This window comes from Vipera berus (assembly GCF_964194415.1).
Source record: "Vipera berus genome assembly, chromosome: 3".
In the NCBI taxonomy this organism is placed as follows: Eukaryota; Metazoa; Chordata; class Lepidosauria; order Squamata; family Viperidae; genus Vipera; species Vipera berus.
This window is the reverse complement of record NC_138204.1, coordinates 107,920,786-108,064,964: the sequence shown is the minus strand read 5'-3', so window position 1 is coordinate 108,064,964 and position 144,179 is coordinate 107,920,786. Positions and strand designations below refer to the sequence as shown.

At 40.6% G+C, this 144,179-nt stretch overlaps 2 protein-coding genes across 5 annotated transcripts; one reads left to right on the top strand and one right to left on the bottom strand.

Annotated features, from left to right (window-relative positions):
• Window positions 1-35,637: 35,637 nt before the first annotated feature.
• SMG7 (SMG7 nonsense mediated mRNA decay factor) lies at window positions 35,638-109,177 on the top strand. 3 transcript variants are annotated; one of them, XM_081323231.1, is made up of 23 exons: window positions 35,638-35,806; window positions 51,651-51,682; window positions 52,810-52,927; window positions 54,766-54,898; window positions 57,082-57,253; window positions 57,942-58,013; window positions 58,911-59,061; window positions 59,718-59,853; window positions 61,159-61,321; window positions 65,301-65,457; window positions 71,107-71,177; window positions 73,300-73,360; window positions 74,102-74,221; window positions 77,208-77,640; window positions 79,867-80,011; window positions 80,737-81,125; window positions 82,023-82,397; window positions 96,046-96,195; window positions 100,358-100,438; window positions 102,306-102,462; window positions 103,054-103,224; window positions 103,303-103,451; window positions 106,983-109,177. In XM_081323231.1, the coding sequence occupies exons 1-23, from the start codon at window positions 35,778-35,780 to the stop codon at window positions 107,094-107,096; spliced, it is 3,579 nt and encodes a 1,192-aa protein (XP_081179357.1). In that variant the 5' UTR covers window positions 35,638-35,777; the 3' UTR covers window positions 107,097-109,177. The 3 variants fall into 3 exon arrangements, with proteins under 3 accessions (XP_081179357.1, XP_081179358.1, XP_081179359.1); XM_081323232.1 differs by lacking the exon at window positions 96,046-96,195; XM_081323233.1 differs by lacking the exons at window positions 96,046-96,195; window positions 100,358-100,438.
• Window positions 108,379-140,256, bottom strand: NCF2 (neutrophil cytosolic factor 2). 2 transcript variants are annotated; one of them, XM_081323236.1, is made up of 15 exons: window positions 139,976-140,256; window positions 134,811-134,893; window positions 132,281-132,389; window positions 130,903-131,037; window positions 129,426-129,533; window positions 128,415-128,474; window positions 127,202-127,245; window positions 126,221-126,362; window positions 117,860-117,922; window positions 116,557-116,632; window positions 116,145-116,164; window positions 114,808-114,953; window positions 114,616-114,724; window positions 114,004-114,148; window positions 108,379-110,956 (listed from the first exon to the last, which is right to left on the bottom strand). In XM_081323236.1, the coding sequence occupies exons 1-15, from the start codon at window positions 140,147-140,149 to the stop codon at window positions 110,850-110,852; spliced, it is 1,521 nt and encodes a 506-aa protein (XP_081179362.1). In that variant the 5' UTR covers window positions 140,150-140,256; the 3' UTR covers window positions 108,379-110,849. The 2 variants fall into 2 exon arrangements, with proteins under 2 accessions (XP_081179362.1, XP_081179363.1); XM_081323237.1 differs by lacking the exons at window positions 132,281-132,389; window positions 134,811-134,893.
• Window positions 140,257-144,179: the final 3,923 nt, after the last annotated feature.

The window sequence follows — 144,179 nt, the reverse complement described above, 5'->3', positions numbered from 1 at the left end:
ATTAAAAAGAAAAAAATAGATTTAAAATGTATTGGAATAATAGACCATCTGGTGACATCACAGAAAAAAGTGAAATTATTATGCAAAATGATCTATATATTTCACAATGAATTATTCAGTTACAGTGGGAAACAATGATTAATCAAATGGTGAATGCAATGTAAATGAAGGAAATCATAAAAAATAGAAAATCAAAGAATCAAATGAAACATAATCAATGACAAAAGACATGTTAATCCAAATCATAAAAAGGAATATTAAACTCCAACCCTTGCTAGCTTTAATAAAGGTATATGGAATCATTCTGTTAGCATAAAAGAAAAGGTCATATCCCAGAGAACGCTTAAAATTCTGGTATAGCTTTCAGATTAAGATGAAAGTGCCAAAACTGCAGAGAAACATTAAGAAAATTAAGGGAAATGGTTCTATAGGAGAGAAGTTGGCCTATCATTCAAAGTACAGAATGACTTATCTCTCCTTCTGTTCTGTACCAGCCTGCTACCGGCCTTGCAGAAAAGGCAACCCCTTTACAGACGGCAGGAGGCTGGAATACGTCTGCCAAATTTATTACAAAAACAAACAAGACACGAACCAAGATACCGGAGCTTTGAAACACTATCTGAGCGGTTGCTTTCAGCAAACCAACCCTCCCCACACAAGTCCTTTATAAAGAGTTCAGGGCATGGCTTCTCTCTCCCTCCTTCCGAGAAGCCCCATTGCCTTCCTCTGTTTACTCCTACTTGACTGCCTCCTGTGTCGGGCGTCCTTGAACAGGGCCAGCTGTGGGTCATCTTCATCCACGCTGTCAGGCTCACACAGCTGGGTCTCCACCAGGTGGGAGGGGCCTGGCTGGGGGCTCTGCGGAGCCTCAAAGCCATCATCAGCAAGTTCTTCAACACCCCCCTCCTCCCCCTCATCTGAGTCATCCGACCCAACTGCCGAACCCACAGGCTGACCCTGAATCACAACACCTTCTTAGGAGAGAAGCTAAAGATTAAAGTCATTTCCTCCATAGTAACATATCATCACCATCATCCTAGCCATTGTATATCCACTGCATGATGAAGGCCTCTTCTGCAGGTTTCCAACCAAAATGGTCTTGAACTTTCATGTCATCACTTCATCTTGTTTTAGGTCTCTTTTGTGGATGCTTTTTATCAAGTGGAATCCATTCTATGACTACCTTAATCCACCTGCCATCAGTATATAACATGGATGTCAAATTGCTGGCCCGTGGGCCGGATGCATCATAGCGAAACCACGCCCACCCCATTGCCGGCAATGGCAAAAAAGTCGTGATATGTCACGACACATCACGTGACATTGTGAGTTTGACACCTCTGGTATATAGTAACATATACTGCAGCATATTCTTTGAGATGTTTCTGATGCCACCCCAAATTTCATTGGTCACCACTTCTTTGCATTTCCGTTGGCTTTTGGTTATGCTTGGGGGTCTGTCAGTTAACACTAATACTACAATGGTGCTTTGTAAGACCAAGATTTTATAATGTTCCTTAATCCTATATTTTTCAGTTTTACTTCTCACAGCTGAACTTTTTTAATAGTGTTCAGGTCATTAATTTGTCCATTTCAGTTCATGCAACCAAAACATTTCTTATTGCATTGACTAAATCCAATTGTACTTTCCACTGGGCCCACTTTTATCATGTGAAAAGCAGGACAAGATCCATTGTGCCTCATCAGGCAGCACCTAATCTGCAGGAATGTAGGATGAGTGGCTTCAGATCAGAAAACAGGTAATGGATAGGGTTGCCCACAGAGGATAGTACTGGGCATATGGCCTTAATCCAGTCTATTTGGTAAGCTTTACACACATCCATTCCTCTACAATTCCTGATCTTCAAAGGCACAGGTGAATGGGTTCTGCCTAGTAAAGCAAGAGCCTCTGTTCATTTACAGAGAAGCCACTCACCACTCTGCAGATCAGATGGTTAAATCCCCTGAATGTGAGCTTCCTTACATTTTATCTAATATTCTTCTTCATTCTACCAACTTCTCAGTTGAGGGTTTTTTGTTTTCTATGTAGAAATATGCTTTCTAGTCTGGTGCCTTAACCACTAAACCAAACTGGTAAATAATTTGTCCTCATTCATGCTTGCCATCTCATTCATGATTATATTCTTTATTCTTGCCATCCTTGGTTATCAAAAAGGCTTCTCAGAATAATGCTGTCTTCCTTCATTTCTATGCTGTTGCTTCTTCTGTAGTTTAGAAACGTCTGAACTATAAACTTTTAAAACTTTTTGTCACATTTCTTTAACCCTCCTCCCCCTTGGTCCCTATTAATTCCAAAGCTCTTTTTGTTAGCCATAGGTCTAAATTTAGCAAAACTAAAAAAACCCCTGATAAATAAAGACCCCATCTATCTGAAATACAGAAAGCTGTTTGTAAGCATGGTTTGCATAAATGAGCATTTAAATCTTTGGGGGAAATGCTTAGAAAATGCTTTGTGGCAAAGCAATTATTTCAGGATCATAAATATCTGTTGATGTCTCTAGGAGAAAAATCCTTTTGGAAACAGAGATGCTTCAAAGTGTATCTGACACATGCATACAGTCATGAAATAACACAGCATGCTTCCAAGCTGATAACATTTGGTGCATTTCAAAAAGCTAAACCTTTTCTAATGGGTATAAATTTCTAAAGCTAACACCAAAGAACTTTGTGAATGTTGAAAGAAATGTGGTTTGGGGTTTGTTTTTTTAGGTAAAATTGAATCACATAAAGATGCAAGGACAGATTTTACCAGTCTTTCAACTTGAATGTAATCAATATGCTCCTGGCACCAGCTCCATGTTTTCACAATTACAAGCAAGAGTCTAGGTATATTAGCTATCCAGACCATCATGAACTCAATAGAAAGAGAGAAAGTAATGGGGAAGAGGCAACTTGATTTGGGAAACATGAAGGCAGTCTATTGATATTGGTGGGTGTATAGAGAGAATTGGATTCTAGACTAAAAGGGCAGCATAATAAAATGTCAATAGAGGGTCCTACTCTGAGACAGTCTTTCACATCATAATAGTCACTAGTTATAAAGCTTGTTGTTTTCCAGGAACTCTTTCCATCACATTGTGTCTGCAGACACTATTGTCCAAGATACTGCGAATGCAACAGGGCATTAGCTCCCTTCTCCAACCTTTCCCCAAATAAACTGATATATATCATACAGTACTATCCATATTTGCTAAGCATTTTGTTCCATGCTTAATAACAAATCATTCTTATTACATTCAGGAAGCAATCATCAATACTATCTTTGCACAAGACAGTCCATAATTAAAACATCATAAGTTTTCTCCAAATCAACAAATGTACTATGAACCTACTTTCTCGTATCTGTACAATACCCAGTTACTTGCTAAAGAACTAAATCTGGTCTGATCATACTCTGGCCAATATATAAATGCTCTGCAATTTCCCTATTTTTGTTCATTGTCACTTCTCACTTGTTCATCCAGAATTCTTCCCAGGCACACCTAACAAACTAATCCACCCATACTTTTTGTATCCCATTGCAATCTTTCATTTAGTATAAGAGAGCATTAATGAGATCCTTTCAATTCTTAGGCACAGATGCTTTCCACTATATACACACTGAATCACAAAATAGTTATCCCGTTTTAGAGTAATCAGGAATGCTTTAGGTTAAACTAGCACAATCCAGTCTTGGCACTAATCTTCAAAGACTGAAATGGCTTTGGGTCCAGTGTATAAGTTTATTGCTACCAGTTGAGTGTCAGAATCCATTTATATCACATTCATAAATGTATGTTTAAAACATTATCCCCCCCATGGATTCTGCCATCTCCCGAGGAAGGAGGAGCGCATGTGGATTCAGCCTGCCTTAGGTTATTTCAAAGACCAAGGGAAACTTTTGAACTGGGGGAACAAAAGGGAGGGTTAGAGAAGAAGGCATCTGGCCTGTGTCTTCTTTTAATTCTGTAGAGGAAGAAGGCAATAACCATAAAGATTCAAAGTTCCTTTTTTCCTACGAAAGGGATGACACAAAGTAAAATGATGGGGGCTGACCAAATGGGGTTGAGGGAAGGGGGGTTGAACCGGGAACACTTTATAAAGTTTTAATTTGTAAAACAATACTAAGTCCTGTCTTGTATTTCCACAACCAAGCATGTCCTAGTAAAAATTCCTTTTGGACTAGAACTGACTCCAAGAGTTTTTGTTTTCCTAAGATGTGGATTGGGGTGGGTCCTGACATTGAGATTTGCCTATAAAACATGAGGATTTTACATAGTTTTCAGTAATGATTAGAGTGACAAGAGACATGACTGGACACGTGGAGCCATCCCTTCTTCCTCCCTCTCGCCCCCGGCTGGGCTGCAAAGTCCTAAAGGTTGGGGAAGTCTGCTTCACATTACGCTTCTCAATGTATTTTTAAAAAACTCTTTTCACTTAGCTTTATTCCTTTGATCAATGTCCCCCCCTCCCAGCTCCTGCTATTTGTCAGTTCTCATTATTCTTGTAACATTGGCAATTAATTTTCTTATACAATGTCACGGGAGTTATTTAGCTAAACATAATGTACAATAAACCATACTATTTCATTTTCTGAGACTTAGGATATCATACCTTTGTTTGCTTTCTTTTCTTTCCATTGTATTTCTTTTGTGGAGTTTAGGACCCCCTTTGCTAATAGTGCAATCATAACTTACTGTATGTCAAATGTTGATGGTTCAAAACCCAGCAATTTCTTAAATTAACTCTTTTTCTATATATTAGGCTATGCTTTCACAGCTGGTATCTTTTTTCAGCAGTGTTGAGCTTCAGGCTATGCAGACCACAGACAGTTAACTGAATGGGGACTGACTGGCCTCCTGCCTTTATAGCCAAGTTCCTGGCATTTGATTGGTCTTCAGTCAAACTGGCTTCTGATTGGTGCTGGGTGGTAAGACCAACTTGCTTCTGAAGATACCAGCCACAATTACTGTGAAACATTAGAAAAACTGTTGTCTAGACTGCATTCCCTAAACCCCTAAAGTCCAATACTGCCCTACCACTTTTCTTTCCAAGAATTTACTTTTCCCTGTAAATATTTTTAATAAGTACTTTTCCACCTATTCACTATGTTTCCAGTCACTTGAGATAAGAGGGGTTTCACCCCTACTTGCCAGTTCCCTATTGTTATCAATATTTTAGATATATTTTCAGCAAAATTGAAACCAGCAGGTTTCATTGGATGACAAAAAGGGTTTTGATATACATTTTTAAAACTTTAGTCAGATATGACATTTTAAAACTAATCTGATTTTATGTGGTTCTCTAATTCTTTTCCCAGGATTATTATAAATGAAATAACTTCTTCATCTTTAAAAATATCTCCTGAGACTCATCAAGATGATCTTTTATCTTCTCTTATTCTTAGTTTCATACTGGAGCCATCAGCCAGTTTATTAGAATAAATCCAGTGGCTGAAATTGAACATATATATTGCATGTGCTATGCTAAATTATATTGCTTTTATGCAAGAGCTTAATAAATTATTAATTACATATGGTTCCTATATTATATGAAATTAATAATTTACCAAACGTGAATCTTTTAAATATATATGAATTCTTCAAAGGAAACGTTTCCATTTCTGGCTAAAATATATATAACATTGCTTATCACATATATTTAAATCCCACTTAAATAAATGTAAAACTATCACTTCAAGGTTGATATAGTTACTCTGAGGCATTCAGGTATTTTAGCTGACAAATAAAAAATTATTATTATGGTTTATTGCACAGTCAGCTTGATGGACTTAGCATTTTTATCCAGCTCTTGAGTCCTTCCCAAGGACCTGGGATAGGCAGGAAATGTTTGATAGTTTTAAATGTGTTGTCACAGGATAAAAGCTGTTCCAAATAAAGCTGCCTTTTACAATTAATTGATGGAGAGTTTTTCAGCTCCACTATGGAATATAAACCATCAAGCCAAAAAAAATATTAAGGGGAAAATCAAAAAGGACTCTTTGATTCTTCTGATCTCATGGCACACAATTGGCTCCATTGATAGTGACAATTCTATTGTATTTCTCACATTAAGAGTTTCAAAACATATTTGGAAGATGTTTGGGCATGAGTATAAAAACCTTCCTAATTCTGTCCCAGGATTCCTCAAGATAGTCATTGGTGAGAATTCTGGGAATTTATGAGCAGAACCGAAGGACATAAAGATTCTTATTCATATTTCCACTTGTGATCAGTTGGAAACATCTGGGAAGCTCATCAAAAACTCATTCTCATCCACTTTGGTCCCAGCATTTAGAAGTATGTTACTTTGGATAATTTGGTAAATATGGTTTGTAGTCATTATATAATTGACTCAAGTACTGAAACTAATTCCTTTTTAATCTGGGGAATTTTATACAGTGTGTTGAATAAGGAAGTGCTTTAGTTTGACTCTTACAGAATCTACCAGTGCTGACATTTTAATGTACGCATATGCAGTTTAAATTATTGTAATATCAGAATGGTGAACCCTGTGAAATGATCAATCTTCGATCACATTGGAATCAGAGGACATCCTTTTTATATTAAAATGCTTGGTTATTGATCTTGTATTATCTGGACACACTATTATTTATTGGCAGATCCCTCCCTTCCATCCAGGGCATTGCATATAAGCGTTGCTTGAGCAGGGTCCGCAAGATTGTCTGGGTCACGTCCTCTTCGCAACCTGTTTTCTTTGTTACCTTCTGGAAGGAGGCTTCATAGTATCCAAAGCAAAACATCCAGATTCAGTCACAGTTTTGTTACATACAGTATTAACCTTGTGAACTCTAAAGCTTCCTCCTTCCATTATGTATTCAAGATGGACAGTGATTAATATTTACATGTTACATATGTAAGGGTGTAGCACTATACATATATTGTATATAGTATGTTTAAATGTGTGTTATGTACAAAATGACAATAAAGATTATCTATCTATCTATCTATCTATCTATCTATCTATCTATCTATCTATCTATCTATCTAATTGTGATTTCATTCCCATTATTGTCTTGATTGCAAAACAAGCATAACCTATGATTGTGTAAGATTAAAACCTTGGAGAGATTGGTTGTAATCTCTGAACAGTTTATTTTGATGCTGATCTTTCCCAATCTCTCATCCCCTCTATTGATTTAATCTGGACCAGGACAGAAATTGCAATATTTCATCCAAATGAGTATATTTGAAAAAGGCGTATATGGTTAAATGATTCCCAACCAATTTGCTTTAGATCGGGACAAATTTCTACAAGACAACAAGAGCTAATTCCACAGCTGCACTATACCTTAACTGATTGCCTTTTGACTCATAAAATATTTGTCATAATGCAGATTCCCATATAACATAAATATAAGTTGTTGGAATTCACATCTAAGACACAATTGAATCCAAAATTTCTGCTGTTAAGTGAGACATTTGTTAAGTGAGTTTTGTCCCATTTTACAAACTTTATTGCCACAGTTGTTAGGTGAATCACTGCAGCTGATAAGTTGGTAACCCGGTTACTAACTGAATTTGATTCTCCATCGACTTTGCTTGTGAGAAGTTTGCAAAAGGAGATCATATGACCTTTGGACACAGCAACAGTCGTAAATATGAGTCAGTTCCCAAGCATCTGAATTTTTATCACATGTTCATGGGAATGCTGCAAAAATCGTGACTGCGAAAAATAGTCACAAGTCACATTTTTCAATACGCTGTAAACAACACTGTTGTTTACACTCTAGAACAAACTGTTGTAAGTCAAGGACTACCTCTATATACATTTGAAGAACCTGAACATGACCCATAATGCATGATGCCAGTTTTGCAAAAACGGCTCAGACTTTCATGCAAATGTTGAATCCTTCTCTAATGGAACAACATTCAGTATTTCTGAAAATCTCCACTTCTTTTTCATGCTTAGCTGAATGGGAAAAAATCATTATTTTTCTTTCTGTCATTTCAGCTGGCATCCTGTTGAAAAAGATTAATTAGCTTCAGCCAAGGTTTAAGAACAACTTGTAATAGTGAACTTATGTATTGATATTACTTCTGTTTACCTTTTCAACCTGATTGGCATTTTGGTATGCCTTCATATACATTTTAGCAAAACTAATTAAAGCTATCTTTAAATGATTTTGCAGCATTTCATGATATCAGGTTAGGGGAAAGTTAATTACACATGATATGGTAATAATAACCCAAGCTGTTTTTCAGGCAGCAAGAAAGAAGAAAAGGTAGCATCAATTCTGTTCCCTGGTAGCCTTTGTTAATTTTCTCTGTAACCTAGTTAGATTGATGGACTTTCACTAAAGGAACTATCATCTGGTTAGGATGTTAAGATTTATTTTTCATGTGTTGGAACGTCTTTGAATATTTTCATGGAACTAAGGCTTCCAAGATTTTCTGGTCTGAATAAAAATCTGATTAATCATGCTTAAAGCTGTATTATACAGCAATCTTTCTCAACATATTACCTTCCATATTTAGTCAATTAAAACTGCCACAATCTCCAGTTGCCCATGAATTTTGGGAGTTTTAGCCCAGCTCATCTAGGGGGCAACAGTTTGAGGAAGGCTGGTGTAAGGATTTCATATTTCACTTCTATTCTTATTAGAAAACAATTAACTAATACAATTTAATATCTTCATATTGATTTTATTTATTTAATTTACATGCTGTCCATCTCTCTGGTAAGGTGACTGGGCAGCTTTCAAATCATTAGAAGATAAATAGGGAAAAAAGCTATGGAAAAAAATGGAACCAAGGAGATGGACAGTGTTGGGATGAGGTCTTCTTACCTCCAGTGTTGAGCGCACCCCTCAGAGCTGCAAGCCAACCAGCAAAATCAAATTTTAATACCCTTCTGGAAGGCCAAAAGAATGCAAACAGTTCTTGCCTCTGTGGTAGAGTGCTCCACAGGGCCAGGGGCCACAGAGGAAAAGGCTCTTCTCCTTGATCCTGCTCACTGGAATTTCTTAGCAGATGGGGTCTGTAGCAGATCTCTTCTGCTGCTGTAGGTGGTGGGCTGGTCTCATTGAGGTGAAGCAGCTCCTCAGATATCCTACATCCATACCATATATATACTCTGTATATATACCATATATATCTTCTGTGGTGAAACCAGACTGAAAGATATATTTAGCATCACTAGATTTCTTTACATTCTTTTTTCCCTTTCAACATCAGTTTTCAACATTATTTTATTATTTACCATTTTTCTTTTGAAATCAAATGTGACTATGTTGGAGTTCCTTTGCAAATACTCACTTACATACAAATTAAAATAGAAGATATTGTGATCAGATTTTTATCTATTTCAAAACATGTCTTGCACTGAATCCTGGCTGATACTTTTTTGTCATTTTCATGAACAATGGTCCTAAGGCAGAATTGTTAGAATATTAGGATTGGAATATGAATGTATTTGCTCTACTTAAGAGAAGCTGAAATCACCCATTATTATAACATTTTTTCCTTTGGATGCTTCTGCAGATTAAGATCTTTACGAGTATTTTGGTCAAAAGGTAAAGAGTACTAGGCTATTCAGAGTTATCCAAAGAGGAATTATGTCTCACTCCTCACTCTCTCTTGAATAAAATTAATTTGAAATGGATTAGTCCATTCATTTAAAACTATTTGTAAGTAAAAAAATCTTCCAGAAGTCTTCCCAAATAATGATTCTATGAGGATCTTTCTTTTCCAAGTTTTCATTTCTTAAATAAATGGCATTGTCCTCATCCACGTAAGAAGTATTTAAATTTGACAACAATTCTTCTACAACACAAACATTATTCTTTTGCTGATGGTCACCAGAAATCCAAACATGTTCAATTCAGTACAGCTCATGGGACTCATGTGAAATTGACTCCCTTGAATCAAGCTTACCCATTTAATCATCTTGGTACCAATAAAAACATGCTGCTTCTTGCATATTTTTTCAGCTTCCCAGTCTAATTTACATCTGGGATTTCCTAATGGAAATATAACCAGATCAACCTTTTTAAGATTGTTTTGGGATCATCCAAGGTTGGCTGCTATTTTCTGTAGTTTATATAAGATTTTCTGGCTGCTCCATGGTAAATGTTAATTGTTCCCCAATTCCACCGAGCAATAAGATTTTTACTGTAAACATTCTACTTCTACAGGAAAAGAAAAACATTTTACAAAATATTAGGGGAAAAGGATACTACATTAATCAGGATAAGTAGACACTTGGTTTTTTTTTTAACAATCACTGTAGTTCTGCTTTTAAAATGCATTTCTGATTATTAGAAAACTCAGAATTTAGCTTTGTGTCAGAAAACTGGATGGCATGTACTTAATTATATATGTCTATTCCATCTCAGACAATAGCTCTGGGTGGCTTACAAGAAGACGGATAAAATTATAAAAACATTTACAGTCCTCAAACAATATTAAGACTAACACCAACAACTGAACATTTGAAAAAATCCTGGATAATGAGATAAGCCTTAAGCCCCCTCCTAAATTGTCATTTGAAGGAATCTAGACTCAACTTCGATGCTATTTTGTTTCACAGTATGAGCTCAGCCACAGAAAAAGCCGGATTTGCTATTAATTTTAAATGTATCTATGGGGAGACCTTCAAAGGTGTTCTGTGGAAGATCCAATTTATGCCAAAGAAATGGGAACAAGGATGGAAGAAAAGGACTGCATCAATTCAGTGTACTAATCTAAATCTCCAAACTGTGTCACAATGATTAGGCTAAGGATGTGTAAGTCTCTAATTGCAGAGAGTTTGAAGTTGGTTTTATTCAGGGACTTCTCCCTGGAGAACTATATCTTATCCTTTGATTTTTATGGACAGGCTGCTTCAAAGCTTATAATTCTTTTCACTCTCTGATGTAAAGGAAGATCTTTTCCAAGGCTTTCATTGAATAAGGTCATGCATAGCCTCACAAGAAAATAGAACTTACGGACATTCAGGCTATAAGACACTCAGAATATATGTGCTTTTTAAATCAAACCAAGAAAGAAGCAAAAAACACATTCAATCTATGCCATAGTATGTTGTGTCTTTTTAGAGGCCAAAGCCAACAGATCTGCCTTTAGTATTGTGCCCAGGCTATTTTTGTGTCCTCAGTTTCAAGGAAAATAAAGCTTTAAGGAGCAAAACAAAATCCAATCAATTTGGGGAGCTGTTTGCCTTTGTCTTAGCTCTTCCTTTCCTCACATTTCTGTTGTAAGGTTTGAAGCTTTCCTTGAAATTATCGTGATTTTATTTTTATGTCTATATGCAAACATTGTATCTTATAGAATAATAATATGAAGAAAAGGCATTCAACTCCACAATTTGGTTTAAATACCAGAATTATTGGGGTCACACAATAAGCCAGGCCCATTGTTCCCCTCAAATTTTCCTCCATTTGAGTAACCTACTATAGAAAATGGGTGAAATTGTTATGCTGCCTGTGTTAAATCACTGACGATCAGAACTGCTTTGTGATGTACAGCAAAGCTACTAGTAAATCCTCACCTATTTTTTGCCCAGCTGTGAAATACAGGGAGAGAGTTCCAGGCAAGGTACGTTTGTTCTTGCAATATCCAATTAAGAAATATTGTTATTCTTACTAGTTTGCAACTAGGTAAGAGACAATGGTCTTCACAGGCATAGTGAAGGAATACAGAATAACAGAGTTGGAAATGGTTTTCTACTCCAATCCCCTTCTGAAATAGGAAATACCATTCTATTCTGAACCAATGGCTGTCCAATCTCTTCTTAAAAAGTTCCAGTGTTGGCGCTCTCCACAACTTCTGGAGGCAAGTCATTCTATTGATTAATTGTTCTGTCAGGACATTTCTCCTTAGTTCTAGATTGGATAAGTTTGATAAGTTTCCATCTGTTTCTTCTTATCTTGCCCTCAAGTGCTTTGGAGAATAGATTGTCTCAGAGCAAGTGACTTGAACCTCCACAGATGCAGTGGCCCTGCCAAAGCTCCTTTGCCACTTATTCCTTTCCCCATGCATTCAACAAGCCTGATCAAATGGGGTAGGGCCACCAGGTAAGGACTACAAACTCTGAATAAATGCTAGAAAGAGGATAACCATGGTTAGTCATCATTCAGATTCCTGCAGCCCAGATGCGGGTGCCCAAAGGCAGCTTTGCTGGCAGACAACTATACAATACCACCTTATTTTATTTTTTTTATTTTAATTCCATTTATATCCCGCCCTTCTCCGAAGACTCAGGGCGGCTTACAAGCTTAGCAGTAGCCTTCATTCTATGTATATGCCTGCTTATTAGGGCTTTCACACACACCCCAAGCGGCATGATTACAAAGTCAGCTTAATTGCCCCCAACAATCTGGGTCCTCATTTTACCTACCTCGGAAGAATGGAAGGCTGAGTCAACCTTGAGCCTGGTGGGATGCGAACCTGCACTAATTGCAGGCAGCTGGTGTTACTTAAGGAGGCATTAGCCCACTGCTCCACCAAGGCACCTTGTTCTCTAATGCCACTTTTCTGCTATTCGGTGTTCAAGCAGCAGTCCTGGATGCAGAGCTTTTACAGGCTCCCTCAGCAACAATTCCTGTTTTCTTTGCTTCAGCTTTCCGCTTGTGAAGGAATCAGGAAAGGGAACAAGAATACTGAAGCTGGGCTGCAAAAAAACCAGACCACCACTAAGTGGCAGCAAAAAGTGGCAGAAAACTGCTCATTTAATTGTTCAGTGGTAAAACCCTGCTCATGAGATCCCCATAATCTTCCAGAAACTTGATTTGGACATTCTAATGATTTGCAATTCAGTCTGTATGAGCCATTCCCAAAATGGTGATATCTCCATAAATGTTGGAAATCATGAGAGGAGTTGTAAAATAGCTCATCTAAAGAGCAACAGATTGGGGGATATTAGTACAGAAACTAGTATAGATTTTATTTAAACTGCTGATCATGATTTAAACAAATGTCTCAGTAACTCTAGTCCCGTGGTGGCGAAACTATGGCACGGGTGCCACAGGTGGCACGCGGAGCCCTCTCTGTGGGCACGCATGCCATCGGCCCAGTCCTAGGCCTTCAGCTGGGTTTTATAAAACTTTTTCGCTTTAGGCCTCCGCCGCTGTGTGCAAAAAAAAAGGTTCAATCAATCAATCAATTTCAACTTCTCGCGGGGAAAAAAAAGATCTCGCAAAGTTGGAATTGATTTTTAGTCCCACCCAGTCTGCCGTTACCACTGAAGCCATGCCCACTCAATGGGCCTCGCCCACCCAGCACCCGACGATATATAAGTGGGTTTTGGGTTGCAGTTTGGGCACTTGGTCTGTAAAAGGTTTGCCATCACTGCTCTAGTCTGTCTCTTAACAACAGAAAATTACAGATACAGACATTCCTATTTGCCAGTGTGACATATTTCAAAATGTATGCTATCTGTATGGCAAAATGTGAGCTGGGACAAAAAAGTTTCTCATCCAAGTCCAGCACGGATGTGCCAAGATTTTAAAAATTGTAACTACACTCTCCTTTTTCATAATAATTTAATGAACTCTGTGATCTATATTAAGGATATTCAGCACTACAACCATAATTAGTCTTAAATCAGAGATAGGTAATGACTCTTCGAAAGATTTTGAAATAAGGCATAGATCACATTACACTGTGAAAGTATTCTCAGTGAAATTGCCACCGCATATGCATCCAAAAGCTGTCTCATGCTCTGCATTAAAACTGTGATACAGCAGAAAATACTTTCTGACTTGTATTGAATTGTACAGTAGCTGGTTTCTGTTCTATGAATGGTTTGGGAGGGTACAAGCAAGGAGTGCACAGGACCATATGATATTTAGAGAGTGACATTAATGTATGATTTAAAATTATTTTACAACTTCCATTTCTTCTTTGTCTACCTACGCTTTCCCTATGAAGCTTCTAGGCTTGGGGAAGGAAGGAACAGTACAGGCACACTTGGGTGCTGATACATTTCTTTGTAATAAAGGGATTTGCATTGGAAAGTCAGTGACTTAAAGTCACATACTGTAATAAACAATGATTTCCCATCATTTCTCAATTCACGGGGAGACTTTCAAAGAGATGCATAGCTTTCCACACTGCTGCCAGCCTCAGTTGTCCCAGATCCTGGAATAAAATACTATAGTTCTAATTCCATAGAAGGAAATGAAATGCATTGCTAATATATCCCTCAGTCCCATCCATGTCCTTATTTCGTGTTTTGTGCATTTGTTCATATTTTTAAAAATCAAATCAGTATAACCAGTGCTTTTTTTGTAAGAAAACAGGTGCCGAACTCAGCCCCCCCACCCACACCAGGCCATTCCTTGATCAGCAACCTTTCACGCCCCTCCCAAGCCGGACTGCCATGCTAAGGTGGTTGGGATGGTAGGCCTGGTCCCTCTCCGCCATTTCGGAGCCAGGGATGAGTGACGGTGAACAGTTCCGCTGCCGCTGTGCGCCGCTGGAGGGGCTTTCTTTTAAACTTTGCCCCGCAGATCACCTGCCGGGCGCAGCCGCCACCTCGTCCTCCGCCAACTCTCCCATAGCTTGCGCCGTGACCGGGCGGCACAAGCCTCCCCGCCGCCTTCCTCCGCCAATCCTAAGTTGCCTTTCTCACAGAGAACGCAGCAGCTCTGCGCTGCTTGATGCCCTGCATTGCCCCACGTCTCCCTTCTCCCTTCTGGAAATGGCAGCCCCGTTTCCTGCCGCTTCTCCTCTCAACACAGCTCCTCCCTCTTCCCGAAAGCATTTCTTTGCCAACCTGCTTTCCAGCTCTGGCGTGTTTCTCTTCTGCTGCAGGGAAACGGGAGTTTGTGGGACTAAAAAAAGTTCAGCCAGACCTTCCAACTCCTTCTGATATCTTTTTCTTTTTCTGCAAGAAGTTGGAAGGTCTGACGGAACATTTTTTTATTTCCACAAATTCCGTTGAAAAAAGGTGCCGTGCGTTCTATGACAAAAAGAGCCCTGCGTATAACAGTTCAGCTACAAAACTATCCAGCTACCCTTTTCTTTCAAGGACTAGTTAGAACGGAGAAAATGCAGGAGTCAAAAGGTGTGGAGAGGACCACGGATAGCTCCATTGATTTGCATTTCAAAATGTGACAAAGATAAAAACTAGCTTTGCTGTGGCTTCAATCTTGCATCATAGCTGAGCCAGAAATAAATGAGCTCAGCTCTCAGAAAGTTCCGCTTTAAAACTGGCACAAAGAGCTTGTGCATACAGGGATGAGTAATTATATCTACATGCCCATATTCTTCTATCATTTTGATGTGCAGCTGATTTCCATGGGGCGGGGACACCAACCATGGAACTTTCATATAATATCTTGTTAGGCTCATAATTTATAAATAAAGATGAGTTGGTCAAGATTGCTATGATTTTTCTTACAAAAATATCTGGAATTAAGAAATGCCCTGTGCCACTCTAAAATGTTAAACTGTGTCACCAGTCCTCTCCCCTCTATACAAATGTGGAAGAGAATGAGATAAATGAGAAAATGGCATGGAGACTACCACCAACTTGAATTCAAAACTTGAGAAAAAAATAGCTTTCAGTAATTATTGAATGGATGGATGATTGATTACTGAATCACACTAATGTCTACCTACTATGTCTATTTACTGTACTGTAAGACAAAGCTATGATACCTCAACAAAATGAATTCATGAGAGTCCATAGGAGATGTCCTGATACAGTAATCAATGCTTACTATAAAAATATTATTTTTCAGCTTTCTAGCCAGGATAGAAAAGCAACCAATTAAAGAGGTGCAAGAGCAGAGAGTTTTTTTAAAAAAGGTCACAGGTCACAGAGGCAATAGTGTTATTAACCTCCATTTCTTTGTCCCAAATGGAAAATAGAAATTGAGAAGGTAGATAAACAATTTGGGGAAGCAAAAACATTTAAAAAACTAAGAATTTAATGCAATGTTCTCACAAAATGACAACCATAGTGCATATTGTTATAAAAGTATTCATATTTTCATATTTTGTGACCTTCATACCTGGAACCATTTCTTCAGTCTGAAGAAAACAAGAAACAGAATAGAAATGCTTATTTCAGTTCAACGACAAGTAGAATTTAGGACTGAAAAGTGAAAACCACAGAAAAAAAACCTTCAACAACACTGAAACACTCAAAGTTCATGAATATAAACAGGATGGCTTTACTCAGATAGTCTAAAGAGGATCTTCTAAAAAGGGAATTCTGTTTAAAGTGTCTAGGAAATCTGCAGAAGTACCAAGAACACTAAGGGGGGAAAAGTTGCTAGAAGGGGACCTGGAAACACTAGGCATGCTGATGACTTCTCAGAGTTGCCAAGAACATTGGTGTGAAATGTTTTAAAGATGGTGCACAACTCTATCAATAATTTCCACAAAGCTTATCATCATGGGGGATTGGAATGCTAAAGTAGGAAGCCAAAAGATAACCAGAATAACAGGAAAGTTTGGCATTAGAGTGCAAAATGAAGCAGGGCACAGGCTGATAGAATTTTGTCAAGAGAATACGATGGTGATAGCAAACACTCTTTTCCAACAACCCAAGAGACGGCTCTACACATAGACATCACCAGACGGTCAACACAGAAATCAGATTGACTATGTGCTCTGCAGCCAAAGATGGAGAAGCTCTATACAGTCAGTAAAAACAAGACCAGGAGCTGACTGTGGCATTGTGACATTGCAAAGTTTAGGCTTAAACTGAAGAAACTAGGGAAAAGCACTAGGCCACGCAGGTATGAATTAAATCATATCCCTGTTGAATATACAGTAGAGGTGACAAATAGATTTAGGGAATTAGATCTGATAGACAGAGTGCCTGAAGAACTATGGGCAGAGGTTTGCAACATTGTACAACAGGTAGCAACCAAAACCATCCCAAAGAAAAAGAAAAAGAAAATTGGAGAGATGAAGGGAACATTTCATGCAAAAATGGGCATGATAAAGGACCAAAAGGGCAGGGACCTAACAGAGGCAGAAGAGATTAAGAAGAGGTGGCAAAATTACACAGAAGAACTATACAAGAATGAGCTTTACGTCCCTGATAATCACAATGAGGTGGTCACTAACCTCGAGCCAGAAATCCTAGAATGTGAAGTGAAGTGGGCCTTAGAAAAGCTGAGCAACAACAAAACTACTGTAGTGGAGGTGACAGTATTCCAGCTGAGCTATTCAAAATTTTAAAAGATGATGCAGTAAAAGTGCAACACTCAATTTGCCAGCAAATTTGGAAAACTCAACAGTGGCCACAGGATTGGAAAAGATCAGTTTACATTCCAATTCCAAAGAAAGGCAGTACCAAAGAATGTTCAAACTATCGCACCATTGCACTCATTTCTCATGCTAGTAAAGTCAGGGCTTTTTTTCTCATAGAACGCTCAGAACGGAGTTCCGGCACCTTTTTTGGATAGAACCTTGTAGGGTAGGCAAGGCAGGTTGTATGACATGTGTGAGTTCCGACACCTTTTTCTTTTACAAAAAAAGCACTGAGTAAAGTTATGCTTAAAATCCTACAAGCTAGACTCCAGCAGTATGTGGATCGAGAACTACCAGAAGTACAGGCAGGATTTCAAAGAGGCAGAGGAACTAGAGATCAAATTGCCAACATACACTGGATCATGGAGAAAGCTAGAGAGTTCCAGAAAAACTTCTACTTCTGCTTCATTGACTGTGCTGAAGCCTTTGATTGTGTGGATCATAACTGTTAAGGAATTTGTTGTGCAGAGGTCTCCTTGTGCTACCAAAGAGTTGCACAGACAAGGAAGGGCACTGAGAGCAGTAAAAGTCACACAAGAATACACTGAGTTATAAAAACAAAAAGTAGTTTACTTTTGAGGTGGTGTAAAAACAAAAATGCACAGTCAAAAATAAACAGTCCAGGTCATAAACAATAGCAACAGTCCAAAGAGTAACCCAAACTACAAAGTCTTCTTACCGGTCCAGAGGTCAATACACAGTTCAAGTTACAACAGTAGTAAACCAACAGCAGAGCAAAAACAGTAATAGTAGAGATCAGTGAATTCAGAGAGAGAGAGAAGCTACGTTCCTAGCTTCCTCTTATGGCCATGAGAACACTTACACACCCATTGGTCAATTAACAACTTAAAGACATAGCATTATGGCTAATATATTTTCAACCCAACATTGTAGGCTAACACCATATGCCTAACATTCTCCCCTTTGGGTAGAATAATATATAACTCTTACAATCTTATGCACATTCTTTCACAATTAGCATTGTGTTTCACAGCACTTTGTACCTTCGTAAAATGGTCTGCAATATTTACATCAGATGAACAATACTCTAGCTGTATTAATTTGTCCTTGACACATTGTCTGACATTTAAATAACGAAGATCAGTATGTTTAGATCTTGTTCTTACTGCAGCATTATTAGCCATCTTTATCGCAGCTTGATTGTCCTCATATACAATAAATGGATCATTTACATTTAAACCCATATCTAACAATAATTGTTTGTACACTAGCAGTTCTGTACATAACACTGATAGACATGAAAATTCAGCCTCCATTGTAGATAAGCTTATGTGTTTTTGTCTAATGGACTTCCATCCAATCAAAGAATCACCCAACATTATAGCCAACCCTGAAGTAGATTTACGAGTGTTTGTATCAGAGGCAAAACTCGCATCTGCATATGCAGTAAGGATTAACTCACGATTTGGCTCTAAATATAACGAGTAGTGAATAGTTTGCTTCAAATACCTTAATACCCGTTTAGCTGATTGCCAGTGTCTAACAGTTGGATTATTGTTGTACCTAGCTAATTGGTTTACACAGTAAGAAATATCAGGTCTAGTCCAATTACTCAGATACATAAGACTTCCTATCAAAGATTGGTACATAGCCTTATCAAATACAGGACTCTCAACATTAGTGTCCTTAAAATCCATAGCCATCGGAGTTTTTGCTGGTTTACACATTTCCATATTGTATCTCTTTAATAACTGAGAAGTTTTACTGGCTTGTGACACCTTAAAACCCCTATTTGTTTTCACAATATCTAACCCCAAATAGTGGCTAATTTCTCCAAGATTTCTAATTGTGAATTTATTTTGCAATCTTGAAATGATGGTTCGTGCTTCTAACTCAGTTTTTGTTATTATTGCAATATCATCTGTGAATAATAAGAGAAAAGATAACGCTCCATTGTGTTCTCTTCTAAACAAACAAGGATCAGCATTACTGGCTACAAAACCTAATGCACTCAACTCATTAACTATACATTTGTTCCACTCATAGCCTGATTGTTTCAATCCATAGAGGCTTTTCTTTAATTCCCAACAATCATGGTCTCTATCACTGGTCAATCCTGGTGGTATTCTTAAATAAATAGTATGTTGCAATGGAGCATGTAAATATGCAGTTTCAACATCTACATGATTAACCATATATTGGTTTTTAGCCGCCCATACTAAAGCTGCTCTTAAAGTAGTTGCCCTCAGACTGGGTGCAAACACCTCGTCATAATCCTCAGTAGTTTGGGCAAAACCTTGTGCAACCAAACGTGCCTTATGGGTTACAGTCCCGTCTACACCCTTCTTTAACTTATATATCCATTTACAACCTATAGCTTGCTCACCAGGTGGCAGTTTTGCTTTCTCATAGACCTTAAGATCCTGCAAAGACTTCAACTCCCTGTTCATTGCAGCTTTCCATGATGCCTGTTCCTTTTCAGGATACATCCTGATCTCATCATAGTTAGATGGCTCTACACTAACTTGACATATTACACTTGCTTCATAGCGATCAGGTGGACGTCTGATACGCGTTGAACGCCAAGGAATTACAGGGCTTTGAATTTCTGTCTCCTTTCCTTCCTCTGATTCATCTTTTATCTCCCCTATCTCCTCTTCATCTTTTATATTTACAGGAGATGTATTATCATTACTAGTTACGTTATCAGAGGAGTCCTCAAACACTAGAGGATCAGTATTAACAGTTACTTGCTCTAACCTATCCCAACAAACGTGCTCAAGGAATTTTGCACTAGAACTGTTATATACATTAGTTGTGCCCTGTTCCCAGAAACGATAGGATCTGTGGTTAGCTTCGTAACCTATGAAGTATAATTGCCTAGCCCTATGTTGGCCTTTACTCCTGAGTTGTGCAGGAATGTGGACCCAAGCTGGGGTGCCAAACGTGTGCAGGTAATCAAGGTTTGGTTTTCTACCATGCCATATTGTATATGGTATTTTACCAGTAGAAGTATTAACAAGTATATTCAGAACATGGTTTGCACATTTTGCTGCCTCCCCCCACAGTCTATCTGTTAAGCCTGAATCTCTTAACATAGTTCTCATCATGGCTTGTAATGTTTGCCCACGTCTCTCAACAAATGCATTATGTTGAGGTCTATAAGGGGCTGAACGTTTATGCTCAATGCCAGCTGATTCTAGCATATCAACAAAGCGCTTGTTTGTAAATTCAGTACCATTATCAGTAATTATGCACTGTACCTTTCTCTTTGTTTTTCTCTCCACAAACCTCAGCCAGTTTGCAAATTGTTGGAAAGTGTCTGCCTTTGACTTAAGCAGATAACAAAATCCATAACGAGAGTAGTGGTCAAGGATACTTAAAATATAACATGACCCTCCTAAACTTGGTTTCATGGGTCCAATTAAATCAGCAAACACAACCTCCAAAGGAACAGTTGTTTTGAAGCCGTTTAACCTGTTTGCAGGAGTTGCCTTACTCTTTTCCTGATTACAGGCATTGCAATTCAAATACTTACTACATGGCTTCAATTTAATTCCTTCTACTAACTCAACTGTTTTACGTAGTGAGTTAAAGTTTACATGCCCTAACCGCCTATGCAATAAATGTATACATTCATCATGTGGCTTCTTGTTCTCACATATCGAGTTAGCTTTAACTGTACTAACCTGGTTACTTGTGAGAACGAATAAACCATCTTTCAAATTTGCAGTTACACAGGTTCCATTCCTCTCAATAGTGCATTGCTCCCCTCTGAATGTTACCACAAACCCAACCTTAACCAATTCCCTTACAGATAACAGGTTGAATCTTAGCTTAGGTATATATAACATAGGTAACTGTTCATCAATGCATGGACAATAGGAATTACCTTCACCAGAGGCCTTCATCTTCCAACCGTTGGCTAGTGAAACATATTGGTTGCTGTTTTTCATAGTAATAAACCTCTTTTTCTCTTTGGTAATGCATTGTGAAGCCCCACTATCAACAACCCACAATTCATTATTTCTGGATGTTGGTTCACCAGAAATAGCCAAACCAATGCTCTTCTTAGCCTTCCCACTGCTATTCACATTCTGTTTTTTACCCTTTCTACAGAATTTGGCTATATGCCCTCTAGCCCCACAAGAATAACATTTCTTGACGTTGTAAACAGTGGTAAATGGCTGCTCCTCTCGTGGCTGTGTCTCTCTCAGCTGGTCTCTGTCACGCCTTCTTCTGGACTCTTCCAGCAGTCTCCCAGTAATGTTAGTCAATGTCAGTTCCTCTCTGGTCAGGACTTCCAAAGAAGAAACATACCCATCATAACTCTCATCCAAAGATGACAGAATAATGTAGACCTGATGCAACTCTGAAAAAATCAGCTCCTTTTCATGAAGCTCTTGGAAAGTTGCCTTCATGTAATTTAAATGGGTCAGCATATCTCCATTCTTCTGCAGACGAATCCTAAACAGCTTACGTGTAAGGTGTATATGTGCACCCACACTGTCTCGAACATAAAGCCTTCGCAAAACGCCCCAACACCTAGCAGCAGACTCCTCACCACGAATATGGACAAGCTGCTGGTCATTCAGTGTTAGTCCAATAATGCAAAGAGCTTTCTCGTTGTTTCGTTTAAAGTTGTCTAACTTCTTTACATCCACTTCGTCATCTGGATCCCAAGCAGTAGTATCTGGTGGGTTATTTACAACAGTCCATAGTCCTTCCTTGCGCAAAAGCAAGCAGCATTTCGTGGACCAGGAAACATAGTTTGTCCCATCCAACCGGGTTATCCAGGAGATGCCTGACAACTGTTCTTGTGCCATTTTACACCAAAAAGCTAACACAAACTCAGCTAGGAATACTGTGTGTACTAACTCTCAGTACAGGCCTGGGCCCATAACCAGTGTTAAGGAATTTGTTGTGCAGAGGTCTCCTTGTGCTACCAAAGAGTTGCACAGACAAGGAAGGGCACTGAGAGCAGTAAAAGTCACACAAGAATACACTGAGTTATAAAAACAAAAAGTAGTTTACTTTTGAGGTGGTGTAAAAACAAAAATGCACAGTCAAAAATAAACAGTACAGGTCATAAACAATAGCAACAGTCCAAAGAGTAATCCAAACTACAAAGTCTTCTTACCGGTCCAGAGGTCAATACACAGTTCAAGTTACAACAGTAGTAAACCAACAGCAGAGCAAAAACAGTAATAGTAGAGATCAGTGAATTCAGAGAGAGAGAGAAGCTACATTCCTAGCTTCCTCTTATGGCCATAAGAACACTTACACACCCATTGGTCAATTAACAACTTAAAGACATAGCATTATGGCTAATATATTTTCAACCCAACATTGTAGGCTAACACCATATGCCTAACAATAACAAACTGTGGCAAGTTCTTAAAGAGATGGGCATACCAGACCATCTTATTTGTCTCTTGAGAAACCTATATGTGGGCCAAGAAGCAACAGTGAGAACTGGACACGGAACCACTCATTGGTTCAAAATTGAGAAAGGAGTCCAGCAAGGCTGTATACTGTCGCCCTGCCTATTTAACTTATATACAGAGCACATCATGAGAAAGGCAGGGCTAGATGAATCCAAAGTTGGAATTAAGATTGCCGGAAGAAATATCAACAACCTAAGATATGCAGATGATACCACTCTAATGGCAGAAAGTGAAGAAGAACTAAAGAGCCTCTTGTTGCGGGTGAAGAAGGAGAGTGCAAAAGTTGGGTTGAAACTTAACATTAAGAAAACCAAGATCATGGCATCCGGCCCTCTCAATTCCTGGCAAATAGATGGGGAAGAAATGGAGGTAGTGACAGATTTTATTTTCCTGGGCTCCAAGATCACTGCAGATGGGGACTGTAGTCAAGAAATTAAAAGACACTTGCTCCTCAGGAGGAAAGCCATGACAAATCTAGACAGCACACTAAAAAGCAGAAACATCACTCTGTCAACAAAAGTGCGTATAGTCAAGGCTATGGTCTTCCCAGTTGCAATGTATGGCAGTGAAAGTTGGACCATAAGAAAGGCTGAGCGCCAAAGAATCGAGGCCTTTGAGCTATGGTGCTGGAGAAGACTCCTGCGAGTCCCTTGTACTGCACGGCGATCAAACTGGTCAGTTCTAGAGGAGATCAACCATGACTGCTCTTTAGAAGGCCAGATCCTGAAGCTAAAACTCAAATATTTTGGCCACCTATAATGAGAAGGAAGGACTCACTGGACAAGAGCCTAATGCTGGGAAAGATTGAGGGCAAGAGAAGAAGGGGACGACAGAGAATGAGGTGGCTGGATGGAGTCACTGAAGTAGTAAGCGTGAGCTTAAATGGACTCCAGAAGATGGTAGAGGACAAGAAAGCCTGGAGGAACATTGTCCATAGGGTCGTGATGGGTCGGACACGACTTCACAGCTAACAACAACAACATTCTATTCTATTCTATTCTATTCTATTCTATTCTATTCTATTCTATTCTATTCTACTCTACTCTACTCTACTCTACTCTACTCTATTCTATTCTATTCTATTCTATTCTATTTGTATAAACATCAAAGGAAACAAATTGTCAATTTAAAAAAAATATTCAGAGTTATACAGCCAACTAGAGAATTTATTAAGTGAAGATATAAAGGCCTTTTTAATAAAGCTAATCTACCAAATTTAGATGATACAGGTAATCCTCAACCTATGACCACAATTCAGCACAAACTTTCTGTTGCTAAATGACATTTATTAACTGAGTTTTGCCTCATTTTACTACCTTTCTTGCCACAGTTGTTAAGTGAATCACTGCAGTTGTTAATAGCACAGTTGTTAAGTGAATCTGGCTTCCCAATTGACTGCTTGCCAGAAGGTCACAAAAAGTGATCACATGACACTGCAACTTTCATAAATATGATCCAGTTGCCAAGCATCTGAATTTTGATCATGTAATGATGGGGATATTGAAACAGTCATGAGAAAAATGGTTGTAAGTCACTTTTTTCAGTGGCACTGTTAATTTGAATAGTCACTAAACAAACTATTATAAGTTGAGGATTACCTGAACACAAAACAAAATTTGCTATTGTAATTGAGGTAGAGATTATTTATTTATTTATTTATTTATTTATTTATTTATTTATTTATTTATTTAAATTTTTATACCGCCCTATTCCCGAAGGACTCAGGGCGGTTTACAGGGCAACATAAAATACAATATAAAAATAGTATAAAATTAAAATAGATTAAATTAATTAAGCCCAACAATATTAAAAGCTAAAACCCCTTCAGTCCAGGCCTGATAGATAAAAAAACCAGGTTTTCAGGTCCCGGCGAAATGAACGCAGATCGGGGGCGGTCCGAAGTTCCACCGGTAAATAATTCCAAAGGGCAGGTGCACCCACAGAGAATGCCCTCCCCCTGGGGATCACCCACCGGCACTCCTTAACCGCCGGCACCCTGAGAAGGCCCTCCCTGTGGGAGTGCACAGGACGATGGGAAGTTGATGCTGGCAGCAGGTGTTCCCTTAGATAATCCGGACCCAAGCCATTTAGAGCTTTATAGGTCATTACCAGCACCTTGAATCTCACCTGGAGGGCAACCGGAAGCCAATGCAGCTCACGGAGAAGAGGTGTTACACGGGAGTATCGGGAAATTCCCATAACAACTCACGCGGCTGCATTCTGCACCAGTTGAAGTCTCCGCGTGGTCCTCAAGGGCAGCCCCATGTAGAGAGCGTTGCAGTAGTCTAGCCGGGAGGTCACGAGCGCATGGGTGACTGTGCGTAGGGCATCTCGGTCCAAATAGGGCTGCAACTGGCACACCAGATGAAGCTGGGCAAAAGCCCCCCTGGTCACGGCTCCTATATGGTCTTCGAAATTGAGCTGTGAATCCAAGAGGACGCCCAAGTTGCGAGCCCTATCGACGGGGGGTAACAACTCACCCCCCATCAGTAGTGATGGAACAACCTGGTTAACCCGAGATGCCGGTATGCACAGCCACTCAGTCTTGGCAGGATTGAGACGATGCCTGTTTCTCCCCATCCAAACCCGGACCGCCTCCAGGCAACGGGACATCACATCGAGTGCATCACTGGGTTGGTTCGGGGTGGAAAGAAAAAGTTGGGTATCATCAGCATACTGATGATACCCCACCACGAAACCACAAATGAGCTCGCCCAGCGGTTTCATGTAGATATTGAACAGGAGGGGAGAGAGGACCGACCCCTGAGGGACTCCACAAACGAGAGATCTCGGGGCGGACCTCTGTCCTCCCGTCAACACCGACTGCGAGCGGCCCAGGAGGTAGGAGGAGAACCACCGCAAAACAGTGCCTCCCACTCCCAACCCCCTGAGACACCGCAGTAGGATACCATGGTCGATGGTATCGAAAGCCGCTGAGAGAACTAAAAGGACTAGGACAGAGGAACATCCCCTGTCCCGATCCCGCCAGACATCATTCACCAGTGCGACCAATGCCGTCTCCGTGCTGTATCCGGGCCTGAAACCCGATTGGTACGGGTCAAGATAATCAGTTTCCTCCAGGAACAGAGGAAGCTGATGCGCCACCACACTCTCAACAACCTTTGCCAAAAAGCGAAGGTTGGAGACTGGACGATAGTTATTTAAAACAGCCGGGTCCAGGGCAGGCTTCTTGAGGAGGGGTCTCACCACCGCCTCCTTCAAGGCGGCAGGGAAGATACCCTCCTTCAAGGAAGCAGATATTACTGCCTGGAACCAGCCTCGTGTCTCCTCCTGAGCCGCATAAACCAGCCAGGAGGGGCACGGGTCCAGTAAACAAGTGGTGGAGCTCAGCCCTCTCATGATCCTGTCCACGTCATCGGGGGAAACAGGATCGAACTCAGTCCAGATAACATGCTCAAGACCACTTGATTCCTCCATGCCTGACTCTGCCCAGTCAGAGTCCAAACCGGTCCAGATCTGAGCGATTTTGTCCACCAGATGATGACTAAACTCCTCAGCCCATCCCTGCAAGGGATCCTCCCTCATCTCCCGATTAAGGAGAGAGCGAGTCACCCTAAACAGGGTGGCTGGGCGATTATCTGCGGACGCGATGAGGGCAGCGAAGTAATTAGAGTTCGCCGTCCTCATCGCAGCGAGATAAGACCTTGTAAAGGATTAAATAAATAATTTTAAAATGGCAAGTGGGAAAATAACATGATTCGGTGGATTGCCTACTGAGTGGAATAAAACATTTATAGATCTTTTGGTACCTATTTTTTTCAATTGTATGATGAGATATTTGATAAGGGAATCTTATCAGCAGCATTTAATCAGATTAGTTATACCAAACAGGAAAAGACCATACTCAGTAAACTAATTACTCATTAATCAATCTCATTGATAAATGTTGATACAAAGATAGTAACAGCAATGTTAGCAAATAGATTACAGCAAGTAATATAATTGGTTATAAAAAATGACTAAGCAGGGTTTATAAAAACTAGGCAAGCATCACAGTTTAGTTGTAGATATAATAGATTTGAATAAAGATCAATTTCTAATGTTATCATTAGAAGCTGAAAAGGCTTTTGACAATGGATGGAAGGATGGATGGATGGATGGATGGATAGATAGATAGATAGATAGATAGATAGATAGATAGATAGATAGATAGATAGATAGATAGACAGACAGACAGACAGATAAAAACAGTATATGGACTGAACAGGTTCAGATTTCCTTTGGGATTTGTCAAATGGCTCATGATATTATGAGTCACCTATAGCTAAAAAAGGTTAATGGCATGCTTTCTTCTACTTCCCACTATTTAGAGGAATAAGACAAAAATGAACATTTTCACCTTTGCTTTTTAATATTTGAATGAAACCCTTGGCATGTGTTATTGGACAACATATTTATGCAGTAGTACACAACTCAGTTGAATACAAATTGTTTGGACCTGCAGCACTTTAGCTTCTGAGACAGCTGAGACACCAGAACTAGGACTGTTAAATCCTTTAAAATTAAAAAGACTTGCTATTATTTTTATAGATATTTGTTATCAAGAAATCAATTTGAGATGCAGATGCTTAGAAATGAATGGAATAAAGAATTAGAGATTCCTACATTGCCTAGACAATGGGAGAATGTTTTACCTTCTATAGCAAGAGTGCTAATGTATCTCAAATTATGATTTATATAAAAAATATTTAGAAGTCATTAAAGTGTGTTTGTGTAGAAAAGGACTGTCTAAAACAGAATTTTGTTGGAGATGTAATAAGGATAATGCTTTTTTAAAACACACTTTTATATTGTCTTACACTTACTAAATTTTGGGGGAAAGTACTGAATTATATAAATATAATTGTGTGACAAAAGCTAAAATTTTCAGACAATAATATTCTCTTGAACCACATATCTAGTTCTTGGAATTTAACAACTGGACATTGTAAATAGCTTCTCTGTGCCTTTATTATGGCCAAATATGCCAATGTTACAGCATTGGAAAGATAAATCCCTTTCACTCAATGGATTGAAGACCAGATTGCACTTACACCTATAAGATTGCCTGAAGACAGAGGCTTTATATGGACAAATATAATGAAAAATGCAGGTCAGTTATATAAAGCACAGGTTAAAAAACATAATTATATAAAATGTATTATAATAATTTATTAGATAACTATACATAGTAACTATTTACTGCTAAAATGAAATCTTTCAAGGTTTATTTAAATCATCAGTGTTAACAATTTCCACTTTCCTCTGTATAAATACCATTATATTCAGTCATCATTTGTATTCTATAATGTATTATTTGCATTTTATAAAGTCATAGAACAATCAATTTGAAAAAAAACCCCTCTGAAATGTTTTTTTTAAATAGAAACCATTGATGACGAAGTAATGGAGGAGACGTCTACAGAGGAAAGATTAGAAATATTCTAAAATAAATATTTCCATCTGAAGGATCATTGTTTATAAGTATCAATACCAGCTGCCACAGACCAATGATTAACAAAAACATTCTATTTCTTTGTGGTTAAAAATCTTGCTTTTCATTGTTGTCACAGTCTTGTTTTTGGCTTTCTTGTTTTATGTAAAAAAAGTTATATAAAAATATTTTACATTTTAATCAACCCAGTTTTCCTTCAGAGTTGTTGCAAATTGGGCAGCAGGGAGGCAGAGAGGCAGGGAGGGAGGGAGGGAGGGAGGGAGGGAGGAAGGAAGGAAGGAAGGAAGGAGGGAAGGAAGGAAGGAAGGAAGGAAGGAAGGACCCACCACCTTCATAATTCTCCCCAATGTATCTTCTACTACTCCCAGAATACATTTCTCTCCTTTTCTTTCCTTTTTTGGGGTGTGTGTGGGGGGAGATAAAGGATGCACAAAAGGACTGGGTCAGAATCATCTGCTATTGTACTTTCCAGGAAAGAGTCATGGCACTGCTTAAAATCTAGAAGCATTCTTGACATTTATGCTAAAAGCTGGCAATTTCTTCCGCAGCATGCTTCCTTCCACTTCCTTTATTTAAAGAATCTGTTTCCAAACAGGCAGAGATTTTTGCCGGATCCAGGTGTTATGTATTGGGCTTGTGGTGTTACACCATGTGCGTTGCTGGAGGAGCTAACGGCTCTCCAGCAACCCAGACAGGCCGTCTCCAGTCCTGCAATTGGTCAGCCCCAGGCGGCAAGCGTGGGATCAAACCTATTGGCTGCCGCCTAGGGTCTAGACTATATATTGTGGCTGGTTGCGGCCCAAGCTTCAGTACAGTTCCAGCAAGAATAAAAGTATGAGTTATTCTGTACTCAGCCTTGTGTCATCATTCCTGCTCTCAAGAGCCCACGACATAACAGTGGCGACGAAGGTGGGATGCTGCTTCGCCGATTAAGGGCTGAAGTCAACGAGGGGTCGGCAGTACACGCCGGAGGGAAGGGGCATTTCCCCCCCACCTCTAGGCCGGCTAGTAAGCCACGCAAGCAGCCACGTCCTCAGAGGACGCATTCCCTGAGCTTAGAAGCAGGATCTGAAGAATGCAGGATTCTAAGGAAGATGCTGAAGGTCGGCAAATTAAGAGAGTTCGATGTGAAGCATCTGGAAGAATGGCCGTCTTACCTTTTGCAAGTAGAGAAATATCTGAGAGCAAATCAAATTGCGGAGGAAGGCCTGAAGGCCACCACATTGCTTTGCATGTGCAGCCCAGCAACTTTCAACCTAGCAGAGAACCTTTTCGCGCCGACGCCCATCGAAGCAGTATCATATGCAGACCTTAAGAAGAAGCTGACCAGGCACTTCCAGCCCAAGATGTTGGAGATGGCGTGGTGATTCAAATTCAACCAAAGAGTGCAGCTACCCGGGGAGACAGCTTCGGAGTTTATTGCGGGCCTAAGGCAGGCCGCACACCTGTGCAAGTTCTCAAACTTAGAAGAATGACTAAGAGACCAGCTCGTCTATGGCCTTCGGGACAGAACCCTTCAGCAGAGACTGTTTGCTAGACCCAATCTAACGTTCTCTGAGGCAGGACGAGGTGATGGCTGCCGAAGCCGCCGGGGGTGCAGTGCAGTTCAGCCCACCAAACCTTCAAAAATCGAAGATTTGATCCATCTTGAGGTCGCCAAATGCGCCAGAAAATCGTCAGAAGAAGAAGAACCCAAAATCAACAAATTCCAAAGGCAACCAAACGCGCAACACTGCAGCAGCCACCAGCGAGAGAATGATTACAAGGCAGTTCTCTTACCGAGATGTAAAGGGTGCGGAGGCAACCATATTTGCACCAACTGCAGATTTTGTTTGGCCACGTGTAGAGCTTGTGGAAGAACTGGCCACATTGCGGTGGTTTGCAGAGCCCGCCAGAGAGACAGGGCACCCAAACACCAGTCGGAGGAACCAACTAGGAGAGGTACTGGGGCCCAGGGTCCAGTTAGTGTAGGGTTCTTCAGAAGCCAGAAAAGCGTTTGCTGCACCGGGGCTCGATGCCCCCTCAAGCCTAAACTTGAGCTCTTGGTAGAGCTACAAGAAGTTCCATGTAAGATGGAGTTGGACTCTAGCTCTTCAGTCTCGATCATTTCGCAAGACACATTTGACTTTGTGTGTAGGCACAGTAACAATTGGGCTAAACTAAGACCCTCAGATATCATTTTAATGGATTTTCAGAACACTCACATTAAAGTTAAGGGTGAAGCTACATTATTGGTAAAATTTAAAGAGTTTTTGGGGCACCTGGATGTAATAGTAGTAGGGGGCCAAAGAACGAGTATTATTGGACTTGGTTGGTTTGATGCCTTAGGTATTCAGATTACTGGCATACACGACACAAACTGCAGACCTCATGACTGTTTGCGAAGAATATGCAGATGTTTTTGATTCAACCCTGGGGACATACACTGGCCTGCCAATTTCTTTTAAGTTAGATCCTAACATTATTCCAATTAGGGTTAAACCTCGCAGGGTCCCCTTTGCCTTAAAGCACAAAATTGTTTCCAAAATCGATAAGCTTGTATAACAGGGCGTGTTACAGCCTGTTGATGGGGGGGAGTGGGAAACTCCTATGGTCACCCCACTGAAGTCCAACGGAGAAGTTTGCATTTGCGCTGATTATAAATGCACATTAAATAAGGCCCTCAAACAACATGCTTACAAAGTTCTTGTAGTCAACCATATTTTAGCCTCCTTGCAAGGGGGAACTATTTTTGCTAAACTTGATTTAGCACAGGCTTATCAGCAATTGCCGGTTGATGAGGACACAGCCGCGGCTCAAACGATCGTGACTCACAGAGGGGCATTCAAAGTCAAACGCTTACAGTTTGGAGTCAGTGTTGCACCGGGTATTTTCCAAGGGATTATGGAATGCACACTTAAGGGTATTCAGGGCGTCTGCCCTTATTTTGATGATGTTCTTATTGCTGGGGAATCCCCAGAAGTGTTGGCCAGAAGGCTCAGGGCTGTTTTGCAGAGGCTTCACAAAGCAGGCCTCAAATTAAAGAAGAACAAATGTAGTATTGGGGTCTCATGAACAGAATTCTTGGGGTTCTGCATTGATGCTAATGGTATTCACCCCGCTGATTCTACAGTGAAGGCCATTAAAATGGCTCCTAGGCCAAAATCAAAAGGAGAGCTACAAGCATTTTTGGGCCTCCTAAATTTTTATCACACATTCCTACCTCATAAGGCAGCAATAGCAGAGCCCCTCCACAGGCTGCTTGATTAAAAAAGCCCCTTGGAAATGGACTAACTTACACGAAAAAAGCTTCCAGGATTTGAAAGCCCTTCTATCAGAAAAGTCCACTGTAACTCATTACATAGAGTCTAACTACTTTGCTGCCCTCATCGCGTCCGCAGATAATCGCCCGGCCGCCCTGTTTAGGGTGACTCGCTCCCTCCTTGATCGGGAGGTGAGGGAGGAGCCCTTGCAGGGGCAGGCCGAGGAGTTTAGTCACCATCTTGCGGACAAAATTGCTCAGATTCGGGCCAGTCTGGACTCTGGGCAGAGACTGATGGGGAGGAATTGAGCGGTCTTGAGACTGTCATTTGGAGTGAGTTCAATCCTGTTACCCCAGATGAGGTGGACAGGACCATGAGGAGACTGAGTTCCACCACGTGTTTATTGGACCCGTGCCCCTCCTGGCTGGTGTATTCAGCTCGGGAGGAGACACGAGCCTGATTCCAGGCAGTAATAACTGCTTCTTTGAGAGAGGGTACCTTCCCTACTGCCTTGAAAGAGGCGGTGGTGAGGCCCCTTCTCAAGAAGCCTGCTCTGGACCCGGCTATTTTGAATAACTATCGTCTGATCTCCAACCTTCGCTTTTTAGCGAAGGTTGTTGAGAGCGTGGTGGCGCATCAGTTCCCTTTGTTCCTGGAGGAAACTGATTACCTAGACCCGTACCAATCGGGCTTTAGGCCCGGGTACAGCATGGAGACGGCATTGGTCACACTGGTGAATGATCTCTGGCGGGCTCGGGACAGGGGTTGTTCCTCTGTCCTGGTCCTATTAGACCTCTCAGCGGCTTTTGATACCATCGACCATGGTATCCTACTGCGGCGTCTCAGAGGGTTGGGAGTGGGGAGCACTGTTTTACAGTGGTTTTCCTCCTACCTTCTGGTCCGTTCGCAGTCGGTGTTGACGGGAGGGCAGAGATCCGCCCCGAGGCCTCTCGTTTGTGGAGTTCCTCAGGGGTCGGTTCTCTCTCCCCTCCTGTTCAACATCTATATGAAGCCACTGGGTGAGATCATTCATGGTTTTGGGGTGGGGTATCATCAGTACGCTGATGATACCCAGCTTTTTCTTTCCACCCCGAACCAACCCAGTGATGCCCTCGACGTGATGTCCCGTTGCCTGGAGGCGGTCCGGGTTGGGATGGGGAGGAACAGGCTTCGACTCAATCCTGCCAAGACTGTGTGGCTGTGCATACCGGCATCTCGGGAGAACCAGTTTTGTCCATCGTTAACTATGGGGGGTGAGGTGTTACCCCCTGTTGATAGGGCTCGTAACCTGGGCGTCCTCCTGGATTCACGGCTCAGTTTAGAAGACCACATGGGTGCCGTGACCAGGGGGGCTTTTGCCCAGCTTCGTCTGGTGTGCCAGCTGCGGCCCTATCTGGACCGAGATGCCCTACACACAGTCACCCATGCGCTCGTGACCTCCCGGCTAGACTACTGCAACACTCTCTACATGGGGCTGCCCTTGAGGACCACGCGGAGGTTTCAACTGGTGCAGAATGCAGCTGCGTGAGTTGTGATGGGAGTCTCCCGATACTCCCGTGTAACGCCTCTTCTCCGCGAGCTGCATTGGCTTCCAGTTGCCCTCCGGGTGAGATTCAAGGTGCTGGTGATGACCTATAAAGCCCTACATGGCATGGGTCTGGATTATCTGAGGGAGCACCTGCTGCCAGCATCAACTTCCCATCGTCCTGTGCGCTCCCATAGAGAGGCCCTCCTTAGGGTGCCGCCAGTTAGGGATTGCCGGCGGGTGATTCCCCAGAGGGAGGGCATTCTCTGTGGGCGCACCTGCCCTTTGTAATGATTTACCTGTGGAACTCCGGACCGCCCCCAATCTGCGTTCATTTTGCCGGGACCTGAAAACCTGGCTTTTCGATTTATCAGGCCTGGACTGAAGGGGTTTTAGCTTTTTAAATATTGTTTTAATTGTTGGGCTTAATTAATTTAATTTATTTTAATTTTATATTCTTTTATATTTTATTTTATGCTGCCCTGTAAACCGCCCTGAGTCCTTCGGGAATAGGTCAATATAGAAATCTAAATAAATAAATAAATAAATAAATAAATAAATAAATAAATAAATAAATAAATAAATAAATAAATAAATAAATAAATCTGTATGTCTGGCATGTGATGCATCTCCCTACGGGGTGGGGGCAGTCTTAAGCCACATAGAGAAAAATGGGAAACAGGTTCCTATTGCATTTTACTCTAGGACCTTATCCTCTGCTAAGCGCAACTATGCACAGATTGATAAAGAAGCCCTGGCCATAGTTGCTGGAGTTAAGAAATTTCATGATTATTTATATGGCAGGGATTTCACTGTCTACACTGACCAGAAACCTCTGTTGGGATTGTTCACAACAGACAAACAACCCCCCCCCCCCAATACTATCTCCAAGATGTTGAGCCAGAGTGGTTCGATTCCCCTTGACACTGGAGGACAAGGGGACATGGGTCTACCCAGCCCACTGGGTAAGCTGGTACACCACAAAGTGAGGGGAACTCCAAGACATTCCTCTAGGCCACACAAGCCTCCTGCGTACCTCACAGACTATATTGTAAAATAAAGTGATGTATAGCGTTGTGGAACTTGTACCGCTACCTACAGAAACTTAGCATTTTGAAACTGCCATTACTGCATTGGAAGCCTGTTCATGAGACATTGTTTAATCTCATTGTAGCTCTTACTACCTTGGTAAGCCTGTGCAGACATTGTTTAATTTCATTGTAGCCACAGTGAATTTATGATTTATTTTATTATTTTCATTACAGTTGTTGGGAGTGATTAATAAGTCTTGACAGTTGTTAAGACTATTTTAAGGGTGTCATAGTCTGATCTAAGAGGGGAGGGGTGTTATGTATTGGGTTTGTGGTGTTATATCAGGTGAGTTGCTGGAGGAGCTAATGGCTCTTCAGCAACCCAGACAGGCCATCTCCGGTGCTGCAATTGATCAGCCCCAGTTGGCCAGTGTGGGTTCAAACCTATTGGCTGCCGCCTAGGGGCTAGACCACAGGTCTGCAAGCCGCGGCTCCGGAGCCGCATGCAGCTCTTTCAGCCGTCTCTTGCGGCTCCCAAAAAAAAGTTCAACCAATCAATTCAAATATGCAGGGTAAGTGCATATCTTGCCATGGCTCCACTCTTCAGTCAAACCCTGTTCTGCGCATGCGCACATGTACGCGCATGTGCACACATTTTTTGCGGCTCCCATTTTTTCCTTTTGTGAGGGAACCGGTTCCGAGTGGCTCTTTCACTGTTTCAGGTTGCTGACCCCTGGGCTAGACTATATACTATGGCTGGTTGCAGCCCAAACTTCAGTACAGTTCCAGCAAGAATAAAAGTATGAGTTATTCTGTACTCAGCCTCGTGTCATCATTCCTGCTCTCCAGAGCCCACAACATAACACCAGGTACCCCAAGTTTAGACAATGCAGCATTTTTATTTCATCGGTTCTTCCTGGCACTCCCAAGGGGCAGCTACCACATGCAGAAGAAAAAAACTTTGGGGGTCACGCTGGAAAGCGACTTCAAAAAGTCAGAGAAGCCGCCAGTAATCCCGCGGCTCAAAGGCCAGCATCTCGTCAAACGTAACTAAATCGGCTCTTCCGGATCGGCACCCTGAACTTTCGGACGGGTGCGAGCCTCACAGCAGACGGAGCAATCCTATTGAAATGAATTCCACTTATTCTGGGCGGGGTGGTGGTGAAAGATACCTTCGCACAAGTTAAGAGATAAACTGCCAGGCGGGCGTTACGAGAGAGACAGAGAGGGAGGGAGCTAGTGACTTTCCAGATGGGAGTTGGGGAAGGAGCGCACGCTAGAGTAATTGCGACGGTTACCATGGCGATAAGATACAGCACACCACTATTCATCTCCCTCCTCCGCTCGCACGCATTCCCCGTTGCTATGACAGCAGCATAACCAATGGAAAGTCGCATTAGAAAGCCGCCTCTCGGGCCCCGAGCTGACAAGGGAAGGGTTTCGCTGCGCACTAAGACGGAAGTGAGTCCCGTTGAGCTTGGGCCGCGCCCGGAAGTGAGGGTGGGAAGGTGGAAAAGGAGGCATTGACTGGGAGGCTCGCCTGCTTGTACTCAAGCACCTGCCGCTAGATCCGCACGAGTCAGGGGAGGCGACAGCAGCCTTCAACGTGGAGGGCGGCACTTCGAGCGGGTCTCGCGAGAATTACTTTCCCCAGTCAGGAGGCGGAGAGCGGAACTGTTCCTCCTCCCCTCGCTGCTACCTCTTTCCCTCCTCCCGCCTCCCGCCTCCTCCCTCTCCAGGAAGAGTCTGGGCCCGACACGGGAAGATGGCGGCGGCCGGAGGCGGCAGCAGCGGCGGCTGCGGCTCCCAGGCTGCGGAAGGGCCCGAGCTGTAGACCCCGACGCGGGGCCGGCGTGGACGGAGGCGGTGGTGGCGGCAGCGGAGGATGAGCTTGCTTTGCGCTCAGTATCTCCGGTGAGAAGGATGAGGAAATCATATTGAGGATGGGAAGCACGTTAGAGGGAGAGAGAGAGAGAGAGAGAGAGAAAGAGTGTGCGTGTGTTGGGGGGGGGTGCAGGTAGATTAACACCATTTGGGAAAGCTGAATGGAGAAGTCGCTAACCCACCAGGAAACTGAATAATCAAAACCCAGCTTTACAAGATCTGGAAGAGAGTCTAGTGTGTGAGTGGGATGCTGTACTACTCTGAAGGAAGGTTTCCTGGTCAAGAAGTGGCAGTAGTGACAGGAGGAAGAGAAACATATGTTCTCCTATAAGGTTCCCCCCCCATCCTTCAATTCTAGCATTGGTAGTATTAGTTATCTTATGCTTATTCAACAACTGTGTACTGGACATGTGTATGTGAAAAATCCCCCAATCGGTCTTTATTTAATGTAAGTCTTTACAGTAATATCAGTCTGGGATTTTTCTGGTGTTCATGATTGGTTATTTTGAGCAATACACTTGTACCTTAAAAAAGTAAGTGAACAGACTATCCTATAAAATGGAACATGGATTCCTCACCATCTCATCAGCCTTTCCGTGCTCCATACACACCTTCTGAAATAGAGTAATATTGCAGTCAGTTTTAAGGTTGGGTGTAGGTAATATAAATAAAATGACGTGTGCACACGAGATAATAAAGGAGGCAAAATTAAAGGGTTCTACAGAGGAGGGATTGCTATAGTGCTGTACTGAGAGGAGATATAGTGGGAAATGTGTAGAAGGGCAGTGACGTTTCATGGCTGATGGGTGAGACAATGGTTGGCTGAGCAAATGAGAAGACTGCATGGCAGAGAGGAACAGGCTATTAGGGAACTGAAGTGAGGAGCTCTTGTTCATTTAAAGATGCAAGTGCTGCCCTAGATATATGTATGTTAATTCACTTATCTCTCAGCCTGAATTGTAGTTGCAATAATTGAAAGCTGTCCTATAAATTCACTGTGCAGCTATGCTTTACATTGTTAAATGGTATAAGAATTTACCTATGGTGTAAAGTTAATCAGTAATACCCATAAAATATTTTAGGGAGTTCTATCTTTAAGGTGCTTTATAATTAATTTCCAAATTATGATAACTTGGTTATCAGTCCTCTGCAAGTCTGTTCTTCTAGACCTGCATGCCAACTAATTGTATATCAAATTATTTGTCTAGCAAGTAAAGTGATAATTCAAGTAGTTAAAGCACCAGATTAGAAAATGGGAGACTCTGAGTTCTGTTCCCACCTTACCCATGGAAGCCAGCTGGGTGATCTTCGGCCAGTCACTTCTCAGGCCAGCTTGCCTCATAGGATTGTTGTTGTGGGGAAATAGGAAAGCGTATTGGATATGTTTGCCACTTTGAGTTATTTGTAAAAAAAAAGATGGGATACAAACAAAAATAAAAAAGATGTTTGTTGTTGGATGATGCCTTTACTGCACATATTTTTCTGGCCACAGAAGTAGATATCATGAATAAAGAAAAAAAGCACTTCTCAATTTTAGTATGTTATACAACAGACATTTCTGTGCATTATTCTATCATTTTAAATAAGACTAGCATAAATTTGTTTCTAGATTATTTCAGTGTTATAAAGTTGCATACATGTCATTTTTATTACTTGCCGAGATCATAGAATAATATAGAGAGCATACTCATTGACTTGTTTTATCAACATACATTTAACTTACTAAAATATTTTTTCCATGTATGGCCTAGAGGCCCATACTAACAATTGTAAACTATTACCCTATAAGAAAATGCAAAAAAAGAATAATAGTTTCTATGTGTTGTAACACAGTCTGTCCAAATAAAGATTTAGCCAGTTTTAGGTTTTCCCAGTGGAAAAACTCCATGTGTCTTGGATAATGGATCCTTTTGTAAATGTTTGTATGCATGCTTGGAAGCTCTAAAGCACACATGTCAAACTCACAACGTCATGCAACGTATCAGGACAGTTTTGCCATTGCCAGCAATGGGGTGGGCGTGGCTTCTCAATGACGTGTCCGGCCGGCAGTTTGACACTCCTGCTCTAAAGACTTGCAGCTGGAGATAAACACAGCACCTGATTATTTTGAGGAGTCTGTCTTACACCTGGATGATTATTCTCTGGTGCCTTTAGATCAGGCATGTCAAACTGCCGGCAGGCCGGATGTGTCACACCAAAACCGCGCCCACCCCATTGCTGGCAATGGGGAAAAAAGTTGCGATACATCATGTGATGTCGCGAGTTTGATATGCCTGCTTTAGATTGTTTAGGCTTGCTCTTTGGTTCATTTGGTTCATTTCTTTCTGTCAAAGCATAAATTTAGCTTCATGGGAGCAAAAATGTTCTATAGTACTCTCACTGTATACTTTATTCTATATGTTCTTCTGCAGCTTTGAATTTGGGTATCATTACTACACCTAAGATATTCAGTCCTGTATCTCATTTTCTCCCTTTTCTATTTTCAAATGAGAACAGGGTTTGGAAGGATAAAGTTAAATAAAACGATCCTGTAATCTTAAATTCTGGGTAGAGTCAGGATGGCGGGATGGAGCTGAGCATTTACTGTCCGGATGCCCTTCTTGACACCACACGGAGTTCGCAGCAGATATTTTTTTTCTTTGCATCTGAGGACAGAAACTTTGCTGCTACCTACGATTGAACTCTCAACCTTTGGAGTGGGAGGAGAGGGTCTTCAACTCTAGGCCATCAAACCACTTTTGGAAGGATAAAGTTAAATAAATGTATTAAATTTAGATAAAAGTGATGTGGGTGAGAAATATTTATGCTTTAAGGCAGGGGTGTCAAACTGCTGGCCCATGGGCTGGATGCATCATAGCAAAACTGTGCTCACCCCATTGGCAATGGCAAAAAAATTGCCATATGTCGTGACACATCATGTGATGTTGCAAGTTTGACACCCCTGCTTTAAGGCCATTCAGTAGTTTAGCAGTTGTGTGATTACATTATTGATGCAAGTTGCCACATTGGCTGTAATTCTTGAGCTAGACTGACTTCTGAATTTAAGACACTAATTTGAAAGGTTACAGTTTTAAACTAACTTTCATTAGGATCATGCTCTGTTTTTAGATCAACTGTCCCACCATCTTTACCAAATCAGGCCTTACTTAGATTTTACCTATTCCAGTAAAATGAATAACTTTTGCTGGTAGCAGTATCTTTGTAGTTGTAGACCTAGCTTCTATTTCTTCATAGAATATAGCAGTTTCTTTTCTTCATTTTTGTTCCAGAGAAATGGTGACCTTTTTGTTTTATCGCTTATCTTGGAGATATGTGTCTAAAGATTTTTTTGATTTTGCCATTTAACTTAGAACTGTAGTTTTTTACTTTTTCCTGATAGTTTTTTTATTCAAAAACATCACATAATAGACTTTATCTGCTTTTCCCCCCTCTCGACAAGATTTGCTCTGAAATTGCAGAAGATTCTTTAAAGCAATATTTGAAAATATTTTTCAAGGCCCTGGCAATAGTTTTGGGGTAGATTCTGAAAGTGTCTCTCAAAATGCCTTTACAGGCCTACCCAGCATACCATTTTGGTTACTTTTTCTAGGCATCGTGGTACATGAGATGAAAACAGACTTTCTATAGAAAACTAATGCCTTTTGAATTGAAATTAGAAGTGAGGAAAGAAAGTGTGGATAGGCTAATTCAGCTTATTGTGCTCTTACACCATTATAAAATGAAGTAAATAGTTCTATATCTGTTGATGAGCAGTCATTAATGGTAGAGTGTAATGAAGTTGTAAAATATTTTTTCTCATTTCTCCATATCTTGTGTCTTACTGGGTCTTATTTTCAGGAAAACATGGTAGATTTTAGATACATTCTGTAAGTTACCTATTTGAGGTACTTTAGTTGCCCTGTGATGCACTATTTTGTTCAGTTAAAGATTACAGGAACAAGACTTTTAGTAGCATATAGATTTTTGTAATAATAATCCATTATGGCCTATTCCAGGAGGTGTGCTATATTTTACATATTTGCTTACTGCTCTTGTCTGTAAATTTGCCATTGAAATTGTCCCCACAATAAAACTTTCCTAGAGAAATAGTAATAACAATAGCACTTAGACCAGTGATGGCGAACCTTTTAGAGACCGAGTGCCCAAAGTGAAACCCAAAACCCACTTACCGGTATTTATCACCGGGTGCCGGGTGGGCATGGCCCACCGGGTGAGCATGGCTGTAGTAGTCATGGCAGATTGGGTGGGTGTGGCCACCTCAATGTTGCTCGTGGGGAGGGATGCCTGTGGGCGGTGGGCAGGGTTGGAGATCCAGGGGGTCTGTGGCAGGTATGCAGGAGGCTCCTCTTGTGGGGAGAGGTGAGGCAGGGCAGGGGTGCCATTGCCATGGGGCAAGGCAGGGGCCGGGGCGGCTGCTGCCTGACACCATCGGCCCCCGCACACAGAGGCCAGCGAGTGTGTGGGGGCCGACAGTGTCCGTCAGCAGCCACTGCCTGCTGGCCCCTTGACCGGTGCACTTTGGGGCTCCTCAGCCCACTGCCATCAGTTCAAAGAAGCCACCTCTGAACTGGATGGCTGGCCGACAGCTGAGGAGGCGATGCAGTCGATCGTGCCTGGGAAAAGGACAGCATGTGAGGCTAGGAGCAGTGGCGTAGCGTGGGTTGTCAGCACCCGGGGCAAGGCAAGTAATTTGCGCCCCCTAACCCGTGGATTTTAGCTCTCTCTCTCTCTGCACCGCACCGCACGCCTGGCACCCCCCCTGCATCTACATGCCACACCCAGCTTCTTTATTTCATTAATGTTCTTTACCATTTCCTCCTCTTAGACTCTAAGTTGCAGTTAATCTTATCCATGCCACATGTACTATCCCCTACTAATGGTACGTTTTGATTAGTTTGGGCCCTAATATGTCATAAATGGAAGTCAGGTTTTATCCCAAGTATTCTCACACTCTTCTATGCAGTCTTAGTATCTCTGTCTACAGATTGTTGTGTGTATTCCAGCAATTTAGTGTGAACCATGCAATAACTTTTTTTTGGAGGCTATATGTTTCTCATTTCTTTCTTTGTAATGTTCAATATTCTTAAAAGATTTTCTAGAACATTAGGGATCAATCTTGTTAAACTCTATTAAAAACTTAAAAACTGCATAAAATTAGCTATGCAAATGTCAGAAAAAGCATTTTTGGGAGAGGAAATAACTTGCAGCAATGCCAACTGTTTTAAGAGTGGCTTGTAATATAGAATAGTGAGCTGTCACCTGTTTATAGTTTTTCCAGTGTCAAAGATTAACAGTTTAGAATATAATAGAATACAGCTGGAAGGGACCTTGGAGGTCTTCTAGTCCAGCCCCCCCCCTCCAGCAGGAGAACCTATACCATCTCAGACAAGTGACTGTCTAGTCTCTTCTTAAAAACCTTCAGTGATGTAGGGTCCACGATTTCTGAAGGCAAGCTATTCAGTGGTTAATTGTCCTGACTGTTAGGAAGTTTCTCCTTAATTTCAGGTTGCTTCTCTCTTTGATCAGTTTCCAACCATTGTTTCTTGTCCTGCCCTCTGGTGCTTTGGTGAATAACGTGACCTTCTCTTCTTTGTGGCAGCCCCTCAAATACTGGAATACTGCTATCATATCACCCCTATTTCTTCTTTTCTTTAGACTAGCAGCTAGCTAAACCAAAGTCCTGCAGCCGTTCTTTGTATGTTTTAGTCTCCAGGCCTTGAACGTTTATGAAAGTTTATGCTAAGATAAAGATGATTAGTGCTGAAGTCATTGTTTTGTTCCTACATGTTAACATGGCTCTTTCTTCCAATCTTTATTATGAAGAGATTTCCACAATTCTATCTGTAGGAAATTAATTCTACATTTCAGATAATTGCTATATGTTCTATAGAGTCTTATTCTGGGCCACTAATAGTTCAAACTATTGAACTATTGAGATGTAGTGGACTGAAAGTATATTTAGAATTGTTAAATAGTGTTCCATAAATGATATTTTGACCTATTTTGAATGTCTTTATATGCTGAAATGAAAACGTCCCTTATAGTTTGTATTATTTTATTTATTGTCTTTGTTTATTAAGTTTTTAATAGAAGCCATCCTGAGTTGAACTTTTCCAATCGGGCAAACCATGTAAATCAGGCATGTCAAACTTGCGACGTCACGTGACTTCGTGCGACATATCGCTACTTTTTCCCCATTGCCGGCAATGGGGTGGGCATGGTTTCGGCTTGATGCATCCAGCCCACAGGCCGGCAGTTTGACATGCCTGATGTAAATTGTATTATATGTAGGCAAACTACAATTAAATTCAATCTAAGACTGGTGGAAGCTTAACAATACAAGTCCTAACCAAGGACCTAAGAATTATTAAGGTAGCATCTAAGAATATAAGCAATTCTAAGTAGAATTGGGTGGGGTTTTTTTTATAAAATTAGGTGTTCAGGTCTAATAAATTTGGATACTTAGTGTTTGGATCTTCAAGTCCCATAAGATCATAACCCACTGATTTTCCAAAATCATCTCAACTTGATGATCAATTTTCTAAGCATTCAAATCCAAACCTCTTGCAAAATTTCTATTGAATATTTCTGGCAGTCCTAACACTTTTTATAGTCAGTTTGTAAAATTTTGCTTTAGCCACTGGTCAGTTATTTCATCCTTTCTGTTATATGTTGAATGTTTGCCTTCATGCAGTTACCAGGTAAAACTTGTTCTTGCGCTACTAAAATAAAGCCTTCAATTTCTTTAACACTCCTGATATTAATCAACTTCATGTGGGCTTTTTAATCAGCTTTCAATTGTCTATGTTTTATATTTAGCATTCACCTTCATTTTTTTCAAGAACTTTGTTGATTTTCTTCAGGATTTTCCTTCTTGTTTTTTTTAAATGTAATCATTCAGGCCATGCTTTTCTTCCTTCACAATTTGTTTTATCTGTAAGAGTTCTCCAACACCTGCATTGTCGTTAGGTTTTTTGTCTTCTGATCCAAGTTATTAAGTTCTATCCAGTCAATTGTTTCTGTTGTACATCAAATAATGGGGACTGCCCAGGTATATGATATTTCCATCATGTAGCTTTGATTTCAAAATTTTCTAAATTCATTTGATACACTTGGTAAAAGTATAATACTGTAATAAATCAGAAGTATCCAAATTTTCCACATATTTATAGATTTTTTTTCTGCTGCTACTGCCTTTATTAAATCTTTATAGTTAAGCTGTATCCATTAGATTCAACTATTTTGGCTGTCTTTGTGCCAATGATATACAACAATATATGCCAATGCCAAATCACATTCCGGTATATTTACTGAATTCTTTTGTATTTTTAATAAGGAATCTAGTTCAGCTTTTTTCAAATAATTTTAAATCATCTATATAGAATAAATGCAAACTTTTTATTCTTTGTTGTCAGTTCATATTCACAGTTTGTCTTGTTCAAAATGTTGTTAGTTATTAGTAAAGGTCATAATGAGTCACCTTGGAAAATTCTACCTTTGAACTTCTTATTCTTCCCCATTGGTCATTGGCTTTATTCACCCAAACCTCATTGAAGTATTCATAAATTGGTGAATGTTTCTGCTGATTCTAAAACTTTGATTTGCATTTAAGCCCATAAGTAGCTTGTATGTTGTTGGCAAAGAGGTTATGGGTCTGTAGTTTCCAGGCTCATTTCCCTTCTCCTCCTTCTGAGTTAGGAATGTCCTTTCAGCTGTTAGCCATTTTTCATGTTCTGGTGCTTCCAAAACCCTATTCAATCTCAAGTGTAGATTTGTCAGTTATTTTAGCCAGAATCCATGGAGCTCTGATTGCTTTTGAACCATTTCCTCAGTTAATCTAATTTCTTCCATACCGAGTATTTTCACTTTGTTTTCAACTTGCTTGATTCATGTTGCATGCCTATTGTGACTCCAATTGTTTTCCACAAATTTCCAAAATTTTAGGATCTCTTCTTTGTCAGGCTTTACATTATTTGTGACCAGTCCTTTCATATTTTCAAGGGTTTTGTAGGATTGATGGTGATTTACTTTCAAGCACAAGTTCTGCTGGAATGAATTATTTGATTGGCATATCACTTGACTTTCTCTGCAATAGCCATGATACTCTGTTCCAATTGTTCTACAGCCTCTGCAATTCCTTTACTATCCAGTTTGTATTTCACAGATAAATTAGTTTTATTTATCACAGATAGTTTTATTTTTCAAGTTTCTTTGCCTCAAATTCTTTAAATTGCTCAAATCTGTACAAATTTTCTTTATCTTCAATTCAATTGCATTTTATTTAGAATTTCTTTTCTTAATAACTTCATTTTACTTACAAAGTGCGTTGCTGCTACTCCTTATTTAGCAATAGCACTATCACTTATATATGGCTTCACAATGCTTTACAGTCCTCTCTGAGTGGTTTACATAATCAGCATATTGCTCCCAACAATCTGGGTCCTCATTTTTCCAACCTCGGAAGGATGGAAGGCTGAGTCAACCTTGAGCCGGTGAGAATCAAACTGCTGAACTGCTGGCAGCTGGCAATCAGTAGAATTAGCCTGCAGTACTGAATTCTAACCACTGCACCTACAGCTCTTTACACTTACAGAGGTTACCAATTGATCCATCCAAACACCCAAAAACATGTTGATATAGGCATAGTAATTTAGACAAGTTTATCCAGATACTAATTAGAAAAAGTGTTTGCCTGCTATATTGACCACCAACCAGTCTCTTGCATTTTTGCAATTAAAATATAAACTTTGAATTAAACACTAGCTGTAATGTCTCATTGTTGAATATGAATTAAAAACAGAAATACTTTTTGTCATTCTGGTTGTTTAATGCAAATAAATTATACATTCTTACCCAAGCAGCTCTTTTAGACACCTGGAAAAGCATGGTTGGTTAGAAAGCGAGAACACAACAATAAGAGTGTTACACATCCTCTTATTGTTTCGTGTTGTTTAGATTGAGCTTTTTTTTCATATTGCCTTCAATTTGCTTTGCCCACATTTTGGAAGATGTTATTGTTTGGACCTTTCACAGTATAGGTCACTTTTTTCATGGTAATATAAAGAATATGTTCTGGCATTATAGATATATTCATAGCACTTTAATCTGCGCTTTTGTATTTTGTCAGTTGTAGGTTATTCATTGCATCTCAGTCTGATGAAGTCATTATTCAGAAGGCTGTGTAGAGAGATTTCCAGTATATTCCATAGGTCACGTTAAAAGAACATCAAACCTATTTATGTTTGCTTATAATAGGGTCCATGTCTCAGCTCTGTATAGCAAGATTGGTAGAACTAATGCCTTGAAGATTTTTATCCTGGTTTTCATTGAAGTGTTTTCTTTCTTCCAGAGGTACCAGTTAAAAGATCTAAAGACAGTGGTTGGCCTGGCCAATTCTGTTAGGCAGTTCTGATTTTTATGGTGTTTTATGTTCTTCTACCAGCAATCCAAGATATTTGAACTGGTTAACTTGCTCCATTTTGGTTCTGTTGAGGTAGATAGCAGATTGACATTCATCAGTTGTCAAAATTTTTGTTTTACCATCATTAATTTTCCTCCTGTATGATCAATTTTATTGCGATATACAAGGTATTAGTGATTTCTATGATACTGTCTACAAACAAAGTCAGTTACAGGCAGTTTTTACACACAACCAGTTGTTTAACAATCATTCAAAGCTGCAGAGACCTTGGAAAGAGTGCTATGTGGCAAGGCTTTTCAACCAATGATACATTGGCACCTGGCAGGTGGTGTGCGACCATCCTAGAAAAGTGATAGCTAACCCTAACCCATCCCACCCCTGCTGCCAATCCTCAACAGAAATGCTCACAACAATGAAAACCTCGGACAGGAGGAAGAGAGCCACCAGGCGGGCACGCAGGTGTCCTGCTCAGCTGTAGCTGGGGGGGGCACTTTTTCAGTGACATTGTAACTTTGAACAGTCACTAAGCGAACTGTTGTAAGTCGAGGACTACTTTTACTTCATCACCTTCCCCCCCTTTTTTTTTTGGTCATTAAGTTTTTGACACCTTGCTAGGATATGTTGCCATATCCTAAAAGTGGTACAATTGGTGAAAAAGTTGAAAAGCTTTATGGCCCATAACACATTGTAAAATATTGTGCCATAGTAGTCTACCACATGTCCCCCCCCTCCCTGGCAGGGTCAAAGGACAGTGTTTCAGGTACTTGGAAACCATTTTGCATTTATGCCAGTTGCAGTGTCCCATAGTCAATTTCCAGTGTTTTTGATTTGATTGATTTCCAGTGTTTTTTGCCAGTTGCTGGCAAAAAGCCCCACCCATTCAGGAGAATGGATTCACTGAACAATCACATTATTCGCTTAATGATTGCATGGTTCAGTCTTACAACTGTGTGATTCATTTAATGCCTGCCATAAAAACTGGAAAAATCAGATTCATTCGTTTGGGTGCCTTGACATACGACTATAAAAACTTATGACATAAGTTTTATTCCCAGTTGTGGTAAATTGAAGATCACCTGTATATAGTGGATTTCACTGCAGTGCCTTCAAAACCTTTCTTGATAATAGCATCAATATGAACAGAACGGTTGAGGTCACATAGCCTTACCTAATGCCAGTTCGAGTCAAGAACTGAATGTTAATTCTGGGTATGTACACAGTTGTTGGAATTGCTGTAGAATTTGTGGGCTTGTGTTCAGTTTTCAATTCTTTCCATAAAACTGACTAGTGTACACTGTCAAAGTTGCTTCAGAGTCAATGAACAAAGTGATTGTTCACCACATTGAATTCTCTCTTCCCTTAGTTGTCTAGTGATGCGAAGCTGGTCACAGTATCCTTGATTTGGGTGGAAATCATACAGTCCTCTAGTTATTTTTTCCTATTGTTTTTGGAAATTGTATTTGCTTGATTCGTATGAAGACTTTTCTAAGGACTGACAATAAATGAGGGGTCCTTGGCAGTCTCTGAGCTTGGTTGTTTTCTTGCAGAAAACAAGTTTCATTACCCAAACTAGGTAACATCTTCAGTGCTAGTTTGGATAATGAAATGTCTGCAAGAAGATGACCAAGCTCAGAGACCACCAAGGACTCCTCCTTTCAACCCTGAGCTACAAATATTCTCCTTTATTGGTACTGACAATAAAGCTATGGCCCAGTTGCTTTTGAATTGTCATCATCTTTTTCAAAATAGGGATTATAATAATTTGTTTCCATATAGTGGAGACTCTGTGAATGCCAAATTAACTATAAATGTAGTCACTCAGTGAAATGTTCACTAGGTCTGAGTGCTGCGGTTGTAACTGCATCCATCTGCTCTACCATTTTTCAGTACCTTCATGCATCTATTGTGGGCGCAATATTTGACTCTTGATTTTTTTGGCATTTGGATAAGCACAGTAGTGGATCCACTGGTGAGATCTGTGGCTTTTCATGGTTGTAGAATTGTTGGAAAAGGTCTCTCCATGTCTGAAGCTGTTCATTTGAAGGTACAACAAATGTCCGATTGCTCTTGTAGGTATTAAGGTTTGTTGATTTAATCCTTCTATTTAGGTATCTGAGAGGTAAAAAAAAGTGTGTGATACCTGTATTTTGCACAACCTCTTCCAGTTTCAGGACCATGGTGTTCCAGTGGGTCTCATGTTCCACTTTGCGGAAGAATTGTGGCATACATACTAAGAAACCTCTCACAGAATGATGGGAGTATTAATACCTACTTATTTTTATGAACAAACAAAATATATTATAAAACAGTGAATCAGTACTAATAATAAACAGTGAATTTGTTGAGCATTTTTCTTTGTATTTTCAGCTGCACAGTTGCTGTTTGTTTGTTTGTTTGTGTACCACCTGCATTATTTTTACAGGCAGCAAACATATCCAATATACCTTCCTCCTATTTTTCCACAACAACAACCCTGTGAGGTGATTGGGCTGACAGGTGTACTGCTCTTGTTATAGTGCTAAATAAAAGTGATTGATTTTGTATAGCAAATGTGGTTAAATAGGTTAGGCTTCAACTCTGGTCAGTTACTTGTTTCAGCTTGTAGTTTGGACATTCTAAAATAGATGTTAATGGAAATAGAGACAGACAATATTATTTCTTCCCGCTAAAATATTCATGTTCTCATAAATAATTAGAAAAAGTGATTATATTTGAATAAAATTACTCTTCAACACAGAAGCAGTTTGGGCTTCAGTATTTAGGATTTCTACAATTCAAATTACTTTCTTTTTAAGATACATTTGGAAATAAGTTTTTAATTTTTTTGCTGCTGAAGTAAACATGAAAAATCAGGTTTTGTATCTTAAGGTTGCTTTTCTTTAAAAACAAAAATTGTTTTTATTAATATTTCTAAAGAGGGATGTGGGTAGATGACTCAATTGAAAGAAAGGAAATAAGTGATTTTAGTACTTCTGTCTTCTATATATAATGACTTGTAAGAACTAAATTTATTATTAAATACTTGGAATATACTTCCATTTATTTAATATGTTCATATACTGTTTCTTATGTTGAAGCATCTTGAAATGGTTTGCAAAACTTCAGTAAAATACATACTAAGCAATACATTAAAATAATATTTAATAAGAAATAAAGCAATGGCTATGACCCAAGTAATTATTTATTTATTTATTTTATTTATTAATTTAATTTATATACCGCCCTTCTCTCAAGAGACTCAGGGCGGTGAACAGGGCAATACATAAAAATTAGATACAAAAGTTAAAATTAGATTATTAAAACATAATTAAACAATGCCCAGAGATAATACAAATTTAAAATTGAAGTCATTAATAAAAATCCCACCCCGTCCCATCAGGCCAGGCCAGCTTGTTTAAAGAGATAGGTTTTAAGGTCGCGCCGGAAGGAGCGGAGATCGGGCGCCATCCGGAGCTCAACCGGAAGATGGTTCCATAAATCCGGTGCACCCACAGAGAACGCTCTCCCCCTGGGGGCCACCAGTCGGCATTCTTTGACCGGCGGCACCCTGAGGAGGCCCTCTCTGTGGGAGCGTACTGGGCGGAGGGAAGTTGACGCCGGCTGCAGGTGCTCCCCAAGGTATTCTGGACCCATGCCATGGAGGGCTTTGTAGGTCATTACCAACACCTTGAACCTCACCCGGAAGACAACTGGTAACCAATGCAGCTCGCGGAGCAAAGGTGTAACACGGGAGTATCGGGAGACTCCCAATACAACTCTCGCGGCTGCATTCTGTACCAGTTGGAGCCTCCGAGTGGTCTTCAAGGGTAGCCCCATGTAGAGAGCGTTGCAGTAATCAAGACGAGAGGTCACGAGCGCATGAGTGACCGTGCGCAAGGCATCCCGGTCTAGATAGGGCCGCAACTGGCGCACCAGGCGAACCTGGGCGAACGCCCCCCTAGTCACAGCTACAATATGATCTTCTAAGGAGAGTTGTGAGTCTAGGAGGACTCCCAAGTTGCGAGCCCTATCTACAGGAGGTAAAGACTCACCCCCCATAATGAGGGGTGGGATATCCTGAATATCCCGAGATGCCGGTACGCACAGCCACTCCGTCTTGTCAGGGTTGAGACGAAGCCTGTTCCTCCCCATCCAGACCCGGACCGCCTCCAGGCACCGGGACATCACGTCGAGGGCATCACTGGGGTGGTTTGGGGTCGAAATGAAAAGTTGGGTATCATCAGCATACTGATGATACCCAACTCCAAAACCACGAATGATCTCACCCAGCGGTTTCATGTAGATGTTGAACAGAAGGGGCGAGAGGACCGACCCCTGAGGGACTCCACAAGCGAGAGGCCTCGCGGTCGACCTCTGCCCTCCTGCCAACACCGACTGCGAGCGTCCCAGGAGATAGGAGGAGAACCACTGAAAAACCGTGCCTCCCACTCCCAATCCCCTGAGACGCCGCAGCAAGATACCATGGTCGATGGTATCGAAAGCCGCTGAGAGGTCTAATAGGACTAGAACAGAGGAGTATCCTCTGTCCCGAGCCCTCCAGAGATCATTCACCAGCGCGACCAATGCCGTCTCCGTGCTGTACCCGGGTCTGAAGCCCGATTGGTACGGGTCTAGATAATCCGCTTCATCCAGGACCAGAGGGAGCTGATGCGCCACCACACTCTCAACAACCTTCGCAAGAAAGCGAAGGTTGGAGACTGGACGAAAGTTATTCAAAACAGCCGGGTCCAAGGCAGGCTTCTTGAGGAGAGGTCTCACCACCGCCTCTTTCAAGGCGGCGGGAAAACTACCCTCACTCAGAGAAGCAGATATAACCGCCTGGAACCAGCCTCGTGTCCCCTCCCGGGCTGCATAGACCAGCCAGGAAGGGCACGGGTCCAATAAACATGTGGTGGAGCTCAGCCTCCCCATGATCCTGTCCACTTCCTCCGGAGTCACAGGATCGAACTCCTCCCAGGTGACATTTAATTAATTAATTAATTAAATTTAATTAATTTAATTAATTAAATTAACATTTAATCACTTGATAAAGTGATATATTTGTATTATTCTGCCTAGTTACGTTGAAAAAAGAACACTCATTTTTTTTAGGTTTCTGACTTTATGCAGAAACGTAGTAAGATTTTATGTAGGAAGAGCTAGTACTTTGGCAAGTAGCTTAATGTGAAAAGGCTCCCCTTAATACATGGTTGACACACTCTCTCTCTCTCTATATATATATATAGGTATGTATGTATGTGTGTATGTATGTATGTAACAGATGTTCCCCAAATGAGATTTTAATGTAGGAAACTAATCCAGTAATGTACTTAAATATCTTGGTACACATGTAGGTTTTAATTGGTGTATGGGTGTGTATTTTAAAAATTGCCTATTATTTGCTATTCACATACATCATCACCATTGGCCATGCTGGCTAAGATTTATAAATAAGCTCTAGTACTCCTTTCTATAAATGCTGTTGAATTCCCTTAGTAGTAATTGGCTTCTATATAACAACTTTTAGTACATAAATTTAAAGTTTAAATTCCTAAAAATCCCAGTGTTGGACATATTCCAAGTAGGTTCTTCAGGTACCTTGGATATGAAAAAGGATCTTGTAAACACCAGTGAGCTGTACATAAAACTGTTACAAGTGTGCATATTTATGAATAACTTAATCCGTATCAGAGCTGTGCGATAGTAATTGTGTTATAGCAATTTTTTTCTTTGAACATAGTATATGAAACAGTTGTCTTAGTAATTTTATCTAAATTTACTCTATTCTTAAAAATCAGCTAAGTAAAGGTATAAGTTGGGTGGTAGAAAGCATTCTTGAGTTGGAACTGAAACAAAAGGTGCTTCAAAAGAGCAATTTCAAACATCTACTGTATTCAAAAGCAAGTTATTTTTGTTTTATCTTTTCCAGTTTTCCCTTGGAAAATGAATATTTTATGTTGTAGCCATTCTGTGAATAACCAATTCCAATCATTTCAACAATGTCTCTAAAATGACTTAAACATATGCATGGAATAGTTTTGTTAATATGTTATATAACAACTACAACAGAAATAAAACTTAAAGTACCAAGTGAAGTTGCTGAGGAGGATGGCATTTATGTGCAGTAACAGTAAAATGTGTTAGTAGCTATACCTCAGAGAGATTGAAAACAAAAATATTTGCTAATCTGGCTGAGATATGAATTCATATATAAATACCTAAGCTTGATGCAATGCCCGGTATCCCACTTTATTCCTTTCTTCTGCTATACGAAAAATATATAACTTAGCAATCTGTTGTTGCTTTATTTTGGCTTTATATTTAGAATATGAACTGAGATTCTATTGCAGATTGCATTTTATATAAATTGCACAAATCCACAAATCCTGAGTGAGTTGTCTTGCATTTTGATGTATTTATAATATTGATTTTTATTCATTATTTTAACAAGTATTTTATGTATTTTATTTACAGGCAGGCAGAAGTCCTGAAGGCTGACATGACAGGTAATGTTTTCACTATTTAAATCTGCCAAATTTAGGTAATCAGATTTCAGTGAAAGTAGTTATTGTAATTCATAAACAGGTTTCAGTTAATTTTTTGGTCTTGTGAGTATGAGTAACTAAAATAAATAGATGTGGTTGAGGAGCCATCCTTCCTACTAGCTTTGGAGTAAGAAGATACAAAGATATCAACCTCAAATACAGGGTGATAGCAGGAATGAGGAAAGAGGGGATTAACACTATTACCCCAAGATTTTAGATACTTTGGGATCAACTGTGTCACAACTGGTCTTCAGAACTCTTCCAGATCAGATGAAAATCTTGTTCTTTCCACTAACTTCCATGGTCTAACTTCACTTTGTGCCACTGTTCCAAATTTCTTATTTTGAATTCTGCAAAAAACAAAAGAGAAATCAACCATGTGCAAGCTAGTTCAGAGCTAAGACAACACTTTATTGATCTGGAGCCGATAAAAACAAGACTGTGTTTCCTGGAAACCCAGGGTTCCATAAGAATTACCTAGGGGGTCCATATGACTGTTATGATATAGAGAAATTGTAAAATGTTCATTCCTTTGTTTTGTTTAAAGGAGAGAAATTTGTGGCAAGATAGTGTATAAAACATTTATTAATTTATTAAGGAGCCTTGGTGGAGCAGTGGGCTAATGCCTCCTTAAGTAACACCAGCTGCCTGCAATTAGTGCAGGTTCGCATCCCACCAGGCTCAAGGTTGACTCAGCCTTCCATCCTTCCCAGGTAGGTAAAATGAGTACCCAGATTGTTGGGGGCAATAAGCTGACTTTGTAATAATGCTGCTTGGGGGGTGTATGAAAGCCCTAATAAGCAGGCATATACATAGAATGAAGGCTATTGCTAAGCACATTGGTTTGTGCTTAAATTGTAAGCCGCCCTGAGTCTTCGGAGAAGGGCGGGATATAAATGGGATTAAAATAAATAAAATAAATAAAATAATGGGACCATACAGTTTTTCATGTTGAGAAAGGTTTCTCAGGTATCTCAAGTTTGAGGACCACTAGTCTAGAGGAAATGCACATAGATACAGACACGTACACACACACGCACGCAAACACACACACAGAGACACACACGTATATCTTATGTATTTTTCAGATTCGAAGCTGGGACCAGCTGAAGCCTGGACATCTCGACAGGCTTTACAGGACTTATACCAGAAAATGTTAGTAACAGATTTGGAATATGCATTGGATAAAAAAGTGGAACAGGATCTGTGAGTATAAATAAGTGTGGATTACATTATTTTTTAAAAGATGTCAATAGCCCTTGACTTAATAACCATTTGCTTAACTAAGTTACAATGGCCTTGGATTTACAACCTATATTGTGTTTATAATTACCACTCCATTCCCCCACAGTCACATGGTTGCAGTTCATGCACTTGGCAGCTGCCTTACATTTATGACCAGTTGCAGCATTCTGCAGTCACATAGTCCCAATTTGCAATCTTTTTTTGCCAGTTTCTGGCAATTTCTGGCAAAAAAGCCCATTGAAGAACTGGGGTTCATTTAATGACTACCATAAAAATAGTCATTAAGTCTAGTCCAACTTGCAATAATTTACAACCAAAATTCTGTCCCAGTTGTGGTGACAAGTCAAGGACTATCTGTATATTCTCTTTTTTTAACTGAGCAAGATGTATGCAGACTGGAAAATTACTTTGAAAAGTTGGATTTTAGCTGAAACTTCTGGTTCTTTTTCCTACACTGCAAGTAGTTGGTGGTAATATAAGAGAGATAATATAATAGCTATTTGGCTGATTTCAAGCACATATTAACTCCCAATTAAAAAGGATAAGCTTTGTCATTGAGCTTTCAGACTTATAAAAAAAGAAAAAGGAGAAGGAAAACAGAATGTTGGGAAACCATTCATTCAAGCCAAAGCCTTGGATGAATTTATATCCAATTTAATCTTGGCTGATTTGCATTTCCTGTAGGTACTAAGTATTAGCTGACAGTTTTTCACATCCCTGCCCAGTATCTGTGTCCAGAAAGCATAGCCTTTCAATTCCAAGGCATTAGCTGCATCACAGGTATAGTGTTCTACTTTGCAGAGAAGGAAGAAAGAAACTCCCTGCAGTTGTCGACAGTCAGGTACATCTTCCCCGTGTCACAATGTGCTTTTTGAGAGAGAAGTCATCCTTTCACTGGGCCTTCTTCTATTGAGAAATCGGGGTTTTTTTGATCCATACCAAAAAAGGGTAATACTCTCAATTTTTATTTCTTATTGTCAGGCTTTCTGACAATCCTCATTGCCATGAATATTTTTGGTCAGTGCTGATGTTTGACATAAGTGTCAACAAGTGAAGAGTTATATAGATACAGGGCTTTTTTTGTCATAAAACGCATGGAACGCTGTTCCAGCACCTTTTTCTGAATGGAAGAACCGGTTCCTTCTAAGCTGCCAGCGTGAGTACAGGTATGGTTGCAGAGTGATTTTGTGGACCCCCAGCAGTCCGATCCAGGCTCCGGAGCCCTGTCTTTTCCAGGCCTCTGGAGCCCGGATTGGGCCACTGGGAGGCCACAAAATCACTCTGCGACCATGGATCCGGGCTCCAGAGGCTTGGAAAAAGCCTCCGGAGCCCAGATCGGGCCGTGGGGGGACTGCAAAATCGCTCCATGGCCATAGATACCAGTGGCAGAGGTCTTTTCCAGGCCTCCGGAACTTGGATCGGGCCTCGGGGAGCTGTGGACGCATCCCCTGGCCTCAGATCGGAGCGGCAGCAGGAACCGCGGCAGAGAGGAGACGGACCTTTTCCAGGTGAATGATCTGCACCTTGGAAGCTCCCTAAAGCGGTTTCTTCTCCTTCCCCCCCAAAACAAAATCCATGAAGGGCTTTCAACTGAAGCTGGAGCTGTGCGTGACTTCCAGCACTTTTTATTTTTATTTTTTACAAAAAAAGCACTGTGTAGACATATAGTCATAACATGAAGATAATAATTGTGGTACTCTAGAAGCTTCATTGAAACAGCACTCCCCTATTCTCTTCTCCTTCAAGAGGAGTATGTCAATTTTATATAACAGAATAATGAAAGGTTCCCCTTTTTTTAGATGGAATCATGCCTTTAAGAATCAGATCACAACTCTACAGGGTCAAGCAAAAAACCGATCAAATCCAAATCGGAGTGAAGTTCAAGCAAACCTCTCTCTATTCCTAGAAGCAGCTAGTGGCTTCTATACGCAGGTGAGTCAAGGGATACCATTATGACCACGATGTGGAAATTGTACTGTTGCTCAGTGATATGAAATTTTATTTATTTAAATGTATTGGCTGCTCAATTACTGTGGCCTGGGCTGTGCACAAAACTAAAAAAAGAGATTAAAAATAGCTAAAGATGTTAAATCAACAGGCAGCCTGAATTAAAATACTCCAATAAAAATCCACAAAACAAAACAGGGGCCATTAAGCAAATAATAGACATTAACACCAGACTTGGAGAACTCTAGGAAAGAGGGCACAATGAGTACTGCAAATTTATTTTCCCATTAGGAAAGGCAAGTGATGTCTCCACGACATTTAACCATAGAGACTTTAGGAAAATATACAGATACTGCAAATAACTATTCTGTTTTCCCTTCCTTTCCCCTTTGTCTAATTTTAATTTACATTCTGTACCAGCCTAGCCATTGCATCTGATGAAGTGAACTGTAGCTTGCAAAAACTTTTAATAAAATGTATTAGTTGGAAAACAACTATTGATTTACAGTACTTAAACTGTAGATTAGTATTTACAAGAGATAGACTTTTCATAATATATCTCTTATGTTTTCTTTGCTCCTGTTTGCTTGCACCTATGTTAATATTTATGAAATTATCTTCCCAAAAAACAACAAAAATTGTATCGGATTCTGAAATAACAAAGAATTGTAAATTAATTAAAGTTATACTTAGCTTTGATTTTGTTTTAAAAGATATCAGTTATAACTGATATCTTAAGGCCATATAATAGACTCCATTGTTCTTTAGTCTGAAGGAATCTGATTTTATATATTATGTTTTTGTAGCTTCATACCAGAGGCTTAGATAAAATCATAAACAGTGGAGTCAATAGGCTGGTCCAAATAATGTAGTAAACCATGAATTGTTGTAGAACCGAGCTATGCATTTCAAGCGCATCTATAAAAACTTATCTCTCTCTACTACACATTTTCAAACAGATGCAAAAAAGTTAGATAGATTTATGAAGAAGTTCTATATATAGCAGCATGTAGGAAATCTGCCATATGTCAGTCTCATGGTTACAATCTTGAGTGTCTCCCCATGTTTTAAGTTACCAGATTTTGAGTTGTGCTTTTCTTGGTCTCAGGGTTCCTTGCTATCTTTTTATGATATCTTTCTCAATATGAGAATCAGGCTGTCACCCCACCCACTCTTAAAATGTTATGCGTAAGCCATGCATGTTATTTTTCTTAGTGTTTTATGCTAATCAAGCCTTTGTGATGTAATTTAAGAAATTATTAAAATAAGAATGGCCTGAGATAGGTAGGTAGGTAGATATAGATAGATAGATAGATAGATAGATAGATAGATAGATAGATAGATAGATAGATAGATAGATAGATAGATGATAGATAGATAGATAGATAGATAGATGATAGATTCAGTCTCTAGTTTTAAAAGTTCATATAGAATAAAACCAACACTGATAACCAAATATGATAGCTATATTTTACCTTTAAGATAAGAGTATCGGTGTCTGAAATAAGAGTATATATGTCTGAAATGCTAATTTTTAGAAAATTATAAAAATGGAGATAGCAATCCTGTTTTGAGATTTTTCTCTGGTATTAATTTGACTGCTTTGGAAAATGGAATGATGAACTCAAACTCTCTATCTACCTACATATCTACCAATACTAGTTTGGTATAGTAGTTAAAAACACCAAGCTAGAAACCTAGGAGATCATGAATCCTAGTCCTGCTTTAGTCCTGAATCCAGCTTGAATCAATCACTTTCTCCCACATCCCAAAGAGGAAGGACAGTGCAAACCATTTCTAAAAACCTTAAGAAAATTCTAGGGATTTGTCCAGGTAGTTGCCAGGAATCAAGATTGGTACTTATTTATTTTAAAACAAATCAGACCATGGGTCTCTCTTTTATCTCATTTATTCTCAGTTAATAACAGCTCTTCACAATTTCTAAAGTCATTATCATCTCTATGTTGTAATATTTTTTGACCGCTGAATATTGGGATTTTTTTAACCAGTGAGCTCAAAACTTCCCATCTTAAGAACAAATAAAACAAGAATGGTAAAATGGTTTATTTTTCTATTAAATTTTCTTGAATGGAGAATAACAAAGAGAAATGTTTAAGCTTCAATAGAGAATCTGAAATGTAGATATAATTGATAGTTCCTAATTTCAGCTACTGCAGGAGCTGTGCACGGTATTTAATGTGGATTTGCCCTGCCGTGTGAAGTCCTCTCAGTTGGGAATTATCAGCAATAAACAGACGCACACCAGCGCCATAGTGAAGCCACAATCTAGCTCCTGCTCATATATATGCCAGCACTGCCTTGTCCACCTTGGAGACATCGGTAAGTAGCAGAAGTAGGAAAAGTTATTTTTAAAGCTTATCTTCAGAGTGTTGAAAAATATACAAATGGTAGAGTCTCAAGGAGGGATGGAAAAAGTAGACACATCAATCTCTGAAGACAATACAAGACTACATATTCTATAGTGTCTTGAAGATGCCACATTTAAGTGACACTGGCCTTGTGAAATTGCAGTACAAACAGGACATTTGGATTATAGATTGTAAAAATCTTTAAAGTGATGGTAGTTTTCTAACTCTGGTTACTAATTAGTTTTTCAATCTTTCTTAGACAACAAAATATTTGGACTTCTGCTCCAGCATCTAATAGAATGACATGTTAGGGGGTAATTATGTCATGAAGATAGAGAGTAAGAGCATGAACAAGAGAGTAGGAGCAGACCAAAGTCCAGCAGTCTGTCCCTTACCGTAGCCAGCCAGATTCTTTTTGCTACTCTCAAGCAAGAGAAAATAATAATAATCCCATTTTATGCCTTGATTGATAGTTGTCATATCTTAGCATTTTTGTCATAGTCGACTATGTAAAACTCAAAACAATATATTTGGAAGATCACTAATCTTACATGAACCACTATGTATTCTGCACAAAACAAGTTATTTTAGAAATTGGGTATATAGCTCATTGACTAGTAAACTAGTATTCTGTTTAAAATAAAATCATCTCTTCCTAGCTCGCTACAGAAATCAGACCAGCCAGGCTGAATCCTATTATAGGCATGCAGCTCAGCTTGTCCCCTCCAATGGTGAGTTTTGAAAGTGTAACACACATGGTTGAATAACTTCTGTTACAGAAGATGAGGTTTCTTTTTATTTAGGATACCAGTTTTCAGTACTTAAATTCCACAGTCATTGCAAGGAAAGAAGGAAAACAGAGCAATCTTTCTAAAACCAGCATAATCACTGCTGAGGATTGTATATCAGAAGTAGCCCTGTTTCAACAGAATATTACAGGATGCTTATTAATGTTTTTTCTATAGGTAGTCTTCAACTTACAACAGTTCATTTGGTGGCCATTCAGTTACAGCGGCACTGAAAAAAGTGACTTACCACCATTTTTCACTGTTACAACCTTTGCAGCATCCCCGTGATCATGTGATCAAAATTCAGATGCTTGGCAACTGGTTCATACTTATGACCATTGCTGTGTCCCAAGGTCGTTTTGCAACCTTTTGAAGGAAGTCAGATTCACTTAAAAACCAAGTTACTAATCAACTGCAGTGATTCACGTAACAACTCTGGCAAGAAAGATTGCAAAATGGGTCAAAACTCACTTAACAAATGTTTCATTAAGAACAGATATTTTGGACTCAATTGTGCTTGTAAGTTGAGAACTACCTGTATTGCATATCTGATTGGAAAAGCTTTTTCAGAACTATCTTGTATTTTTTAAACGTACATACCTTCTGTCTTATAAAGGGAATTATGTAAATGAATTATTGTGCTGTAAATTGAAGTTACTCATATTTTTCAGCATTTAATTCAGAAAGTTCTGAATTCACGTTACCATCGGGTTGCAGATCGATAGCAATCTGTGGACCAGGAATTGGGGACTCCTAGTTTAGAATATAACAAGGACATTGGATTGAACTTATAAAACAAACCTGGAACTCAAGAACAAACCTTTCGTTTATCTTATTTAGGTCAGCCTTATAATCAGCTGGCTATTTTAGCATCCTCCAAAGGAGATCACCTGACCACAATTTTCTACTACTGCAGAAGCATTGCTGTGAAATTCCCTTTCCCAGCTGCTTCTACTAACCTACAAAAAGCACTTTCTAAAGCACTGGAAAGGTAAGGCTGAATGGATATATTTCAAAAGGGAATGTATTCATGTATCATTGGACTTCACTGTACAAATACCATTTTAGTCCAGGAACATCTGGGGATCATAAGTTCATGTATGCAAAGTATTAGCCATGTATAAGATTTAAAGTGTGTATAGAGTCACCTTATAGATTGTTTGTACAAAGTGCAGCATCAGTATGTTCTCAAAAAAGTTGCAAGCAAATAATTTCCTATGTCTTTTTATCCAGTACTAGTCTGATTCTAAATGAATTTCTAATTGTAAATACTGCATATAAATTATTTATGAGATGGAGCAGTCCTTGAATCAGTGAGTGGATGGATAGATTGATTTTCCTAACAGCTGGCTATATCAAAACTGTACACCAGTGCAGTGTTGAGTTTTTATTATTAACATGGGTCTTTGCTTTGTTTTGGTTAATTGCTTTTTAGTGGATGATATGGTTTCCAAAGCAGTTCTGTCTAGCTTCTGACTCTTTTACTAAATATTATTTTTCCAGTTCAACCCATAATTATTTTCTTAAATAAAGTCCAGTAATAAATATGTATTTTATGCGGTAAATGTTTACAAAGTACATGTGTAATATAAAAGTTTATATGTATGCTTCCAAGACTAAAATACAATTTTTGTCTTATAATTGCAGTCGTGATGAGGTGAAAACTCAGTGGGGAATATCTGATTTCATTAAGACATTTATAAAATTCCATGGCCATGTATATCTGAGTAAGAATTTGGAGAAATTGAATCCTCTTCGTGAGAAATTAGAACAGCAATTCAAGGTTAGTTTATGGAATACTTCCAGCTTTTCTTGCTGAACTAACATCCTCATAAGATTGATTTAATTGATTTATTGATGCAACAATCCTTGGAAGCTCCTTCTAATCCATTTAAATATGTACAGGTAGTCCTTGACTTACAACAGTTCATTTAGCGACCATTCAAAGTTACAACTGCACTGAAAAAAGTGATTTATGACCATTTTTCACACTTATAACCATTGTATCATCCCCATGGTCATGTGATTTATATTTGGATGCTTGACAACTGGTTCATATTTCTGACGGTTGCAGAGTCCCAGGGTCATGTGATCAACTTTTGCAACCTTCTGACCAGCAAAGTTAATGGGGAAACTAGATTCATTTAACAACCACGTTAGTTACAGTGATTTACTTAATAAATATGGCAAGAAAAGCCGTAAAATGGGGTAAAACTTACTTAACAAATTTCTCACTTAGCAACATAAATTCTGGGTTCAATTGTTGTAAGTTGAGGACTACTTGTAGCAGGAATGCTGCATTTCTGTTCTTTATTGGCTTAAGAAAGAGGACAACCGTTACAATATCATGCATCTTACAAACAGATCCTTTTCTTTCAAGATGCCCCAATGATAGTGTGCTGTAATACTTGCATACTTACACGTTTGGCATTGAAACCATTATGTTTCCATCTGTAACTCCTACTTGAAATCCTGGGTCTTAAAAAGCATAGTTACAATTTATTTTGCTGCTTGTGTTTTCTACTCTTTACAAGCAACAGACTAAGCATGCTGATTTTAATATAGAGGAAGGGATTAAATGTATATTGATAGATGTATATAAAAAGAGAGAAGAGGATAGAGAGGGACAGGCAGATAGAATTGTTTTTGCAAAGAATTTTTGATGCAAAGTTGTTTGAATCTGTAATTTGTATCTCTACCTAGACTGCTTAGATATGGGTATTCCTATCAGTGATTCTGTGTATTCCTATCCAGCAGCAATTGATAGAGAAAAGGCAGTAATGCAATGGTCTCTCCAGCGATAGCATTTTCGCCTACATAAGTGAATTGTCATTCAGCGATAAAATGAAGACTTAAAAGAATTGAAGACCATCAAGAGGACTTAAGTAAATCTGAGACAATTTTTGTATATAGCTATTCGTATATGCACAGTTTCATATGGTTTTATATACATTGCCAGCCTGGAGATAATTGAGTGTTAATTAGTCTACAGCAGTATATTAGATGGTTTGTAATAGCTCCCAGTCAGATTGAACAATTAAGCATGTATATTTTTGAAAGGTTGGTTTATGTGTTTTTTTTATTTCAGAAGTTGCTGTTCCAAAAAACCTTCAATTCTCAACAGCTTGTCCATATTACTGTCATCAACCTGTTTCAGTTGCACCATTTACGGGACTTTAGCAATGAAACTGAACAGCATAGTTACAGTCAGGATGAACAGCTCTGCTGGACACAATTACTGGCACTCTTCAGTAAGTTATACAGTTGACAGTATTTTTGCACAGCTATTGGCTATATTGCTTTTTAACCAAATCTGTTGTATGCTGGAATGAGATTATAAGCCCCGGAGCGGGTTCAACACTGCACAAGCTGATTATGTAGTGAGAAAAAGCAGTTGGTTGTGATGCCAGTGCTGTTCTTGAATTGCATTACTGTGGCATGATCTTATAGCTAGGTCTCATAGTTACTGCTTCTGGAGGAGAAATTGTGAATTAGTTGGGTTCTTATTGATTAATTGTGAATAAATTAAGTTTGCGAAACCTTATGACTCCTTTATTTCCATTTAATCATTGATTTAATCCCCACATTCCTATTGTATCCTTGTATTTCCTTTGCAAGTAGAAAAATAGGGACCACTATGGTGGGAAGGTAACAGCGTTCTGTGCGCCTTTGGCGTCATGCCGGCCACATGACCACGGAGACGTCCTCGGACAAGCGCTGGCTCTTCGGCTTTGAAACGGAGATGAGCACCGGCCCCTAGAGTTGGAAATGACTAGCACACATGTGTGGGGGGACCTTTACCTTTACCTTTTTTAAAAAGAATATATGCACCTGGGGATGTGTTTTAAGGTATAGGCCAGGGGTGGCGAACCTATGGCATGCGTGCCACAGGTGGCACGTGGAGCCGTCCCTGTGGGCATGCGCGCCATCACCCAAGAAGGAGGCGGGGCCAGGCTGCCCCGCCCCCTCTCCACGTGCACCTGCACTCTTGCTCTCTTTCTGCACTGACAGTCAGGGAGCAGCTGCAAGAGCTGGGCAGATCCGGGCTGGATGGTGGACGCAGCTGTAGCACGAGTCTAGGTAAGCCTCCGGAGTGATTTTGCGCCCCCCCCCAATCATTTTACAATGCTCCAGCGGCCTGATTGGGCATCGGAGGCCTGCAAAATGCTTCTGCTGCCCAGATCTAGGACTGCAGAGCAATTTCGCTCCCCCCACCGGGCGATTTTGCAGGCCTCCGACGCCCAGATCGGGTTGCTGGAGCATCACCTACCCACGCCCCCGGCACCCAGTGATGCATAAGTGGGTTTCGGGTTGCAGTTTGGGCACTCGGTCTCAAAAAGGTTCGCCACCACTGGTATAGGCTATCAGTACCATATAGAATCCTGACATTAAAAGATCCTAAACTATGTAATTTCCTCCTATACCGTAGTTTCCAGCGTATAAGACTACTTTTTAACCCATGAAAATCTTCTCAAAAGTCAGGGGTCGTCTTATATGCCAGGTGCTGAAAATTTAGGGACAGGGCTGGCTGGAAAACCTGGAGCGGATCTCCCATTTAGTCTGCGCAGGGAAAGCGGGACCAATTGGAGAAGAAGCTGCAGTCTGCGATTTTTTACAGGCTGGGGTCTGGGCGTCTTTCCTTCTAAAGTTGAAGAGCAGCTGTAGTATATCCCAACTTGAAAGGCAGGTGGGGAAGGCAGCAGCCAGAGCAGTGGCTTAGCTCTAAGGACACATTTGACTCAGGAACTGGGCGGGCTGGCTGGAAAACCTGGAGCGGATCTCCCATTTGGTCTTTTTTAAAAAAAAATCCCATTTATATCCTGCCCTTCTCCGAAGACTCAGGGTGGCTTACAATTTAAAGCACAAATCAATGTGCTTAGCAATAGCCTTCATTCTGTGTATATGCCTGTTTATTAGGGCTTTCACCCCCCCCCCCCCAGCAGCATTATTACAAAGTCAGCTTATTTCCCCCAACAATCTGGCTCCTCATTTTACCTATCTTGGAAGGATGGAAAGCTGAGTCAACCTTGAGCCTGGTGGGATGCAAACCTGCACTAATTGCAGGCAGCTGGTTTTACTTAAGGCTCTGCGCAGGGAAAGCTTTAGAGTGAATTAGGAAAAGTGAATTAGGAAAATAGGGAACGGTTGCTGGAATTGGGTATGTGTAGTTTAACGAAGAGAAGGGTGAGGGGTGACATGATAGCAGTGTTCCAATATCTCAGGGGCTGCCACAAAGAAGAGGGAGCCAAGCTATTCTCCAAAGCACCTGAAAGCAGGACAAGAAGCAATGGATGGAAACTAGTCAAGGAGAGAAGCAACCTAGAACTAAGGAGAAACTTCCTGACAGTTAGAACAATTAACCAGTGGAACAACCTGCCTCCAGAAGTGGTGAATGCTCCAACACTGGAGGTTTTTAAGAAGAGACTGGACAGCCATTTGTCTGAAATGGTATAGGGTTTCCTGCCTTAGCAGGGGGTTGGACTAGATGACTTCCAAGGTCCCCTCCAACTTATTATTATTATTATTATTATTATTATTATTATTATTATTATTATTATTATTATTATTATTATTATTATTATTGTTGTTGTTGTTGTTGTTGTTGTTATAGTTTAATCCACTTGCACTGTTTTATGTTTACATGTTTGATGACAAACAGCCTTATGTTTATAAGTGACAGTTTTCCTACTAAGCACCTGCATGTCATAAGCATTTGAATTAAAATTACCATATTAAAATCAAATCTGATGTTTTTTAATTTTTATTTGGTGTGCGTTGGAAGAGGGGTAGTCTTATACGGCGAGTATAGACCAAACCCTATAATTTAACAGGAAATGTAGGGGGTCGTCTTATACGCCCAGTCGTCTTATACGCCGGAAAATACAGTATTTTTTTTTAGCACATAGAAAAATTATAAGGAAGTGGTAAAGCCACACTGACCATATTTCCATATTATTACTTCATATTTTGCATATATTTAAATGCTAAAACAGAGATAATCAAGGTAGTCTTTCTATTTAGAATTGGTTGCTTAATGACCATTCAAAATTATGCTGAACTGAAAGACACAACTCAGTCAAAGTTATGACCACTGTGCTGTACTATCACATTTTAGGCACGTAGCAACTGCCTCACATTTACAACCGGTTTATTTATTTATTTATTTATTTTATTACATTTCTATACCGCCCTTTCCCGAAGGACTCAGGGCGGTTTACAGGGTAATTAAAAAACCGAAATACAAAAGTTAAAACAGATTTAAAAAGAAAAAATTGTATGTGCCCCTGTCAAATAAAACCCCAGTTAAAATAAGATTGATCCTCAGCCTGGGCCAGAGAGCTCGAAGAGCCAGGTCTTCAGGCCCCGGCGGAATGTACGGAGGTCGGGGGCAGTCCTCAGCTCCACTGGCAGCTGGTTCCAAAGGGCAGGCGCCCCCACTGAGAAGGCTCTATCCCTGGGTGTTACCCGCCGGCAATCTCTTACCGGTGGGACCCTGAGAAGACCCTCCCTGTGGGAACGCACTGGACGAAGGGAACTTGATGCCGGCAGCAGGTGTTCCCTCAGGGTTGCAGCATCCACTGGTCACTTGGAAGCGAATTGTGATTTATTTGCTGTTTTTTAGCAAAAAAACACCCTGTGGATTAGCTGGATTCAGACTTATGACCATGTGATTTGCTTAACAGAAATGGTGACTTGCTTAACAACCATCATAAAAATGGTCATGAAATTGATTCTGGTTTCTTGGTGACTTGACTTACAACCCCAATGACAAAACCAAAATTCTGGGCTCAGTTGCGATCTTAAGTTGATTACTTATATATCACTGTTTGCTTTGTTGGTAAGATCCTGTGCTCAACTTTTGCAATCATATGGTCAACTTTAGCATTTTTTAAGACTCAATAGAGAACAATTTTTTCTCATGTTTTATATTAATAGTTTTATAAAAAATATTAGATATTATGCATATCCATTATATGTACTTTTTTCTTTTTTTATTTTATCCAGTGCTGTTAATTTTTTCCTGTCTTGTTTGTATTTTTATTATTTTTGTTCCTATTTTTTAATTTGCACTTTGTATTTTATCTTTTGAAATCAGTAAAAATTTCAAAAAAAGTTAAAACCGATGATCAGCAAGAAATCATTATTACTGCTTGAATTGATAACCATTTTATTAGTATAGTGCTCAAAGTAATTAACTAAAAATAAACACTATACTTTTGTTTTTCTCAGTGTCTTTTCTTGGAATTTTGTGCAAGTGTCCACTTCAGAATGATTACCAAGAAGAATCTTGGGGTTCTTATCCCCTTCCTGCACTCAAAGTGTCAATGGACTGGCTGAAACTTAGACCCAGTGTTTTTCAGGAGGCTGTGGTTGATGAAAGGCAATAGTAAGTCTTGTCTGCCTGTGTTTTTCCATTTTTCTTTAGTTTAGATCAGGGGTGTCATACTCAATTTCATTGAGGGCCGCATCAGCATTGCGGTTGCCCTCGGGGGGGGGCGGGTGGTTGTGGCCAGGGTGGGCGTGGCCTACTGGGTGGGCGTGGCTGGAGTGCATATGGCCTACTGGGTGGGCATGGCCAGCTCTACATCATTTGTGTCAGGGGTGCCTATGGGGGCCTGGGCAGGAGTGGGACAGATCTGAGGGTCTCTGGCAGAAGGAGATGGGACCAGGGAAGTGCCAAGGCATGGTCCACCGGAGGAGCCTCACTGTTCCTCTCAGGCCATGGGGGGGGCTGGACGGTGGCACAGAGGTAAAATGCCTAGCCCAGCTCTCAAGCACCCACGGCACTAAGCCCAGCCCCACTTCGCCAAGGTGGTGCCCAGCTGCGTTTACCTCCTCCTCAAGGCTGCTGCTGCTATGCTTGCTCTCCTTAGCCAGGTTGCTCATGATGGGTACGAGGGCAAAATCAAGAGGGAGGCCCATTCCCTCTCCATGTGAGGAGACCTGGCTTTGTATCCAAAGCTTCCTTAGCAATAGGGAGACCCCCCAGGATAGGCCAGGAGGAGGGGGCAAGGGTATGTTGAAAGGGCAGCAGGGCAGGACTAAGGTAGGACTTCCCTCAGACCTTCCCTCTCCTTCCTTCCTTCCAAAGAACAGAGTGGTGGGAAAATATTTGAGATGAGGGAGGGAGAAAAACAGGCAAGAAACACAGCTGGGGAAGTGTCATCCTTCGTGAGGAATGAAGAAATGCACCATTGCCTGGAAATGGCCAGCACATGGCCCTCGCCTACTTCACATATCCGACTTGGTGGGCTCTATGGGAGGGGATGCCATGAGCAGCGTGAGAGTTGATGTTACCTGTGCAATGCTGACCAGCCCCTAGCCTGCCCGATTTTGGCAGGTAGCGGGGTGCTCTACTCATAGTGCTAAGAGGCTGAGCCGGGTGGCATGAATCTGAAGAGAAGCACAATGCTGCCCAACCCCTAGCCTGCCCAAAGTAGGCAGGGCCATGTGCTGGCCACTTCCAAGCGATGGTGCATTTCTTCATTCCTCACAAAGGGTGATACCTCCCCAGCATGCGCCGAGGGGGCAGTGCCGACATGGCACAGGCCGGTCCCTCGCTGTTTCCAGATGGCCTTGTGGAGCTAAGACTGAATGTATTTCAGCATAGATGACCACCACGAAATTGTACATTGGCTCGTGGCCAGCCTGGGCTGGGGCCAAGGCAGCGGGGCCGTTCCCTTACTGTTTCCAGGATGGCTTCGCGGGCCACATGAAACCACTTCGCGGTCCGCATCTGGCCCCCGGGCCTTGTGTTTGACATGTCTGGTTTAGATGAAGTAAATTAGTAATGAATAATCTAAATTTCTCCTGATATAAATACAGTGAGCTTTTTTGTGGTTCAAATTTTTTATTAGTTTGTCAGAATATAAAATACAGAGGAAAATAAAAAATAATGGGAAACTAGGGAAGGCAAAAGGGATAAAGAGAAAGTGTGGGGTAGGAGGAGAAAAAGAAAAATAGCATTGTCTTCTGACTCTTTTTGGTACAGTAGAAGATAGTAATATTACAGCCTCAACTTTTTACTTTTACTCAGTAATATATACTACCCATTTCTATAACAACAAACCTATCTAATCAGCAACACCAAAATCAAAGTTTCATTTTTCCATCACAAGCACAAAATCCAGAAGCGGTTGCCAAATAGGAATAAAATTAAATACACTCTTTTTAAAAAAAAAAAAACCAAAGCAATCAATTTAACCATCTCTACTTTTTTTTCTTTCCTACAATGAACTTTGAACTGAAAATTTGTAGACTTCATCTTGTTTTAGCTATGAATTTTCTAGTGATAGTCTAGAAAATAATTAAATGTGTTCTACTATTTGCACACAATCTTCAGTAGCCATTTTTTTCTTTTCTGATCACAATTTGAAAAGGAAGAAATGGCTAACTTTCTGAAAGTACTATCAGCAATTCCTTTGATCCCAGATTGGAAGATGAATAGCTTCAAACTAAATTCACATAATTCTTAGTCACAAATGCGTAATTATTTAATGAATGAAATATGTTGTCACTTTTGCACAAAAGTTTATTTTCTTTCATTTATATCCCAGTTGTCCATGTTAATGGCTGAACCTCATTACCTATTGCCAGATACTATAATAGATAAGAATAAAGTAAATTAATAAAGATCAGATGATAATATTCAATCATAGTTACCATATAATTCTAAAACTTGAGCTAAAGATGATGTATTCCTCTAAGTGGCATTTTGCAGTAGAGCTATAGTTTGAGATCTACATAGAGCACAAATTCCATGCTTTGATTATTCAGTGAATGTTTTCTAATAACATGACTCGTTATAATGTGGACAGCTGGAAGCTATAGTTATTTCTAAAGTAATCTCTCTCATTTGAATAAATATACTTTCTAATTTAGTCTTCAGTGAACTGGATTTGTGGAGAAAAGTAGCTTCAAATTAAAACAGAGAGATAATGGATGGATGGCACTGCTTTTCAAGCATGGTTTGACTTTTTATGCCACTTCAGACACTACATTTAAAATATTGGGATTTATTTATTATAGACAATCTAACAGCCACAAATGCAGCTAATGTTAAAAGTTTTTATCAACTTTTCATGTTAATAAAATGATCTCAACAAATCTCATCTCTTGATTAAGAAATTAAGTATTCATTTTAAAGATATAAATGTGATCTGCATTTGCATGCATTAAGAAATATCTGTAAAATAGCTCAGTGGTTTACACAGTGGTTTGTAAGACATTTTGAATTTTCAACATTTCTGCATTAATGTGACCTAAAATGTAATCTGTTTTCCACACAAGTCCTCAAACCAGATATTTACATTTGGATCATTTTTAGTGTTTTTGACTTCATTTGGGTTCTTTTTATCTAGTTAGAAGATCTTTATCTATCTCTTTATCTACTTTGAAGCCATGCAGGGAAGCGATCTTATTTTAGAGCATATTTATGCAAAAAATAGTCAAAATTCAAATGAGTTCATAAACTTTTAAACAGTACTGAAAATGGCTGCATTATTCTTAGGTTAAAAAAAATGAACTCCCTTGTTGATCCATAGAAAGGTTATTTTAATTTAAAAAATAGTTCCTTGATCTCCTGTACATAATCTCCTTCATTGCTTTCCTGTACATTAAAGGAAATTCCTGTACCCAAACCTCTTGATATTGAAATTGCTTTCAGTGCTAACTTGGGTGTAATTTGCAAACAGGTATCTTTTGATATAAAAATTCAATTACCTTCCAGAAGAGTCAGAAAAGCTTTCTATTTTAAGATTCTATGCTAGAAACTGGTTGCTTAATGTTAACATATATTATATTATTATATTATATTATATTATATTATATTATATTATATTATATTATATTATATTATATTATATTATATTATATTATATTATATTATATTATATTATATTATATTATTATATTATATTATATTATATTATATTATATTATTATATTATATTATATTATATTATATTATATTATATTATATTATATTATATTATATTATTATATTATTATATTATATTATATTATATTATATTATTATATTATATTATTATATATTTTCCACTCAATATCTGTTCAAGCTGTTTTACAATAGAAGAATGTAAAACAAATATAAAGACTATAAATCAGGGAAATCTGGAATCAAAGAAGGATATAAACAGTGAGTGTTAATAGTGCTTTTCTGATTGTAAAGGGTAAAATAAAGACATTAGAGCATGTTCTTTTATTGTCCTGTCATGTGACAAGTTGCCTCATTATCCTTTCCTCTTTCTGGACAGACTTAAAGAGGAAAATGAAATAAGGTTTGTCAGTTGAATGAACCTTTATTGTCAAAGTACAACCATGTATACATTGAGATTGGCTGAGCCTCCCTTCGTGCCCCCACCCCCAACTTACAGTGACACAAACCCTCCATCTTATTACACCATGTGAGCTAATTGCACAACACACCGGCCTCGCAAGTCAATCATGCATAAAGTTTATAAAATTATTTCCCGTTCAAAAGCCTAACAGCCCATGGATAAAAGCTGTTCTTCAGCCTGTTGGTACGGCTGGCTATACTCCTATATCTCCTACCCGATGGTAGGAGAGTAAAGAGATACCATCCAGGGCGTGAGTCATCCCTGAGAATTTTCCTCACTCTTCCAAGGCAGCGAGCCCTGGCGATGTCATCCAGTGGTGTCGGGACAGCCCACAATGTCTTGTGCTGTGCTCACCACCCTCTGTAATGCTTTCCTATCCGCGGCTGTCAGACCAGCATACCAAACCACAATACAGTACGAGAGGACGCTCTCTATAATAGACCGGTAAAAGAGGGTCATTAGCCGTTGTTCTACCCTGTTCATCTGTTATGGCATAAGTCAGAAATAAATTCTATTGTGCGACTTTAAAAAATGGGCACTTTTTATTAAGCCTGGAAGAATCCTTTGCCATTAAAAATCTAGACATTATACATAGTTTTTGAATAATTTATTTTCATATATACATCAGTTTATACACTCCATCCTTCAAGGTACACCAAACATAAAACCACATGCTTTAAACAAAATTGTAAATTAAAACAAATATCTAGCCAACAGCAAAATCTGTCAAAATGGTGGCCCAGCATCATCATTATCTATCAAATATTTGCTGGAATAAAATTGCCTTCATAGCCTTCTAGAAACTAAAGGGTTGGGGACTCTGTATACTTTGTGGTACATTGTTCTGCAGAACGGGATAGCCACCAAGAAGTTTTACCTTTTTGTTCCACTCTCTTCACTTAACATTGAGTGGGGATACTCAGCATCCACATTTCAAAAAATGCACAAGACTGGCTGAATCCAAGCAGGAAAGAAAATGGAACCTAAAGCCATGTAAGACTTTTTAGGTTAGTTAAAGCAAATGGAGAAAATTATGTGAAAGGTAAAAGTCTCTCTGGAATCATAAATATACTATAGCACTCTGTTCCCACAAGGATGGACCAAATACTTGTGAGAAGGCTTCGGGTTAGACATGAAATCAATAGCTGTGTGTTTGAGCTATGTAGGTCTGAGAAATTGTGCCCAGTAATGAAAATATCAGAGCTTCTGTCAGTATTCCTTAGAAACTGGCTTAAAAGAGTCTACTGAAAGGAACAACTAAGGAATTTCCCAAAATGGGATAGATAGGCATCCTACAATTCTTCATCCATTTATGTTGTATAGAGGAAAAACCAAGTAGCTACTTCAGGATTGAAATAAAATATGATTACAAGGCATTGTTTTATGGTGGCATTAAGCAATACCTGTGTATTTGAACCAACAGAATAATGTGTGACTGTGTTATTTAAATGATGCTGTAGACATACCAGGGGAAAATTGTACTGAAATACAGCAAGATAGTTACTGGAATTTTCAGAAAAGGATCTTCGATAGAAATAATTTTTATAGATTATGTCAGAAGAGATCTGATAAGAAACGGGGCTTTTGATGCAGTAAGGACAAGGTATGCAATGGAAGAGCAATCGTGAGTGTGCAGTGTGTCAAAGCATAAGTATAAAACTCTTCTTGCTTTGCAGTGTTTGGCCTTGGCTGATTTCTCTTCTAAACAGTTTTCAGCCTCATGAAGAAGACCTTTCCTGCCCTAATGGTAAGAACACTCCCTTATGACTTAGTCTGAGGAAGAGAAGAGCAGAGTGAAATCAAGAACAATGTAATAGAAAAACAACGATGAGCTTGTGTATAAGTTTAAGTTAAATCAAAACTATTTTAGCTCATGTTGACTTCATTGATTTTGAGAAGTACCTTCTAAGTACTCATTAAATTATGTAGATTCTATTCTATGCCCTCAGCTGGCAACACTTTATTTGTCCAAGCTCCTCTTCAGTGTCATTGATGGTACAGTTTGTTTACAGTTTTATATTTATATATCACCTCTTGTAAAAAATCATATGGGTTGCATCAATCAATCAAATTATTGGTAGTGCAGAGAAATAAGACCACAAGAAAGGGTGCAAGTAAGACCACCCCCCAAAAAGTCAAAATTAGCGGGTGAAAATAAATGATAATAGGAATATTCATAGATGTGACAAATATAGAATTTTTCAGAATGATTACTGAAGCTGGAGAATATTCTGTGCAATCTTAATTATGAATTTCCTTATTAATTTTACTTTCAGGCAGAATTACATTTGTTTTCTTTTGAATTAAAATTTTAATACATTCTAACTACAGGTGGTTCTCAATTTATGACCGGCCATTTTACACTATTCAAAATTAAAATGGCTTTGGGACAGGTGCTGTACAGGCACCATATAATGTCACAGCTACCTGTAGTTACGTGACCATAATTCGGGCTTTTGGCAACTGGCTCATCTTTATGACTGCAACATTCTATAGGCACATTTCTTGCCAGTTTTGGAAGAATAGTTTTGCTTAATGATTTGCTTTAACAACGATGGTGATTAATTTAATGACTGCTACAAAAATGTAAAAAAAAAAGGGCCCCGTCATATTGGTTCCTTGACTTACAACCACACCAATTTATGACTGGATTTCTGGTTCCAATTGTAGTTGCAAGTTGAGGACTACTTTACAACCACAACTGGGACAAGGGCCACCTAGCACTAAGCTATTCACTTATAAAGGGCAAGCTGATATGACTGCTTCACTTAGCAAGGGCACTCCCCATTGCCACCATTGAACAAATTCCACCAGTTGTGAGCCAAGGACCCACCCTAAGCCATGCCATTCCAGGCTTGGTCCCTCCCAGCCCAGAGCCTCGGTAAGGTAAAGGAATGCTTCATCTTCAATTCCCCCTTCCCTCTTATCGCCCCCTATCACTCCACCTCTGCTGTTCTGCCTGTGCTGCACCCTGTTTGGCGAGATGGCAAGCAACCATACATGGCTCGGGAACTGTTTGCCCTGTAAGAAGCCCTTGAACCACAGCAAAAATCCCCCGGAAGCCCCATCAGCATAGTGTGTGGCCTCAGTATGGCACAAAGCCACAACTGTCCTGGAAGCTCCAAGTGCCTATCGAAGCCCTAAAAGCATGGCAGCGCAATTGAGTAGCATGGCACGAAGCTGCAGCCCAGTTGCATGGTGCAAAGCCAGCAGTGCAGGGCAAAGCCTTTGTCACCCCATGAAGCTCCAGCTGTCTCAGCTCAGCTACACTCACTGCCCTGCACTCCTAGAGCTATGTTGCCCTCAACCTGGTCAACCATCCCAGTTGACCTTCACTGCTATCTTGCTCCTACTGCTGTGAGGTGTGCCCACCTTGGCCTTTGCAAGGCAGCTGCTGATCACATGAGGCCATCTTGTCCAGATCTTCTTTGTGCAATCTGGGGGAAAAGGTTTTATGCAGCCATCATCTGCCTCAGAAGGGCCATGCTAGGCATGCTTGGTCAGCACCAGGAGCAAGAAGACGGCAGTCAACTAGGGCCACAGGAACCACAGAGTATAGGGTGTCTAAAAGTCATATATAAGGAAATAAGTGAAGGGAGAGTTGAAACATTCCTGCAGTCGTAAGTGTAGGCAGACTAACAAGTGCCTGAATTTTGATCATGAAGGCACTGCAGTGTCTGTAACTTTGGGAACCAGTTGTAATCCATTTGGTACTGCTGTAACTTCAAATAGTTGTTGAACATATGATTATACATTGAGAACTACCTGTAACTTAAAAAGCACTTGTTATTTATTGGATCGGATCCTTGCTTACTAATGAAAAGTAGACTTGAATACGGATGTGCATATTTCTTTGTTTCATTCGCTAGCCACCCCTCTTCCAGAAGAGTTTGAACTGCAAGGATTCTTAGCTCTGAGACCCTCGTTCAGGTGAGTGATTATTATAGATAGATTATACTTATCAGTGTTACTATCTACTGTTATTAACAGTGTTAATATCTACTGTTTTCTAATCTTTGTAATTATTGCCACGCTACAAAATTTCATATATCTTCACTATTTTTTGTAATACATTATTATTATAGAATCATTGGGATTAAAATTCCAATTCTGGTTTCCTTAAATTTCATTTTAATTTTTGTGTATTTAAAGTTTAATCTCCCTGGAAACCTTTAGAAAAAGTGGTGTGAGGGGAAAAAATAGGTAATTATTCTTGTTTTTTCACTGAAGTAGGATTTCTAACATGATAGATCTTTTGATATAATATTATATAAGATAACTGTTAACTGCTATAGATTAATTTTCCTGGATAAACCCGGGGGGGGAAAACGTGGCAGATCTGAGTCTATAAACATATGCAGAGTACTTTTCTATTCTGAAATTGATTCTGGTACTATTTGCTTTTATATTTGGGTGTTACGGTGAAAAATTACTTGAAGAACAATTTCAGCAAGGATGATAAGACTTGATACAAAATACATAAACATGTGCGACTGCTATAAAATTGGACTCTTTCTCTCCCTGCCACCTGCAAATTCTGTGTAATTACTTCCTTGCTTAAAGGGAAACTTTAGATAACTAATTGGATCACTGTGTGTTACATCTGCATGTATCCCTCTTGTTCCTGATTCATAATCCAAACATGCCATTTTAATTTTTGTCAACAATCAGGAACTTGGATTTCTCTAAAGGCCATCAGGGGATTACAGGAGACAAAGAAGGGCAGCATCGCCGTATACGGCAACAGCGCCTGATTTTCACAGGAAAATGGATCGCTGACAATCAGCCAAGGTATCTGTATGGCTACTAGTATCATCCTATACCCTTTGCCCATGATGGTTCTCTTTGCCTCTTAGCATTGCTGTTCATGTTTATTATGACAGATTTTAAAACTCAAAACGAAGGTATGATTTTGGATACTATTTCATAGGCAGTAATATGGGAATGGTAGATACTAAAATGTGTATAATATTTACTTTTTTTCAGGGCTTAGAGAACTTGTTTAGGAACTTAAATCCATATTTTAGTTTGATGTTACAGGTAGTCTTCATTTAATTAAAGTCCCTAATCCCCATAATAACAACCAGCAACTTCATTCCTAATCAAAGCAATCATTAAGTGAAATGTCCCATAATGGCCCACAGCAGTTTTGGCAGTCCCTTTGGCTATAAATCCTGCTTGGTCATTACACAAGGACCCAACCTAATCTGAGCCATTCCTGGCATGGTCCCTATCCTTCCTGATCCTTTGTCCTTCCAAAGTAGGGAACTATTTCAGCATCCTCATCTCTCCCTCTTATCTCTGCCCTTTTGGCCACCTGCTGCCCACTGCCACTTCTGTCCACCATGCACCACTGCCAGCTAGTACAGTCCTTTATGCTGCTCCCGACTTAATATGAAGGATTAACAAAGAAGGATTACTGTGGAACAATCCACAGTGTGAAGGCTCATTCCCAGTGGCAAGGGCATGCAGCAAGGGACACATTGTCCTTCCTGGTCACCCTAGCTCTCACCTGCAGCACTTGCTTGCCTGCCCCTGCTTCCTGGCACCTGCCTGGAGCACCTGCTGCCCCCAGCTAACCTTTACTATCATTTTGCCTCCCTTTTTTCCACTGGGCACACTATCCTGGCCACAGACAGACAGGTATTGTGGGAAGGTGGATCTGTGCCACTACCCTGTTGAGTAAGCCAGCCTTTCATGCTGTACCTTACCATACACCACTGCCAGCCGGGATGATCCTTGGCGCAAAAGATCAATGGGTAAAGATTGCTGCAGGACAATCTGCAACACAAAGGATTATCTTGGCCCACAGGAGAACATGGCACAAATATGGCGCATGTCACAAAAGATCATCTCGGCCAGACCAGAATTCCTTTCCAGCATGATCTGAGAACGGTGGGACTTAAAATCCTGCACATCTGGAGAGTTGCTTTAAGAATAACATATTGTAGTTCATTGGGGAAGAAACCCAGATTTAAAATCCTTCTTCAGGCATGAAGCTGGCTGGGGAAACTTGAGCTGATTACGTTCTTTCTTATTGTAATCTAATCCTCCCAGGATTCATCAGAATAAATTGGTGTGTGTGTGTGTGTGTATAGAAACCCAGTGAATTAAGCTTTGCAGAGGAAGGCTATATAACTTTAAAAGAAACACCCAATCTGTTGCTTGGGCATCCTCTCCTTTTTTTAAAGGAGCAGAAAGTTGTAAGTTGACAACTGGTTGCAAATCTGTTTTTCAGCTCTGTGGTATAACTTTGAACAATTGCTGAAAAAATGGACATTAAGTGCAGACTACCTGTATTAACATAATTTGTAAGGTTACACACCTCTTCAGATTTAGTGCTACAAAAGTGTTTCAGAGTATGCAGGGGTGGAGGCAAATAAATGCTTCACCTGCAACCCTAGAAAAAGGAGCAGCTGCTTTAAGAAGTTGTAGATAGGTGCCATGTTTTCATCTCCGATATCTCAAAGCAACTTTTTGACCTTTGAATTTTAAACACTGCCTAGCCTTAATAGTAGACTGGTTAGACAGATTGAAATAAAATAGTTGTCTTTTGGTAAATCTGATCACTGTTCTAGTTGATTGCAGTTTTGTAATAACTCAGGCCCCCAGCCTGACTGCTTCACAGCTTTAAACAGGAGCTGCTGCAAACTGAATTGGAATCTTGTGCATTCAGAGCACAGGAATTAATGCAGTGGGGTTTGTTTGCTCCAGATCTTTGTATATGAAAAATATTTTCTTGCAGTGTTGCAATTACCTCAGCATGTAAAAGTTACGTTGCACGCAGTGCATGGGGCCAGAGCTAGGAATAAGTAGGACTGGCCATTTTCTATCCCCTTTCTTCCTTTTACTTTCTGAAGCTCTCTTTCTTCCAAATAGCAGAAAAAGATTTTTCTAGAGATCTGAGATGATCACTTGCATAGGCCTTTATTAGGTGGGAGATCTAGGGTTTCAAAAGTTGCCCGTAGTCATTCCCTATCTAGATCAATCTATTGGAGTTGGCGAGGGGGGAAATGAAGTAATTGCAGAGGGAGAATGAAAAACACTTGCTTTAGTAAACACAAGGTTATTACTTGCATTTTACTACTCTCATCTCTGTAATCAAATTCTCAAATGTTAATCCCAGGTGTTAGTCAAAGCAGGGGTCTGCAACCTTGACAACTTTAAGACTTGTGGACTTCAGCTCCCAGAATTCCTCAGGCAGCTATGCTGAGGGAGCTGAAGTCCACAAGTCTTAAAGTTGTCAAGGTTGCAGACCCCTGACTTAAAGAATGGGTGTATTCTTCATTCTTAGTGAGGTGTTATGACAAAGGCGGCTTTACTGTCAGTTATAATGGCCTGCAATATAAACAGTAGCATTGTGCGAGTATGTTCCAATCAACTGAGCTATGATAATGTTGTGTGATTTTCTTAGTTATATTGAACTTCAGCTGCTGTTATAAAAGAAGCATGGTGAGTTTTTAGTTCAAATGCTACCACCCAATCAAAGAAGTTACAGAAATATATCTCCAAAAGCTTTTATCTATTAAAACATCAGAGGAGATCAGATGATAATCTCTGACTGCTTTAAAACTTCATCAAGCTTACCCACTCTCAATTGGCACAAGTAAAGGTTGCTTTCTATTTGTTCCCTTCTAGCTCTATTTTACTTTGCTTTCAATTTTGTGGACTTAAAAAAACCAGTGATTTTTTTTCCACTCAAGGTTTGTGACTGATTATTCTTGAAAATCTATCGGTAACATACATACAGTTAATTGTTTTTAATTTTTTGTTAAAGGTTGATCCAATGTGAAAATGAGGTTGGCAAACTCATGTTTTTGACAGAGATCCCAGAACTGTTACTGGAGGAACATAGTGAGTCCAAACAGAGTCATGTTCTGCAGGAAGCATCAGAGCCACAGTTTGTCGATGGGAGCCCAGGACTTAAGTCAGTGCTATCTACAAGTCGAAACCTGATTAGCAGCTCTGATACGGGAGATAAGCCAATGGTGACATTCAAAGAAAACATTAAACCACGAGAAATAAACAGAGAGCAAGGCCGAAACTATCTGACGAAGGAAGTGGGTAGGGAAAGAAGAGATTATATCAAAGGAATAACAGCCAATAAAAATGATGGAAAGAAGGACAACAACAACAAAAGGAAGAATGAGATTAAGAAATGTGGCATGGACAAGAGTCAAGAAACAGGGAAGCAGAATGTAGCTGTACAGGTAAGATTCTCTATATGTTATCATTCCTCTGAATGTTTTCATGCTGCCACCTAATTTAGCTGTAATGTTACAAAGTTGCCTGAAGCTACTTTTAAGCTTTTGGATGATGTGACATAGTGAGACAGCTATGAGAGGCAGATGCATCTGAAGCTTCCATACCTTCACTTTGCTCCCTCAATATTCACTAGAGGATCTAATGGAATAGTGGCTTATGTTTCTCTCTTTCATTGCATATCTATGGTCTTATTTTCCTTTCCTTTCCTTCCTTTACTCTGTCCATCCGTTAGATCAAGGGTCGCCAACCTTTCTGGGTTGGTGGCCCAGTGGGAAAGGGAGGGACAGGCACCTTTATACGCACATGCACAGACACACAAATGTATCTTGCGTGTGTGCGAATGGGGCCGTGAGCATGTGTGCTCCGCAAATGGGGCTGCTAGCGCCGGCTTGCCAAGCACCAGTGAGAGGCTTGCGGCTCACCTAGCGCCGGCACACGTCTCGTGGCTCTCTAGCGCTGGCAAGAAGCTTGCAGCTCGGCTAGCGCTGGCACAAGGACGGAGTGAATGCATGCACATGGCCATGGGATTGGGGACCTCTGCGTTAGATGTTCTCTTCTCGGGTACCATTGAGGTCTTATGACTCACCTTCCTAATTAGTTGAATCTTAGTAGAGTGGGACTCCATTCATTCATTCATTTGATTTGTGGCTTCCTTCTTATTCAGGAGTTCAGGATACATAGCACTCCCTCTCTTAGCAATAGCCCTGTGATGAAGATAGGTTGAGAGAGAGTGAATCGCCCTAAGTCACACTTTTGAGCTTCAGACTGGACTTAAGCCTCAGATTCCCCAATGCTAGTACCGTCTCTTAATGGCTACGTGACATGATTTAAATAAGCTTAATAATGCCATTATGTTTTCTGAAATTAAGCATTCTAATATTTTTAAACTGCAAGAGTCATTTGCTAGTATTCAGTATAATATTACAGCAACTTTTTGCCAATTTCTGGTAATTGGGAGCTGCTCTAGGTGGATCTTATATGAGATACAGGTTGTTCTAATATTTTATGAATGTTAGAACCTGTATCCCATATCAGATCCACTTTGTAAAATGAATTCAGTACAAAGATCTTCTTGATGATATTCTTAAGTTTAGGGATATTCCGTATTAGTACACAATTCATTGGGGACAGATTGTACCTCATAAATTTTCTAAACAGAAATTTTGCAATTGTCCAGATTTGCTCAGGGACTCATTTTTTTGCTGAACTATAGTTTTTTTTTTAGATCTTTCCCTTATGTGTTATTGCTTCTAAATGAAGTATAAAGTTACCTCAGAATGGGTATTGTTTAGTGTGCTTTCTTTTGCTCTAAATTTCAGCTTTCATAGTTTTCATTATGTAGGTTTATTGATGTATTCATTTTTTTCTGGAATAGGTGTGCTAGTTTAGGTGTATACATTTTTAAGGAGCAAATATGTGAGTATATGCGTCTTTTCTGCAAAAAAGCCCAGGTCATCTATGGTATGTGAATTGCTGTAATTTTGAAGTTGCAACTGAAATTGAATAAAATGAAGCTGACGTTGATGTAAAGAAATACATCAGGCTCTAATTTATAATTTCATTCAAACCTACATCTTAGACCTGCAAAAGCTGTGATAATTTTAGAAACAGGGCTTCTAGATAGAGATATCTAGCATCATAAGTCCAGTAGCTGGATAAGTATTAAAATATTTCTAAAAAATCTCAAGTAACGATTTTATTAATGTTTGTATTTTAATTTTCCAATTTATGTTTCAGAGTTTTTACCAGCCTCTCCATTAGGTTTCTTTTGAAGCTTGTGTCTCCCACCTAGAAAGTATGAAGCCAAAGACAGGCTTAAACTACCTCCTCTAGTCCACTCTGTGGAGATAAATAATAGCTCCTCCAAATTCCAAACATGATCTTCAGTCTGAGTACTTTTCTGAAAAAGCTAGTAGAATTTGTTTTAACCTTGTGAGTCAGAGGAATAGTTCATAATCAGTCTAAAATGTTCGGAGAACTGCAAATGTGGAACTGGCCAAGACCAAACCCACGTTCTTTGTACCTGTAAACCAAGAATGAGAAAACAAATCTCTGGAAAGAACTGATATGTCTTATACTAACTTTTTAATTATTACCTCCTTAAGAAGACATGGACAAGTGAACAAGGGCAAAAATGTAGAATTACTGCTTTTATTGACTTATCCCTTTAGGTAAAATCCCAGACTGAGTTGAGAAAGACTCCAGTGTCTGAAGTCAGAAAAACACCAGTAACTCAATCTCCAAACCAGGCCAGCAACTCCCAGTTCATCCCCATCCATCACCCAGGAGCTTTCCCTCCTCTTCCCAGCCGGCCAGGTAAAAATGCTATTACTCTAAACTTATCTTGGCATATATGGGATTAGGTAAATGCATTGTTAAATGGAATATTCACATTATTTCTAGAAAGTTGGCATAATCGTTAAATATGTAACTTTACATGGTATTTACCAGCCATCAGTCTTTCCAGTGTCTTTTTTGCCAAGATGCAGCATGAGAAGCCATCTTTATTTCACAGTCTACATACATACATACATACATTACAGACACAGACAAAGTATGTGACAATAAAGAAAACTTAAAGATCTTTTCTAACATAAATGTAGATTTTGAAGTAGAAAACATAATAAATGTAAAGTATCCCTATACTGCTTTAATTAATTTATTTGTGCATAACATCTTGCAAAGACGCCTAAAATCCTCTGAAAGTCATAGTGAAGCATCCTCTAGGATGTTAGAGCTTTCCTAGAATTTTCCTCCAGCAAAGTGAGAGTACACGTGCAGGCTTACTGGCACAAACTTCTTTTTTGCGAATACTTTTTCAGCACAGAAGAATAGACTGAATTAATCCATTCCTATAACTGAATGCTGACAGAGGTGATCTTTGCTTTACAAAAATTCTCTAGCTGCTAGGATCAGAGAGATAAAGAAAGGACCAGTCATAATCTGTCTCAGTGGTTAATCCTGAAGAGGAGCCTGGAAGTACTATCCAAGGTTTCAGTTATTAAAATGTGTGCTTTCTTTCTTTCTTTCTTTCTTTCAAGGCTTCCCACCTCCTGCCTATGTTATTCCTCCTCCTGTGGCTTTCTCTATGAGCTCGGGATATACTTTCCCAGGTGGTGTTTCTGTCCCAGGAACCTTTCTTCAGCCTGCAGCTCATTCAGCTGCAGGAAATCAGGTGCAAGCTGGGAAGCCATCCCACATTCCTTACAGCCAGCAGCGGCCCTCTGGACCAGGCCCAATGAACCAGGGACCTCAACAGACTCCATCCCCCTCCCAGCAGCCCCTTGCATCCATACCAGCTCAGGCAACAAACCCCTCTGCAAGCCAGCTACAGGTCCAGGCTCTGGCCCAGCAGCAGCAACAACAGTCCCCAACAAAAGCTGTGCAGGCATTAGGGAAGAGTCCTCCACACCACTCTGGATTCCAGCAGGTGAGTCTCTGCCAACAGCTCCAAACCTTTATAGGTTTTGTACTCAAATAACACAAAGACTCCAACTTAGATTGCAGTACTGGCCTTTCTGTAAATACTATAATCGCAAGTACAACCTCTAAAGGAGAGGAAAGGAATTCACAAGTTCTTTGGGAAAGAGACAGACAAAATATAGTGAACAAGCTAGAATGTAATTGAAGGCCAAGAACAGAAGAATGTCGGAACGGACGTTTATTAATGATCAAATGTCTCTTTTCCGGGATAGAAGAATCTTGAGTTGTCAAAATAATTCAGATTATATTTGATAAACGTTTTCCTACTTCTTCCCAAGTATGGCATGACCAGCCTTATAAATGATGAATTGGTATTATTGAAAGATTGATTAAACATATTTGAAGGATTACAACTTAATATGCACCATAGTGCTTGCAAAACTGCAACATTATGTCTTCATTGAAAGATGAAAAATTATTAATGAATGAATCTTAGTGTCAAAATGCTAGTCTTGTAATCTGTCTCTGCTACAAGGTCTCTTTAGTTTTTCTCTGCTTGTGAGGTCTGTAAACTTTAATCTCAAAAGGAAACTGTAAATTTTGGAAGTTTGCTTTGTAGAATTGAATGTGCAGTTCTTCCTAACATGCTCTGCACTGAATATATTTTTGTAATAAGGTAATACGTTCAGTGTACAGCATATGCACAGAGAAGAGAAAAAATACATTTTTTGGTTATCCTATAATTCAACCCTGTTAGTTAATCTGAATCAGAGCATAGTTGGCATCATATTACACTCAGTTTGTTCTGTTGGTCATGTGGTTATTTGCTGGATCTTAAAAGCAATCTCTTATCCAGAGGATCTGTGTTACTGATAATGCTGAATGCTGGCATATTTATTCTTAGTATCCCCAGGGAGACTCCTCCAAGCAGCTCTGGAGCCCCTCTCAGGTTCAAGGCCCATTGGGGAAGATCATGCCTATGAAGCAGCCGTACTATCTTCAGGGCCAGGATCCTGTGAAACTCTTTGAACACTCCTTGCAGCCCTCCCTCCTGCAACAACAGCAGCCTCTAGAGAAGAAAATGAAGCCTTTCCCTATGGAGCCATATAACCAGAATCCCTCAGAGGTCAAGATGCCAGAATTTTACTGGGACTCCTATGGTATGGCTGATAACCGTGTTGTGATGACACAACAGCAAGCCAACATGGACCGCAGAGGGAAACGTCAGCAAGGAGTCTTCCGCCCAGAACAGGACCCAATGTCGAGGATGGGTTTTGAGGTAAACGAAGAGTTGACCCCAGAATATAGGCAGTAGTTTCCTTTATTCCAGAAATGGACAGATTCTGATGACTTAACAGTGTGGATGTGTAGGCCAGTCATGTCTTCCTATAGTGTTTTCCTTGGCATTCATTGGATGAATCTGTGTTTCTGGCTCAGTGGTTCCACAGTCCTACTGTTCTTATAAAGAGTTAACTGGCAGGTTAATCCAGGTTGTTTTGTTTTAAACTCAGAAGAAAATAATCCTTCTTAGAACACTCTACTGGAATATTTCAGGCATACTGTGCTCCAATGGAACAAACATAATGTTTCTTGTATTCTGTTGTTCATAATTATTCCCCTTCATGGAGGTTCAATACATGACAAAAACCAAACCTATCAGGATAATTTCAGAACAATCCAATAAAAATAAACTGAGAACTCAAACAGATATTTATATTAAACCAACACAACAGTACCCTTAAAACAGTGCTTTAGGATAGGATAGTGTATGTAATAGTATGTGGGAATGATCTTGGGAGACAAGGCAAAGAGACACAGCCAAGGGAACAGTCAGCTAGAAGGCAACTTAGTGCCCAGTAGGAATATGGGTGGGTCCAGTGGCTCAGAAGAGACCCTCCCTAGTTTCTTGGCTGTAAAGGGAGAGGGGGAGAAATGTACTTTCAGACATGCAAGATCCAGTTTATTTAACTTACAATAAAGTAGAATGAGTTTATCTGTTCCATCTTTCCTGTCTGGTCTACCTCACCAGGCTGAGAATATACTACACATCCATTATAATTTAAAATACACATAGTCCTCAACTTACGACCACAATTGAGCCCAAAATTTCTGTTGCTAAGTGAGACATTTGTTAAGTGAGTTTTACCCCATTTTACGACTTTTCTTGCCATAGCTGTTAAGTGAATCATTGCAGTTGATAAGTGAGTCGCACAGTTGTTAAGTGAATCTGGCTTCCTCATTGACTTTGCTTGTCAGAAGGTTGCAAAAGGGGATCACATGACCTTGGGACACAGCAATGGTCATAAGTATGAACCAGTTGCCAAGCATCTGAATTTTGATTACATGAACATGGGGATGCTACAAAGGTCATAAATATGAAAAACGGTCTTAGTTGCTTTTTCCAGTGCCATGTAACTTTGAACTCACTAAATGAACTGTTGTAAGTCAAGGACTACCTGTATATATTAATCTGTCAACTAAATAAAAGTGGGATGGAACAATCAGACCCTGTAGTAATCAAATAATATATAACACTCTAAAGGCTGTGATATTTCTACAAAGAGAAAGGGAGTTGAATGGAATCCTTAAGGCCCACAACTTGTTGATTGTAATCCTGGACTGAGTATCCAAAAGAAGGCCCTGCTCAAAGAATATAAAGAGCAGTCAGGGTTGTATTAAGAAATAAGGCCAGGCAGGTATTGAGGCGTTTGTGATGGAAGGACTCTGGCTCATATGCCCAGGGGAACTTACTAATTATCAGTCAGCAAACAATAAACATCAGTAGGTTTACTTCTGCACAGTCTATCAACAACAGCAAAAATATACTTTTGTGCTGTTAGTTTTGACTTCATAAACATGCATGTGTTTATGCATTTGGCAACAGTTCTCTAAAAGTCATACATAAGCATCTAGCTGTTACACAGTTCCGTTTTAGTAAGCAATGTTATGCAAAGAACAGAAAGGGAATGTAATAAAGTAATCACAAATACTATTTTTTTCATTACCTTTTATTCTTTAAACATCACATAAGTTTTGAGGAGCTTATCAAATTCTTGGTTTTGCCCTTCCTTTTGACTTACTCACTTGTCATATGTTTTTTCTCTGATCCATCCTCATTCATTCTCAATGTCACCAGGCCAGTTCAATGTGCTTCTTTTTACTGGTCTTTTGTACGTTCATTAATTTAACACACATTCAGTCAACACTCACCCACACTTCTTAAGTAATCTATGCCCACTACATTCATTGTTGATGTTCCTGCTGACTTACCCAACTCTTACTTCCATAGAAAAAAGGGGACAGAAGAACATTGCTTCTTTCGAAAAACATTAATTGCTTTTGACAGATATCTGTTGAGATGGGTAGCTATACATGTCAAATAAATAAATACTTAGTATCTGTCTACTTGAAATTTACATGCCTTGAGATTTCTTCATCCATTTTCACATCTCACATGTATTCAGTAGTACACATAAATCAATTTATTTGCTCTAGGTTTTTTTGCCATTTAAGTATAACTTGACATTTTTCACTCTTTTTTCTTTCAGATTTGAATGTTTGTTAACATTAACATTCAGAACTATACTCCTCAATTCTCAGCAAGCCATTAACAGCATTGCATTCCCTGCATACAAAAGTACATACAATATATCCTTAACCCCATATACCTCTGATGGCACATTTCTTGTACATTTATCCGTAAATACATTAAATAACCAAGGGGATGCTGCACATTTTTCTTCCCACTAAGTGTTGAATCATTCTCATGCATGCTTTACTTTAATCCTACACAGCTCTTATCACATTCAGCATCCAATCTGCAACTCTACATTTGTGCCAAACATTTCATAACTCAGACTTCTTCAGTTCATGATGTACTCTTTGCAAGTCAAAATGCAGATAAATATCTTTCCTATATGTTTTTCAACAAATAAAAGAATAAATCCTGAAAATTCTACTTTGCAGGGTTGTATGCAATGTACAGGCACATTAAACAGCTGTCTATCCGTCCATCTATCTAACAACTTTCCTGAACTAGATAAACCAGGGCTTTTCAACCTTTTCACCCATTGTACCACTTTTAGGACAAGGCAATATCCGAGTACCATCAGTCGCCCAGCAACATGTCAAAAACTTGACCCCCCCCCCAAAAAAGGAACAAATGATAAAGTACAGGTAGTCCTCGACTTACAACAATTCACTTAGTGACTGTTTGAAGTTACAACGGCACTGAAAAAAGTGACTTATGACCATTTTTCACACTTATGACTGTTGCAGCATCCCCAAGGTCATGTGATTTACATTCGGATGCTTGGCAACTGATTCATACTTATGACGTTCTGTGTCCCAGGGTCATGTGATCAAATTTTGCAACTTTTTGACAAGCAAAGTCAATGGCTGGGGGTGTGTGGCCAGCTCATCACTCAGGTTGCGGGGTGCCTGTAAGGGGGGGGGGGAATTTGTGGGTCTCTGGTGGAGGGGGGTGGGACTGGGTTGGGTGCCTTTCTTCCCTCCATCTCTCCCATTGTCCCTACATTTCTTCTTTCCTTCCTTTCTTCCTTCCTTTCCTCCCTCTTTGTCCCTTCCTTTGGCAAGCAGGAAATCTTGTGTTGTGATTCAGTGTCAGCCTGTGCTTCCAGCAGTTGAGTCTGAGGAATCTGAGGAGGAGGAGGGGTTTGGAGAGCCTTCGGTGTTGGAGGGAGGCTCTGATGCACTGCAGGACTCTCAGCCTGGCCCCTCCAGTTGTGTTCCTCATGAGGCTTAGCTGTGTGAGGAGGAGGTGTCGGACTCAGAGGAGTCATAGCTGAATCTGTTCAGAGACACTAGAAGCAGAAAGAAATCCAGCAGAGTAGAGCAGAGAAAATCAATGAGGCAACTTAGTGAAAGGAGGAGAAGGCATTGAGATGCCACACCTTGGGACAGATAATAAAAGGGGAAGGTGTAGGTGGTGCTGGTTGCTGAAGTCAACCATTCAGAGACATTCAAAGAGAATCCTGGTCTGTTCCTGCTAATCTGTTTGACTCTTGTTTGACTCTTGTTGGATGTTTTGAATCATGAATTTTTGGTTGAAGAAAATATTCTGATTTTTTGTTTGAAAGACTTTATTATTTGGAACTGTAAATAAATTTGGTTTGGGTTTTTTTCCAGCCTATTGATTGTTAAAAGGAAAAAAGGGTTGTCCCTGATACACAAACAGGGTTGGTCGCAGGCTGGAACAGAACATCTTGCATGGGAATTGCAGCCGGGGATTTCTCCTCCCCCCCCTACACACACACTCTCCCTGGCTTGTCTCTGCATCTGGATTTTCCTTCCTCATGAGGACACCCGCAAGATTTCCTGCTTGCAAAAGGGTGATCACTTCTGCCTCTCTTGAAAGACAGGGATTTCTCCAGTGGAACAAAGCAGAGAGGATTGCTGGCATCCTCCAATGGAGAAATCTGTCTTTACAAGAGAGGCAGAAGTGATCGCCCTTTTGCAAGCAGGAAATCTTGCACAGGAATTGCAGCCGGGGATTTCTCCCCCACACACAAACACACAAACACTTTTCCTGGCTTGCCCCGCTTGCAAAAGTGCAGTCACTTCTGCCTCTCTTGAAAGACAGGGATTTCTCCAGCAGAACAAAGTAGAGAGGCAAAGATGCCTGCGTTCCACCGGATGCAGCCTCCCAGGCACACGGGGTTGACACAGCAAGGCCGGTGCCAAAGACTCTCCACACATTCAAGGCGCCCCAGGTGAACACGGAACTCCACTGATGGAAAGGGGGTGGGCTCCTGATGCTCCCCCCCTGAGATGAAGGGAAGCGGCACACCTGTGACAAGGAGACTGAGGCGGGGGTGGGAGGAAGGTTGATGTAAAGATAACCTTCAGGCAGGCAGAGCTGAGACTGACTTGCGCCAAGAGCCGCCGCTGGCCTCTTGCCTTCCCAGCTGACAGGCAGGCTGGTTGGGCAGTCCAACCTGCTGCAGCCTTCCTGGGACCCTGGCCGCAGGGACCTGTGTCTCATGCGCCTGCTTTCCTGAACATGGCACTCCCGGGGCGGGCATGCACACCGTCCCGGGCAAAGCCCACTCTCTCTGGGGCCCTGCCGGCCAGCCAGTAGACACACTTCCCTCGCAACCCCCCCTCCGCTCCCTCTGGGAAGACGCAGTGGTCCCACCTCACCATGGTCGCTCCTTTGGCCCTGGGGAGTGTCCAGGAGGAAATAAAGTCACGCCCATGCACCGTCCTTGCTGCATTGACCCCATGCGCCCGGGAGGCCGCATCTGGGGTCGCCGATCAGCTGGCGACTCCATACGACTGGACCTGATCTCCGCCGACAGGCTTCAGTCCACAGAGAGCTCCTGGCGGTCAATGGCTTCCTGGCGGTGGCCCCGGCCAGTGAGGAAGGTGGGAGGGGGGTACACCCCGTGGGCCCCCCTCTTTTGTGTGTCAGGCCCACGGGGTTCAATACAACTGTTGCCGTTGCCTTCCCTGCAAGCAAGTGAGCTGGGAAGGAGCGTGTGGGGGGGAAGGATGGCGACGCCACGTACCACCAGCCAGGTGCTCGCGTACCACCAGTGATACGCGTACCACCGGTTGAAAAGCCCTGAGATAAACAACAATGAAGTGATGCTATAGATGTGGAGGAAGCAAGATGATTTGCAAACTTTGTAAGATATCAAGAGACAGAGTGGCATAAATTAGTTTTAGCTGTATTTCTGTGTCTTACAATTCTTTCAGTTTTTCCCGCTTATGATTTTTTGCTGCTTTTTTGGTACTCTGGGTAATATTGAATATTCCACAAGAGAATTGTGTGATAGCTATATATGTGTGGAAGAAAATGTTTAATATATTTCATTGTAACCCATTGATCTAATTTCTCCATAGCAAAGATTTTACAAAGTGATGATAAACCTTTCTGCCAAACAGCAGCAGCATGTGATAAACTGACTTTCCCCTCTCCCCTTCATTAGGACCAGCCAGTAGCAGCAGCGATGGTACTTTGCCTGCTGTCTTGGTAGCTTAGCAGCTTAGTTTATCTATTTGTAGGACTACAAAACTTCCTGCCGGTTCCAATAATTCTGGGGGAAGACAGGCAGAGCAAAAGCTCTGTTCATTTTATTGAGCAGAATAATAAATCTGAGAATTGGAAAGCAACTTACCGTACTATTGTTATCAGAGTCAGGTTTAGTTGGTCAGTACAGTGGTTTAGGGCAGGCCATTACAGTATATAAAGAAATAATTAGCAACATCATAAGATATTGCTTTGTTAGCTGCGAAGTCGTGTCCGACACATCACGACCCCATGGACAACGTTCCTCCAGGCCTTTGTATCCTGTACCATCTTCTGGAGTCAGTTTAGGCTCACGCCTACTGCTTCAGTGACTCCATCCAGCCACCTCATTATCTGTCGTCCCCTTCTTCTTTTGCCCTCAACCTTTCCCAGCATTAGGCTCTTCTCCAGTGAGTCCTTCCTTCTCATTAGGTGGCCAAAGTATTTGAGTTTCAACTGCAGGATCTGGCCTTCTAAAGAGCAGTCAGGGTTGATCTGCTCTAGGACTGACCGGTTTGATCGCCTTGCAGTCCAAGGGACTCACAGGAGTCTTCTCCAACACCATAGCTCAAAGGCCTCAATTCTTTGGCACTCGGCCTTTCTTATGGTCCAACTTTCACTGCCATACATTGCAACTGGGAAGACCATAGCCTTGACTATATGCACTTTTGTTGACAGGGTGATGTCTCTGCTTTTTAGTGTGCTGTCTAGATTTGTCATGGCTTTCCTCCCGAGGAGCAAGCGTCTTTTTAATTTCTTGGCTACAGTCCCCATCTGCAATGATCTTGGAGCCCAGGAAAATAAAATCTGTCACTACCTCCATTTCTTCCCCATCTATTTGCCAGGAATAGATGCCATGATCTTGGTTTTCTTTTCTTTTTTTTCTTGAAAAGTTTTACAAAATTTTAATAATAAACCCCCCCTCCCCCCTTCCCTCTCCCCCCCCCCCGGACTTCCCAAAGCAGAATACAGGGTATTACATATAGCAATCTTATGCAAACATATGCTAAATATCTATTACAACGTTAACAAACCTCCCACCCTTTAACTCCCTTATAACAAAACTAAAGTAATTATAATAACACATCTATAATTGTTAAGAATTATTCATATGCTATTTGAAACTTTTTAGTCCCATATTTGTTTTGAATATAATCAATCCATCTTTTCCATTCCAAAATATATTTTTCTTGTGACTGTTCTTTCAAATATGCTGAAACTTTTGCCATTTCAGCTACATCCATTACTTTAAGTATCCATTGTTCTACTGTAGGTAAACCTTCTTTCTTCCAATGTTGCGCCACCAAAAGTCTGGCTGCCGTTATTAAGTGTAACATTAATTTAGTTTCTATAACAGTACAATCAGAAATAATCCCCAATAAGAATAGCTGCGTAAATCTTATTTTTTTCTTAAAAACTTTCTGAAAAATCCACCATATTTTTATCCAAAAGGCTTTAACATTTTTACATGTCCACCATATATGATAATAAGTTGCCTCTTCACTACCACATCTCCAATACGTAGGTGGTTGATTTGGATACATACTTGCTAACTTTTTAGGATCTAGATGCCATCTATAAAACATCTTATAAAAATTCTCTCTTAGGTTTTGTGCTTGTGTAAATTTTAAATTTCCAACCCAATTTTTTCCCCAAGTATCCATCATTATGGGCTCTTGAATATTCTGAGCCCATTTTATCATACAGTCTTTAACTAATTCCGATTCTGAATCAATCTCTATAAGAGCATTATATAACCTTTTTTATTTTTATTTTTATTTTAATCCCATTTATATCCTGCCCTTCTCCGAAGACTCAGGGCGGCTTACAATCTAAGCACAAATCAAATGTGCTTAGCAATAGCCTTCATTCTATGTATATGCCTGCTTATTAGGGCTTTCGCCCCCCCCCCAAGCAGCATTATTACAAAGTCAGCTTATTGCCCCCAACAATCTGGGTCCTCGTTTTACCTACCTCGGAAGGATGGAAGGCTGAGTCAACCTTGACTTCGATCTCTAATTTGCTTTATCAAATTTTTAAAAGTTTATAAAAATTTTCTTGATGTTGATTTGGTGCATATATTCCAACCAAAAGTATTATCTTTCCATCTATTATAAGTTCAATTGCAATATATCGTCCTTGTGCATCTGCCTCAATTAATTTAGCAGTTAGATATTTCTTTAAGTATATAACTACTCCATTCTTCTTATCTGGGGCAGATGCAACAAAATGTATTCCCAATCTGGAGTTTGTCAAATACTTTTGGTCTACTACTCTAATATGTGTCTCTTGCAAACAAATAACATCATTTTTATATCGTTTCAAATAATGAAATATTTTTTCCCTCTTTTGTGGTGAATTTAAGCCATTAACATTCCAAGTTAGAAACTTGGTCGCCATCTTTCGTGACTAGAAGCTTTTGGAACAATTCCTGCAGATTCATATGAACCTGTTGCTTTGGTCTTGCCCCTCCCACTGCTTCCGTTTTAGTAACTTCTTGAGTTTTAATTTGATCTTGCTGTTTCTGCTGTTCTTGCGCTTTTCGTCTGGCTGCTGCTTGCGTCACTCTATTGATTTCAAAGGCTGGTCCATATCCACAACTAATTGTAGTTCTTCAACCAACAAATTCGAACCTTCCGCATGAATCTGCTTCTCTTCCATTTGACCCTATTTTTTCTCTCCTTCACTTTTTTTTTCAGGAAATAGTGGCAAATCTGCTTTCAGTACATTAAAATAAAATTCTTTTGCTTTCCCTATTGAATTAAGACGATATCTAGTACCTAAGTACTTAACCACTATTCCAGCTGGTATATCCCATCTGAACTGATGCTGCCTTTTTTTCAATTCATTTACCAGAAAAGCAAACTCTTTCCTTTTTCTTAAAATTTTTGGAGGAATTTCTTTCAATATCAAAACTTCTTAATTTTCCACTTGGAACCTATTATTATAAAAAGCTTGAATAATTTCGTTTCGAATCACCCTCTTCGAAAAATAAATCACCACATCTCTTGGTAAATTCCTCTGCTTCGCAATCCAGGAGTTGACTCTAAAAACTTTCAATTTCCCGTATGAAATCCTCAACTTGCCAACCCATTATTGGAGCAAAGGCCTTTGCCAGTATCTCTCTCAGGTTTTCCTGTTTGTTCTCCTTCAATCCTCTAATTCTTAAAGCAAATTCCATTTCTCTATATTGTAGCATTACAGTTTCATCTTCCATCTTTTCCATTTTATTTTGAGCCTCAGTCATCTTATCTTCCAAAGCAATATTACCTTGAGTTAATTCTTCCATACGACCATCCATGTTTTGAATATGTTGTGCCAATCCCTGAAATGCCAATAGAATATCTTCTGTTATTTCTTTATTTTTAATCTGCATAGTTTCTTTAATTTCTCCAATCTCTTCTGACATTAACTCAAATTTATCATTCATTTTTTCATCTATTTTTTCCATCTTGTTTTCTATTTTCTCCATCTTATCATTTATTTCTTTTTCTATTTCTTTAGTTTGAGATTTCAAAGCCTCCTGCAGGTCTTTTAATGTCAAAGTTTGGGGGGGGGGGGCATTAAAGCCTGTAAGTTTGATTGCTGTGCTGGTGAAGTCCCTGCACTCCTGGGGGCCCCAGGTTTTGATGATTTTAATGACATCTTAAATCAATTTTATTCTCTGTATTTAAAAAGATTTTTTGTTGTTGTTAGTTGCGAAGTCGTGTCTGACCCATCGCGACCCTATGGACAATGTTCCTCCAGGCCTCCCTGTCCTCTACCATCTTCTGGAGTCCATCTACGCTCACGCCTACTGCTTCAGTGACTCCATCCAGCCACCTCATTCTCTGTCATCCCCTTCTTCTATTGCCCTCAATCTTTTCCAGCATTAGGCTCTTCTCCAGTGAGTCCTTCCTTCTCATTAGGTGGCCAAAGTATTTGAGTTTTAGCTTCAGGATCTGGCCTTCTAAAGAGCAGTCAGGGTTGATCTCCTCTAGGACTGACCGGTTTGATCGCCTTGCAGTCCAAGGAACTCGCAGGAGTCTTCTCCAGCACCATAGTTCAAAGGCTTCAATTCTTTGGCGCTCAGCCTTTCTTATGGTCCAACTTTCACTGCCATACATTGCAACTGGGAAGACCATAGCCTTGACTATACGCACTTTTGTTGACAGGGTGATGTCTCTGCTTTTTAGTGTGCTGTCTAGATTTGCCATGGCTTTCCTCCCAAGGAGCAAGCGTCTTTTAATTTCTTGGCTACAGTCCCCATCTGCAGTGATCTTGGAGCCCAGGAAAATAAAATCTGTCACTACCTCCATTTCTTCCCCATCTATTTGCCAGGAATTGAGAGGGCCAGATTCCATGATCTTGGTTTTCTTAATGTTTAGTTTCAACCCAAGTTTTGCACTCTCCTTCACCCGCAACAAGAGGCTCTTTAGTTCTTCACTTTCTGCCATTAGAGTGGTATCATCTCCATATCTTAGGTTGTTGATGTTTCTTCCGGCAATCTTAATTCCAACTTTTGATTCATCTAGCCCTGCCTTTCTCATGATGTGCTCTGCATATAAGTTAAATAGGCAAGGCGACAGTATACAGCCTTGCCGGACTCCTTTCCCAATTTTGAACCAATCAGTGGTTCCGTGTCCAGTTCTCACTGTTGCTTCTTGGCCCGCATATAGATTTCTCAAGAGACAAATAAGATGGTCTGGTATGCCCATCTCTTTAAGGACTTGCCAGAGTTTGTTATGATCCACACCATCAAAGGCTTTAGCATAGTCAATGAAGCAGAAGTAGATGTTTTTCTGGAACTCTCTAGCTTTCTCCATGATCCAGCGTATGTTGGCAATTTGATCTCTGGTTCCTCTGCCTCTTCGAAATCCTGCCTGTACTTCTGGTAGTTCTCGATCCACATACTGCTGGAGTCTAGCTTGTAGGATTTTAAGCATAACTTTACTAGCATGAGAAATGAGTGCAATGGTGCGATAGTTTGAACATTCTTTGGCACTGCCTTTCTTTGGAATTGGAATGTAAACTGATCTTTTCCAATCCTGTGGCCACTGTGGAGTTTTCCAAATTTGCTGGCAAATTGAGTGTAGCACTTTTACTGCATCGTCTTTTAAGATTTTGAATAGCTCAGCTGGAATACTGTCACCTCCACTAGCTTTGTTGTTGCTCAGCTTTTCTAAGGCCCACTTCACATTCTAGGATGTCTGGCTCGAGGTCAGTGACCACCTCATTGTGATTATCAGGGACGTTAAGCTCATTCTTGTATAGTTCTTCTGTGTAATTTTGCCACCTCTTCTTAATCTCTTCTGCCTCTGTTAGGTCCCTGCCCTTTTGGTCCTTTATCATGCCCATTTTTGCATGAAACGTTCCTTTCATGTCTCCAATTTTCTTGAAAAGATCTCTGGTCTTCCCTATTCTATTGTTTTCTTCTATTTCTTTGCATTGTTCATTTAAGAAGGCATTCTTATCTCTTCTAGCTATTCTTTGGAATTCTGCATTTAATTGGGCATATCTTTCTTTTTCTCCCTTGCCTTTCGCTTCCCTCCTTTCCTCAGCTATTTGCAAAGCTTCCTCAGACAGAATTTCTCTTGACAAAATTCTATTAGCCTGTGCCCTGCTTCATTTTGTACTCCAAGGCCAAACTTTCCTGTTATTCCGGTTTACTTTAGCATTCTACTTTAGCATTCCAATCCCCCATGATGATAAGGACATCATTTTTTGGTGTTCTATAAAATGCTGTAGGGCTTCATAGAACCGGTCATTTTCATCCTCTTCAGCACTGGTGGTTGGGGCATAGACTTGGACTACTGTGATATTGAATGGTTTGCCTTGGATTCGAACTGAGATCATTCTGTCATTTTGAGGATTGTATCCCAGTATTGTCAATCTGTCAATTAAATTTATAGAGCACCAAAATTTATAGAGCACCAAAACCAACTCTAGATGGCGCACAACAATCAGATAAAAATAAATAAATAAAAACAAAAATATAAACACCCATATTAATAACTATCGTTAAAGTGAAAAAATATAAATATAGGAGAAGGAGGAGGATAAAAATGGCCACCTCTACAATGGAGCCATCTGAGCAAGTCTCTAGGAGTCCCAGGCCTGGCAACATAGACTTGTCTTGAGGGCTTATCAAAAGGGATGGAACCAATCTAATTTCAAGGGGATATCATTGAGAACAGTATGTGCAGGGAAATAAGTCATAAAATCACTTGAAAAAAGTAATTAAAAAAGTAATTAAATGCAACAGTCCATCAAAGTCATATTAAAACAACATTCCTAAGTACATCTCTATGTTTTTTCTGACAGAGATATCCACATAAGCCTACAGGTGGTAGCCCTCATAAAGCTAATACTGTTATATTTCATTCTTATATCACCTTTTAAAAAATAAAAGCGAGGAGTCAATTGCTTCATGTTAGTAGTTGCAAATATGTTAAAGGTTTTTTTTTACTTTCCTGTGAAAGTTTGCTAGAAATATTATAAAAGAATACCATAAAGCTCTGTAATATTTTATGTTTCAGATTTACTTTTATATATTTAGATTTATTTCAATAACCTTAAGAATTGATTTTATCCCAGCTGTAACAGTTTTGAAGTATTTGTCCTAGGGTACTATATATTTCAGGCAGGTACATTGTTGTCGGGAACATATGGAAAAGACAGATAATTTTTTATAGACCAAGAAAAAGCTATGATATTCAAGATCAGAGAAGGACTTTGCTCACAACTAGCATTCTGAAAACTTTCCATCAACTTCCAGGAATTTTTTTAAAGTCCAATTTCTATATTAAAGGGAGGGTTCTCAAAATATGAGTTGTATCCCTTAGGACAGGGGTCCCCAACCCCCAGTCTGTGGACCAGTACCGGGCCGTGGCATGCCAGCAACTGGGACGCACAAACAAGCAAAGCCCCATCCGCAGGATGCAGGCAGCACACAAAACCATGCCCCCTCTGATCCACGGAAAATCCTGTCTCCACGGAACCGGTCCCTGGTGCCCAAAAGGTTGGGGACCTCTGCCTTAGGAAGTTGCAAGCAACACAGAGGGACCCACAAATATTTTGGCAGTCCATGCAAAGTAGGAATACTCTAAAACTTGTTCCAGCTTTGCCTGTGGACTTGCCTAGAAAGAACAGGGAACAACTTGGCCCAGGTTTTGAGAGTGTTTCTGCTTTGCATGTGGTAATCATCAGGAAATTCAAAACTTGCTCCCAATTAGAGCGACCTGCAACAAGCTAATATAGATGGCAGAATGAGGAATAAAACCAAGAGTAATTTTTATTTTTGAGAGGTAGCTAAATCTTAGATCTAGTCATCTGCAAAATACATCAGTTTTATATATCATTCGTTTAGTTTTATTCATGATGTGGGTTGCAAAAATTCATTTGTCGTTTTAGGGGATCATAGTATTGCATTATTTGAGAATTCTGCCATATTGTATATATGTCTAGATCTTCCAGTTTTGATCAATGAGGTAATATAAACATATCTTGCATTATGGGCAAAATTACTGTTTATACCTTTCAGAACCGCTAAGATGTTAAATAACTTACTTTGCACACACTTGCTAAGTCAGACAGTAGGTACTACATTTTCCTCAAAAGTCAATCCTGATGTTCTATTTCTCTATACATTAAACATGAAGGGAAGGGGAGGGATTCCTAAAGCATGAAACAATGAGAGAAGGTTATATTAACACTGCTTTTCTCTTCTCTCCCTTGAATCTTGACTTCTTTTCCTCTTTACCTCTTTGACTAGCTTTTGCATGCTGGCTTACCTATCTTTGCATTCCTTCCCTTTCTCCTTAACTTGCATTTGGGCCTTTAAACTTTGTCGGTTGCTATTCTTGCTTCCTTGTCTTTCCATGCTGCATCTCACTGTGCTCCTTTCTGTCACTAGGACCCCAAGAGCTCCCCTCTGCTTCCTCCGGACCTGTTAAAGAGTTTGGCTGCCTTGGAGGAAGAGGAAGAGCTGATTTTCTCTAATCCTCCTGATCTTTACCCAGCTCTACTGGGGCCTCTCGCCTCTCTTCCTGGACGAAGCCTCTTTGTATGTATTTGACTTAATTCTGCTGCTTCTTGCTCTAATTTTGCCATTATCTTCCTTTTTTCCCCCTTGCAAGGTCAGTTGGAGGTCTGAAATCTATATTCCTTGCTGAAATTGTTTTAATGGGGGAAATGGAGATCTTATAGGAGAAAGCAGCTTTTACACAGATGTAATGTTCTGTCAGGGTTGCTCCTTTCTGGCCCAATGCACAATTTTTTGTAAACACTGGAAAAGGGGCCATTTTGAACCATAGTCCACCAAATTCTGTTTTCTACAAAAATGGGTTCACCTTGACTTTTCAAGTCTATTCAGTTGGGGGAAATAGGTGTGCTAGCCTACTACATCCTACTAATAGGGGTTATTCTACCTGACCACATTATTGCTCCGGAATTCTTATTCAAGCACAATGTAAGAAAGCTGACCCAGATTCTGGTTCCTTCTTGGCTTGCAAGAAACTTTGTAGTTAAGTTTTCCAACTGTGTTAATATAAAGGTAAATATAATTTTACATTATGTAATATGAATGAAATAGGCATTAAGAAACTAGAACCATGAATTTAAGACCAAGCAAGCATTTTTCAGCCACTTAATTAATTTTAATAAAATGAGACATTCTTTTTTAAAGTGTAGAAAATAAGCTCCTGTCTGTCTGCACGTGGTCCATTGATCTCCTTTTTAAAAGGCTGCCCAAGCTGTTTTGACATTTATCAAGCAGAAACATAAGGTCCTTCAAGTAAGATTGAGATGAAAAAATATTCATATTTGTTAATATAATCAATAAGGGCTGGTTTAGGTAATATCAGGGTTTCATGCAAATTTCATTAGTCAACCAGATGTGGAACATGGAAATAGAAGTTTTCCCTCTTATTGTTCCCAGCTTTTGCTGATAGAGAGCATTATTCTCTATTACTGGAAAAGGAGTAACCCTTGATAGATTCATCTTTCAATAATCTAATTTGAGGGTATCATAGATTAATATAAAGAGCACGTGTATTTCAAGTGTATGTGGCATTTATGTACCTATATCCGTCCTGGGGTCATGAGTGCAGAAAAGTCCTTAATTAAGGAGATTCTATGTATTTTACCATAAAATGTGGAGAGATCCTGTTCCTTAATATATGTACAACCGTAGTGAAAATCCAAAGGCTTTCTGATTGAATTCTAATTTCTAATTAAAATACTACTGTTAAGAAAGAGAGATTCTGTTGTCATAAAATCACTAGAATTTCTTTCTTCCTGTTAATTATATATTTGCCTAGGATGCTTGATGGGAAGGTAAGAATAGTGAAGCTCTCTAGAGGTTGAATTTTTATATGATCATTTCATTTATATACATATAAAATATCTTTATTTATATAAAGCTCCCATGTGGAATTGGCTAAAAACTACTTCCCTTAAAACAGACATGTCAAACTCGTGACGTCATGTGACATCACGCGACGTATCAGGACTGTTTTGCCATTGTCGGCAATGGGGTGGGAGTGGCTGCCACATGACGCGTCCGGGCCGAGGGCCGGCAGTTTGACACCTCTGCCTTAAAATGTTGGCCAAAACTACACTGAGCTGTTTATATCAACATTAGAGATGCATGGTTAGATGAGAAGCTGCAAGGAGAACTTAACGTTAGTCTATTACACAAAGCATAGTTAATAAAAAGTATTATACTTCAACTTTGTAGGGTCTTGATTATGTTGTATAAATTTACTTTCAGTGATAGGTCTTTAGAAATGTCACTTTCTCAGAAAGAGTTCCTACTTTGTAATCACAGTAACGGCATATTTATTAAATGGAAGCTATCAGGACCCACTCCAATCCACATTTTAGGAAAGAAGAACTCTTGGAGACAGGATTGTCCAAGCAGGAACTTTTACTAAAACATGATGGACAGTGGATAATCTAGACAGGATCTGGAAACTGTGTTGCAGATTGATACTTTTAAAGTGTCCCCGAGTAAAAACCCCTCCCCTCAGTCCATTTGGTCAGTCCCGGATCAATTAAGTTTCAGGTGTCAAAACCTTTCATGGGAAAAGGGATCTTCCATGCCTTTACGACATTTGCTCCCTCCCCTTCAGATTCCAATTGGAGATACAAACCAGAATCTCTCCCCCCACCCCCTTTCTTTGTTGTTCTCAGTTCAGAGGTTCTTTCCCTGGTTTTTGATGATGGCCTCCAGGCAGGCTGAATAAACAACCTTGCATCTAATGGATAGGGATGGCCAATTAACATCTTCTCTTCTCCTCCTTGGGAATGGCAGAATCCAGTAAGGGGGGGGAGATTTAGGGCTGCACAGATAGGGGGTTAGGAATGAATATAAATGGATTCTGACAGAAGCTTATTAAGGATCTAAATATTTAGAAATATGTCTTGTATTCCTTGACAAGTGAAGGAGTTCCTTTCATTATCATGGGAAGCTTGATTCCATGGGAGCCTCCCTACTGAACAGGAGAATAGGAATGGGAAGGAATAGATGCCATTTCTTGTTTTCCTTGACAATTCCCAATAACATTTATGCTAGAAAATCTTCTAGTATTCCAGAACAGATTCTTTTTGGTATAGGAAGCTGTCAAGAGAAGGGAATTCATTAAAATTTCAGGAAAGTTGCAGTTCTGGATTGAGCTGGCTGATTGTGAGTGTGAGTGTGTGTGTGTGTGTGTGTGTTTGTGCACGCGCGCATGAGTTAAAGAAAATGCTTGATTTGTATTAAAATGTAGTAGGATTATGCATACATAATCTTTCTGGGATTTTTATTTCAATGAAATTGTGAAAGAGAATGGCCCTCAGTTATCAGACATAAAAAAACCCGTAATGTGTTTTTTTTTACCTTAGCAGAATATTTTTGTCTCCATATACTTTTGAGTTGATTTTAATGTATCTTCTGACAGTTACCCTTAAACTATCTTTCCAGTTCCATAAAGCAACTTACAGTAATTATCTTCCATATACATAAAATGTTTTCTTTTTCTGAAGAAAGTGGTAGAAGACGAATATGAAATTTTTAGAGAAAAATCCATCAAATTTATTAGTCATTGAGAGTAGCAGTTCTTTAGACTGAATGCTACTTGTGCTCATCTCCCAAGTATCATTTGAAATTAATGATTTTAATTATGCAGTTGGCATTGATTGCATCCCTTCCAGTCAAATCCTAATGACATGCCAGGCCAAGGCCTCCATTATAAGACAGTTGAAGATATGCGGCTTTTTATCTGGAGATATGTGTCAAATTGACATCAGTTAATGCCAAAATATGATACTAACCCTGAGCACATGCTTTAAAATTAATTTGTCTCACCAGCCAATGAGAAGTTTTTATTTTTTTTACCAAGATTATGCAAATTAAGCAGTTTTGAATAATTGTTATACAATGTTGTGCAATTTATTCTGATTTTCTTTTCACAGAGAAGGCCAGTAACTCTATAGGATTGCTCTCATACTTCTATGCTTTCCCCTGGCGATAAATTATATCGGACCTTGTTTCTGCTGTATGAAATTGGAGTTTCTAATGAAACTAATCTTCATTCAAATGATATTCCTCATTTTTTTTCTACACTTAAGAACAGACTTGCATATACAGCTCTGCATATTAGTTTTAATTATTTTAATCAGCTAGTATTTAATACAATATCTTCATTTTGGCTAATGTTGATCTATTAACTGCATTAACAAGTTATTTGCAACATCAATAGTCTTTTTTCAACAATAAAACCCTAAATACTACCAAGTTTGTGGTTATGGAAATACTAATTCAGATATTAAACCTCCTTATTTGAGCAGAGCCCGATTAGTCTGAATATGTCATACATTCATACCTAATTAATATTTTGATAAACTGCAATTTTATGGTTCCTCGACCACACGAGGTGTTAAAGCATATTGTTTTAGTATGAAATTTTCCAAATGAATTGCCATTTTTTGAGAGCTACACATGCAACTGACTGCACTGTTTGCTATCATTTGCAATTTAATCAAATTATTCATATCTGTTTTACACAGTTTATTTTAAGTGCCTTATCATATAGTAAAAGAAGTTATACAAGGATCTTTAATATGATTCTTGTTCTCATGCATGCTATATGAACTCCCAGGACCCTTCCCACTCTGTTATATTTATATTAACTGACTTGTAAGTCGATAACAAGCTTTATTGCTCTCTTTCCCTTGTCCTGAAGAAATCACTGTTGGAGAAACCATCAGATCTGATGTCACAGTCACCATCTTTCCTATCGCTCACAGGCTTCTCTCTTAATCAGGTAACTAACAACTTTCTCTTTTTTCCTTCTGGACAGCTTTGTCCCTTTGTTAGGAGCATGTGTTGCTCTGAAGAAATAGCTTAGCAGAGCTTTGAACAAAGAACCATTTCCAAGCTGCTTTGGAAGCAGTAGAGATCCTCTTGCTTCTAAGACTAGGAGCTGGGCTAGCCAGTGCCAGAAAGACGCAGTCAGGGAGCAGTATCACATGCCTTCTGCAGGATGCGTTGCCCACGATCTTTACTCAAGACAGGTGGCAAGTAACACCTAGATTCTATACTCATATGCTGGAAGGCTTCCACATTGGCTGGCTGGCTTCAGCAAGTACCATACAGTAGTCTAATAGACAATGTGGCAAGGTTAGCCAATCTGGAGTCTCTTCAATAAACCAGCTCTTCCAGGCTGGCTTCCTGCTATGGACAATCCTACAGTGCTTACTAAAGCTACCCAGGTTAAAAGACCTTGAGAACAAGCACAGGTAGCTACAGGCTGGTTGAGATCAGCCAGTGCTATGGGAATGGATCTGTCTAGTGTGTATGTGTATTAGCTATTTATTTATACATATATACATACATACATGCAGCCATAAGTACTTGAACTTATATGCTGGAAGGCTTTTACCTCATAACAGTAAACATTTTTTTTAAAAAGAAAAATATTACAACATGCATTCAGACTAAAATCTGTATGCCGCATGAGCAATTGCCTACGATTAGGTAGCATCTTTTACCCCAGAGGCTCATTTTTTCTCCTTTCTGGAATGTGATCAGAAGAGCCATCATAACTTCATGGGGTAGGCCATTCCAGAGCAGAGGAGCTACTGCAAACAGCTTGTTCCTGGACACTCTTTATGTTAAGTTCTTGGGGGTAGAAATTCTTATTCTGTCCTCTCAACCAAGAGGAATCTCTGCATCAGATGGCCCCGCAAATAACAAGGACATGAGCCATAAATCATTGCAAATTGTTTATACTGATAGTAGTTAACTCTGTTGGTCTGAACCATTTTTTGATGGAAGGGAGAGCTCTCATGTTGGAATATTCCTCCGTCCAATATAGTAATACCATAAGGTGAAAGTAATTTTAGGCTGTAGCTTCCCTTGTAGCATGCTAGTTGTCTCTGGCTGGAGTTTCATGGTGTGTTAGCTATGTATGGATAACACAGCACATTTTATCCTTGTAAGCTGTGCATCCTATGTGGTGATTAGACTCCTAAAACAGCTTGAAGGTGCCCTGCCAATACAAACTTATGTGAAAACTAGGCACAATGCCTGTGTATTTTGAGGCATGATAGTGGTGTGTTCAGTTGCCACGTCTAAACAATTCAATACAATATATACTATCCTAGCACATTTCATTTTGCTTTCTTATTGACTGACTGACTGACTGACTGATTGATTTCATCACAGTTTTAATATATGTTATGAATAAATGTTTACAAATCAATTGTCTGGTATTTGTTTTGCAATCTGATTTTTAAATTTTGACCCAGTATACTGTTACGGATTTTTTTTACTTTTTTATTTTCCATTTAAGAGCCAAGAATGGTGCGTAGCAATATTCCTTATTTTACCCAGGTTATATCTAAGCCCTTATATCATGTCATTTAAAATAGATAAATATCTCGTAATATGCAAAGAGACCTTTGGTGTTTAATATTAATTGCTGTCATTATTAAGCTAAACGGTTTTTGGTACCTTTACTGTAAACTCTAAAAATCTGAAGTAAATCTTATCTACTTCAGAAATATTGGATAAAAGCAACATGGACATACCCTCTAATAGTACTATACTGTACTAATATATTGAATTGGTCTGGTGTGACCCAAGTTGATTCCTTTCTTATCCCTGTGCTCTTTCTTTCAATTTTATAGGAAAGATATCCAAACAGCATGTTCAATGAAGTTTATGGGAAAAACCTCAATGCCAGCACAAAAGCCGAGGTTACACCATCAGTAGCTCACCAGGAGACTTCACTTTATTCTCTTTTTGAAGGTACTCCATGGTCTCCATCTCTTCCAGCTAGCTCAGGTGAGGCCTCCAGCATTCCCTTTGTCGCCTATAACATATAACCAGAGGATAATGTGTGTACCACTTGCTCAGCAACCCAACACTCATTCCCATTACTATTGTAGGAATATCATAGAACTTCAACTTTCCTTTGAATTGTTCAGCAAATATTACACTTTTCCTTTTCTAAGTAATTTTCCTTTTAGTGTCAACATACACCTGCTCATTATGTTTCTACTTATATACGTATATGGGTGCGCTCTCGCTCTCTCTCTCTCTCTCTCTCTCTCTCTCTCTCTCTCTCTCTCTCTCTCTCTCTGTGTGTGTGTGTGTGTGTGAGAGAGAGAGAGAGAGAGAGAGAGAAAGAGAGAGAGAGAGTGTGTGTGAGAGAGAGAACTGAAAACCTATTTGCAATCTTTGTGATATTCTTAGTGCAAAGAAAACTTGGTATCTATAATGCTCACAGAGTCCAAAATCATTTATGCGTTTGTCCATTAATGAATAAAAGTGAGTCCAAATTTTAAATTAATAAAAACAAAATCTTGCATAAAACTAAAGAGATTAAATCAGGAGATCACCAAGTTGACTTTTTTCTAAATTGCTGTTCCATAGATCATTCAACACCAGCCAGCCAGTCTCCTCACTCCTCTAACCCAAGCAGCTTGCCAAGCTCTCCTCCAACTCACAACCATAATTCAATTCCATTCTCCAACTTTGGGCCCATTGGGACTCCAGACAACAGGGATCGAAGGATAACAGATCGATGGAAGACAGATAAGCCAGGTGAGTGGAAGGTCTTAGCGTCAGTTTAATTTCAGTGGTTTTCAGGGACACTTAACTGTTACTCTTGCTCTCGTTCAGCAATGGGAGGCTTTGGCCTGGACTATCTCCCAGCAACGTCATCCTCTTCAGAGAGTAGCTGGCACCCAAACAGCACCCATAGCGGTACCTGGTCAGCCCATGACCCATCCATAGAGGATTCATCAGCTGTCCTTATGGAAAGTCTGAAGGTGAGCTGCATATTTATTTATTTATTTATTTATTTTATTTATTTGTTTTTATAAACCGCCCTTCTCCCGAGGGACTCGGGGCGGTGTACAGAGTAAGGTAGGCAAACATAATGAAACAGTACTGAAAAAACAATAAACAAAACAATCTGGGACCCCAATTAGAGCTATCAGGCCAGGCCGGACTGCTGGAAAAGGTAAGTTTTTAAGTCGCGCCGGAAGGTGCGGAGGTCGGGGGCCATCCGGATTTCAGTTGGTAAGCAGTTCCAGAGTGCTGGCGCACCCACTGAGAATGCCCTCCCCCTGGGGGCCACCAGCCGACATTCCTTGAGCGGTGGCACCCTGAGGAGGCCCTCTCTGTGGGAGCGCACAGGGCGGTGGGGTGTTGACATTGGCAGAAGGTGTTCCCGTAGGTAGTCCGGACCCATGCCATGTAGGGCTTTGTATGTCATTGTTAGCACCTTGAACTTCACCTGGAAGGCAACTGGAAGCCAGTGCAGTGCACGGAGGAGAGGTGTGATATGGGAGTATCGGGAGGCTCCCAAAAGTGTCCGTGCCGCTGCACTTTGCACCAGTTGAAGCTTCCGAGTGGATCTCAAGGGCAGCCCCATGTAGAGAGCGTTACAGTAGTCTAGGCGAGAGGTCACAAGGGCATGGGTGACTGTACGTAAGGCATCCAGGTCCAGATAAGGCCGTAGTTGGCGCACTAGTCGAACCCGGGAGAAGCCCCCCTTGGTCACAGCTCCTATGTGATCTTCCAGGGAGAGCTGTGAGTCTAGGAGGACACCCAGGTTGCGGGCCCTATCAACAGGGGGTAGTAACTCGTCCCCGATGTTAAGGGATGGGATGCTTTGAGTAACCTGGCTTGCCGGTACGTACAGCCATTCAGTCTTGTCCGGGTTCAGTTGAAGCCTGTTCCTCCCCATCCATTCCCGGACCGCTTTCAGGCAGCGGGACATTACGTCGAGGGCATCACTGATGCTGTTTGAAGTTGAGATGAAAAGCTGGGTGTCATCAGCATACTGATGGTACCCTACTCCAAAGCTACGAATGATCTCACCCAGCGGTTTCATGTAGATGTTGAACAGGAGAGGCGAGAGGACCGACCCCTGAGGGACTCCGCAAACGAGAGGCCTCGGAGTCGACCTCTGTCCCCCTGCCAGCACCGACTGCGAGCGACCCTGGAGAAAGGAGGAGAACCAACGCAGAACCGTGCCTCCCACTCCCAATCCCCTGAGGCGCCGCAGCAAGATACCATGGCCGATGGTATCGAAAGCCGCCGAAAGGTCTAATAAGACTAGGACAGAGGAATGGCCCCTGTCCCGGGCTCTCCAGAGATCATTCATCAGAGCGACCAATGCCGTCTCCGTGCTGTAGCCCGGCCTGAAGCCCGATTGGCACGGGTCTAGATAAACCGCTTCATCCAGGACCTGAGGAAGTTGGTGCGCCACCACGCTCTCAACAACCTTCACAAGGAAGCGAAGATTGGAGACTGGACGAAAGTTATTCAATGAGGATGGGTCCAAGGTGGGCTTCTTGAGGAGAGGTCTCACCACCGCCTCCTTCAAGGCGGTGGGGAAGTGACCTTCACTCAGAGAAGCAGAGATGACCGCCAGGAACCAGCCTCGTGTCCCCTCTCGAGCCGCATAAGCCAGCCAGGAAGGGCACGGGTCCAGTAAGCATGTGGAGGAGCTCAACCTCCTCATAATCCTGTCCACTTCCTTAGGAGTCACAGGATCAAATTCCTCCCAGATGACGTCGACAAGACTGTCCATGTCTTGTTCTTCCAACTCAGCCCAGTTGGAGTCCAGGCCGGTTCGAATCCGAGCAATTTTATCCAGCAGATATTGACCGAATTCCTCGGCTCGACCCTGCAAGGGTTCCTCCCTCACCTCTTGGTTCAGTAGGGAGCGAGTCACCCTGAACAAGGCAGCCGGGCGATTATCTGCGGACGCGATGAGGGTGGAAAAGTAGTTGGATTTTGCCACCCTTATCGCAGCGAGATAAGACCTGGTAAGGATTCTTAATCGCAATCGGTCGGATTCGGATCGACTGGTTCTCCAACGGCTCTCTAGGCCCCGTCTCCGACGCTTCATCTCCCGGAGCTCCGCGGTGAACCATGGGGCTCGCTGGGATCTGCGCCGGGTCAGAGGCCGCATGGGTACAACTCGGTCCAGAGCCTCCGTGGCTGCCTTTTCCCAGGCTTCCACTAAGGCATCCGCCGAGCTGTGAGCAGGGAGTGCATGTGCGTCCCCAAGCGCTGCCTGGAACCTATCAGGGTCCATTAGGCGCCTAGGGCGGTACCATCTGGTTGGCACCGTGCATCCACGGCGGGGGGTGGCAAAGGGGAAGTCTAGCCGTAGGAGGTGATGATCGGTCCATGACAGGGGCGTAACAGTCGTGGCACCCCCACCGATATCATCATGCCACCGTCCAGACAAGAATACCAAGTCTGGGGTGTGGCCTCCCTCATGAGTCGGTCCAGAAATTATTTGCGACAGGTCCATGGCCGCCATGGAAGCCATGAACTCCCGAGCCAGTTCGGACGATCCTCCCAGGGACGGTAGGTTAAAGTCGCCCAAGACCATGAGTTTTGGGAATTCAACCACCAACCCTGAGAGGACATCGAGTAGCTCGGGCAGGGCTGCCGCTGCACGATTAGGTGGTAGGTACGCCAGCAGCAGGCCCAACTGCGCCCCCGGGCCATATCTCAGAAGGAGAGACTCACACCCGACCATCTGAGGGACTCTGTCCCCTTTTTTGTCAGGTTATACATTAAATATGGCAAGATTCTGAAATGCTAATGATGTATCCTTTGCGATATTTTTCTGATTCTTGCCATTTGCCAATTATATTGTGATCTATTTGTCTGTGAAGTATGTACAATTAAGATGTAACTATAGGTACTTAATAGTCCTTTAGTTACAACTACAATTATGACCACAACTTCCATCGCTAAGCAGCATGCTCGTTGAGTCACTACATGACCGTGCTTGATTTTCTGCAAATCAGGCTTCCCTCATTCATTTTGCTTGTCAGAAGCCACTGGGAAGGTTACAAATGGTGATTACATTGGCCCAGCATGCTTCAACTGTCATAAGTACATGTCAGCTGCCAAGTGCCTGAATTGGGCTCATGTGACCGTGGGGATGCTGGTATGGTCGTAAGTGCAAACAAACAAGTCATAAGTCACTTTTTCCAGCACAATCATAAATTCTAATGGTTGTGAAACATGGCCGTAAGTCAGGGACTATCTTATCAGACTACCTTCAAGTACCCAACATATTTATTGCATTTATCATTTGCATATGGATAAGCTGTGGTGGCAAAGCATTTCAATTCTTAACGAATATATTTTATGATGCTTTAAGGCTAGGTTCAGCCATACTGTGCCAGGAAGAACAGTAAGTCAGAGACAGGAAAAGCTAGAGAAGTTAGTAAGGAAATAAGCAGTGCCTTGAGATATTTCTAGTATGCTCTTTTTATGCATCAGATTCCAACTTCATCTTATGGGGTGTTTGTTTCTTTGCTTAGTCTATCTGGTCCAGTTCTATGATGCATCCTGGACCTTCTGCTCTGGAGCAACTGTTGATGCAGCAGAAGCAAAAGCAGCAACGTGGGCAAGGTGCCATGAATCCACCACACTGAGAACAAAAGAGGTGGCAACCTTTGCAATCGAAAGCTCCATACATCATGGCATGTTGGGTTTACAGGACTGTCCCACACAGTTCTGTGCACGTGGCAGCCTCTCTTCTGTTGCTTGATGTCAGGAGGGCGTAAGTGCTCCACCAACCCACTGAGTATGCACAAAAATGAATGCAGTGCAATGGAAAACCAACACCAGGAACTCTCCCATCCCACCAGGGCCCTCTGGAGGGAGAGAGGGACTGCTGTTTATCTCACAGTAACCTGATATCACCGCCTCTCACCTCCTCCATCGTGCATGTGCCCAGCCATGTGGGAAAATAAAAAGATGGGAAAGAAGAGCAGATGGAAGAAGCCACTGAGAACTTCTCAATCCTCTTCCTCAGTATTGGGGAACCTAATAGGAATCTATTACCTATAGCTTTGCTGACTGAGAATGTAGTTGAAATTTATTCCTCAACGTCTAAATTTCGAATTATTACCGTCTCAGTAGTAAGATCACACTGAATTCTTCCATACACAAATGTGCTTTCTAGTCAGTGTGTAGCACCCCTCGAGTCACTGGTCCAGCCAGCCAGAGTTGGGTAGTGGTAAATTGACGGAAGGGCAGGTGTCTGGTCTCCTTCGTTAGGTAAGGAGTTTCACGAAGGAGAATTTGGTCCCTCCAGTGTCATTTCCACCTCTTCTTCAAAGGTTGAGTCTGGACAATTGTGAATGGGTTAAGGATTCCAGCAGTACTCACATGCAGTGGCCACTGCCAGCCCTCTGTTCAGGGCAGCACACTGCTGCTATGGGGTTTTTAAGTTAAATGGTTCAGATTCCTGTACATTTTATGATAGCGTAGTGACCAGTCTGATGAAATGGCAAAGCTGGCCTGTGCATTCACAGCCTGACTCCTTTATGTAGGTAGGTAGAAGCTTTCTGTGTCTTTTTTTTCCCCTCCCAGCCCCTTTTTCTAGCCTATCCCAACTCTGCTGGTTGCTTGTAGTTCGGTTCTTCGTATGCAGCATCCCACCAAATTCTAGCAGGATAATGGGAAGCAAAGGAATTAGTCTGGACAGGACAATATAGGCAGTCTCTTCTGCCATTAAGTATATGTCCACAGAATGGAAGCTCAAGGCAACAAGATGCCTGAGAGGGAACCCATGCAGTCAGCTATCAGTCCCACTTGTTCCAATAAGGATGCAGAAAGGGGGAAAAGGTTGAACTTGATATTTATTGAGCAGAAGGAAGGCTGCAACTCTTCTTGCATAGGAAACAAGAACATTTCTTTTTTTTCTTACCTTTTTATTTTTTTTGTTTCCTGGGGTACCTATGGAAACAATCTAAATATTTTAAACTTGCGAATGCCGGAGTACGTATGTGTATGTGTATCAGTTCAGGATCTATGAACCACAAAAAACAGCTGCAGAGCAAAGCACATCCGGAGTCCACAAGTGATACTGGAATTGGGGAACAGCCCCAAATAGACTATATATAAAAAGAAGCTGAATGAGGCAATGCTCTCTCTAGGATAGGAATTGAACTCCCTGTGCAAGCGGTGTTGCTGCTCTGGGTTATATTGCTTAAAAAAACTTTCTTTAGAAAACGTAAAAAAAAACAACCAACCCTCAAGGATGAAGTTCTTGCCCTAGTTGTGCTTCTTTAGCTCCCTGCCCCCTCAAGCCAGCTTCCGTCCCTCTTCCTTTTCCCAAGTTTGTGTATTTGAGCTGTGCACCCCAGCAGCTGCAACATTCCAGTGTTTGAACAGCCACTGATTCTTGCACTCTAGACAACCTAACCAGATCCATGATCTCACGCTCTCCACAGTGCCAGAATCCCGACCCATCGGTTCCCATTTCTGCATGAGAAATCTGGTATTTGGAATGTGTTTTTTTTTTTTGGAATCTTTTTAAGGCAGGGCTCCCTTCCCCATCCACCCTTTTACACACACGCCCTGCTGTGGCTAGAACCTCGAGGGAAGGAGAACCCCCAGCAGAGAAAACTGGTTTGTGTCGTAAGCTTCTTTTGTGTTTTTGTCTGTCTGTGCGAGACCTGCAGCTGCTGAACTCAGCTTTGCCTTTAATTAAACCATGTTCTCTACAGCCAGCCTCGTGTAGTAACATTTCTTTAACCAATTATTTCTTGATTGTGAAACTCAATTGATTTCTTTGTGGCAGAGGATATCTCTATGAACAAGTAGAAGGGATTTATAGAGTAATGCATACAGCAAGTGAAGTTGAATATGACAAAGCACAGTAAACGTTGCATCTTCTACAGCAAGAAAAAAGCTGTTTACCAGATGTGTTGTATTATTTCAATTACTGAGTTGGACAGAAGACTTGGCAATGTTTGAGAGACACACACACTCAGTACTAAATGGATTTCTAAAGTTGGATAGTTAAGGTTTGGCAGACTAAACTCTTTGGAACCACCTACAGGTAGTAGCCCTTTTATTAAGGAGTTGCTTTTTGTGTTAATAGTAGTTGAAAAAAAAATACACATTGTGTTTTATAGAGAATATAACAAAACTACATCTTTTAAAGAAGTATTGGCAAAAATCAAACACTTGAACATTGTACTACTTTTCAACAACCTTAAACGTAATTTTATTTCAATAAAACACTATATAGCAGTTGAGCTAATTAATTATTATCACTTGCTAGAGATGGAATACCTTCAGATTATGCTTTTCCATAATTGCAGCTCTCAGCTAAGATTTGGCGGTTCAATCTTAGATTTGCACATGTACCTTTGAAGGGTACCTTTGAAGCAGAAATTGAGGCAGCTGTAGCTTCTGCCCATTTTTCTTCATGGCGCATTATTTGCTTCTGCTATGCAGTATTTGATCACCGCAGATGGGGACTGTAGCCAAGAAATTAAAAGACGCTTGCTCCTGGGGAGGAAAGCCATGGCAAATCTAGACAGCACACTAAAAAGCAGAGACATCACCCTGTCAACAAAAGTGCGTATAGTCAAGGCTATGGTCTTCCCAGTTGCAATGTATGGCAGTGAAAGTTGGACCATAAGAAAGGCTGAGCGCCAAAGAATTGAGGCCTTTGAACTATGGTGCTGGAGAAGACTCCTGCGAGTCCCTTGGACTGCAAGGCAATCAAACCGGTCAGTCCTAGAGGAGATCAATCCTGACTGCTCTTTAGAAGGCCAGATCCTGAAGCTAAAACTCAAATACTTTGGCCACCTAATGAGAAGGAAGGACTCACTGGAGAAGAGCCTAATGCTGGGAAAGATCGAGGGCAATAGAAGAAGGGGACGACAGAGAATGAGGTGGCTGGATGGAGTGACTGAAGCAGTAGGCGTGAGCTTAAATGGACTCCAGAAGATGGTAGAGGACAGGAAGGCCTGGAGGAATGTTGTCCATAGGGTCGCGATGGGTCGGACACGACTTCGCAGCTAACAACAAAAATGCAGTATTTAACATTTAACATTTGCCATAACAGAAGGTAGCCAAACATTTTGAGATCTAAAAGATACATTTTTCCTATGTTTGGACATGATAACTCTATTGACAGTAAAGAACGTTGCCAGAGATGGAAACTAAAATACTGCTATTAAACATGGATCCAGTTGCAAATAGCTGTCACTTTAGGTAAGGTATAATATAGGAGAGTTATAAACGATAAGCATTTAAGCATAATACACAATCAAAATAATAGCAAGGAAAAAAGAGCTTCAACTGGCAAGGAAAAACTTTGATATAATGAATGAGTTGCTTTGAAAAAAAATAATGATTTTCTCAGTTCTTTGTGGGATTTCAAATTATTCTTCAGAAATATTGTCTAGATTTTGATTGTATTCTTCAATGTATGCTTTGGGGAAAATGCCCACTTTCCCATTGCACGTGCCTTCCAACCACTCTTCATTCACTATAAGATAAAATAAGATTGAATCATAAGCATCATTCATTAAGGATGAAAGGGGAAATTCAATTCAAAGATGGGTGCTTCATGTGGAATTCTGCAAAAAAATATATGTGAGAAGCCTTTGGGATTTGGTAATGTTATAAATGGCTTAATTGTGGAACTCTCAGTAATTGAACCATTGTAATTGAAAAGACCCAGAAAACTACAGACCAATCAGCCTAACTTCAATAGTTGAGAAGATATTGGAAAAATAATTTAAAAAAAACATCTGTGAACATTTAGAAGCAAAGTTATAACTAATAGCACGGGTTTGTTAAAAACAGATCATGCCAAACCAATTTTATTTCGTTCTTTGATAAGAGTGATTAAATTAGTAGACCAGCGAAATGCTGAGTGCATAGATTTCAGCAAGGCATTTGACAAAGTAGACCTACTTCTTGGTAAACTAGAAAAATACGGGATAGACAGTATCCCCACCAAATGGATTTGTGGCTGGCTGACAAACTACTCAGTGAGTAGTCCTTAATAGTATTACCTCTACATGGAAGGAAGGAAGCAGTGGGGTACCACAAGGTTCTGTCTTACTCTTCAATATCTTCATAAATGAGTTAGATGAGGGAATAGAAGGGAAACTCATCAAATTTGCAGATGACACTAATCTGGCAGGAATAGCCAACACCCCAGAAGACAAGCTCAGGATTCAAAAAGATCTTAACAAACTTGAACAATGGACCCTATCCAACAACATGAAATTTCATATGGAGAAAAGAGGTTTTAAAACCAAAGATTCAAGTACAGATTAAGCTCAAAAACAATAACAGGGACCTTGGAGTCCTAGTGGACGAACACTTAAACATGAGCCAGCAATGTGCAGCAGCAACCAAAAAACTTAATACAATCCTTGATTGTATGAACAGGCATAGAATCAAAATCATGTGAAGTATTAGTACCGCTTTATAAAGCCTTAGTAAGACATCTGGAATACTGCATCCAATTTTGGTCACCACATTACAAAAAAATGTTGAGACTTTGGAAAAAGTACAAAGAAGAGCACCTAAGATGATCAAGGGGCTGGAGACAAAAACATGAATAGAATAGAGCTGGAAGGGAGTTTGGAGGTCTTCTAGTCCAGCCCCCCTGCTCAAGCAGAAGAACCTATACCATCTGAAAGAAGTGACTGTCCAGTCTCTTCTTAACCTCCAGTGATGGAGCACCCATAATTTCTGAAGGCAAGCTGTTCCACTGGTTAATTGTCCTCACTGTTAGGAACTTTCTCCTTAATTCCAGGTTGCTTCTCTCTCTGATCAGTTTCCAACCATTATTTCTTATCCTGCCTTCTGGTGCTTTGAACAACATGAACAACAGTTGTAAGAATTGGTATGGCCAGTCTAGAGCACAGGCCCCCAACCTTTTAGGCACCAGGGAGCGGTTCTGTGGGGAGGTTTTTCGGTGGACTGGAGGGGGCATGGTTTTGTGTGCTTCATCACTGGTGGTTTTTAAGAAAAGACTGGACAGCCAACTGTCTGAAATGGTATAGTGTCCTGTTTGAGCAGGGGGTTGGACAAGAAGACCTTCAAGGTTCCTTCCGGCTCTATTGTGATTGATTGGAATGCTGCTTGAACTTTTCTGTGAGGGAGAATACGGCTATTAAAGGATGGGACTATGTGTGCAATAGTGTTAAGGCATTAAAACAAAAGTGGGAGTTTTTATTAAAATTACTGTCAGAAGTTAGAAGCGTAATTTGCTACTGTTTTGGTAAAAATATTAATGCATTTGTTGGTAAAGTGTGTGAATGCCTGCTTGATGCAAAATGTATATGAATTGGGAAATATGGGGGGGGAAAGTAAATTCTGCAATAGAAGCATAGGGTTGTGGGATTGTAAGACTTAATATCAGGGCTGTGCAGTGCTTTGTATTGAAAGGAAAAAAATGATTTGGAGCACGTAAAGGTGTTCGCATTGTACATATCTGTGTTTTCTTCAGCAGCTGCATCTTTCTCTGGGGTTGCACACTTGCCTAATGCAACCCAATCCTGAGAAAAGTTGTGTTTAGTTTTAGTAGTTGTAGTTGTGTACCCCAGTGTGTTCCAGGGCATCTTTTTGCTTTCAAATACAAAGTCTAAACCCTACTCAGTATGATTTTTTTTTTTAATCCCATTTATATCCCGCCCTTCTCCGAAGACTCAGGGCAGCTTACAATCTAAGCACAAATCAATGTGCTTAGCAATAGCCTTCATTCTATGTATATGCCTGCTTATTAGGGCTTTCGCCCCCCCCCCAGTGGCATTATTACAAAGTCAGCTTATTGCCCCCAACAATCTGGGTCCTCATTTTACCTACCTCGGAAGGATGGAAGGCTGAGTCAACCTTGAGCCTGGTGGGATGCGAACCTGCACTAATTGCAGGCAGCTGGTGTTACTTAAGGAGGCATTAGCCCACTGCTGCACCAAGGCTCTAAAATTTTTGAGCTAAGAAGCTGTAGGCTTCTCAGTTGCTGTGCTACCATCTAGACATCCTGTCCATCTCTTTTAATAGCATGAACTACACATTGCCACAGGTGTATGTAAAGGAGATGAAGAGGTGGTTGAAAAAAGGCAACAGAAGTGAGGAAATGCAAGATGCCCAGAGCCAATATTTCAAGGCAATTAACATTGAGAAAGATAACTGGTTGGAAAATGGAGCTGTAAAGATGGTAAGTCATGAGAAAAGAGATCAATACTACAGCACTGTATTTATTTTCTAAGAAAGAAGAGCTGTGAATCTGAGCTCCAGAAAGAACTTCTGTGCAAGCTGCTAAAACTTGGAAACTTTCTTCACAGTATGATCTACCAACACTTAATTAACACATTCCAAATGAAATTCATTGAACTTGCAAAACAAGGGGCTGAAGTCGAAGTAAATGTGTACGCTGCAGATTCCTGTAGTTGGAGCTAATTACAGTATTGCTAAGATGAAAAATTGGAGTTAAAGTTTCAGATGGAGGAACTGTAGAAGGAGAAAGATAATGTCCCAAATCACTTTTAAGTTTCAATAGTTTAAGATAAAATTTACCTTTGGCCAGAACAACAATTATATCCCCTTTCTGAAACTCCAGATCTTCTGCCTGAGTGGCTTCGTATGTATAACACGCTATAACTTGTGTTAGTATTTTCTGCTGTGCCTCCTCACCATTTTCCATTAAATTATGTTTGCTGATCTAATGTGAGAAAAAAATATCTTTAAGTATCTCTTGATGCTTTCATAATTAGAAGTTTGGTGTTTTTTTTCAAAAAAGTGCCTTCATTATAACTGCTTGAATTGCTGTTATGTGCATGCATATATTAAGCTTTTAAAAAACAGAGCACGAAACTTAACAGAAAAAAAGGAAAATAAATAATTAATTAATAAAGGCCCTATTTAGCTACCTTAAATGATACAGAATTTTTCCAGATGGTACCTTTCAAACTGGTAGGTGCCAAATATCTACTATTCCTAAACATCTTACATTATTATTTTAGAATAATATCAGTAGCATTTTTCACTTTTACAGTCAAAAGATTTCTGTGTGGTTTAGATGCAATTTTCAGAGATTACTGATCTAAATTTTTTAAAAAAATATTCTCAAGGAATTATATGTGGCGCTCCCCAACATGGTATATTGCTTTCTGAACTAGACTATCTTACCTCATTGGTGATACACCACAATGTCAAGCAGTTGTTCTTTGCATGGTTCCATAAGGTTGTCATTCCATTTTCATTCAGACTCTGGTCCTTGCCATCTATTGTCTGGTAGCTAAGCAACAGAAAACTTGGTGAGGACCAAAAGGCTTCATCCCACTCATTAGGAGCGAAGTGCTGCTGAGTGGTCTTGCTTACCTCAGTGTTGTGTGTTCAGGAGAGAGTTCCAGTTTCTTACACACCTTCTCTAAAAGGCTGCTATAAGATAGGTTGGGACTCACATGCAGGGCTATTGTGAATTTGTAATGCACTTTGATGATATAAAGTGTTGGAGATGCATCAAACTGTAAGAAAAAATACAAGAGCCTGACAAGTTCATGATTTCCAGTAGCCTATTTGCATTTTCAAGGGTCATATGGAGGGGAAGCATCTGCATGAAAAGTCATGCTAAAATTCTGTTATGTACTTCAGGCATTACAGTGGTTAAAACTGGTGAAAGTAGCAGAAAAGGCTGCAGTGCCATTTAAAATGAAAGGTATATAGAGGCAGCAATACATTTTTTTTTATTTTTGTATTTGCATGCTGCCCAATAAATATTTCTTGAATATTTATTAAAACATCAACATATGTATTATAATGGTGCAAAGCATTTCAAGTTCTAATTCAAATGACATGTTTCAAGTATGAAGTAGATGGTTTCAGAAATATTTCTGAAGTGGCATTCAAAGAACAAAGTGGCTGTCTTGTACTTAAAATAGGTCCTTTGAATTTGAAATTTTAATTTTTTTGCACATCCTTAAATATATGTAAGTCAAGGATATTATGCGGCACAAAACAAAACCTGTAAAAATATCTAATGTCAAAAAGAATTCTTAACAAATTTATTTTAAAATGAGGCATAAAATAAGAATCTGCTACTAAATTCTTGTGCAATTAAACAATAAGAACTTCTAGCTCCTAATGGTTTTAACAGAAGAAACACTTCCCCCCCCCGACTTATTAGGCTGCTAATTTCAAAGAGAAAACAAGATAACTTGTATTCAAGAGAATATACTTGCAAGTTTCATTTCTGAAAGTAAAATGAAGTCCCTGCACAAGTCCCTATACAAGCACATGTTCAAACCACTAGTTACAGTATAATAGTTTACATTTTAGCAATAGCAATAGCACCTACAGAGTCAACATATTGGCCCCAACAATCTGGGTCCTCATTTTACCAACCTCGGAAGAATGGAAGGCTGAGTCAACCTTAAGCCCTTTAGGACCAAACTCTAGACTGTGGGCAGAGCTAGCCTGCAATACCGCATTCTAACCAGTGCACCACCAGGGCTGTAAAATTGTTTGTACTGAGTAAATATTTTATGAGAGGCATAATTTGAGATGATATCCCTGTTTATATATTACTTTTAAATATTTGTATAAGATGCTGTGTCCTCTGTGGAATTAGGAAACCTATTAGCTCTTTAATTAACAGCAATTAGTATTGCTGTTTTGCCTGTCCAAAAGCTCACAATGAAAGGAAATCATATATATACCTTCAGTTCTCTTCTGTGACCTGCAGAAAGCAGAACAATTGTTACATAAAAATATTTCTTAAAAAAATAACACCGTCTTTAGATTGCATTGCTTGATTTAAATCATGATTTGTTAAATGATTACTATGGTCTCTTTGTAAATTGGTATTCATAAATATGGTATAACATAGAACTGGAAATTACAATACTGAAGAGAGTTTATTATCATTAATCAGAACTGCAGTTTATGCTTATGTTAATACTTCCTTCTCATAATTTGTAAAGATGGAGAATTTAGACAGAGCAGAGAGTAAGTATCTGCTTTAACAGCTATGTTGGAGGGTGGGGGGGAGAATAGATTTGCAGATAGCTTTTGTGATAGCCTGAAACTACCACAAAATAGAATTATTTTCTGTATGTGGTTTTTACTCACTTGAAGGAAGGTTAGGGAAATCTGGAGCAGCAATGCTTGGTGGAGCAGGGATATTTATATCTTTGTTGTTTTCTTCCTGGAGAGAATGGAAATAGCTTGTCAGAGTCCTGAGGGTAGTATATGCAGTGATTGAACTGTTTAAGTCACAAAATATACAACACAAAACAGGTGAGGTGATCTCAGCTTGTTGGGAGTAGTAGTCCAGGTTTGGATTTGTCATATACAACTCCATAAAAAAAGATACACTCCTAGAAGAGAGCATTCTTTCTGTCTGATGTGAACCTTTGCCACTTTTTTCATCTGGCTAAATTGTCCTGAACTCCTATCTCTTTTTTTTAATCCCATTTATATCCCGCCCTTCTCCGAAGACTCAGGGCGGCTTACAATTTAAGCACAAACCAGAGAGGAATTGTAGAGAGGAATTCCATGGATAAGACACAAATTGTATTCACACCATCTCTTTAAAGTGAAGGTCAGCATATGACAGATTAATAGGTCCTATCAGTGGGGAGGATGCTTGAACATTATTTTTTTCTCTCAATCTTAATCTTGTATCTAAGGAAACAGAATAGCTTTATATACCTCCAGGCTACCATGAGCTAACTGGGGATGGATGGATGACAAATCAATGGGTAACTAGTTGAATAAAAACTTACTTGAGTACATTTTAACTCCTAATAAACCTGGAATGATTATTTTATTGATATAGTGAATGTTCTCCTAAAGAAGCCCAACTGAACAAAGCAGGAAAATTAAAACCTCTCCAAGTCATAACCTTGTGATCAATCTTAATTGTGTACTGGCAGAGTAGTATTTCCCATTTCCAGGTACCATTTTACTGTTTACTGTTGCCAGGGCTTTTTTTCTAAAAAAAAAAAAAAGGTGCTGGAACTCTCATCTTGGTGGGTGCAGGAGGTGGGGGGCGGCGCTGCTGGGGTCACGGGTGCGAGGGGTGTTGGCGGCGTGCTTGGTAACCTCTCTCTTCTCCCTCAGCGTGGCTGGCTCAGGATTTCTGGGAGTTGAAGTCCAAGAGTCATAAAAAAGGGCCAAGGTTGCCTAGCCCTGCAATAGGCTTTCAGACGGAACTTTTTTGTTGTTGTTGCAAAAAAAGGTGCCCATTCCGAGCGTTCTATGAGAAAAAAAGCCCTGACTGTTGCTAGCTAGAAAGAGATAGTTTAGCTAAGAAGTCCTAAATAATATGCAAGGGAAGCATGGAGATACTATGCAGCTTCATTTTTTGATAAGCAAATCCAATCCATTTTCTTACCATTAATTCTTACCAACAAAATCACTGGGCTCTCACCTGGAATACAGGCTGGTTCTGCAGTTCCATTGGCTGTAAGTAGTTACAAGGCACAATCCCTTGCTACATAGAAGTCAAAGCAAGAATTTTTAACATTAGATGCATCCAATTTGTATGAGAATGAAAAAAACATTCAACCATTATTTATTTCTAATCTCTCTATGACAGAATTTTTATTTGGCTGGTACCTTCTATTTCAGAGCCATGTCATTCCTCTACAAGTGAAAGTTCAAACTCACAAAGCAACTTCCTTACATTCACTTATAGGTTCCAGTTATCTATCGCTTGTGTTTGATCACCAATACTGCATTTTATTACCAGCATGGTTATGATGTACAGTGTGAAAAAAACCAAATTCTAATGATTTTTGATATCAGCTTAGGTATAAAGAAGAAAAACCTACTATCTTAACCTGACAATCTTGTCTCTAGAGGCATGTTTCCTTTGCAAAGGGACTTGGAGCATAATTAGAGAAGCAAAGTTACTGCCCTAAGGAGGGTGTATTGCTTTTAGGCAAAAATAGTAACTCCAGGCCACAGGACATCCTGAATCAAAAACCAGTTCTTGAACAGAAATGTTCAGCAGCAAGGGGGACAGGGGATCATCATGTAATATTAGATGACCCTAGGAAAGTTTTGAAGCCAGGTTGCTAAGCAGTAAGTGGACTGACCTACAACAAAAGGACTATAGGTGGCACTGCTATGGGGGCACCAGTGCAGCATTTGTGTGGCTAGATGTTGAATTTCCCAGAATGGCTTCTATAGAAATAATATATTGGTTTATTTATTTACTTATTTATGTATTAAATTTATATGGCTGCTTGTGGTACACTCAATTTTAGGTCACTCACAACAAAACACATAAAACAGCAAAACAAACAATTGTATCTCCTTTACAAAAGATCACACTTCTTGCCATGGTACTATAGCATCAACTTTACATCCACCGACTCATCTCCATCCTGGCCCATGGCTTCAGCGAAGAGATAGATCTTTATGGCCTTCCAGAAAGCTAAAATATATCTAAGCTAAAATATTAGGCCAGAGCAGCTATGGGGAAGGCATGATTCAGAGGAACCACTGGATGACAATATTTATGAGAAGGGCCTTGGAGCATGCCCACCTTGGCTGACCTGATTGTTGTGTCCGGTCCGGCAAGTGATCACGCGGAGGCAGTTAAGGTTAACTGTTTATTCTGGTACACATGGCCAAAAACTGGCCTTACCTGCCCGGCTGCCCATATATGTACCCCAGGCACGCCAGGCGCTGGCCAACCCGCGGGCTCAGATCTCCCGTGCTTGCCCTGGTCACCCAACCCAGTGTCCAGGGATTCCCGCTGCACGGGTTGGCCAATCAGGTGGCCGGACAGGTGTATACCTAACACCCCTTTCCCCCCAATTTGGGTCTGCTTATGCCTGGCATTCCCTGCCAACAGCCTCACTGCCTTATGTAATCTTTTAGGTATGCCGGGGGTCTGTGTGTCCTGGTAGGGTATCTCCCCGGTGGGCTGTTGGTTTCTGGCCCCCTCCCCTGTGCTGGTCTTGAAGGCCCTGGCTGGTCCCTCCCTTGTCCTTGCCCCGCTGGCAGTGAGGCTCCTGTGGGCTCCCCTTGCACAGTGCCTGTGTTTGGCTTTGGTGCCCCGGGTTCGGTTATGGCGTCCCTGGGTCCCTCCGTCTCTGGTGACCTGGTCGCAACCCTGGTGTTGGCCTGCTGTGGGGTGTCTGGAAGTGTGAATGTTCCTCTGTGTGTGTTGCTTGGTGGCTGCTGGGTCTGATTGTGTGTGGTGATCTCTGGGGCCCTTTTCCTGAGTTGGTCAATGTGTCTCCTGACCAGGCGTTCCCCTTCCCCTTCAATAATGTATGAGAGTGGGCCCAGCTTGTCCACCACCACTCCCGGTATCCACTTGTCCCCTTGGCTGTAGTTCCTGGCCCACACTGAGTCCCCAATGTTCTATGTCCTGGCCGTGCACTCCTGTTCTGTTTCCACTGTTGCCTTGTCAGGATGGAGCCTATCTAGTTTGGTCGTGAGTTTCTTGCCCCACCTCATTTCTGCTGGGCTTTTCCCAGTTGCTGTGCATGGTGTAGTGTGTTGTGCCAGCAAGAACTGTGCCAGTCTTTGGGGCCAATCACCAGCAATGATCCGGCGTAGTGCATCCTTGGTGGTCCTCACGTTCCTCTCTGCCAATCCGTTGCTGGAGGGATGGAAGGGGGCCGACGTCGCGTGCCTAATCCAATTGGCCTTGAGGAAGTCCTGAAATTCATTAGATGTGAATTGAAGCCCATTGTCGGACACAATCACGTCAGGTAACCCGTGGGTGGCAAAGAGTCCCCTCAGGACCTGTATGGTCTTGGCTGACGTTGTGTTCTTAACAGGCACCACCTCTAACCACCGGGAGTAGCTGTCGAGCACTATTAAGAACATTTGACCCTGAAATGGCCCCGGGACCAGGGGTTGTGTGTAGCCTCCCACCTGTGGACTGGTGCATGGGCCTGTTCTGGCCTGGACCTCTGGCATAGGTAGCACCCCGCTACTCTCTCTTCGATGGCCTTGTCTAACCCTGGCCACCATAGGTGACTTCTGGCCAGGGCTTTCATGCACACTATTCCCTGGTGTCCTGCGTGTAGTTCACTGATGACTCTCTCCCTTAATTTTTCTGGCACTATCACCCTGTTTCCCCATAATAGACAGCCTAGGTGTGCTGATATCTCGTCCCTTCTCCTTAGGTAAGCCTGGAATTGTGGTTCCAGGTTCCCGTGTTTCCACCCCCCTAGGACCCAGGTCGCCACTCTGCTTAGTACTGGGTCCTTGCTGGTGGCGTTGGTGATGTCCTTGGCTGTCACTGGGCATTCTGGGAGTTCTTCTATTGTTAGGATTTGGCTTGCTGGGGCTGGGTCTGTGTCAGTGTCTGGGAGGGGTAATCTGCTTAGGGCAGGGGTCAGCAACCTGAAACAGTGAAAGAGCCACTCGGAACCGGTTCCCTCACAAAATGAAAAACTGGGAGCCGCAAAAAATATGTGCGCATGCGCATACATGCACACATGCACAGAACAGGGTTTGACTGAAGAGTGGAGCCAAGGCGAGATATGCACCTACCCTGCATATTTGAATTGATTGGTTGAACTTTTTTAGTCCCACTTTTTTTTTTGACTGCACATGGCAGAGGACTGGGAGCCGCAGGAGATGTCTGAAAGAGCCGCATGCGGCTCCGGAGCCGCGGGTTGCAGACCTGTGGCTTAGGGCATCTGCATGACCCATTTCCTTCCCCGGTCTGTATTGGATGGAGAATGTGTAGGCTGACAGGAATATAGACCATCTCAACATCCTCGGTGACATTATTTGTGGGGTCTGTCTGTCTGTGGTGAATAGGCCTAGTAGGGGTTTGTGGTCAGTAAGTATTGTGAATTCCCTCCCGTATAAGTAATCGTGGAATTTCTTTACTCCTGCCACTATTGCTAACGCCTCTTTGTCAATTTGTGCGTAGTTGTGCTCAGCCTTGGTTAGGGTTCTGGAATAGTATGCTATGGGTCTTTGTTCCCCGTTACTGTCCCAGTGGCTGATCACTGCCCCTACCCCGTATGGTGAGGCATCACATGATAAACAGATTGGTTTCCCTTCAATGAAGTGGGTTACCATGGGCCTACTGGATAGTATGTCCTTTAATGTTTGAAAACTTTTTTTGTGTTGTTCCAGCCACTGCCATGTTGTTTTACTGTCTAATAGTCTGTGCAGTGGTTCTGCTATGGCAGCCTTGTGTGGTATGAACGCGTGGTAGAAGTTTATTAGACCCAAGAATGCTTGAAGCTCTGCCTTATTCTTGGGTTCTGGAGCTGCCTTGATTGCCCTTATCTTTCCCTCTGTTGGGTGTATGCCCTGTGCATCTATCCTGTATCCCAAAAATTCAGTGGATGCTACTCCTATGGAGCACTTCCCTTTTTTTAATTTGAGCCCTGCAGCTCTAAATCTTCCTAATACCCTTTCCAACCTTTCAGCTAATGCCCCCTCGTCTTTTCCTGCTATCAATACGTTGTCAAAATAGGGGCACACCCCAGGAATACCTTTCAAGGTCCTCTCCATCACTTCTTGGAAAATACCTGGGGCTGTTGCTATTCCAAATTGCAGCCTGTTGACTCGGAACGCCCCCTTGTGGGTAACTATCATCTGAGCATCTGCTGCTTCCCTGGTGACTGTTAGTTGCAAGTACACCTGCGCCAAATCGAGTTTAGTGAAAATGGCGCCGTCCTGGATGGTCGCGAGGACCTGCTTCACCGTCGGGACCGGGTAAGCATGCTGAGTTAATGCTCGGTTTAATGTGGCCTTGTAATCGGCGCAAATCCTCACGTCCCCATTAGGTTTTAGTGGGGTGACGATAGGCGTTTCCCAGGGGCCCCCTTCTACCGGTTCCAGCACTCCCTGGTCTACTAGTTTGTCTAGTGAGTTTTCAATTTTTTGCTTGAGTGCGAAGGGCACTCTCCTGGCTTTTATTCTTATGGGCGGTACTGTGGGATCTAGTTTTAGACTGATCGGTGGCCCTTTGTATCTCCCGAGCCATCGAAGACGTCTGCGTATTTATCGCAGACGGACTGTAAGGATCGGTGTTGAATCGTATTGATTCCCCCGACCCATATGCCGAGAGGCTTGAACCAGTTGAGGCTGATCAGGCTGGTTCTCCGGCCTTCGGTGACTAATAGTTCGAGAGGCCCCTTGAACCCCTTAAAACTGACTTCTATGGTGACTGTTCCTTGTACTTTTATGGGTGACTTTTGGAAGTCGGCCAGCTGGATGTGTGTATGTTTAATGGGGACCCGGCGGCCACTTCTGGCCTCGATGCACGCCAGGGTTTCCCTCGAGACTATGGACACTGCCGCCCCCGTCTACTTCCATTCTGCAGGGGATGCCCTGTGGGTGGACCTCGATTTGTAGTTTGGGACTAAGCACTTGGTTGACGGCCTCGATTGACCCACGGTTAGGGTTTCGTGCCTGCGATCTATGGGACCCTTTGCCACTGTTACCGGGGGTTACCTTACCTGTGGCCCAGGCGTCGATGTCGTGAAGGTTTTCCTGCGGTTTGCTTCTGCAGATGCTCTGGATGTGGCCGGTTTTTCCGCAATTCCTGCACTTTGCATTCCGAGATCGGCAGCCCGCACGGGGGTGGTTTCCCCCACAGCTTCCGCATCTGGGTTCTGCGTCCCTATGCCTGTTCAGGCCTTCCCTTGGTGGTCTTGTTTGTTGGGCGGCTGGTGGTCTTCTGCTTCGGTCGGTGTCGTCCGCACAGGGTGTTCTCACTGTGGCTTTTCCGAACCGTCGGGTGACTTTGTTGATGTCTGTCTCCCATGGGTAGTCCTCCAACCCACCGTCCACAAGGCACTCTTGGTGGATGGATCTGGTTGCACCATTGCTGTTGTGGGGGGGGGGTCGCGTTGTCCGGTGGCTTCATACGTGAGCAGTTCATCGAGGACTTCTTGTAAGTTCCCTGTGGGCTTGGCTATTATCCTGTTTTGTAGCTGTTCGTCGCGTAAGCCCAGGACCACTCGGTCTCGGATGCGCACCTCAAGGTTATCGTACTTGCAGCGGAGTGCGGCTTCCCTCACTGCGGCCATGAACTCCGTTATTGATTCCCCTGGTCTCTGGTTCCGCCTTTCGAAAATCCTCCTCCAGAATAGCTCGGATCGCTTGGGGGTGAAGTGTTCTCGCAGTTTCCCTAAGAGGTCGGCGTACAAGACGCTGGCAACTGTTGCTGGCTGGCATAGTCCCACAGCGACCCGGTAAACCGGCGTTCCGTTGATCGTCAGCAACACGGCGGTCTTCTTCCGATCGTCCGTAATGCCGTTCACCAGCATGTATCCCTCGACTTGGCCTACGTATTCTTCTCAATCTTCTGGGTGTCTGGGGTAGAATTCTCTGATTGAGCCGACTTGCGCCATTCTCGCTCGTTCATTCGCGGAGTTGTTGCTGCTGACGGCTCTTTGAATTTCCCGCTTCGCGTCTGCCTGTTCTCACGCTTTCCTCACCGCCATTCTGCCGATCCCACCCTTGTCGCCACTGTTGTGTCCGGTCCGGCAAGTGATCACGCAGAGGCAGTTAAGGTTAACTGTTTATTCTGGTACACGTGGCCAAAAACTGGCCTTACCTGCCCGGCTGCCCATATATGTACCCCAGGTGCACCAGGCGCTGGCCAACCCACGGGCTCAGATCTCCCGCGCTTGCCCTGGTTACCCAACCCAGTGTCCAGGGATTCCCGCTGCACGGGTTGGCCAATCAGGTGGCCGGACAGGTGTATACCTAACACTGATGATGGGCAAATGCCCTCAAGGAGAGGGGGTTGTGCAGCTAACCTGGCCTTCTGTCATTTATATCTTTAACCAGATTGTACCCAAAAAGATACTAGGAGCCAGTACAGCTCATAAAACAGCAGTGTAGCATGGGAAATTGCAGGGTGTCCAGAACTGAATGTGCCATTGCATTCTGGACCATTTATAGTTTCCAAGTGATCTTCAATGGCAGCCCCATGTAGAACACATTGTAGTAATCCAGTCAGGAAATAATTTAAGGTGTGAGTGACTGTGACCAAAGCCTCCAGTTCAGGAATGGGAAAAGCTGGGACACACAATAAGTTTGTGCAAAGACCTCCTTTGCCACCGCTAGCACTTGCTCTTTGAGCAAGAGCAACAAATCCAAAAAGACCTTCAAATTGTATGACAATTCTGTCTGGAGAAGTACTGTCCAATCACAGTCAAACGTACCAGACTGAGGGTGAGGAAAGTGGGGTAGCAAACCACTCCACCCTGCTAGGGTGAATTACATTTGGTCTTCCCTATTCAGGCCCTCACAATCACCTGCTCAGCATGGAGCAGGGTTGCATAGCTCAGTATCATCCTAATACTGATGATACCATGCGCCATGCTGCCAAATGACCTCACTCAGTGATTTCACATAGTTTTTAAATAGTGGTAAGAAACTCAGGCCCTGAGGCTCCCCATACAGACCTCCTCCTTCCCCCAGCAAACACTGATTGCAAAGAAGAAGGAGAAGCACTACAAGACAGTGCCCCACTCTCAATTCTAACATTTTAAAGGGACACCATCCCTTTCCCAAGCCCTTCAAAGATCGTAAGTACAAGTAATGCTGTCTTGGTACTATAACCCAGCCTGAACTACAACTGAAAAGGGTCTAGATAACCTGCTTTGTCCAAGGCCATCCAAAGTTGGATTCCTACCACAGTCTCAACAGTCTTCCCCAAAAAGATGAAGTTAGAGACTGACAAAAGTTATTCAATGTTCTGCAATATCATTGGATCCAAGGATGGCTTCTTGAGAATAGAGTGAAACATTACCACTTCCTTCACAGACAGACAGACACAGAGACAAGCACACAGACAGAGATTTGCTTTTCCACATCTCTGTCCCCTGGCACAAATTGAAGTCTGATAGAAATTACCAATTTCCTGGGAATGAACTAAGGATTAATTAATTAATACCATTGGCTTTAATGGCAAAAAGCAGCCTTTCCAAGCTAGTGGCTTCCATGTATTGGAATTTCCCTGATTCTAGTGACTACCAAATCTGGGGTGCAAAAATCCAAACAACTATAACATGTCAGCAAAATTTTTCGGGATGTTTTTAATGCATCAGTTGGAGGCAGACCTCTGGTGCTTAATTATTGCCAAACAGGAAAACCAGCACATCCATACTAATGCTGCTAATAAAAATTGGAAATCAATGTATTTATAAAATATATTTTATAAACAAATAAATAAAATATTTATAAATAAATTTATAAATAAATAAATAAAAATAAATTTGTGTGGCACCAGGATAAGAAAGTTATTTAGCATTTTAATTACTGTAGGCATCTTCACCAAACTTCATTTTGTTTTTGTGGTGAGATGAAATAGGCTTATCCTTAGCAACATTACTCTGAGCTCTTTGAGTTGAGGTATGAATGTAATAATGCTATGTATGTAATTACAGGAAATAATACAAACTGGTAACCTACAGCTCAGTGCATCAGTTCAGTGCACTTAGAATTCAGGTCCAAAATGACATCAACAGTTAATGTAAAAGAGGCAGCTATTGTCTCTTATGGAAGTGGTTCTCAGAATTTTTTCTCTAACAGACCCCTTTACGTTTTATTTTACTATTCAAAGCACAAGGGACCACTATGAAAATATTTTTCATTGGTATCATTGTCTAAACCATATCATATTACGAAAATTGCTTGTCGATAGTATTAGTTTCACAGCTGGATAATCTGGCCCAAGCCAAATGTCTTGTGAGTTTTGAAAAACCCATGTCAAACAGACTCTATTATTTCACACACTTTCTGTAGTCTATCTGCAAATTACAGTTTTAAAGACTTTTATTACCTTTCCATTAAACACAACAGTAGCCCAGTTGTCGTTCTCCTTTTTCAAAACAAAAACAATGTTTCCAGGAACGACTTGAAGCTCTTCTGAAGTTTCAGGAATAAATTCATACAAGACTCTGTGAGGTTCTCCTTGCAGTGCCCTACATAAGTAAGCAATAAAAAGGTAAAGGTAAAGGTTCCCCCGCACATGTGTGCTAGTCGTTTCCGACTCTAGGGGCCGGTGCTCATCTCCGTTTCAAAGCTGAAGAGCCAGCGCTTGTCCGAGGACGTTTCCGTGGTCATGTGGCCGGCATGACTAGACGCCAAAGGTGCACGGAACGCTGTTACCTTCCCACCGTAGTGGTCCCTATTTTTCTACTTGCATTTTTACATGCTTTTGAACTGCTAGGTTGGCAGAAGCTGGGACGAGTAACAGGCGCTCACTCTGTTACGCGGCACTCGGGATTCGACCCGCCAAACTGCTGACCTTCTGATCGACAAGCTCAGCGTCCTAACCCACTGAGCCACCGCGTCCCTAAGTAAGCAATAGTATACAGTAATAGTTCATCCACTGATTCCTTTTCTATACATTCCAATTTCCCAGGGGAAAAAAATCAACCAAAAGAATACAAATAGGAATTGGTCATCAACACCATTTCATTCAGTGCATAATATTTCCACTAATGTGTAATACTTAAGATGCAAAGGTGGTAGCATTATGAGGAAAAGGCCTCAAGTAGATCATTCTGCATTTTACAATATCTGCACATTTATGTGTCTGGAATGTTTTGGTTTTTTTGTTTCATTTAAAAATGATGTTCCTATCTATTATAACAAACTTTCATCTTACATTAATTAGTTATAGCTAATGATATATAAAATGTTGTGTATCTACACGGATTCTGAATTTATTGTAACTATTCTTTATGTCATCTTGGGAGAGATTGGCTGAGGGAATAACTGATGGACGTTAGTATTCTTTGGACTTTATTGATCTTACCTGAGGACTTCTGGTGTTTTAGGTCTGGGAGGTGGATCTGATGTCTGTAAGCATATCATACATATTAGCTTATTCCTATCCATCAATAGTAGACCTTCAATCTTTTCTAACAGAAATCCTGAGTTCACTTAGACTGAAGAGGAAGTAGTATTTTTTCCCCTTCCCACATCCCATCTAGGAAACAAATTGGTAACGGTTTTTGTTTTTCAAGTATAGGGAAAAGTTAACCCATATTTTAAAAGTTAAGATTCCCCTGGCACTCATGTCTAATTCTTGGGGGCAGTGCTCATCTCTCTTTCCTAGCCGAGGGAGCCAAAATTGTCCAAAAATGCTTTCGTGGTCATGTGGCTGGCATCATTATACACCAAGGTGCACGGAATATGTTACCTTCCCATTGAAGTGGTACCTATTTATCTACTTGCATTTGCCATGCTTTTGAACTGCTAGATTGGCAGGAGTTGGAGCAAGAACAGGAGCTCACCCTGTCATGTAGAGCTTGGGTCTCAAACTGCCAACTTTTCAGTCAACAAGCTCAGCATGCTAACCCCCAGGCCACTGCACCCCCTTGACCCATATTTAGCTCCTAAAATAGAAAACGACAGGAAAAGGTTTCTAGTCTCCTAGCTCCCTTAAAAAAACCCAGTCTTCCATATAAAAATCAATTTCTTGGGAAATTAAATATGATAGTAAGGATGTCCTTGTTACCAAATAGTTTATTTTAATCTTCCATCTTATGATAAGAAACACTTAAGAGTATTTCTCTTGTCTCCTACACAGAATGAAATACCCTGTGCCCTGCATGCTTACAAGTTTTGAAACTTCTTGTGTTCTACTAAAAATGAAAATAATTATTCAGTTTAATTAAATGGAATTTTGTATGGCTAAAATTAAAAACTCATAGTGTTAATTATTCCAAATGATACCGTCATAATCAGGATTCTAGAGGACCCACCCTAAACCTCACTTCTTTAAAATAGCAGGCATCTTGATATGTGACATCACTTCAATTTACTTCATCTTGTGAAATAAGTTAAATTTTCAGCCGTTGGATGGAATAGCAGATAAGACTTTGAAAGCGTGATGGCCAGAACAGCAAATGGAGACAGATCATATTCTGAGAATATGCCTGCAAATGGAGCCCAAGGAGGAAACTAAATATTCATGATCAAAGCAGGAGAACATGGGACTAAGCAAGATAGTGATTCTGTCTTACCTGGGGCTGAAGAGGAGCAAAACCTGAAAAGTCATCATTGTCTATCACAGATGCCACAACCTAGAATGGGAAGAAAGGCTTGTTTTTAATCTAATTTTACTCACCCAAAAAAGTCAAAACTTTCTAACACTGTTATTTCACCATCCTGCCCAACTGAGCATCCAAATACTAAAACACTAGTGTGAGATAAATGATAGTTATTTGCATTTGAACACAGTCACCTGTTCTGTGCCTCTTCTTTTGATCCTTGAAAATACGTAAGCTGAATTGAGTGACCTATTCTCTGTTTCAGCAATGATGAAGAATAAACCTGTATTTCTTAAATAACTCTATTCTTAATGCTGAGAAATCCTAAACAATCTTACAAGAATAGCTACATAGCACAGGATATTCTATTGGGTTTACAGGAATACCTGTATAATGTGGGCGTTACGTATTGATGTAAATTACTTGTAAACTGTTGAGTAATAGCTAACTGCTATGTCTGTTTAAACTCCAGACTGCTTGTTTCCAGAACTGTTAGATTGTGTTTTGAGTGGGAATTAATGCTTTAATTCTATTGGCTGCCATCTAGTGGTGGTCCGTATAAATACGGTAGTAGTTAAAAGGCAGTTAGTGCTGCTTCTCTGTTAACTAAATAAACTTGTTGCTGTTTCACTGTTCTGCCTCGTCAATGCCTCACCGATCCTAAAACATAACAGTGGGACATTTAAAAACTATTTTTTAAAAATTAAAGTATTGAAATGAAATGCAATTTTTAAACACCTCTTCAAAGTATATTTAAGATTCTCCCACCCACCCAAGAATATCAAGGACAGTTAGTCTCAAAATGAACAACAATTTGATGCAGACTAGGGGCCCTGCCATGGGAAAAACAGAATTTGCTCATGATGTTAAAGGTATTCATGGTGTGACTCACTGACCTCCTTTAGCTTGAGACTTCCTTCTAGAGCCCCCACCATTACAAAATTATCTGAATAATTCCATATTTGTGACAGGCTAAATTCATACCGTGGCTTTCCCTAAATAATCTTTCTTCTCCAGCTGTGCCACATGCTTTTCGTTTGGCCGAAATAACTTTCCTTCAGGGATCACTATGGGTTCAAACAATCTTTGCTTCTGCACATATGAAAAACAAAAATAAAGAACAAAATCAGCCTGTTTCCCCGTCCCAATAAGTGAAAACATAGCTTCTTCAAACATCATTTATTCCATGCTTTTTATAATAAATTAGGTGAAGAGAGTCTGCAGTGCACCATCTAAATTTCATGATGAGATGGCAGAGACAGAAGTGGAGAGAAGGCCAGAGAATCCAGCAAGGCAGCAGATTTTTGTCCAGATCTGCCAACCAGTACTTCTGATCCCTCCACCATCACTAATGGTAGGGAGTAGGAAGGGTAAACAGTCAAAATAATGATTGCAGCAGCATGATCAAATCCCTGCTTTTGTATTGCATCAATGTCGCTTACATGTACAAAAGATCAGAGTTTTAATTACATTGCCATGGCCACCTTCTTGATTTTTTAAAAATTCCCCCTGCAGAGACCACTGTCATCAGTACACACCCTTGGCAGGTTACTCCTGATACAATGTGATTTCCCACAAAAAACAATTCTGCCATCTTGCTCTAAATTCTTAATTTAGAACCTCATAACAGGCTGCTACTCAACCACCAGCTCCTCCTCCTCCTCCTCCTCCTCCTCCTCCTCCCTCCCTCCCTCTCTCTCTCTCTCTCTCTCTCTCTCTCAGAGAGAGAGAGAGAGAGAGAGAGAGAGAGAGAGAGAGATCAAGAAAAAGAGAGAGCTTTTTTTGTTCTCAGATAGCTCACATCTGTGTTTAATGTAATTACAGAATCCCAGAATAGAGAGAGATTGTAAATAGATAAAATGATGTCTTCAGAACATGAGAAAGATCCATCACCTGGACATTAAGTGTCTATATATTTTTAATGTTTTATATTAAATGGCCATCTAGACATTTTTGTCTTTTAAGTTAAAAGAACAACTTCTTATCCTTAGTAACAAAGACTCCTAATTAGATTGTGAAGTAAATAGGGTTCTAAATCCCGCTTTCTCTTGCAGTAAGCTTGACAGTATTGAGTTCTATTAACCAAAGGAAGTGGAACTGAAGTCTCCTAGTGCACACTAAAGATTGCATTGCAAAGAGAATACCTCAATCCACCCTTGGCTGCTTGACACTTGATAGGACTCTTTATTGGGCTCTCCAGAGCAAAGAGTTGGAGTCAACGCAAGAGAATGTTTCATTTTCTACATGGTCTATCCAAGCTGCTTCTCTTCAGTGCCAAGTTTTGAAGAGACAATTCTCATCCTTCATTAGAGTTTTAATCCTCCGTGCAGGTAAGTCACATACATCTGTAATAAAGACCCCTTTCAGGCTGATACCAAATTTGCAACTATGAGGGCAGCAGCCAGCATGCATAACAGTATTCAAGCTGTGAAATTCATGCACCATTTCTACATTTTCTTACCAAGATGGATTCCATAGCCTTATCTATCTTGTTGTGCCTGGAGCCCATCCTCTGTTTTATTGCTCTTGTCAAATGCTCCTCAGCTTTTTTCCAGTCTTCCAGCTTAGCGTAGGCAAGAGCAGTATTGTATAACAGCTGCAAGTAAAGAGTATGGATGTCAAAAATATGCCTAAACTTAGAAATCTTGTGGATTTTGAGTACCAGGATAAGGTAAGCCTTTCCCAACCTGATGCCTTCCACAGGCACTGGATTACAGGGCAGGCCTTGAATTCTGGGAATTTTAGTCCAATACCAAATGAAGGAAAACTGAACTGCATTGTTCTTCCAATCTTGTTTAAATAAATGTTCTTCTATTCATCTCTGCCCCAATGTGCAGTCCTTCTTGTTAGATTCTTTCAGATCTTTCCCACGGCTCTTCTCTTTCTAGGCATTTTTCTCCCTCCATCTTTCTGAAAGGCACTTGATATCATTTATCTGGATGATAGATTTTGTAAGCTGACCAGAGTCACCAATGTGTGAGTTGGGAGGCTATATAAATTTGTTTAATAAATAAAATAAATAATAAATAGATAGTGCAGATCTGCAGCAAACAGGCCTGCTTCCAAACCCCGCCAAACTCAATGCTGATTGTGGGTTCAGCTTTAGCTTACCTACTTCAGAGAACTGTTGTAAGAACAAATTTTACTTTTCTAGCATATGGCATTCTCAGAGATCATGCAATCACTGATATACAAATATAGGTTTAAATGAAGCATCAAGTAGCAGCACTTACCAGTTGCAACAGTAAGAGCAAATGGGGCAATTTTATATGTCACTTTGAGTTCCCTGGAAGTATCAATTAGAATAGAGCTGGAAGAGACCTTGGAGGTCTTCTATGATGAACTTCAAATACGAAAAGGAACCATAAATACAGTAAGGATTGAAATGTGCAGTTAAAGCATATTGGATGTTTGCAGAAAGTCCAGTTATACCTCCTTGGAAATGTTCTCTGCCCCCTGATTTTTAGGCTTTTTTTTAAAATGATCTTGGCATGCTGAAAAGCAAATTGTGAATTAGTGGTTGCCTCTCTACCGGGCTGCTTCTGCCCTTCTTCCACTTCCTTCTGATACTAAAAACATGCTTAGATAGAAGGAGATAGTGGGTGGTTTCCAGTTTTCCTTGGAAGTTTGGCTCCAGCTCAGGATAAAAAAAACAACCTGAGGTAAAATTCTGGAGGGGTTGAAATGGCAGTCCTGAGATAAGACCCCACTCATTCCTTACTATTTTACTATATATCGAATGGATACCATTTTAGGGTTACTCTGAAAGAGTAACCTTGAATTTAAATGTCAGTGTTCAACCTCTTGCTAGTGGGCTGTGATTTCTAATAAAGACTTACCTCACAAGCAAGCAACTTAAACTGCAGACCTAGAATCTTGTAATCTATAAGGTCATTCCCCCGTAGTTGAGCCAAGGCCTCTTCTAAGTGAGAAATAGCTAATTCATAACTGAAAGCCAAAAAAAGGAATGGTTAATGTGTGATTGTGGAACAAGGGAAATGTGAAAATGCCAGCTTTCCTCAAGCTGATGTCCTCTGGGTAGACATGTTGGCCGGGAATTACAGGCATAATAAGCTAATGTATCTAAGGATAGGGAAAGACCAAGAGCTGGACTGGCAGTCCTATCAGCCCCAAAAGTCCAACTGGGAAATAAATTTCACAGGAAGACTAAAAACTATTTTTTATTGAGATTGGCTATAATAACATAACATTACACATCTGATTGTGCTGTACTTCTACTTACAGTTCAGTGAATTAGGGAGTTATCTCCCTGAGTCACTTTCAAATGCTATCTCATTCTGGATTTTAAAAATGATTCAGACTCTTTTGCAGGGCAATGGATCCTGCATATTTCTATCCAGATTATCTTCCTTACTCCTTACAAGTCCCCAGATGAGCCTCCATTTATTCACAAGACTCTACAGAACATTGATTTCTCCTAATAGCATCCCAACATTGATTCCTTTTTATTAGCAAGCTTCTCAGATTAAAAGAAGAAGTGCTTTGTATTTTCAAAAAGATAATTTTAGAGGATGGGGGCTTGTGGTTTATCAATGTTATTTTAAAAAACAGCAACTAAATCTGCATGCTGCTGGATACTAAATGCTACTAAATTTGATCAAAGAAGCTTTATTATTTGGGTTCAATATTGGATTTATATTGTTTTACACACACCAGCTGCCTGCAATTAGTGCAGGTTCGCATCCCACCAGGCTCAAGGTTGACTCAGGCTTCCATCCTTCCGAGGTAGGTAAAATGAGGACCCAGATTGTTGGGGGCAATAAGCTGACTTTGTAAAAATGCCGCTTGGGGCCCCCCGAAAGCCCTAATAAGCAGGTATATACATAGAATGAAGGCTATTGCTAAGCACATTGATTTGTGCTTAGATTGTAAGCCGCCCTGAGTCTTCGGAGAAGGGCGGGATATAAATGGGATTTATATATATATATATATATATATATATATATATATATATATATATATATATATATATATATATATATATATATATATATATATATATATATATATATATATATATATATATATATATATACGCAGTGGCTCAGTGGGTTTGGACGCTGAGCTTGTCGATCAGATGGTCGGCAGTTTGGCAGGTCGAATCCCGAGTGCCTTTTACTCATCCCAGCTTCTGCCAACCTAGCAGTTCAAAATCACGTAAAAATGCAAGTAGAGAACAGATTCTATTTGAGTATCTCTGTTTTGGGGGTTGTAACAGGCATCTTTAAGGACAAACCAAGGCCTTACCCAATTTTTTTTCCCTGCCAGAGGAAAAATAGCATCTTTCAGGGACCTATCCTGTAGCCCTTGAGCTTGCCTGCTGCTTTCACTCACAAAAGGTGGAAGCTGGTCATCAAGGGTGACCAGAGATTCAGTTTTACTTATACAGGGATAAATTTAATCTTTTTTAAACTTGGTTTTTTAACTTTTGTATTTTTGGTTTTTAATTACCCTGTAAACCGCCCTGAGTCCTCCGGGAAAGGGCGGTATATAAATGTAATAAAATAAAATAAAATAAATAAATCTGTCTGTGTGGCTGGTTTGGGAGGAAATTGCTGACTTTGTATTTTCTCTCAGGAAACAAAATATATTCAGCTGATCCTGCTCAAGCCACCCACAGAAAGCAGCAACATTACTAGAACTATTTGCAGGAAGGGGTTACAGCTAGACCTCATGGAAATAAGGATCTTTATCCTCCTGGGCATCTGTGAGAAAACAAATATTGGATGTAGATGGGCCTTGGTTAGAACCAGCAGGATTTTTAAATGATCTTATTTTTTAAAACAACACATTTTTACTTCCCACAAATATGAAGGTAAGTTGGATGTGTCTAAGCCAGATTTCAACTTCCAGAATTCCCCAACCAGCTTGCAGTTGAAGTCCACACATCTCAAGCTGCCCAGGTTGAGAAACTCATGTCTAATTAATATCTATCAATGTATCTGCTGATTGGATTTATTGTAACTAAATTAATAAACAAATGCATTTCTTCTTCTTTGTATCTTTGTTACTATCTCTTGCATCCTTCCCTTGTGAATTTCTAGGTCCTCCAATTGTTAAATCTTGAACTTTTCATGTGTAATTTTTTCACTAATGGCATATGACTAAGAGCCATGTGATTACCACTGCTGTTATTATAATTAGGGACAGAAGGGGAAATTCCATTGTCTACTTTTCTTTTTACTGGTACATAATTCTAAAACCTCTTTTCATTTTTAAACTAAAAATGAATTTGTATGCCCAAGTCACACAAAGGTTGGCCAAGCAGGAAATGGCAGAACTGGTTACTGTAACAAATCAGTGTAATAACCCATTATTTCTGGAAGATATTATAATGTTCTAGCTCACTTTTCCATTTGGTAAGCCACAATTCCTTGCTGAAAATAGGCCACCGCTAAGTGCTTGTCATGGTTTGTGCTTCTTTTAAAGGCCTGGAGGAAACAGACATAATACATAGACATTATTGTGGTCATGTAAGTGCATCCATAACATCTACTACAGGGATCCCCAACCCCCAGGCCATGGGGCACTATCGGGCCGTAAGCTGTTCAAAACTGGGCCATCTGAAGTGGCTCGTGTATGTGCATCCCCCCTGTGTGAGCAGTAGGCAAGTGTGTGTCCATGTGCTCCATTTGAGTGAGCAGCAGGAGTACAAGGCTGCCATTTCTTGCAAATGGAGCTACACACACGTGCGCTTGCTCACCACTTTCAATAAACTATCCCCTCTCCCCTCCACCCCATGCTGGTCCACAAAGCCAGAAAGGTTGGGGAACTCTGATCTACTATATGTTTAGCTTATGATTCCTGGATTGCAAGTTTATGATCAACATACAATATCTATGAGTCTTGCCATATATTTAGTTCAGGACTGTGCCACACAATGTATAAATTCATCATTTTGAATCCTCTTAGACTTGGTTGCCTAACAAAGATTCACCTAAGCCAGTTTTTTTTAAAGGAAGAAATACCTACATCTGGATAAATAGGTGATACCTACAGATATAGTAGCTTGCTTGAAACAATTAGACAAAGAATCCTCTGTTTAGAAAGCGGTTTCATTTGAGTCAGTGTTGGTGATTTTACTTCCCCTTGAGGGGTGATCTGCTGCAATTGCTGCTTCAGTGAGGACTGAAGACACTGCCGTATATCAATGGCGTATCTGAAGCCACGGCGTGGATATTAGCTCCCTATAACTTCAGTATTGCCCATAAACCTGACCAAGCCCTGTGTGCCAGGGTAATGCATCCAAAGGACCCACTCCCCAATGAGGAAAGATCCTCAGTGATATACAGGGTGAGATGTGAGGATTGTCATTGTAACTATGTAGGGGAGACAGCAAAACGGCTGAGAACTAGGATGCTTGAGTATGAGCTTGCCATCAGACGGCAAGAACAACAGGTGTAGGCGCACATGGCCAGTCATAACCATACTTTTGACTTGATGGGGGCTGAGGCCATTGCCCAGGACAGCACCAAGGGTGGCCAACTGTTCAAAGAAGCTTGGTTTTTGGACAAGTTACAATCAACCGCCGTATAGATCTGCTCCCTGCCCATCAGGCACTGAGGAACTGGGAAGATGAACGCAAGCAACGCAAGCACTTATGGAGGGTGCCTTCAAGGCAGGACCAGGACCCCTTGGCTGCACGGTGCCAGTGCATCGCAACTGGTAAAAAGGGGGGGGAGGAAAAACCCCTAAGACACCTAGCATGGAGGCATGTGTGACGACGGGAGGGCCAATCGCGGCACCTCACAATCCGCCCTTAACAACAGGCGCTCAGACACATTAGCACTTTACAAGAAGGGCACAATGAATTCAACCTGAGAACACATGGACGAGAGTGAGTGCGGGGCAGCTCAGGACAATATGGGCAGCTGAGGTGAACAGACCTGTGACTCGCTTTATGAGCAGAGAGCAAAAAACACCGGCAATATAAACATGTTCCCTCATCTCTGCCAATTTTACTCTGACGACGTTGGCAATTGGCCAACAAAAGCTAAGTATATTAAACTGTTTAGTTTTGACGTTATCCCGGTGTTTGAGTATTCTTTTCTAGCATTAACATGCCTGGTGCAGGGCCACCCAAGACGGAAAGGTCATAGTAGAGAGTTCTGACAAAACGTGATCCACTGGAGAAGGAAATGGCAACCCACTCCAGTATCTTTGCCATGAAAACCCTATGGACAGTACCAAAAGGCAAAACGATATGACGCTGGAGGATAAGCCCCTCAGGTCAGAAGGCGTCCAATATGCTACTGGGGAAGAGCAGAGGGCTTGTACTAGTAGCGCCAGAAAGAATGAAGCGACTGGGCCAAAGCCGAAAGGTTGCTCAGCTATGGATGTGTCGTGGTGAAAGGAAAGTACGATGCTGTAAAGATTTTTTCTCCATAGGAACCTGGAATGTAAGATCCATGAATCAAGGAAAGCTGGACGTGGTCAAACAAGAGATGACAAGACTGAACATCGACATCTTAGGTATCAGCGAACTAAAATGGACAGGAATGGGTGAATTTAATTCAGATGACCATCAGTAATACTACTGCGGGGAAGAATCCCTCAGAAGAAATGGAGTAGCCTTCATAGTCAATAAAAGAGTAGGAAAAGCAATACTGGGATATAATCCTCAAAATGACAGAATGATCTTAGTTCGAATCCAAGGCAAACCAAGGCAGACGATGCAGTAAAAGTGCTACACTCAATTTGCCAGCAAATTTGGAAAACTCAACAGTGGTCACAGGATTGGAAAAGATCAGTTTACATTCCAATTCCAAAGAAAGGCAGTGCCAAAGAATGTTCAATTGCACTCATTTCTCATGCTAGTAAAGTTATGCTTAAAATCCTACAAGCTAGACTCCAGCAGTATGTGGATCGAGAACTACCAGAAGTACAGGCAGAATTTCGAAGAGGCAGAGGAACTAGAGATCAAATTGCCAACATACGCTGGATCATGGAGAAAGCTAGAGAGTTCCAGAAAAACATCTACTTCTGCTTCATTGACTATGCTAAAGCTTTTGATTGTGTGGATCACAACAAACTGTGGCAAGTTCTTAAAGAGATGGGCGTACCAGACCATCTTATTTCTCTCTTGAGAAATCTATATGTGGGCCAAGAAGCAACAGTGAGAACCGGACACGGAACCACTGATTGGTTCAAAATTGGGAAAGGAGTCTGGCAAGGCTGTATACTGTCACCCTGCCTATTTAACCTATATGCAGAGCACATCATGAGAAAGGCAGGGCTAGATGAATCAAAAGTTGGAATTAAGATTTTCGTTTAAACTCGTAGAAACACCTTTTATATAGAAATACCTTTATTGCAATTCAGATGACGTTGTACAGCATTTCCAAGATATTCCCGAGGTGTCTCCAAGGTTAGAAGATTATAATGCTCCCAGGGTCTGCATATTGGGACCCCATGTTTTCTGCTAATGAAGCATGGCTCACTAGGGAAGAAGGAGGAGGAAGTCCATCCCAGAAAGGGGAGGGGAAAGGAAATACATCATATAGTAGGAGGGTCTGACTGCCCACATTGTGATTTCTCCACCCAGCCACGTGGTGGCAGAACACTCCCCGTCTGGTATTTCATAATACCACCATAAAAAATCCCATAACGGTAGTTATGCAAATGCAAATACACGTTTGTGGTTTGTTGTTGTCAGAAAACGCCTAAGAAGTATAGGTATAAGAAGTATAGGTATAAGAAGTATAGGTATAAGAAGTATAGGTCGAATCCCGAGTGCCGCGTAACAGAGTGAGCGCCTGTTACTCGTCCCAGCTTCTGCCCACCTAGCAGTTCGAAAGCACATAAAAATGCAAGTAGAAAAATAGGGACCACTATGGTGGGAAGGTAACAGCGTTCCGTGCGCCTTTGGCGTCTAGTCATGCCGGCCACATGACCACGGAGACGTCCTCGGACAAACGCTGGCTCTTCGGCTATGAAACGGAGATGAGCACCGGCCCCTAGAGTCGGAAACGACTAGCACGCATGTGCGGGGGAACCTTTACCTTTACCTTTTTAAGATATGCAGAAAGTGAAGAAGAGCTAAAGAGCCTCTTGTTGCGGGTGAAGAAGGAGAGTGCAAAAGTTGGGTTGAAACTTAACATTAAGAAAACCAAGATCGTGGCATCTGGCCCTCTCAGTTCCTGGCAAATAGATGGGGAAGAAATGGAGATAGTGACAGATTTTATTTTCCTTGGCTGCAAGGTCACTGCAGATGGGGACTGTAGCCAAGAAATTAAAAGATGCTTGCTCCTCGGGAGGAAAGCCATGGCAAATCTAGACAGCACACTAAAAAGCAGAGACATCACCCTGTCAACAAAAGTATAGTCAGGGCTATGGTCTTTACAGTTGCAAAGTATGGCAGTGAAAGTTGGACCATAAAAAAGGCTGAGTGCCAAAGAATTGAAGCCTTTGAACTGTGGTGCTGGAGAAGACTCCTGCGAGTCCCTTCGACTGCAAGGCAATCAAACCGGACAGTCCTAAAACTAAAACTCAAATACTTTGGCCACCTAATGAGAAGGAAGGACTCACTGGAGAAGAGCCTAATGCTGGGAAAGATTGAGGGCAATAGAAGAAAGGGACAACAGATAATGAGGTGGCTGGATGGAGTCACTGAAGTGGTAGGCGTGAGCTTAAATGGACTCCAGAAGATGGTAGAGGATAGGAAGGCCTGGAGGAACATTGTCCATAGGGTTGCGAGTCAGACATGATTTCGCAGCTAACAACAACAACTATATATATATATATATGAGTGCCGCGTAACAGAGTGAGCGCCTGTTACTCGTCCCAGCTTCTGCCAACCTAGCAGTTTGAAAGCACATAAAAATGCAAGTAGAAAAATAGGGACCACTCCGGTGGGAAGGTAACAGCGTTCCGTGCGCCTTTGGCGTGTAGTCATGCCGGCCACATGACCACGGAGACGTCCTCGGACAAGCGCTGGCTCTTCGGCTTTGAAACGGAGATGAGCACCGGCCCCTAGAGTCGGAAACTACTAGCACGCATGTGCGGGGGAACCTTTACCTTTACCTTTTATATATATATATATATATATATATATATATATATATATATATATATATATATATATATATATATATATATATATATATATATATATATATATATATATATATATATATATATATATATATATATATATACACATATATATATATACACACACACATATATATATATACACACACACATATATATATATACACAAAACTATATATATATATATATACACACACATATATATATATACACACACACACACATATATATATACACATATACACACACACACACACACACACACATATATATATATACACACACACACCTGGCAGTTCTTAATATTTGGCTGCCAAATTATTATTTTACGAGTATGGTTAATTTTTTTAAAGCGATCAGTTATGCAACCTGTATCAGAAGTTGGTATTTTTATCTGATAGGTGATCATGAATGCTTTGTTCAGCCACTGCCAATGACAATTTTAAAATCCAGCCACTCACCTTTTGTGCCTCTTCCAAATTCTTCATGATCAGGTGGATGCAGCCAATGTTAAAGTAGATTTTGGAAGAAGGATTCTGAACAGACATGAAGGCTTCAAGGGCTGCCACCCAGTCCTTGCGATCAGCAGCCAATACACCTTCGCTCCAAAGCCGGGTGGTCTCTACAAGTGACATGGTAAAACCAAAATCCTTAGGTGATTCAGGAGCAGCCTTGGGTTTATCTTGCTTCTCTCCTTCACTCCTAACTTGTTCAGTCTTTTTCTGATTCAACCAGAACAGCCTCTTTGCTTCCAGTTTTGGTATTTTTTCAGAAAGCTTTGCATGTCGCAAACATATCAGGCAGGAAGTGTCTTCAGTCCTCACTGAAGCAGCAACTGCAGCAGACCAGCTCTCAGGGGGAAGTAAAATCACCGAAACTGACTCAAATGAAACCACTTTCTAAACAGAGGATTCTTTGTAAAATTGTTTCAAGCAAGCTACTATATCTGTAGGTAACACCTATTTATCCAGATGTAGGTATTTCTTCCTTTAAAAAAAACTGGCTTAGTAGGAAATTGTTCATCTTCTGGGTAATATTAAATCTGTGATTGTTGATTTTGAAAATGTATGGAAAAGACATTTTAAAAATTGCCTATTGGAAAATACTGTCAAGATTAGAAAGATGCATTGACTGACCAACTATTTCTTAATTCTGCCCAAGTTGTTTATCTGTTTTAATAATTAAAGTAAAAAGGTCCATTCATTTGTGATTCTAGGGGACAGTGCTCATCTCAATTTCTCAGCCAAGGGAGCTAGCATTGTCCAAAGACACTTCCGTGGTCATGTGGCCAGCATGACTATCCATCAAGGAGCATGGAACTCTGTTACCTTCCCGCCAAAGTGGTATCTATTTATCTACTTCCATTTGCATGCTTTTGAACTGCTAGTTGGGCAGGAGCTGGAGCAAGTAATGGGAGCTCACCCCGTCATGCGGTGCTTGAGTCTTGAACTGCTGACCTTCTGGTTGACAAGCTATCTTAACTGCTAGGCCACCACACACCCCTATTTTAATAATTACCTCTAGCAAATAGAATTCCTTAATTGTTATTGGTTTTCATCTGGAAGTTTAAGGACCATAAGTGGCTTCCTCTGATCCTTAGAACTGATCCCATCCTAACTCTCTTTTGTAATGGGTGGATGGGTGTCATTGTGTAGTGGGTTCTGGAGAGCAGGAAGGACGCCGAGATGATGAGTACAGCATAGCAGCTCTTTATTAGGTGAAGGGACTGTACTGGGGAATAGGGGCTACCTGTGCTCTTTATATACCTGGCCAGCACCTGGCCAGGTACTCAACCAACCAATCGGTTTGAACCTCTGTTTCCCGCCGAAATGCTTCCCGCCAAAACAGTTACACTTCAATGCCTCCTGATGGTGACTCTTATACACAGCTTTAGGTGTTGCAATAAAGCTTAATACATAACAGATGTATTTCTTTTTAAAGAAGAAGAAAAACTGAGTCAAGGGTGGAGAATGGAAAATGATAAAATTATGTGGGGAAAGTGTGATTCCTCCATAACAGAATAGGTTTAAAAGTAGACTATGGGTCTGATAAGATGAAAAAAAGTATTGCTCTGTCATGGATAGGCTACAGAAATATTGCCATTTGAGCAATCTGGTTAGACATACTGCATACTGCATTTATTCTATTCTTTATCTGGAAAGGCTCCAAGTGTTGTTGAGGCTTACTCAACTGTAAGAATGACTTACAGATCAATTAAAGATGAAATAGTCCTTCCGTTTAGAGTTATACAAACAGACAAATGGGGACAATTACATTTACACACACACATTGTTCTTACATTCAGAAAACTCTTACACCGTAATGAGTATTTGGGTAGAAAGAGTTTAGGGAGAGTTCTCTAGAGGGTGGAAGGATTACATCAAATAAGAAGCAACTGGAAACAGCTTTGTTAACATCTATTGCCAATGCTATGCTGGAATATTAATGGTTGATGTGGAACAAGTATTGTCCCAGCCCCATGATGTGTTGGATTTATTATTTCCATCATGCCAAAAAGTATCTTGTCTGAGCACTTCCTAGTTCTTCTTCTAACTAGAACCATTTGCTGTTCAGCTCCAGCAAGAAAAAGCATTAAGAGCAGGGATGTACCATTGAAGGCCTCACTTATTCAATATTTGGCTACTGTTTTTTCTAGGAATACTATTATGTGTTGTCAGTTTGGAGCAAATTGTTCTGTAAACCTTCTATTTAGTGAACAGATGGCAATGCTTTCTGAACAGGTGTCAGCCCCACTAAGTACACTAGTCCTGGAAGGCTAGAAGGCTAAATCAATTCTGCTGGAAGGCTAACACTAATTTTATTGATGTTGGCTATAATAATAAAAACTTGCAAATTTTGTTCCTCCTCCTCCTTACTACAGATAGAGTTCAACTTTCAACCATTCATTTGTGACCTTTCAAAATTACAACAGCACTGAATAACGTTATTTATGACTGGTTCTCACACTTGCAATTTTTGCAGCAGCACCATGGTCCATCATCAAAATTTGTGCTCTTGGCAACAAGCATATATTTATGATGGTTGCAGCATCCCAGGGTCATTTGATCACCGTTTGCAACTTTTCCAACCCGCTTCTGACAAGAAAAGTCAGTGAGGGAAGCCAGATTCACTTAATGAACATATAATAACTGCAGTAATTCATGTAACAACCATGGGGAAAAAAAGGCTGTAAAATTTGGCATGGCTAATTTATCAAGTGCTTTGCTTAGCAATGGAAATTCTGGCCCCAGTTGTGGTCTTAAGGCAAGGACTATCTGTGGATCAAATGAAATAGGGATGCATTTGCCTGATTCACTCCTGAATGTTTTCTCTTTTTTGGATTTTAACAATGTTTCAGGCCCCTAGGCCATGATTCGTGCCTATCTCTATCAAGATCATCTTCCTTACTCTTACCAACAGGCAATATGATGAGCTCTGAGGCCACAATATTTGGTTTGTAGGGTGTGCCTATGTTTGTGCAAGTGCGAATGAGAAAAAAAAATAACTTTCTATCTGCAAATTGAAGAGAAGGAAGTTGATAGCATTCCCACTGTAGCAGGAAATAACTAGGATTTAATTTTGTAAATGGAACCAAATTTCCATTTTGCAGTGAGATAGATTAACAGATAAGTATCCACAAATGTCCACTACGTTTCAGCCAAAAGAAAACTAAAATCTATAGCTTCCCACTTCTCTGGGAAAGAACAAACTTTTCTAACTTAAAGGTGTTTCATTTGGAAATTAAGCCACTTTCTCAGAGTCTATCTAGATTGCACATACATTAAGTCTTTAGTAGGTTTAGGCTGATAAACCACCTAGTCTTTTCATTTTGTAGGTAATAATTTATGGCTTCAGACAAAAAATATCCTTCAGACATTAATCAGAATAATAAAGGAACTCAGTCACCATGCAATGGAAAAAATTATTTCCACCCCAGATAACTGGATCCCTGTCACCTTTTCACTAACTTAGGCTACCCATAGTGACTTCCATACTTATTACAGTTCCTGTAGTTCTGCATACCTCATCTACTTTCAAATTATGTTTGTATCACAGTTTTCATCTAAGAAGTACAAGGTGTGTTCCCTTCTTTTTTTGCCTCAAAACAAATAAGTGAGATAAGGTAAGTCAGATCAGTGAGCTTATATCAGAGAATGAATTTGAACCTAATCTACTGACTGCATCATGTTGTCTCTTAAATTACCTCACCTCATTAATCCTTAAACAACGCTTTCAAGCAGGCCAGTATTGCCATCCTAGAGAGTTCACAGCAAATCTGAATTTGGGTGATGGGCTTCTCTACTTAAATTCATTGCCTCTATTCTATGCCATATTTATACAACTTGTGGTTTTGACAGCAAGAATTGAAATATGAACTAAGTGCAGAAGTAAACTCGCTCAACTTCAAGCAATCCTTTCTCATAAAGCAGGGGTCTTCAAACTTGGCCCTTTTATGACCAGCGTGCCTGGCTGAGGAATTCTGGGAGTTGAAGTCTACAAGTCATAAAAGGGCCAAGTTTGAAGACCCCTGTCATAAACCAATAACTTTTTTTCTCTTTTCTTCCTTCATTGATTGCTTCTACAAGCAGCACAAACCCTGCCTGACTGAAGCCAACTAAGTGACACATTTCTTTTCCCAAAACACTGTGCCACTGAAAAGAAGGA

Coding starts and splice junctions, on each gene's coding strand:
- SMG7 (XM_081323231.1), top strand. CDS start 35,778: ATGAGCTTGCTTTGCGCTCAGTATCTCCG. Junction 51,683..52,809: donor CCTGAAGGCTGACATGACAG/GTAATGTTTTCA, acceptor TGTATTTTTCAG/ATTCGAAGCTGGGACCAGCT. Junction 74,222..77,207: donor ATCGCTGACAATCAGCCAAG/GTATCTGTATGG, acceptor TTTTTGTTAAAG/GTTGATCCAATGTGAAAATG.
- NCF2 (XM_081323236.1), bottom strand. CDS start 140,149: ATGTCACTTGTAGAGACCACCCGGCTTTGGAGCGAAGGTGTATTGGCT. Junction 128,475..129,425: donor ATTATTTAGGGAAAGCCACG/GTATGAATTTAG, acceptor TTCCCATTCTAG/GTTGTGGCATCTGTGATAGA. Junction 116,165..116,556: donor TTTCCCTAACCTTCCTTCAA/GTGAGTAAAAAC, acceptor TGCTTTCTGCAG/GTCACAGAAGAGAACTGAAG.